General features: G+C 44.7%; 3 protein-coding genes, 1 long non-coding RNA gene and 1 pseudogene across 10 annotated transcripts; 2 read left to right on the top strand and 3 right to left on the bottom strand.

Annotated features, from left to right (window-relative positions):
* Positions 1 to 1297: 1297 nt before the first annotated feature.
* C15H20orf202 (chromosome 15 C20orf202 homolog) lies at positions 1298 to 24746 on the bottom strand. The gene is made up of 4 exons (XM_011766228.2): positions 24521 to 24746; positions 7297 to 7362; positions 6968 to 7133; positions 1298 to 3728 (listed from the first exon to the last, which is right to left on the bottom strand). The coding sequence occupies exons 3-4, from the start codon at positions 7100 to 7102 to the stop codon at positions 3495 to 3497; spliced, it is 369 nt and encodes a 122-aa protein (XP_011764530.2). The 5' UTR covers positions 7103 to 7133; positions 7297 to 7362; positions 24521 to 24746; the 3' UTR covers positions 1298 to 3494.
* Positions 24747 to 24883: 137 nt separating this feature from the next.
* On the top strand, positions 24884 to 30212 carry LOC105496117 (transmembrane protein 74B). Of its 5 annotated transcripts, none has more exons than XM_011766229.3 (2): positions 24884 to 25423; positions 29208 to 30212. In XM_011766229.3, the coding sequence occupies exon 2, from the start codon at positions 29249 to 29251 to the stop codon at positions 29945 to 29947; it is 699 nt and encodes a 232-aa protein (XP_011764531.2). In that variant the 5' UTR covers positions 24884 to 25423; positions 29208 to 29248; the 3' UTR covers positions 29948 to 30212. The 5 variants fall into 5 exon arrangements, with proteins under 5 accessions (XP_011764531.2, XP_011764533.2, XP_011764532.2 ...); XM_011766231.3 differs by having other exon boundaries at positions 24885 to 25656; XM_011766230.3 differs by lacking the exon at positions 24884 to 25423 and adding an exon at positions 25806 to 25952.
* Positions 30213 to 42411: 12199 nt separating this feature from the next.
* Positions 42412 to 89309, bottom strand: LOC105496119 (proteasome inhibitor subunit 1). 3 transcript variants are annotated; one of them, XM_011766234.3, is made up of 8 exons: positions 89154 to 89309; positions 84866 to 85015; positions 78182 to 78334; positions 76319 to 76401; positions 69471 to 69656; positions 46825 to 46878; positions 45544 to 45702; positions 42412 to 44988 (listed from the first exon to the last, which is right to left on the bottom strand). In XM_011766234.3, the coding sequence occupies exons 2-8, from the start codon at positions 84992 to 84994 to the stop codon at positions 44937 to 44939; spliced, it is 816 nt and encodes a 271-aa protein (XP_011764536.1). In that variant the 5' UTR covers positions 84995 to 85015; positions 89154 to 89309; the 3' UTR covers positions 42412 to 44936. The 3 variants fall into 3 exon arrangements, with proteins under 3 accessions (XP_011764536.1, XP_011764535.1, XP_011764537.1); XM_011766233.3 differs by lacking the exon at positions 89154 to 89309 and having other exon boundaries at positions 84866 to 85158; XM_011766235.2 differs by lacking the exon at positions 89154 to 89309 and having other exon boundaries at positions 42412 to 43795.
* Positions 47931 to 69463, bottom strand: LOC105496118 (actin, cytoplasmic 2-like; annotated as a pseudogene).
* LOC139358486 (uncharacterized) lies at positions 73572 to 78165 on the top strand. The gene is made up of 3 exons (XR_011613444.1): positions 73572 to 73683; positions 76295 to 76422; positions 78030 to 78165. It is a non-coding gene; the product is annotated as an uncharacterized lncRNA (long non-coding RNA).
* Positions 89310 to 121896: the final 32587 nt, after the last annotated feature.

Genomic DNA, 121896 nt, shown 5'->3' with positions numbered 1-121896 from the left:
GCTTATGTGCCAGGAACATGTTGACTCATTGCATTTGCTCAATAGTCCTATGCGGTAATTTCTATTATCCCCACTTTATAGAAGAACAAACTGAAGCATAGAAAACTTATGTTATATGCCCAAGGTTAGAGAGCTGATAAGATGCAGATCTGGTATTCAAACCCAGGCAGCCTGATGTCAAAGTCCTCCCTTTTAATTACCTATGTATGATGATGGGTGTCAAAAGTTAAACTGACCAATCAGATTCCCTCTCTATAAACTGCGACTTAAAGAAATAGCAGGAGAGTAAAATCTTTAGCAGTGGGAGTGGACCTGAAAAGATGCAGAAAGACCAGAAAGTAGAGCCCAACCCTTGACACAATGCTATGAGGAAGACTGGCCACCTGGAGGGTCATGTATAGGCATTCCAGCTGATAGCCTCAGCTAAGGCCAGCATCACATGCCAGAGGGGAACAAATCAACCTTTGAGATACCACCTGACTGCAATCATTTGAGAGACCCAAAGCCAAGAACCGCTCAGCTGAGCCCAGAACTATGAAAAACATAATTTACAACAATAATAAATGGCTGTTGCAATAATAAAGGGATTGCTGTGTTTAAGTTTGGAGGCAGTTTGTTACACACCAATATACACCACAACACATGGGCTCCGTAAGGGGTCACAGCTGACCCAGGACTGGAAGCTGGCTCTCATGTAAAGGTGTGAGAGATTAGATCATTTCTAATCAGTCACAGTATAAGTAAGCCCTGCCTTGCCGCCCTGACCCACTCTAGGTTTCACATCTTGAACTGTTCTTCTTGCTCCTAAATTTTTAGTTTCTGACCTCATGAATCCTTTTTCCATCTCTGTCCCCTCCTCTCCTCATCCTGGATGCCAGACTTAGGTGTGCATTCCTGTTTTTGCTGCCTTAGCAGAGAAAACCCTCGATTTTCCTGAGACCAAGATCCACATGCTCCCTCTGCTGCTCACTGTCCTGCATGGCCATGATTTCCAACCCAGCCCTCCAGGACCAACGCTGAAGATATCATTTCCATCCCAACTCTTTGTCCAGCATCTGGGCTCAGCCTTGGCTTTCTCTGACGTAGGATCAGGAAGTGAACATTGGTTCCTAATGTAGGGTCTTGGAGAACGACAAATATCCCACCAGAAGGGCAGGTTCTGGGGCTCTAGGTCTATCTTCCCAGATTGTAGATGGAGGGGTTGGCAGGGCTTTTTGGTCTTTGGGCCCAAATGTGGAAAGCAGGGAGAGACAGAGGGTGATAGTGATTAGCACTGGGCATGGGAGACCAATGTCATTTCTACTTTGCATGGCCAGGCAGATATCTGTCAAGATGATAGTGGCTAGTCAGCTTGTCCATTTGTAACAGTCATAGTTTCACAAGTCAGAACATAATCATGCAGCAATAATAAGGTGCCATTCATTAGCCTTTCCAGTGTAACCAGTTACAGTGGCAACTGGTAATAACAGCAAAAAGCTGTGTCAGTCTGGGACAGGTAGGAGACAGAAACCACACCAGTTATTTTAACACAGAAAATTTAATATAAAGAATTGCTAACTAGGTATAAAGTTGTTAACTGGGTGACTGAAAGGTTATAAAAAGAACTTTAAGGTAGAAATTGCAGGAAGCATCTGCCATCTCCAGGGCTGAGGGAACAAAGAGGCAGAAACTATCAAAACTTTAAAACTTAGAGGAGGAATTCCCTGGAGCTTAAATTCAGATATCTGAGAAAGGAACTCAGCTCAGCTGGGGCTGGTGTCGCGGAGCTCAGGGAAGGGCCAGGTAGGTAAGGCAGGGACCCACACTTCAAGGGAAGAGGGACTGGCATCTGAAGCTGATGTCTCTGAGCTCCTGGAAGGGGCCCAGGGAGTCTGGAACCGGGATCCTGGAGAAGTCCGGTGCTTCATGAAGGAACTGCTGCCTGTAGTGAAGAAACATTGCTGGGAGATGCTCATAAGAACAGGAGGCCCACAGGGAAACAAGAAGAAGGAGCAAGACCCTTTTCTCTCCTCTAGACTTATAGTCTAACTCCACCCTGTATATCGGCAAAGCCTAATAAACTCTAATAGGGAGCAGCTGGTAACACCAAAAGGTGGTTTGCAGGAACCCAGCCCCAGCATCACAGAGCAGCTATCATTTATATTATCAAATGTAAAAATCACAGGTGGATCTGACTACAAGCATTATACTTAGAATGCACCCCCTCCACTCTGCCTCTACATGCAGTCGATTTACTTTTTCAAAGTCATAAAAACAATGTTCTAGCAACACACAGGTAGATTTTCAAAAACAAAAAGGCCTACTAATCATCAGACCATCTTAACACCATGACTTTTTTATTTTCACATTTTCTGTTTTAGTCTTTCTTATAGGCAGATGTAATTTTTCAGTTATGACTGCAGCACCCCACACAACTGAGTGTCTCTGCTGTGTCACAAGCCTGGTTGCCTGCTGTTACGGAGGTTGTTGTCACAAACCCTCATTGAATGAAATGCCATTTCCTTATTGATTTCTCCTCTGTGATTCTTTGAACATCTGGATCGTATTCCTCAGGACCATTCTAGCTGCAAATAAGGGAAACTGCTCAAATCAGCTTAACCAAAAACAAATTGATGTGTGTGGCTGTGATGGGGGGTGAAATTGACTGGCTTTGGTCGCTGGAAAGAATGCAGGAGTAACTCACAAAACTAGGACCTAAAACCAGGGACCAAAAAGAGCCAGCGCTCTTCCTCTCTGTCCAACTGCTGTGTGGCCCTCTCTCTACTTCTCTTTGGAGATTAGCCTCTTTCCTTCCTACTGCAGACAGTTCTTCTTTACCTGGTAGGAACAAGGCCACCAGCAGCCTCAGTCTTCTAAGTGTAATAGAAAGAGCATCCTGGTAGCAATCTCAGGGAAGGTCGGTGATTGGCTCTGTTGGTTCACATGCCCATCCATTGGGCCAATCATCTTTTTAGGGCAACCATGAATTATATCATTGGCCAGGCCTGGTAATATACCCGTGCTTATGGCCAGGGTGTTTACAGGGCTTAATATGTTATCAGATGAAGGGGAATGGGAAGGCTTCCTGGGAAGACAGAAAACAGCCACTAAGTCACTACACAGGGTTTGGAATTTTCACCATGGCAACACTTGGTAAACATTACTGCACATCTAGTTCTTTGTTTTAACAATTGCCTTGTGAGAAATTCCCAAGGATAGGGTTACTGCCATGGTGCTTGCCACAGCACTAGAGCACATTTGTGTTTTCAGTTGAAAAGTGTGTTCACATCCAATACCTTATGTGTGCCTCACCAAGAAATCCCAAGTGACAGAAAAGGAACCAGAGACACAGAGAAGTTGAGTGACAGATCCAGGGATGCACAGCAGATGAGGGCAGAAGTGAACCCAGAGCCCTGACTTTCTGATTCCCATTCCAACACTCTGCCCCTAAAACATCACAGTGAAAGTTTAGACTAATGGTGAGACTGTTAAAGCGCAGTGTCATCTCTGTCCAATTAAGGGAGAGAGCTTCGTCTGCTCTCTTCCCCTCGGAGGAGCTGGGCCAGACCCCTTGAGCAAACAGGCTGGAAGCCCCTGCCTTCAGAGCCTGCTCGAGCTCTGATGGGGGATGTCCCTTCGCTGGACCTGGTGTCCTCCCAGTGGGCGCTGTCAGCACGCAGCTCCTCCAGGACACTGTGAAGATGCCTCAGTGTGAGCAGGAGCCTCTGGTCTTGAATCTGCATCTCAGACTAGGAGAGAGAAGGAGCCTGTGAAGGGATGCGCGGAGCCCTGGATGTTTCCCCATCAAGCCGCTTCCCTCTCTGTCTCATCAGAGACAAGCCCACTTGTGATTCGCACAACCTCTCAGAAGCCATATCCACCAATGCCTCAGTTTCTTGCTCTGCAAAGCAGAAAGCAAATTGCTTACTTTTCAAGGCTTTCATGAGGACTGAATGAATTTGCCCATGGGAAAATCCTTTCAAGGGGTCAGCGAGGTCAAAACTACTTTGATTACAATACTAAGATATTATTTTCCTTTTTTTGCTTTCATTTTCTTATGAGCATACCGTGGAGTTTTCCAGAAGCTAATGACATGTAATATCTCAACAGATTGAATGCAGGAGCCGCTATGAGAATCCAGCTGTGTTCTATTAAGACAGACATTAAAGCAATTTGCAACAATGTAAAATGGGGCTACTCTTCCCACTAAATATTTGCTTTGAAAAATACAGTTATTTTGAATAAGTAATGTTTTATTAACATATTATGAGTTTGTTATTATTTTAGAATGCATTAGTAAATATATTAAAATGTCTCAGCTTTGGCTTCTAATTCAGTCAGTATTGTTCTATATAACTCACATAAACAAAAGCTTTTTGGTGGCCTTAATAATTTTCTGGGCATAAAGGGGTCCTAAGACCCAAAAGTTTCAGAACTGCTGCATTACAACTATACTATCATCTTCAGCCATCTTATTTCTTTCTCCGATTTTTCCCTGGGAATTTTTTCCCATACATTTTCCCTCTTTTTCTTTCTGTTTATTTGTTTATTTATTTTTGAGGCAGGGTCTCACTCTGTTGCCCAGGCTGGAGTGCGGTGGGGCGATAACGGCTCACTGCAGCCTTGAGCTCCTGGGCTCGACTGATCCTCCCACCTCAGCCTCTCGAGTAGCTGGGACTCCAGGTGCACACCAACACGCCCGGCTAAATTTTGTACTTTTTGTAGAGGCAGGGTCTTGCCCTGTTGCACAGGCTGGTCTCAGACTCCTGGGCTCACGCGATCCTCCCAACTCAGCTCCCAAAATTTGCTTTCTCTTTAAAAATGCTAAAATTCTATTTTCTGACTAAGTAATCCTTCACGCATGATAGAAAACTGAAAAGCTACAAAAGGACATATATTTAAAAGTCTCTCCCACCCATCTTACTTTATCCCTAACTCAAGCGTCCTTCCCCAGAGGCAAGCACCGCAAATGCTTCCGTTTTTCCTTCCGAAGCTGGTCGGGGCAACACGTGGTTAGATATACAGATTCTCAGCCTCTCTCTTTCTCTGTCTCTCTTTGCAAGAGATACTTATGAACATTATTTCCCCACTAAAAATAGCGTTTTCATTTTTGTGACAAGCTGATTACAAGTGAGAAGACCAAGTCTGCATCCTCTACCCAAGCATGAGTAACACTGCCAAGAGAATAGGTAGCTAGAAAGAGAGACTTGAGGCCGGGCACAGTGGCTCACATCTGTAATCCCAGCACTTTGAGAGGCTGAGGTGGGCAGATTGCCTGAGGTCAGGAGTTCGAGATCAGCCTGGCCAACATGGTGAAACCTGGTCTCTACTAAAACTACAAAAAAATTAACCAGCTATGGTGGATGCGCCTGTAATCCCAGCTACTGGGGAGGCCGAGGCAGGGGAATCGCTTGAACCCAGGAGGCAGAGGTTGTAGTGAGCCAAGATCGTGCCGCTGCACACTCCAGCCTGGGTGACAGAGTGAGGTTCTGTCTCAAAAAAAAAAAAAAAAAAAAAAAAAAAAAAAAAAGGAAAGACGTGAAGCAAAGGTGTAGCTGGCCTCCCTCAGAACACTGGGACAACTCAGGCTGCAGAGCGAGTGGTCCTGGGCCCGTTTTTTCCTCAGAAAACATTCACTCTGTGTTTTCTCAATTTTAGGGTTTTCCTCTTGCACATATTTTTGTCCAACCTTCAGCACCATTTCTGAGTATGTGACTGTAAGACCACAATGGGGTTCCCAGCACGGAGGTGATGTTGAGGCCCCCAGGCACCCACAGTTTCAGGGAGCATGAGGAAGACAGCTGCCCAGCGCTGGATGCCTGCTGACTGTGGGAAGCTGCAGTCCCTGCTGCTGGAATCCCCTGGTCCCATGAGAAGCCCTACTGGGTCAGCCCTTCCTTTGGGGTGATGAAAGGGTTGGGTCCCAGCTGGCCTGTTGCCTGGCAACCCAGAAAGGTCATTTTCGGACAATCCTGTCTCTCCCCAGAATGAGAAGTGGGTGTATAGAGAAACAAACCTCTTCTGAGGTTTCCTGAACTGCCTCCTCTCTCCTGGCAGGTGTCCCCACACACTTGGGGGCACCCCTCTTTTTCCGGACTTGGAGAAAATACCATAATGAAAGGTTCCTGAGCAGCAACCGCGGGACCAAGTAACATAACACAGGTTCAGGAGAGTTAGTGCTCCATGGGGGAGGCCCTTGCCAATGGGAAATGAGAGACAGGAATCTGCTGGGCAGATGAATTTCCTCTCATTCTCTCTCCCCCAATGTGCAGTTCCTCCTTCAACCCCTGCAGAACATCTCAGCTGCTGAGACACCCACTGGGCCTCCTTGAGGTGCCTTCTGAAGCCGTAGGCTGCTTGGTAATACAATGTCTGGCGTAATTGCCTGGCATAGCATTGGCCTCTGCTGCCACACCCTATGTTCCTCCCTATCACCACCCTGGGCTTGTACTTCCAAATAAAGTGCTGGTTTCTCAATCCTTGTCCAAGCCTCTGCTTTCTAGAGGACCCAGGCTAAGACATTGGGTGTGCGCATGTCCATCTGGGTCAGGATTATAATAGCCAACATCAATGTGCCAGTATTTGTTAAGAGGATTACAAGCATCTCTTCAGTGAATCCTTACAATACCCCATACGATATTGGTAGTAGTGTTATTCCCATTTTTTGGTAAGGAAACTGAGGCTCAAAGAGGTAAGGTCCCTGCTAGAGCCACACAGCAGCAGAGCTGGGCACACACCGAGGACTCAGTGTCTTTCTAAAACCAGTCTGGCCAGCACCACACCCAGCGCCTCCTATGTAGGCCATGACCTACTTATCCCCGCACCTGAGATCACAATTGTGCATTGTGTGGCAGGTCCCAGAGGGCAGACTGCAGGGTCCATACCGTAGCCTGCAGCCTTGGCCCCACGGGGGATCTGGGAGGGAAAACTAGAGATCCTTGGAAAATATGTGGTCGGGGCATCAAGGAAAAGAAATGCAAAACCTTACCAGCTCCTTTCTCAGCCACTCCAGGGTCTCCCCAAGACTCGGGCTGGGCTCTTCCGCTGTTTTCATCTCTGTGTCCTTGGGAGTGACCTTGACACTGACCTGGTTCTGTGCCTGACGGATCTTTGACTTGTACATTCCCCCAACTCCTTCAGACTGGCAGCAGGTTCTGGCCAAATCATAGAAGATGGAGTTAATGAGAGCAGGAAGTAGCTCACATTGAAAAATGTAATTTGGCTTTTTTTTTTTTTTTTTTTTTTTTTTTTTAAAGGGCTTTAGTGCTCTGAACAGAACAAGGAGGCAGGGAGGGAGACCATTAGGGGTCCAAGTACCTTGGTGCCTGCTGATTCCAGAAGCGAAGAATATGTGATGCCAACAGGATCACAGAGACTGCAAAGCTTTAAATGGCAACAATAATGGTTATTAGGCAAGTAGGCACTCTTTTCTAAGGGTTTGCTTTGTGCTTTACATGTAAAGTATGTATATGTCTCATTTGGCATATACCTCCACCGGTATCTCAAGTCCCTGTCCTCATTTACGTATCTATAGAGTCTAGATAAAGGGAAAAGCTCACTTTCCAAGTTCCCTTGTTTCTGGAATCCCCATGTGACCCATTTCCGGCAAATGAGATCAAAGCAGCAATTTGCTGTTAGGCTTCCAGAAAAACTTTTACCTTCCTAATAAAAGGGAAAATGTCACTGCTGCTTCCCTTTTACTCCTATTTTTTCCCTTTTCCCTCTGCCTTGAATGTGGATGTGATGTCTGGAGCTACAGTAACTATCTTGCAACCATAAGACAAAGCCCAAGAAAATCACAGAGCCATTAGATATCATTGCACCCCCGAATCAGCAACAGCATCTATATGAGACAAAAGACCCCATTTCTAATGGGACACTCTGCTACTTGCAGGCAAACACAGTCCTGACACACCATTTATTCTCCCCATCGTTACAGGAAAGGGATCCCGGCCCAGACCCCAAGGGAGGGTTCTTGGACCTCCTGCAAGAAAGAATTCAAGGGGTGTCCATACAGTAAAATGAAAGCAAGTTTATTAGGAAAGTAAAGGAATAAAAGAATGGCTACTCCATAGATAGAGCAGCCTTGAGGGCTGCTGGTTGCCCATTTTTATGGTTATTTCTTGATGATATGCTAAACAAGGGGTAGAATATTCATGTCTCCCCTTTTTAGACCATGTAGGGTAACTTCCTGATGTTGCCATGGCATCTGTAACCTGTCATGGCGCTGGTGGGAGTGTAGCAGTGAGGATGACCAGAGGTCACTCTTGTGGCCGTCTTGGTTTTGGTGAGATTTAGCGGGCTTCTTTACTGCAATTGTTTTATCAGCAAGGTCTTCATGGCCTGTATGTTGTGCTGATCTCATCCTGTGACTTAGAATGGCTTAACCATCTGGGAATGCAGCCCAGTGGGTCTCAGCCTCATTTTACCCAGCCCCTATTCAAGTTGGAGTTGCTCTAGTTCAAATGCTACTGACATCATCACACTGTGAAGCAGGTATTCAATTCTGTCTTTCACCAAACACTTATTGAATGTCTACTGTGTTCCAAGTTCTGCTCTAGACACTGGGGTTATCAACCAAAATCAGAGAAATAAAGGCCCTGCTTTCCTGGAGCTGACATCCTAGTAGTCACTGGAAACAAATTAATGCTATGATGAAAATAAGTAGAATCTATTCTCACATAGGTCTTTTAAAATATAAATTTATTGGGCAGGAGTGGTGGCTCACACCTGCAATCCCAGCACTTTGGGAGGCTGAGACAGGCGGATCACCTGAGGCCAGGAGTTCGAGACCAGCCTGGCCAACATGGTGAAACCCCCGTATCTACTAAAAATACAAAAATTAGCTAGGTGTGGTGGTGGGCACCTATAATTCCAGCTACTCAGGAGGCTGGAGCAGGAGAATTTCTTGAACCCAGGAGGAGGCGGTTGCAGTGAACCGAGATTGCAAATTTATATATATATATAAATTTATTCTACTCACATGCACTAGAAACTCCAAACCAAGAATTAGCATAGTGACCCCAGATAAAGAAGTGAAATGACTTGACTGGCAAAACAAAGTCAGCCCAGTTTGTGGAAACTTGCCCTCAATCTGGCTACACAAAATATCCTCAGATAGAGCTCCCCTGAAGATGAACTCATAAGCTAAAAGACAAAACACACATGGAAGCCATTCACCATAAATGAGAGTCAACAGACACCGTTCATCCCCTTCCCCCAAGAACTTCAGATGAAGATAATTAAAAGTATTTTGAGGCCAGGTATGGTGGCTCACACCTGTAATCTGAACACGTTGAGAGGCCAACACAGGAGGACTGCTTGAGGCCAGGAGTTTGAGACCAGCCTGGGCAACATAGCAAAACCCCATATCTTAAAAAAATAAAATAAAATAATTATCCAGGTGTGGTGGCACATGCCTGTAGTGCCAGCTTCTCAGGAGGCTGAGTCAGAAGGATTGCTTGAGCCCAAGAAGTCGAGGCTGTAGTGAGCTTTGATTGCACCACTGCGCTCCACCCTGTCTCAAAAGAAAAGTATTTTGAAAAGAATAAGAGGCATACAAGAAGGAATCAAAATCATATAAAAAAAGAGACACTTTTTTTCTTTTTTTTTGAGAAGGAGTTTCACTCTTGTCACCCAGGCCAGAGTGCAATGGTGCAATCTCGGCTCACTGCAGCCTCTGCCTCCCAGGTTCAAGCAATTCTCCTGCCTCAGCCCCTTGAGTAGCTGGAATTATAGGCACCTGCCACCACACCCAATTAATTTTTGTATTTTTAGCACAGATGGGGTTTCACCATGTTGGCCAGGCTGATCTCGAACTCCTGACCTCAAGTGATCCACCCACTTCAGCCTCCCAAAGTGCTGGGATCACAGGTGTGAGCCACTGGGCCTGGCCAAAAGAGACACTTTTTAAAAGGCGTATTTGAAAAAGAATGCAATAGAATTTATAGAACTTAAAATTACAGTAAATGTTTATAAATTAAAGAGAAAAGACGGTATATTTATTGTAGCACCAGAAGACAGAGCTAGTGAGGTAGGAGATCAGCAGTACTTGTTCTCCAAGCACTGGTTACAATCCCAGTCACAACTCCACTGATTAAAACAGGATCTGTTCAAACAGGATGCCATGAAGTAGGCAGCCAAAACCAACTAAAATCGAGATGGCAATGAAAGCAACCTCTAGTTGCCCTCATTCCTCATGGAATGCTAATTATAATTCATTAGCATGCTAAAAGACACTCCCACCAGTGCCATGACAGTTTACAAATGCCATGACAATGCCTGAAACTTACCTTATATGGTTTAAAAGGGGAGGAACCGCCAGTTTGGGGAATACCCCACCCCTTTTCCTGAAAATTTGTGAATCATCCACCCCTTATTCAGCATATAATAAAAAGTAGTTATTCATATAGTCAGCCAGCAATCCACGAATGCTACCGTGCTGATGGGGTAGCCCTGCTCTGTCTATGGAGCAGTTATTTTCCCGTACTCTGTTGCTCTAATAAACTTGCTTTGCTTTCACTGTACTTTGTTGGCTCACTCTTGAATTCTTTCCTTTATGAAGCCAAGAACCTTTCCTGACTGAGCCCTAATTTTCGGGTTCACCTACATCACTACAGCAGTAGCTGTATATATATATATACATACAGTGAGTACAGGACAAAGGGAAGCAGACTGGGATTCAGTCGGAGGAAGGTGTTGTTTAGAATTCTTCCAAGCAGTGGGCACTCAGTCAGTGGAGGACAGAAGCATAGCCCAGATGATCAGAGACTGGAGTAGGGGCTCTACTGGCTTGGAGATGGGACCTGGAGTTCCTTCCAAGTGTAAGACTGACTGGGCAGGAAAAGGGATACTGTAATAAGGAGCCAGGATATCTGGGTTCCAACTCCAGCTCTGCCAAACTGTCTGTGTGAACTCGGGCCTCATCCTTTCCCTGTTAGGCATAATGAGGCTCAAAATAGTTACTACATCGAGTTGTAAGGAATGTCACATTTCTTATATGCTGGCGTTTACAGCTTGAGAATCATTCTGAGTGCCACACGCAGACAAATCTTATGTGCTATTTCTCCTAGTTCAGCTGTCACTTTTCAGAACGCAAGAGAATCAGAGAAACTCCTGCCTGCCACATTCACACCCCTTGAACACAACAGGCCAGAGATGATTCCTCCAAACAGGCCACCAGGCTTTATGTCACATGCCCTATAATCATGGGACAACCGCCTGGAGCAGAGATGAGTGCCCCAGCCCAAAGCAGCCATCTACAGACTGGACAGGAGAAAGATCACTGGCTCATGAGTGACTGGTTTTTGAGGAGCTGCATTTTGGGTGATGACCAAATGATCCAATCAGATCTTCTCAGACATGTTGAATTTGCCACAGATTGAGAGGTTGGATTATCACAAGAACACTGTGTACCAGACCTCTCTAAAACTCCACATTTCAAACAACAATCATTTATTATTGCTCATGTTTGCAGATCTGCGGCTCTGAGTCAACTCCACAGATCTCTTATCCTACTCCTGGAATCACAGGACGGCTGGGGCACATTTACTTGGCAAAGGAGAAGAGAGCAAGTGGAACCATGGGAAGCCTCTTAAGGCTTAGGCTCAGAACTGTCCTATTGTTGCTTTTGCCATGTGCCATCGGGCAAAGTTAGTCACATGGTCAAACCCAAAGCTAAGGGGCAAGGATGTATGTGTCACTACAAAGAGATCATGGCAAGTGTGTGGACTGAGGGAGGGATGAAGAAGTGAGACTGACGATTCTACGCCAGAAGACGGCACTGCGTGGAAGTGGGGACACAGGCCTGGAGGTGCCCAGAGGGAGGGTCAGAAGTGGAAACCATGAGGTGGCAAGAGCGGGAGGCCGGAAGTATTGTTGGCTTGGTGTCAGACAGATGTCATTGTGGCAGTTGGAGGAGACACACAAGGAACGAGAGAGAAAGTGATCTCAGGATAAGACTTGAAGGATGATTTAGGACAACCAGCATTATTGATCTCCTACTCCAGACCAGGCATCACACTAAGTCCTTGACATGCATAACCTCATTTCATCTTTAAAACCTGATGACCGCAGTTTCAAAACTGTGCACTGAGGCACCCTGAGGCACGACAGAAAACTCACAGAGGCACTACAACGTATTGAAAATTTTGAGGGAAACACAATGACATCTGTCAGATAATATGCCAACAACTATTATTATGTTGTTTGAAGCTAACTACCTGATAAACAACAGCTACACCTTCTGGGGTGCCTGGTACGCTGTGAAAAATTACTAAGATGCTAAGGGTGTCATGAATTGAGAAAGTTTGGGGACCTCTGCCTACGAGGTTGGTACCATCATTATCTGCATTACGTAGACGATGATCCTATTACTCACAACTTACTACAGATGTGAAAACTGAGGCTCAGAGAGGCGTGGATTTCCCTAGGATCACTTCAGCCAATAAGTGACAGAACTGGAGTTAGGACCCATCCTCCCTCATCTTTGTGGGGAGGGTCTTGCCTGTTGTCTCGAAGTGGTGGAGACTCAAGCAAGGGCTCAGGCCAGGCCTAGGGTGTTCTCTGCCCTGCACAGTAGTGGTGCTGACAGGAGCTCTTGGCGGTTAGAGTCTGGCGCTCTGTCTTTGGCCTCCAGCGCTGACGCCTAATTACCCTGGCAAGCCATTTCTTGTGGTTAACTTGTTTGGATGCATTTTCATTTATTTTTAATCCCACTCTTAGGATTCTGGCTCAGAGCACATTTTACTTCATGGGCTCAGAAAGGATTGGCACATGAAGAAGATGGGAGGCGGAGCCAGGAGGCCTGCAAAGGGAAAGAACTTAAAACCCTGAGTGGGGAAAAATGTTACTAGCAAATACGAAAGCCAGAATGGCCAGCCATTCATCATCCATGGGCAGCCAATACTACTATGGATTCCCTGTGCCAGACTCCGCAATGCATGCTTCGAGTACAGTGGTGAGCAAGAAAGACCTCTCAGGGCTTGTGGCCCAGCAAGTAAGAGGGTCCCTTTGCAATCAGTTGGTTCAAAATCTTACTTTATACCCCAAGCCTGGTGCATACACACACACACACACACACACACACACACACACACACATATATATATGGCAAGTGGGCTCATGTATTTTATATATATACATTTTACATATATAAATTATATGTATATAATATACTTATATGGGAAGTGGGCTTATGTATTTTATATAAATATAATTTTTATATAAATGTATATACAATTTGGCTAGGCATGGTGGCTTACACCTGTAATCCCAGCACTTTGGGAGACTGAGGCAATTGGATTGCTTGAGCCCAGGAGTTTGAGACCAGCCTGGGCTATATGGTGAAACCCCACCTCTACTAAAAACACAAAAATTAGCCAGGTATAGTGGTGTGTGCCTGTAATTCCAGCTACTCAGTAGGCTGAGGCAGGAGAATTGCTTGAACCCAGGAAGCAGAGGTTGCAGTGAGCCAAGATCAAGCCACTGCACCTAACACTGGGCAACAGAACAAGACTTGGTCTCAAAATAAACAAACATATATATATAATTTTATATTCATATAAAATACATAAATGAGGCAAGTCAGTGGATATGACAAAAATTGCAGGCTATCCCTCAATATCCCTTCTTCCTTTCACACATGGGAAAAGACTGCATTTCTCAGACTCATTTGCAGGTAAGTGTGTCACATGATTAAATCCTGGCCAATAGGATACAAATGGAGGTGATGAGTTCAATTTCTAGGTTAAGGTTCAATGTCTCTTAAGAAGAAGGAAGAAGGTGCCTCCTACTTCCCCACATCCTCCTTCTGCTGATGCAATGTGTGTGACAAGGGCTGGAGCTGGAGCAGCAAGGTGCAAGGTGGCCGAGCAACAATGCAGAAGGAGCCCGGGTCTCTCGTGGTTGGCGAACCAGCATGTCAGCCTTAGCTGCCAAGTAGACTTTTCTATGAGAGAGAAATACGTTCTGTTTTATTGAAAGCACGATTATTTTGAGTGTCTTTATTAACAATATAGCACAGAGCTAGAGCCAAGTCCCCTAATTTCCCCTTCCAAGCCTTTTCCATAATCCCCCCACCTATGTATTTAAGTGTTTTACCCTCTTTCAAGTGTTTTCTTTTTCATGACTGTATCTACTCCTTACAATAGCTCTCTGTGAAGTCCATAGGAGAGAGAGGACTTCTGTGACCCTCACTATGCAGACAGGGAAAACAAGATGCAAGCGTGGTAGGTAATCTGCCTTGAGACAAGAGGGTGGAGTTATTCCCATTCCTCAGATGGGGCAAGTGGGCTCAGAGATGTCATTTAGCTCTGCCTTTGTGTCCAACTCCTAGTCCAGGGCTCTTCCATCCTTTTGGGCTGCCTCCCCTCCTATTCTGGGCACATGAGCGCTCATCCCCTTTGTGAAATACGAATGAGGTGGAGGTCTAGCAGAGAGAAGTGTCTGCACCGTTAGAGCCCCTGAACCCTTCAACCTGCCTTTCCTACCACACAAGCACATGCAGTCACTCTAACCAGAGGGGGCATGGGGACAGAGTACCAGTTGGCTCAGGGGGCCCATTACCATCTCTCTGTAGCTCCTTACCCACTTTCAGCAGGCTCTTCCTTTGGCCTAGACAAGCAAGGCCAGTAATCCAATCATCTGTCTTCTGCCTATGCCCTGTACTGTGTCCTTTTGGGTCCTGAACACACATGCCCTGTTCTCTGTGTCTTCTAGCAAATGCTGTGGGCCCCACCCATATTCCCTCAACACTTACCTTCTCCATGTGTGCCTATGGCTTCCTACTGCAAGCAGGTCTTACTCTGCTTAAGGAACATGCTTGACATGTGCAGAGGACAGTCTAGAAGTGCAGGAATAGCCCCCAGCAATGACAAACAGGTGCTGGTGGATAAATAGTGAGAGCCCTGTGGCCTCAGATCTCAGGTGGAACAGTACTCAGTCCAATGGGACTAAGCCCCAGTTGCTCATGGCAGTCAGGGACTCACGAATGCACCTGTAGTGTATTGGATGCACTTCCTTCTTGCTCTCACTTCCCATTCCTCTGCTGGGCTTCCTGGGATGACTTTCCAAATAAACCACTTGCACTCAAATTCTTGTCTTGGGCCTACTTCTGAGGGAACTCAACTTACAACACATTTGCTATGGTTTGAATGTTGGTGTCCCTTCCAAAACTGATGTTGAAACCTAATCCACAATGCAACAATATTAAGAAGTGTGGTCTTTGGGAGGCAATTCATGAGGGCTCTGACCTCATCAATGGAATTAGCACCCATATAAAAAGGCACCAGGCTAAAGGGAGTGCTTTCTTGCCTTTCTGTCTTCTGCTGTGTGAGGACACAGCAATGAGGCACCATCTGGTAAACAGAGCCGCCTTTATCAGATGCCAGTGTTGGTGTCTTGATTGTGGATGTTCCAGCCTCCAAATTTCTGGGTTTTTTTTTTTTTTTTTTTTGAGACAAGGTCTCTGTCACCCAGGCTGGAGTACAGTGGTACGATCACAGCTCACTACAGCCTCAAAAGCCTGGGTTCAAGAGATCCTTCCTCCTTAGCCTCCCAAGTAGCTGGGACTATAGGTGTGCACCATTATGCCTGGCTAATTTATTTATTTATTTGTAGAGATGGGGTCTCTCTATGTTTCCCAGGCTGCTCTCAAATCCTAGGCTCAAGCAATGCTCCTGCCTTGGCCTCCCAAAGCACTGGGGTTATGGGCATGAGCCACGGCACCTAGCCATGTTCTTTATAAATTATCCAATCTCAGGTATTTTGTTATAGCAGCAAAAAGGGACAAAAACAGTGTCCTATCCATATGTGCCTTGTACACATCAGCACCCTGCACCCCTTTCCGCACATATCTATCATCTGCGTATCTGTCTGGAGTGTTCTGGACACGGGTATTCTCGCCTCTGCTCTGCACCTGTGTTCTATGCACACCTGTCTCATGCCGGTGTATCTAGGACACCATCCTGCCATTTTCTATTGTATGGAGGGCAGCCCTTGACCCTGGTGAGATGGTGGAGACTCTGGTGAAGCAGAATAGGACAGAGAGAAGAGCATCCCTTGGCCTCAGCTAGGCTTGGGTGTGACTCTGAGGCAGGTAGCCTGATTGATCTGAGCCCCCATTTCCTCCCATGGTGAATAAACTCCAGGTTCCAATCTGTCAGAGTGCAGAGGGACCAAGTGCGGGGACTGCCACACAGAAGGTGCTCCATCAAACAACCTCCTTTCTCCCTGGGCCCACCCTGTCCCAGGGGAGTGGCTTGGAATCTACCTAACCCAGCACTCCCAGTGTGCTAGGCCCTGTGCTGGCACATGGATGAGAGACAATAAGACCTCTGCCCCTAACAGCTGCTAAGTAGGGGCACTCACTCTTGGTGAAGCTAGGAATATGGGTCTTGATTTCTCTTTTTCCTTGCCTCCCCGCTTACTCTTTCCACAGCAGAGAGAGAACACAACACTCAGGATTTTTATCCCCCAAGGCTGGGAGATCCATCCAGACCAGGTAGAAAGGGAGGGAATGTCAGCCAGGCCAGTGGAAGATTTGTGTGCGTGTGAGTGTGAATGTGGACACTCCTTCCAGGGCCTGGAGCATGACCACCAATTAATTTCCTGAAATCCCTGAACCATGTCCCATTACCATGATATCAAGGCCACTCCATGAAAGTATTAGAGCTCCAGGAAAGCCAGATGAGCCAGGCTCGTGCCAGGGGTAAATATGACAAAAGTAAACAAACCCAAACACCAGATCCCAGCCAGATTCTGACAGAAAGGTGAAAACAGTGGGGTATGGGTGACTAGGCAAGGGGCTGATCAGCCCCAGGACTTTAGGTCTATCTAAGGTCCCCAAATCAACCTGAAGTCAGGGGCCCTTGGGTCTGACTGGAATTTTCCTTCCTTAGTATAGTAGTAAGGTAATCTCCTTTCTCCTTGGCACTCAAATTTCCCAAATGTGAAAACGGAGATGATAGTAACAGCCTCTTAAGAATTTTGTGAGTGCTGGCCGGGCGCGGTGGCTCAAGCCTGTAATCCCAGCACTTTGGGAGGCCGAGGCGGGTGGATCACGAGGTCAGGAGATCGAGACTATCCTGGCTAACATGGTGAAACCCCGTCTCTACTAAAAATACAAAAAACTAGCCAGGCGTGGTGGCGGGCGCCTGTAGTCTCAGCTACTTGGGAGGCTGAGGCAGGAGAATGGCGTGAACCCGGGAGGCGGAGCTTGCAGTGAGCCGAGATCGCGCCACTGCACTCCAGCCTGGGAGACACAGCGAGACTCCGTCTCAAAAAAAAAAAAAAAAAAAAAAAAAAAAAGAATTTTGTGAGTGCTTTGAAAATTGCAATGAAAGCCAGCGGAGTGGTTACAAGCACTGAACTGAGTTCTGGTTTTGAATCCCCAAACGTGAGATACCAGTTGTGTAACTTTGGACACAGAGTTATTAGCCATTCTGTGCCTTGATTGCCTCATCTTAAAACGGGGACAATAATAATATCCACATGATCAGGTGGTTAAGATGATTGACTGAGTTAATATTTGTAAAAACATGTGCCTCGCACAGGGGAAGGGTTATGTAAGTGTTTGTCAAATAAAATAAACACACAAATAATTCGCTCCTATTACTTCATCTCTGGGCTTCAGTGTTGTTTCCTTTTCCAGGAACTTTTCCTTGCTCCACTCACTGCCTTCACCTAGGAAAACCTTAGTCTCCCTTCGGTTATTACTTCTTTCCTATCATCCTCCTGGACACACTACTGGTTGGCTTCAGAGATTTCTTACCTGGGACACAGGGGATCAGATTGCATCTGTATTTCTCAATCTTCAGCTATTCATATACCTGTTCAATTTTTGCCTACTTATTCTACTTTTTTTTTTTTTTTTGGGACTGAGTTTTGCTCTTGTTGCCCAGGCTGGAGTGCAATGGCGCAATCTCAGCTCACTGCAACCTCCACCTCCCAGGTTTAAACGATTCTCCTGCCACAGCCACCTGAGCAGCTGGGACTACCAGTGCATGCCACCACGCCCAGCTAATTTTTGTATTTTTAGTAGAGACAGGGTTTCACCATGTTGGCCAGGCTGGTCTGAAGCTCCTGACCTTGGGTGATCCACCTGTCTTGGCCTCCCAAAGTGCTGGGATTACAGGGGTGAGCCACCATGCCCAGCCTGATTCTACTTTGATTAACTTAGTTCTTCTGAGTGATAGAAAATCCCAAGTAATAGTAGCTTATACAAGACAGATGTTTCTTTCTCTCACCCACAAAAGAGGAACTATCCCATCCTAGTGTTTCCAACTAGTCATCTGTGATCCAGGTTCCTTCAATTTTGTTGCTCTTCCAACCTAATAGGCGTCCACCTCATGACCCAAGATGGTTGCTCAAGTTCCAGCCATCAGTTCTGCATCCTGGCAGCAGGAAGGACAAAAAGAGAGTAGGAGGGCACACTCCTTTCCTTTCAGGAGACTTCATGCATTTTTCCCACACTACCTCCTCTCATATCCTAATGGCCTACCATCCACTTGGCCATACCTAGCTGTAAGGAAGGCTGGGAAATGAAATCCTTCTTCTGGTGCACTGTACCCACTACTGATCGAAGCTTCTATTACGGTGGAAGAAAAAGTGAGTGAATACTGGAGGAAACCAACAGACTTTAATGTATCAACTTCATATGGACTCGTATTTCTGCCCTTACTCTAGTCAATATCACCCATGATATCTTTGGTTTCATGAGCTAGTTATATATTTTCTAAAACAATTTAAAATAAACACTTAGTCATTGAAATAAATACACATGTATAGATATGTGTGTATATAGATACAGAGATAAATGTAGTATAGATGATGGGGAACTGTTACTCTAGTTGCTCCCAATGACACATGCCTCCTGGTATTCATATCCTTATGTAGACCCCTCCCCTTGAATCTAGGCTGGCCTATGACCTGCACTAAGCAAGAGAATGCAGCAGAAGCAATGCCAGGCCATTTCCAAGCCTCAGTTTTAAGATGGTCCAGCAGCTTTTTCTTTTGTGCTCTGGAGAAAGTTGCCTGCCATGTAAGAACTCTGACTACCTTGAGACCACCATTATGTAAGGAAGCCTACGCTAGCTACATGGAGAGATCACGTAGAAGAGAATGAAAAAACCCAGCTGACAGTGAGAACCAAGCCCATAGACACACAGTCAAGTCTGAGCCAGCTCCCAGCTGTTTGTGCCACCCCAGCTGACACCATACAGACAAGAGCGGAGCTGTCTCAGCTGAGAGCAGCCCAAACTGCAAAACTGTGAGCAAATAAATACTAATTTTCTTTTAAGCTGCTGTTTTGGGGTGGTTTGTTATGCAGTGATAGATAATCAAAACATCTTTATTTACTTAACACCTAAAATTATGTTATATACCACTACCTTTTGGAATATTGCAGACTAAGTGATGCTCTTAATGTTCCTATAGGAGGCCTCATTCTGTCTCTCACAGATCACACATCTCCACAGATACATAATTACAGCTATCTGGTTGAGGACTTTCTGTGTGCCAACATGACCATGATAATCTCTCACATGATCTGTTTTCTCTCTTGTCCCCTTGCACCTGGGAGTAGCCAGAGGGAGAATGTTTTCACAGTACAAATCTACTCACATCACTCCCTCACTTGTCACCTACTGCCATGTCCACAAGGGAGTCTTCTTAGGTTCAACTACACACTCAGGTTCAGCAAATGACCACACTTGGCATTGACCTACTCTGAAGGATATAGCACAAGAACTTTTACTTGCTAGCACAGCACTCAGTGCTCTTCTTGGCAGGAATCTTTGCTTCTTTCGGCAGAGCAGTACCACTCAGATGCCAGATGAAATCCCCATCAGGTGGGTGCAGGAACGATCCTGACTTAAAAGTGTCATGTCCCACAGGAGCCAATGTCTTTGGACCTGTCCAGTTACATGAATCACTATGCTCAGGATGCCAAAAGTATGACTTCCCACCAGGTATTTATAGTTCCCTCCAGCCCAGATGCAAGTTATCTCTCAGGGGTATTTAAAAGCATCATCAACAGCAACTTATTTTTTTACAACAGTTTTAGATTTACAGCAAAAATGGGAAGATGATACAGAGAGTTCCCACATATCGCTGTTCTTAGTCTATTTTGTGTTGCTATAAAAGAACACCTAGGCAGAGCACAGTGGCTCATGCCTGTAATTCCAGCACTTTGGGAGACTGAGGAGGAAAAACTGCTTGAGCCCAGGAGTTCAAAACCAGCCTGGACAGCATAGTGAGACTGTCTCTACCAAAAAAAAAGAAAAAGAAAAAAACTTAGCGGGGTTTGGTTTTGCACACCTAGTCCCAGCTACTTAGGAGGCTGAGGTAGAAGGATCGTTTAAGCCTGGGAGTTCGAAGCTGCAGTAAGTTATGATAGTGCCAGTGCACTCCAGCCTGGGTGACAGAATGAGGCCCCATCTCTGAAGAAGAAGGAGTTGGAGAAGAGGAAGAGGAAGAGGAAGAAGAGGAAGAGGAAGAAGGAGAAGGAGAAGAAGAAGAAGAGGAAGAGGAAGAAGAAGAGAAAAGAAGAAGAAAGAACAAGAAGAAGGAGGAGAAAGAGGGAAGGAGAAGAAATGAATATCTGAGGCTGGGTAATTTATAAAGAAAAGAGGTTTATTAATATTTGGTTCATGGTTTTGTGGGCTTGTACAAGAAGCATGGCATTAGCACCTGATTCTGGTAAGGACTTCAGGAAGCTTCTGATCATGGCAGAAAGAGAAGGGGGGCAGACATCACATGGCAAGAGAGGGAGCAAGAGGGAGAGGGGAGGAAGGTGCCAGGCTCTTGTTTTAACAATCAGTTCTCTAGTGAACGAACAGAGTGAGAACTCACTTATTACCGTGGAGATGGCACAGAGCCATGATTCAAACATCTCCCACCAGGCCCAAAGTCCACCACTGGGGATCAAATTTCAACATAAGACTTGGAGGAGACAAACATCCAAAGGATATCAACCCCATACCCACTTTCCCCTACTGTTAACATCTTACATGAGTATGATATATTTGTTACAATTAACCAATGCTGATACACTGTTATTAGCTGAAGTCCATACTTATTTAGATTTCTGTAGCTTTTGCATAATTTTCTTTTTCTTTTCCAGTGCCCCATCAAGGGTACCAACTACATTGAGTTGTTATGTCTTTTTAGGTTCCTATTGTTTGTGACAATTTCTCAGACTTTCCTTGTTTTGATGACCTTTTGAGGAGAACTAGTCAGATGTTTTGTAGAATATTCTTCATTGGGATTTGTCTGATGTTTATCTGATGATTAGATTACAGCTATGGGTTTTGGGGCGGAAGACAACAGAGGTAAAGTGCCATTTGTGCCACATCATATCCAGGGTACCTGATTTGACTGTTGGAGTTGACTTTCATCACCTGGCTGAGGTCATCAGGTTTGTCAGTTTCTCCACTGTAAAGTTACTTCACACCGCCCTACCCCTGCCCCGCCACCCCAGCGCTTTCCATAAAACACTCTTGGAAAGGGAATCATGATGTGCAACTCACACTTTCAAAATGGGGAGTTATAGTTCCCCTCCTTGAGGACTGAGTTATCTACCTACAGAATTTGGAATTCTGTATGGGAGATTTATCTTTTCCACCTGTTTGTTCAGTTATTTTTATCGGTATGGACTTGGAGATATTTATTTCCATACTTTTTGTTACATTCCAATATTACCTTATTTATTTTGTCACTTAAATTTTTCCAGCTTTGGCCATTGGGAGCTCTTTCAGTTAGCTCCTACCCCCACCATTTGTGTGTGTGTGTATGTGTGGTGTGTGTGTATGTGTGTGGGGTGTGTGTGTAGTGTGTGGTGTGTGTGTGTGTAGTGTATGTATGTGATGTGTGTGTAGTGTGTGTGGTGTGTGTGTGTGGTGCGTGTGGTGTGTGCATGTGGTGTGTGCGTGTGGTATGTGTGTGGTGTGTGTAATGTGTTGTGTAATGTGTGTAGTGTGTGTGGCATGTGTAGTAGGTATGTGTAGAGTGTGTGTTGTGTAGTGTGTGTGTAGAGTGTGTGTGGCATGTGTGTAGTGTGTGTAGTGTGTTTGTAGTGTGTGGGTGTGTATAGTGTGTGTACAGCATGTGTGTGGTGTGTGTAGTGTGTGTGGTGTGTGGTGTGTAGAGTGTGTGTTGTGTAGTGTGTGTGTAGCGTGTAGAGTGTGTGTGGTGTGTGTGGTATGTGTGTAGTAGGTATGTGTAGAGTGTGTGTGGTGTGTAGTATGTGTGTGTAGTGTGTGTACAGCATGTGTGTGGTGTGTGTAGTGTGTGTGTGGTGTGTGGTGTGTAGAGTGTGTGTGTTGTGTAGTGTGTGTGTAGCGTGTAGAGTGTGTGTGGTGTGTGTGGTGTGTGTGTAGTAGGTATGTGTAGTGTGTGTGTAGAGTGTGTGTGTGTAGCATTTCTTTACTTTCTGGCACTATCAGATGCTCCAAGCTCATCTTGTAGTATTTCCTGCCCAAGTCCTATAAACAGCAACTTCTCCAAGGAGCCTTGGATCCTTTTATTGGAGAATGGTATTAGAAACCAAATTTCAGTGCTACGTGTGCTTGTTGCTATGGAGTATCATTGCTTCTAAGCCCTCTCGCCTGACAGTAAGGAAATATATGTGTGTATACTAGCCCGTGTGTGTGTGTGTGTGTGTGTGTGTATATATATATATAAAACTTTCTATATGTAATCATCTGCATCTATATTAAGCTAAACATGAGTTCATTCTGGTATCTCCAATTCTAATCTGTTGCCACATGGATCATTCTAGCCTCCTCCTCAGGGGTCATTTTTATCAGAAGCAATGTTGCTTAGTAACATAGCAGACATATGTTTATCTGTTTCTAGGAAACAGAGCTTCCAAAGGTCAAATTCTCATGCAAAAGAGGAAAAGGTTTTGTTAATCCTTTACTTATATTCATCAGTGAGGATCTCCACTGCTCTGAGGATAAAGAACAAATTCCTTCACCTGCAAGGCTCTGCAGTGACCTGACCTGGTAATTCCAGGCTCGTCTCCTACCACGTTCCTTATCGAGCCCTCCATGACAACCACACGGGTCTCCTTCAGCTCTCAAACTCATCACACACTTCCTTCTACCCCAAGTTCTTCGCCTATGCTAGGCCCTCTGCTGGACTTCTCTTTCCTCCCCTCTTTACCTGGCTGCCTTCTACTCATCCTTCTGATCTCAGCTCAACCCACACTTTTACAGGAAGCCATTCCTATCCCCAAGACTAGGTTGGCGTCCTTGTTTGAGGCTTGCACTGTATACTTTTATTTTGTAGCACTTACTATAACTGCAATGTTACATTTACTTATCCTTTTCTCCCACTAGAATATGAGCTATTTGAGTGTAGGGATGGAGTCTACCTAGCTGACTAGTGTATAATATTTGCCCATTTTCTCTGTTCTTTATTCAAATGAGCACTTATCCAGAGCTTCCCAGGTGGTAGCCCCTTTTCTAGTGTCTGGGGATACTGCAGGGAGGGAAACAGGCAAAAACCCTCTTCTCTTGGCACTTACTTTTTAGTGGAGGTGGCAATAAGCAGACAGAAACTAATGTCAGTTGGTAAATGCTGTAGAGAAAAATTCAGAGTGAGGGAGTAAAGAGTGCTGGGGCACTGCTATTTTTGAAAGGAGGGCCTGGAATGGTGTCTCTGAGAAGGTGGCATTTGAGCAAAGACTTGAAGGAAGTGAGGGAAGGGGGTGAGGGCGGGAAATATCAGAAAGAAAAACATCCCAGGCAGAAGGAACAGCCAGCGCAAAGGCTGAGGTTGGACAGCGCATGACTGAGGGAAGGAACAGTGAGTGCTTTAAGGGAGGTATCTCATCTCATTCCCATAAAGCTTCCCACATCCATTTCACAGAGGAGGAAACCGAGCTCCAGGAGGGGAGTCCTTTACATCAGGGCAGCCAGCTGTGGGGGTGGAGCTGGGATTTGAACAAGAGTGTGGTGCCAGGGCTAGCATCCCTTTGAAGTCTCTAACAACAGGCCAGGCCTCTGCCAGACTGGGAGGAAACGGAGGCCTTCCCAGCCCTGGTGGACCTGCCCAGGGCTAGGCTATGCTGGTCTTGAAGGCACAGGCATCCATCATCCAGGGTGACTTCCAGTCTCCTGGTTGGTGAGGACTGCACAGAACTTTGGAGGAGGACAGGTTAGGCTCCGCTCATGAGGTGGCCGAGGAGGACATGGCATTCTCATTTGCCTGTCCTTCCACATGGTCAACTTCTGCTGGCCCTCCCACAGCCCTTGAAGGCTGCACATTCCCGTTCCTCATGGACAGAAGTGGACACAGGCTCAGAGGCCAGAAGTACTACCCCAGGCCACACGATTCAGCTGGTCACAGTGTCTTCCCTGAACCTGCACGATTCAGACCAAAGCTTTCTCTGGGGCTGGCGTGTGTTACCCAAAGAGGAAATGTCTCCTTGAATTTGGTACTCTAGGCACTTCACTCGACTCATCTTAACTCCAGCCCAGCCCTGTAAAGGAAGTAAGTGAAAGTCACTCCTATTCACAGCCTGTTCACCCACACCCACCTAGGTCGTTCTAGGCGATCAGACACGGGTCCTGTTCTCCAGGAGCTGCTAATCCGATGGAGGAGGCTGACCCTTAAACAAAATCACGACCGTCAGAGATCAAAGCAAACAGTGCAGGCAAAAGGAGAGCCCAGATGGAGGGGCCCCTGGGATGAGTGGGTGTGTGTGCCCAGGGAGGGGTTCCAGGAGAAGAGGCCCCACAACTGGGCCTTGGAGGGTGAGGGTGTGTTTGGCCATTGGCTATGCCCCCAAGAGAACACCCCTCTTGGGCGGGGCACTCCACTGTCCCACAGAGAAAAAATTGCAGAGAAAAGGGGGAGGGGGCTCGTCAGATTCTTTCTCGCAGCCTTCAGGTGGCGCCCTTGAGCCATGGAGCCGCAAGCGCCAGAGGAGACTGTCCCGACCTAAGGACCTCAGGGAGGACCCGGGGTCCTACCTGGGGGCTGTGGGGGGTGGGGGGTGGGGGGAAGGGGAAGTGGGAGAGTGGGAGTGAGGAGGGGGCAGGCACCTGGGCTTGGGGCAATAGGGGCTTTCCAGTGGTGTGGAGAGGCAGGCGGCGGGGGAGGGGTGTTCTCCAGCACCCCCCGCCCACCCCGCCCCTACGCCCGGGGACCGCGGGCTCGAAGCCCCAGTTCACTAAGCCCAGGCGCTGGCGATCCAGATCTGCCTGGAGGGGAGGGGAGGACGATGGATTGGAGCCCCCGCACCCTCACCCCAGACCATCACACGCCTTCCAGTCCCTCTCTGTGCTAACTCTCCGGGCGTCCTCGCCGGCTGCGGGCGGAGCTCGCTCCGCGGCGCTCGGCGATCCCCGGCCCCCGCCCCTTCTCCTGTCCCTCTGTCCCTGGATCCCCCCCCCAGCGGCAGCCACCGCCGCCGTACAGCTCCGCGCGGCGCAAGCAGGTACGTGCGCCTCGGCAGCTGCTCCGGGCCGGGCCGGGCCGGGAAGGGGCCGGGAGACCGGGAGGGCGAGGCATTGGCGGCCAGGCCCGCGCCCTCCGGGCTGCGCCGCAGGAGAGACACCCGCAGGCGGACGCCGGCTGCAGGAAGGCGGACGGGCACTGGGAGGACGAACCCTCGCCCGCCGGGCGCCCTTCGCCCCCGCGTGGGGAGGCAGGGAGGGAGGCCCGGCACAGGTACGCACGCGGAGAGGGGACTGCCGGGGGGCGGCTGGAGGCCGAGGGCCGGGGGCGGGGAGTGGGGGCGAAGGACAGTTAGCCTGACCTCGCGGCCCGCCGAAGGACATGCGGCCAGGGGACCCGGCCTCCCCGGGCCTCCGCCTGGTCCGATTCGGCCTGCCCTGGCCCGCGCCTATGGTCAAGGGCAGGAGCAGGGGGTGTGGACTACGGGCCGGCGGGAGCGGGCGCAGTGGGCAGCCGGCGTGCTGGGGCTTTCTGCGCGCAACTTTGGGTACAACAGCGTGGACCTGCGTGTGCGTATCTACGCGCCCCAAGGCTTTGTGTACAACTCGTGCGTGTGTCTATCGATTGGGTTTTGTGAAGCTTCATCCACAGCCGCTGTGCGTCCCTCTCTCCGGGTGTCAGTGCGCGCGATGGGTGGGGTATTGGGCCCCTGCGGGTCTTGGTGGATCTGGCTTGAATCTTACTCCCAGGGGCACTTAAGAGAGAGAGAGAGAGAGTGTGTGTGTGTGTGTGTGTACTCGCGCGTGCGTGTGACCAGTCCTGCCCCCTCCCAGGGTATGGGTAATCGTGTGGCTGGAAGATCTGAGGGTCACACTACGTGGCTTCTGGGTGTCTGTGGGTACTGCTGTGGGAACAGCTGCTGGGGGAGTGAGTGTGGAACTGGAGTGTTCCTTTCAGGACCTGTCTGACTGCAGATGAAATTAGTGACTGGTGGGGTCGTGGGGTGTGAACGGTGGGCAGGAGCAGCTGTGTCAGTTGGTGTGTTTCTGTTTCTGTTTGGGTAATTGGGCACGGCCTTTGTGTAACTGGTGAGTATCTCTGAACCTGTGCATGAAACAGAGAGATGTCCTAACTCTGGGTGAGAGGAATCCTCTTTTTTCTCTGCCCTTTCACTGTGGCATCCTAAGAAAAAAGTTTTGGGGTCCTGCAGCATGAAGGAAAGCCCTGCTCCCAGAATGTGGGAGCCCCAGATTTCTTCCAGGTTATGGAGGCATCAACATGTCAGTCTGGGAAAGGGGTTCCTGGGCCACTCCAGGAGCTGAGTTGGGTGGAAGGTGCTGAGGGTGTGGTTGGGGGCCACTTCTGAGCACCCACATGGCACCCACTGCTGGTACCTGTTTGTGGCTGGGCACTCAGGAAAATGTTTTTGGTGCTAAGAGTAAAAAGCCAACCAACAAACACATCTTTTTTTTCTGTCTATTCACTGGAAAGTAAGAGGAGTCTGGCCCCAGGCTGGGGACCCAGATGGAATTGAAACTTATCCCTGCTCTCAAGGTGCTGACGGTTGCTGTTAAACAGCCAGATAACATGAAGGGTCTGAGTGAGGGATGCAGAGCCAGGGAAGGCTGGTGGAGTGATGCCACCAGCACAGGGGTATGAATTTGCAGGTTTGTACGTGATAATAATTCTTAGGGAACCTGCATTCAATTCCTGTCCCACCCTCCCATACAGGCCATGGGATCTTGGCCATGTAAATGGAGACAGTAATTCCGGATCGTGGGGCTGGGGAGGGTGATATGAGATACTCCTGCGTGAAGTGTCGGGTACACGGCTTAACAGCTAGTAGGTGCTTGGTAAACATTTACTAAAATGGGACTCTGGAAAGAGAGATGTAGTGATAGAAACGGGTTGTAAAGGGAAAGGAGCTTTGTACTCACATGAAAGGCCCTATATGTGCTAAGAGGAGGTGTCTGAGGCTAGTCCATATTGACAGGAAGGTCAGAAAGATTGAAAAACATGTCTTCCTGCACTGAGGCTCTTTGAGTTTCATTCATTCATTCCATTCATCCTCACTTCATTTGCTCATATTTACACATACACACACAGAGAGAGAGAGAGAGAGAGAGAGAGACAGAGAGAGAACCACAGTGCACTGGAGAATAAACTCCAACATGAGAATGCAGAGAATCATGTGTGTGTGCATGTATGTGTGTGTAGACACACTGGAGCATGCGAGCCACTTTGCACCTGGGGGTCTCTGTAGTCCGTGGACTTGTGTGCCTAGGGCTCTGAGTGTATGTGCATGTGCCCTCAGGCCATCAGTATATACAAAGAATGATGCAGTTCTGCTGTGGATCAGGAATGACACATGCCAGGCAAGGAAGGGGGCTGAGGTAGGACCTGCCAGGGAGAGGCTAGATCTAAGAGCCCCGATTGCCAACTCCAGGTGAGTGTTATAAGGGAACGGGGGCCTAAGGTGGCCAGATTCTTTCATTTTGCAGGAGAAGCCAGGAATCCAACATTTAAAATGTAAAATCTAAAATCTTTTGCTAATTCACCAAAAACAAATGAACAGGCCAGGAACAAAACAAAGCAAAACTTCTGTCAGCCAAATATGGTCCCCGGGCTGTCAGTCAGTATCCTTCAGCGGGAATGCACATGTGCTGTCTGTGTCTGGGTGGGTGTGTGTTCAGGTTCTTGGGTGGGGTAAGTCCTTTTGCAGCACAGACAGTGTCCCTCTTCTCACCTCTCCCTCCTGGTTCCCCTCCTGTGGTCCTAGTCCAGGTCCCCACCCTTTTGTTTACATAAAAGCATTTGGCTTTGACCTAGTCATGGCTCTCCAGTCTGCCCCTTCCTCTTGGCCCTTTCAGCCATGCCATCCCCAACCTGCTGGCTTCCTTGCTGGACCCCCGTCCTCCACTTTGCCCACTCCCATCCCATCAGTCCTCCTTTCTTCTGAAGCCGAGGCAGATGTCAGCACTTCCCGCTCCAGCTCCTCAGCTCGCATGGCTCTCAGGCTCCTTGGCCTGGCTTTCAGAGTCCTTTGTGAGCCGGCCCCAGCTGGCCTCTGAGGCAGTCTGTTCCCCTTTCCAGAATGCCCTCATCACCTTCCATTGCTGGGAAATATCCAATTCATCTTCTGAGATCTGGCTCAAATGCCACCAACTCCCAGAAACTTCCCTTCCTCTGTTCCCACAACTTCTGCATTTCTACCCCCTCCCCCACCTCTGTCATCCTTCCCTCATACAACAAGGTTCATGGATTGCACTGGCCAGGGTCTTGCATGCACTATTTTATGAAATCCTCACAACAGCCTTATGAGGGAGGCATTTTATTCATTACCATTTTACAGATAAGAAGAAGACCGAATCTGGAGAGGTCACATCACTTGCCCAAGCTCAAGTGGTGAAGCTGGGATTTGAGCCTGATGTTCACGCTATCTACATTCCCTCCATCGTAATAGGAGCTCATCGCTAACACTGAGCACTCAGGGTTCTGAGCACTTTGCATAGGTTATCTCGATCCTACTCCAGCTTTGTGAACTAGAGGGGAGTAGTAGGATTATTTTATAGGTGGGGAAACCGAAGCCAAGACAGGATTAGTGAATTGCCCACAGCCATACCCCAGCTGGTGGTGGAGTGGGATCTGGGCCCGGATCACACTGTTCTGTCATTGTCTTATTCCCTGTCTTCCCCTCTGTCTGGCAGACACCCCCAAGTGGGAATTGTGCCTGACTCACCTTCATGTGCTTGGGGACTGGTGTGATGTCCTCCACAACAGGGAGAGGTTGCTACATTCAACTGACTTTCTGTTTTCTCTTCCAGCTGCCAAGGGGCCAAGGGATGAGCTGGGGCCCTCCTTCCCAATGGCATCTCCCCCTGGTCTGGAACTGAAGACACTAAGCAATGGTCCTCAAGCCCCAAGGAGATCAGCTCCCCTGGGCCCGGTGGCCCCATCCAGGGAGGGTGTGGAGAATGCCTGCTTCTCCTCAGAGGAGCACGAGACCCATTTCCAGAACCCTGGGAACACGAGACTGGGCAGCTCACCCAATCCCTCTGGGGGTGTCTCCTCACTGCCCCGATCCCAGCGGGATGATCTGTCCCTGCATTCAGAGGAGGGGCCAGGCCTGGAGCCCGTGAGTCGCCCGGTGGATTATGGCTTTGTTTCCGCCCTTGTTTTCCTGGTGAGTGGGATTCTTCTGGTGGTGACAGCATACGCCATCCCCCGTGAGGCTCGAGTCAATCCGGACACAGTGACAGCGCGAGAGATGGAACGACTAGAAATGTACTACGCCCGCCTAGGCTCCCACTTGGACAAGTGCATCATCGCAGGCCTGGGGCTGCTCACGGTGGGCGGCATGCTCTTGTCGGTGCTGCTCATGGTCTCCCTGTGCAAGGGCGAGCTGTACCGCCGGAGGACCTTCGTCCCCGGCAGGGGCTCCAGGAAGACCTATGGCTCCATTAACCTGCGCATGAGACAGCTCAATGGGGATGGGGGCCAGGCCCTGGTGGAGAATGAAGTTGTCCAGGTCTCAGAGACTAGCCACACCCTCCAGAGGTCTTAAGTACTCCCACCTTATCTGGCTGCTTTAGCTCCAGTGCCACAAGATCTCCCCACACCCGCTCCCCCGCCAAGGCCTGGGGTTTCCAACTGAGCTCACATAAGGGCTTGTGGAAGAAGTACTGGGTACTGGAGGGAGAGCTCGGCGCCCAGCCCATGCCCCACATGGGCAAGCAGCCCACTGGTCTGTTTTGTAGCTGAGGTTTTGCATACGGTTTTGTTTGGAGGATGGCTTCTGCTGCTAAAAATACAAAAGTTTGGAAACCGCTGCTCTTGGAGGATGAGGTTTCTTGGCATTTCTGAAGACCGGGAGCTGTTTGAAAGGTTGCCCATCTCGTTCCCTCATGCCTTGGGAGTGAGGGACCTCTTCTGTCCTTATCGGCTGAGTGAGGGTGTTGAGGGGTCCCTTTCAACCCTGACCATCTAAGGTGGGAGGTGGCTTCATGATGAGGGGAAAAGTCAGCACCAGAGTGACCCCCAGTACCCCCACTGACTAAACTGTGATCCTACCCTCACCAGGCCTCAGTTGCCCTGCCTTCAAGTGAGGGGGTTGGACTGGATGACCCCTGAGGTCCCTCTAGTTCTTCCCTGGGAATGGGAACCCAGTCTCTGTCTCCAGTCACCCCTCCAGGGGAGGAAGGCATCCACCAGGCACTAACCATTCTCCCTGCCACTTTCTGGCCTGACTTCAGGAACCACCACAGCCAGCAGCTCTCATGGTCTCAGGAAAGAGCTCCCTGGTGGGGTTGGGCTCAGTTCAAAGTTTGCGACAGCCTGGTTTTCATCTTGGGGTCTAATTTCCTGCAGTGACACATTTTTACAAAGCCAAGTGCACAATATTCCCCAGTTCTTTGGGCAAGAAGGATCTTTTACACAGGAAAGGGTGAGGGCTTTATTGTATTTCTGTGGGCATGATGCAGGCCTTGATCACCTTCTCCTCAATAGTATGTCTCTTGCTCCTGACCTTATTTGGATAGCAGGAAAAAAAATTTTTTATGTTGAATTTGTAACCTTAATCTCCCCCATATAGTAGTAAAGTGAAGCCACAGTTTATTCGGGGGAGAAATCAGGCACATTTGGGTGGCCTAGACATGCTGGCCACATTGCCATTTGTTTTCTTCTTATGAAATGTTTCTAGGTTCCTGCAGACTCTCTTTAAACTCTTGATAAGGAAAGGAAGTAGGCCCTGGGGCAAGAAGACATAGGTGTTTGAGGACTGTGGGGAGGCATCCTTCAGTCTGAATGGCCCCAGAGGGCTTCGAGAGCACATGCCTTCTAAGCCACTGGTGTAGAGACCCTACAGGAGTCATTTTAGTGAATCCCCTGCCCAATGTAGGTCCTACTTACTCCATCTCAGTTGGCCACATGGGCCGAGGATCCTGTTTCTTGGGGATGGGAGGGTGGGGTGGGCATGGAGTCTGTAGGGTAGAGAGGCCCTGATGAGCTGTAACTTGAGCCTTCAGTCCAGTGAGTTGAACATCTGGGGAGTGTAATATCACAGCTTCTATGACAGATCAAATATCTGCTCCTACTGGTAGGTTTTACCAAGAGCTGAGAGCTAGAGGAAGGCTGGAAGGGACAAGGGTTGTTTATCTTGGCTTCCCAGATTTTTGTTGTGGTATTGAAGGGGTGTGGTTTGAAAAGAGCAAAGCTCCAAGATGGTAAAATACTGACAAGTCCTAGGCTTCCGCTGTTGTGTCGCTTTCTCCCAGGCTCCAAGCAGGCACAGCCACAGAACGTGGCATGAGCTGTTCTAAGTAAACTACAGAGGATTGGACATCCCAAATCATGGGCTAAGGCTTTTCAACCCATAATGATAATAATAAAAATATCAACCAAGTCATATGGATTACTGTGATGGTGGCAGACTCATTTGGATACTAATGATCTGTCATACCTGTTGAGTGAATGCATCTGGGACCATCAGTTCATATCAGTTTAAATGCAACGAGTTTACTTAGGGGAGAAATCAGACACATTTGGGTGGCCTGGACACGCTGGTCACATTGCCATTTGTTTTTTTCTTATGAAATGTTTGATGTTAATCATCAAACAGATTTAGGGGCTAAATCTGTTTGATGATTAAATCCCAGGAATCTCAGGTTTTTCTAAGGCAGAGAAGTCTGCTTTGCATTCTAATGTTGAAACTCCTTTAGAAAATGTGTATAATGGACCAAGGCAGTTATTACCTTGTCAGTGAATTAAGAAAGCTTGAGAGATGACAAAAACATTTCCCATGATTACAGCTGAGATCTGCCAGCTGGTGGATCAGAAACAGGTTTAAGAAGGAGGTGATTAGGAACACGGAGTAGGGTGCTGAGAACTTTCTTTGCAGCATCCCAGGGGCCCCTGTGGTTACTGAAATGTGCCTCTCCTCCAGCAACCGCCCCTCCCACCAACCCGCTCCTAGGGCCCCAAACCTTGCTTCTCCTGGTGCATCAGAACAGATACCGATTTTGGAATTGGTAAGACTAAAGTTGGAATCCAGGCTCTGCCACTTACTGGCTGTGTGACCTTGGGCAAGTTACTCCACTTCTTTGAGTCAGGATTTCTCTATCTGTGAAGTGGGTTTAACGAAAGCTCTGCCTCAGGGTGGTGGTGCAGATTACAGATAAAATGGAGAACTGCATAGTATAAGGTCCAGGAATGATGATGCTGTCCCTCCCCACCTCAACTGGGGATAGCTGGATTAGGCCTCAAACGCTGTGGCCAACCCTTCTGCCTTTCTTCTATCACACCTCACATCCCAGATCAGCACATCTTGTCAGCTCCACTTTCAGAATCTGATCGCTGTCCACCCTCGGCTGTCACCTGCCAGTCCGGGGTTGCTCACTGGTGTTCTGGCTTACTCTCTTACCCGCTTCTCCTCCCCTCCTCGCCGCCCCACCACCAGGTTCATCCTCCACTCAGCAGCCAGAGGAAGGCCAGAGGGTGGTCAGGTCATGCCACTCCTCTGCTCAAAACTCTCCTATGGCTCCCTCTCCAGGCAAAAGCCAAAATTCTCACCACAACCAGTGGCAGATTTATAGCAAGACTGGCAAAGCTTAAGTGTCCGGGCCTCTCTCCACAAGCCCCTTCCAAGGCCCTGAATTGATTTATCTATCTTGAAGATGCCCCCCCCGGACTGCATAAACTTCAGGTAACCCCAAACCGGCCTACAAGGCCTTAAGCAATTGGGCCCCTGTGCTTCTCTGACCTTATCTCTCACCCCTTACCCCTTTGCTTACTCACCCCAGCCACACTTGCCTCTTGACCATTCCTCAACCTTACTGGGCACGCTCACATCCAAGGGACTTCAGACGTGCTGTTTCCTCTGCCTGGAAGGTACTTCCCCTCAATATCTGCAAGGCCCACTCCCTCACCTCCTTAGGGGCTTTGTTCAAATATCTCCTCCTCAGTGAAGCCTTTGCTGAACACCATATTTAAAATTGTACCCCACCCCACTTCATTCCCTTTTCTCCTTCGCGGCCTTATTTTTCTCTGATCACTAATCACGACCCAGCAGGCTGAGCCTTGTACTTGTCTTTCCCACCCACGACCTGCCCTACTGGATTGCAAGCTCCATGAAAGCCGGAATTTAGGTCTAACTGGTTCTTGCTGTACTCCCAGTGTTAGAAACATGTTTGGCACATTATAGGTGCTCATTGTTGAATGAGTGGATGAATACATGTAACAAAAGCTTCCTATACCTGCCGGTGCTGCAGAGCCATATGCAGGACCCAGAAGGCCCATGGCTCCTTCTCAAACTCCTGGAGCCCTCTCTAGGGGTGATGATCAGTTGTGCAAAGGATCACATGCCTCAAAGGCGCAGATTTTGTCACTGGACCCTGCAGCTGGGAACTTGGGAACCCATTTGCCTTCCTCTCCCTGGGCCTTGGTAGGGCTTTATGTGGAAGGGTTAGAGGGGTCTCCCTCATGAAGACCCTTCTCCCCCAAACTTGTTGGGACATAGCCAGGTGCCAGCTAGACCTGGGAGACATTTTCTGGGTGTTTAGGGGCCTGTGAGATAAACCAACTGGATTCTTCCCATCCAAGGACCTTGAGTGCCCAGGCCTGGCCCTTTAGAACCCCAGTATCCATGATCACATCTACTCACTTACCTCAGGCATCTCCCAGCCAAAAACGCCAGCTGCCTGAGATTCCACCATTATTGCTCCCTTCCTTGAGAATAAGCATTAATTTCCCTGGGATTCTCTTTAAAATGTCCTCCCTGTATGTACATATCTATACACACACACGTGCATATGTGCATGAGCACACACATGCGCATGCACGTACACACACACACCCACACACCCACACACACACACACACACACACAGAGCTTTCTCTTGTCCGACCTAGCCCAGAGGCCAAGGACACCTATCTTGTAAAGCCAGGACATCCTCTGGATGATTGACGATATTTTCTGTTTCTCCACCAGCCATAGGCCTTGCAGTTCCCAGGATGCCAACCTCACAGCAACAATCAAGTTTCTCCTCCCCAGGTGAAGCTGGTTTCTCTGTATTCTTCCTGCTCCCCGCACCCTTAGCAGGATGGGGAGAGATGTCCAGAAGCATTTCTGTCCTGGCATTTCTGGAGGGGACTGTGTGGTCCTGGGCTGGGAACCAGGAGAACTAGGTCCTGCTGGTCACCCCTTCTCCCTGTGGGCCTTTAGGCAAATGACTCCATCTCTCTGGTCTACCACAGGAAAATTGGAAACCTTCCCACTCTGTCTTCTCTGAAAGCTAGGGGATCAGAGAACACAAGCAGAGGGCTTTCCGAAGTTGAGAGCTTGGTACTCTGGGTCTGGAGAGCTTTGAAGGGGCAGGAGTAGGGGGGGGAAGGGAGGCATTATTAAGAAGCCACAGGAAATGGGGTTCTGTGTCAGGTTCTGTCAGGAAGCACTCACAAAGTCAGGGAGGCCCTCCATCTGGGCCTGCTGGTCTCTCCTGGAGAATGGACTCCTTTTGATGGTCCCCAGGAGGTACATTTCAGCTAGAGAAAGAGAAACTTGCTGAGATCTGGGCTGGAGTGGTAGGGAGCTTCTTGTCAGTGAAGGTATGTTAGCATCTACTGGTCAGGTGTTGGATATCTTAGGGATGGAGCATAGTGGAGATGGGTAGGCTTTAGCCAAGAGACTCCCCAAGCTTCCAATCCCCGCTTTGAGGGGAGCCAATGTCCCAATGGCCAGAGCCTGGCTAAAGACAGTAACAACCCTGGCCGTGTGGTATCTTCTTGTCTTTGGCCCAAAAACCCTCTTTGCCACATTATTTCTCTTCTAGATCAAGCTGTTCCATGAGCAAAGGGACAGGACCAGGACACCTAAATGGTGCAGAGGGTTGCAGGATGACCATCTTCCTCCTCCCAGAGGGCCAAGTGATTCTGAGCTTTCTCCCTACTCAAATCTCAGAGGGCTTGTCAGAGGCAGAGTCCCTTACAGAGGAGGTGCACTGAGGATGGTCCGTCAGCTGAGTGGGACTGCCTGGATGCTTGGTTGTAGTTTAATGCCTCTTAGCCTGTTTCCTCATCTGTAAAAGGGTAGTGCTAATAACAGTGCCTTCCCCATAAGGCTGTGGTGAGCAGAAAATAAAATGATACCTGTAAAGCACTTAGCACGGTGCCTGGCACCCCATAATTGCTTGATGTTAGCTATTCATGTTCGTTTGTTCATTCATTCATTCACACACAATCTGCATTCCTCCCTGAGCTAGGCGCTGTAGGGTACACACAGACCCTGCTCTTGAGTTGGTCACAGGCTGTCTGGGAAACAGGGCAGTGATTGCTGCTGTGATGGTCATGCACAGTGGGCTGTGTGTGTGGAGGAGAGATCTGATTGAACTGGGGTCAGAAAGCGTCACCCTTCTTCCAGGAAAGAAGGGTGTGTCTAATGGGAATCTTAAAACAATGAGGCAGTACCAGTGTGAAGAGAGAGTGGAGAGAAGGAAAGGCACTCAGGGCAGAGGAACAGCATAAGCAGAGGCTCAGAGGCCTACACAGCCTGGCATGCACTGTGGTGGTGGTAGTGGGGGACGGGTTAGTGGCGGTGGGGAGGGGGGTGGCCGGGGGTGGAAGGGAGGTCTGCATTCTGGGCTGGAGTGTGGGATGAGGCATACTGAAGGGCATGCCTCAGCGTTTCATCATCTATAGAATGGGGACAACCACAGTACTGAAGTCACAGGGCTATTATGAAGACTCAGTTCACATAGAGACAATGTATAGCACATGGAGAGAGGTCACTGTCAGCCACTATAATTGCTTGCAGATGTGTGTGGCAAGAAGAATCTTTTGATGTCATGCACTTTAGGGGTGATACTGGCACTGGGGAGGCCCGTCCATGGGACTGTGGACTCCAGTACCCCCAGCCCTTCTCTCAGAGATCCTGCTGCAGCCAGAGGACATGACCTCAAACTCCAGGCACTTCATCTCAACAACCTGTCCCTACTTGGACTCTGAGGCACCAAGCTCAAGGTGGCGGCTGCTGCTCTCCTGGGCTGACGGGGAGGTTACTGAGTGGAAGGAAAGCTGGCCCCAGGGGAGCAGGGAGGGCAGAGGAAGAAGGCAGCTTCCATGCCAACCTCTTCCCGGGTGGCTCAGTGTCTGGGCCCGTACTGACTTAGGGCCAAGGGCATTTAGCAAAAGCCATTTCTCTCCCATCTCATCTTTCTTCTCTTCCTCCAATCTCCCCCTATTCCTCTTTTTGATTCCTTTTTGTGTCCGCATTTCATTTTATTGAAGTCACTCATGGGGGTCAGGCACCCACAGGAGAGTTGTTACTACTGCTGACTCTCCTCCTGACAGTCCCCACCCTTCCTCATCAGATTAAAGCAGGGACCCAAGTGCAAATGCCTGCAGGGCTCGGCAGGTGACAGTAACAAACTAAGCAGGTGGCTGTGACAGCAGCAGGATTAAAGGGGAGGTCTGCTTCAATTCCGGCTGGCTGACGCCCTGTGGTGGATGGGCTCAGGGTTACCAGAACTCCTGAATTTTCAAGAGCAGCTGGACTGCTGGACCTTTGTGTGGGTAAAAGAATGCTGAAAGGGATTATCCCGCTGCCTGAGAATGGTGGTTGAGGACAAGGGAGTGTCCAATGAGATGCCACCTGCTGGGACCAGACCTCCACACCCTTCGCCCTGTCCAGGACTTACTAAATCACTTAAGAAGGGGACTGATGCCTGCCTCCCAGCTGCACGGCTAAGCTGCAGGGCCTGTGGACCACCTGAGTGTTACCCATCCAAGCACCCTTTATTCATTCTTTTAACAAAGATTTGAGCACTCTGTGCTAGGTTTTGGAGATACTGCACTGAACAGATGAAAAATGTAAGGAGGGTATTCTTGAGAGGGCTTGAAATTTATCTTCTGGAGCTCAGAAGCATTTGTGAACATGAAGATGAGGTCTATTTCTGACCAGAGAATTCCTGAGGTGGGAAGGCCCCCGTGGGAACAGCCCATGCTGACTTGAAGGGATGGTGGTACTGGGGATTAGGGAGGAGGAGGGACAGTCCTACCTCCCCTCGCAGTGTCCTAAGGCCCTTGTAGGTAGGTAGAGGACCCCAGTGTTCCTGGGGCTCCAAGCACTGATGCAGCGAGGTGAGAGGAGGCTGAGCTGTGGGTGGCATAGGTGACTGCAGCCCAGCATACTACATCAAAGAGATGGGCTGTGAGCCTCTTAGATAGGACAGAGGTCCCCACTCCTCTCTGAGGGTCCAGGACAAAGCACTCACCATCCGCCCCCCCTCCCAATTATCCATATAGTCTACCAAAAACCCCAGCATCAAACCAAACCAAACCAAACCCAAAACCCTAGTATGAATTAGAGTAAGAACACCCGTAGCTAGGCATAGTGGCTTGTGCCTGTAATCTCAGCTACTCCAGTGGCTGAGGCGGAAGGATCACATGAGGCCAGGAGTTCAAGACCAGCTTGGGCAACATAGCAAGACTCCATCTTGAGGATCACTTGAGGCCAGGAGTTTAAGGCTGCAGTGAGCTTTGACCATGCCACTGCACTCTAGCCTGGGCAACAGAGACTTTGTTACTTAAAAAAACAAACAAAAAAAATCTCCTCTCACCAACATCATCATGGCCACTGAAGAAACTTTACTTTTCTCCCTTCCTCCCCCTCACCCACCACACTGGAGGAGCAAGAAACCTCAGAAGAAGCCAGAGACCACCTCTTGGAAGTTTGGGAGTTGGAAAGTTTAAGCTGGGCTGGACTGAGTTTGAAAACCAAAGTGCCCAGTTAGTTACTGGCTGGGCCCAAGATGTTGAGATAAGAAAGGAGTATTTGATAGATGTCAGCTGGATAAAAAGAAAACACTTCATGTTTGTACACTGCAATGAACCAGTTACTTATTACACACATTAAGTCACCCAATTTTTAAACAATAGTGTTCTCTCTGTGCCAAGCCCTCATCTATGTCTTTACATGTACTGGATCACTTAAAACTCACAACAATCCTATAGAGGGGTCCTATCACTACCTCCATTTGACATATGAGGATGCTTTGGCATAGCCAGATTAAGTGACTTGCCGAAGGTCACACCACTGGTAAAGAACAGAGTCAAAACTCAAATTTAATAGCTGCCATCATGCATCTTTCAAATTTAATAAAATGCAGCCAGTCAGAGCACATTTGTGGGCGAACCTGGGCTATCAGCTGTCACTTTGATGCCCATGGTTTACATGTAAATTGGGAAGCTCTGTGGGGAAGAGGAGGAGGGCAGGTTAGGGGAGCACTGAACTCAGTCCAGCCCATGGCCCACTTAGTCATGGACTCTCACAGGCAGGATCTTGGGGAGGTGGGTCCATCCTTATCTACATTTTACAGATGGGGAAAGCCAAACTTGTCCAAGGCCACCATGGCTGAGGGCCCCTGGGCCATCCTTCTCTTCATAGGCTTCTCACTTGAATTTCTGTCCTGAGAACCAAGAAACCTAGATGATGGAACTGCTCCCACGCTTCCTTCTGAAGGAGGAGAGGGCAGGGCTCTGTATTGGGTGGCAAGAAACCTAGGTCCAGACCCCCTCCTCTCAGGATGCCTGCCTGTCCCCAGGAGTGGGCCATCCTGGGTGAGGAAGCAGCAGACACTGTCCTGACCTAGCTCCCAACGCCTCCTCCAGCGCCTTTAGGGAGGCTGGCCGCTGACCAGGGTGCTGAACCTGTATGGCACCTTCCTCTTCTCAGCCTAGCTGCGGGAACTGGGACGGGGAAAGAAGGGGTCCCTCATATTTTTGTCACTCAGGGACCTCCATGACTGAATTGGGCAGTGCTCACTGGAAATGCCTTGGAGCCACAATTTGTGGTCTGTGTGACCTTGGGAAAGTCACTCAACAGCTGTGGACCTGCTTTTTCACCTGTCAGTAGGGAAGAGTAGCTGCCGTCCTACTGAACTCAGAAGGCTGAGGTGAGCAGCACATGGGGCCAGGTGACAGAGCCCTGCGCAGAGTCTGAGCCCATTCCTGTGGCCCAGGGAAGCCTCTTAGGAGCTCCCCGTCACATATGGGCTTCTTGAGCCTGTTTCTTCCTCTGTGGAATGAAGGTTGTGCAGGTGGTTTCACATACTCCTCCTAACCACGTGCTCTGGGCACTGTGGCTGCAGGTGGAAGTACTCAGGAGCATAAGGCACGCTGTGCAAACAGGACTGACTGAGGAGCCTTCCTGACCATCCTGGGGATTATGAAGAACACAAGTCCTGACGTGGTTTCCCAGCTTCTGGAATGGGTTTTGCCCAGGGACCCATGCACCTCACCTAGAGAGGATGTGAGGTCTGGGTACAGCAGTTCTACTGAAAAGAGCACTGACATGGGTTCCAATCATGATTCTGCCACCCCAGGGGGTATGTGCAGCATCTCAACTAATGCCACTAGTTGTTGTTTACCTTGGGGTTGTCAGGGGTACTACATGCGATGAGGAGAAGCCTAGCACACTGTGTGCACCAGATAAATGCTTATTTCCTGCACCGGGGGATATTCCAAGGTTCCTCTCTTGTCCTTGAGTCCCACCCTTACCTACCCATATGACTTCAGTAACAATTGCAGCAAGCACCCACCGAGCCCCAACTCTCTGTTAATAAGACACATTATTTGGTTGGATCTTGCAAGAATCCTGCAGATAGGAGTGGTGCTCACTTTGCAGATGAGGATGGCCACACACTGACAAAGGGAAGGCTGTGAGTAACCCATGCTTGACAGAGTCTGAGACTCCTGCTTGACCTTGAGCAAATTACTGGACCTTTCCAATCCTTTCTTTTTCTGGTATAGGAAATGGGGATAACACCTCATTATGGTTATGATTTGAAGATATAATGTATGCTATAAAGGTGCTGAATTTTAAAAGATACATGAAACACATTTGAGTGACCCATGGGGGCAAAGGAATGGAGTGGATCCTGGGGGCAAAATCAATGAAAACTTCAAATCAGAGTTCTAATGTGCCATTAACCAAGAGGACTGACTGACTCAATTCTTTGTACTTGATATTCATGTAAAGGAAAAAGACAGTACATGTGAGCTTCTCACACTTTAAGTGTACACAAATCTCATGGAGAACTGTTTGCGTCAGCAGCATCCTCTCACTACCTTGTCCCTCTAAACCCATGGTGACTCTCACAACACTCACCTTAGGTGGCTCATCTGGAGCGCAGCTGTTCAAATGGCCATCCAGTGTCCTCTACTGCACTGCACCGTCAGCCTCATGCTCCTCTAAGCAGGGGCTGGGCCTTCCACTTTGCGCCTCCCACAGGCACTGCCACTTGTGCTGTGTTCAAATCTCCTGTTATTGTTGCTGGGTCTGTCCTCAGTCAGCTAGGCCCTGCCACCCCTCCCTGCCTACCATCCTACCTGCCATACTTGCCTTTTGACCCACCCTCCAGGACAGATTCAGGACCAAGCATGGCTGCAGTGACTTGGTGCATGTGTCCTCGGGTTAATGCAGTGACGCATTAGTCCTGGGGCTCAGCTGCAGTAAACAGAAATTTACCTTTTGTAACCAAAAAGATTATGGTCCAGAGAGCAACAGGATCACATCTTCATTGCTACAATCTGGGAATTAGGAACTCCAGAGCCACACAGCAGCTGCCTATATCTGTGCCTCGTGGTATCCCAAGGGCAATAAAGGGCTGGGGACTTGGATGTCTGTCTTTGAGTATCTCCTTTGGTACAAAAAGTCAATAGTGGTTTATACACATACAAGTTTTATGACAGAAACAGCTGGGGATACACATGTGGGGAATCTTCCCTTGCCCTGGTGGAGCCTTATTGGAAATGTACAGAAGTAGACAAATTTAGGTGACAAAGAATACAAACTGCTCCACAGATTCTAATTTTCTCCTGTGAAGAGAGCAATGGATCATTAACAGAATGTTATTAACGACAGTAGAAAGGGAGGCCATAGGAGAAACAAGGTTCCAAAGAGTGAGGCTGTGTGGAACTTGCTACCTATTTTCTAACTACATGTCAACAACTAATGACCATCCAGCACAGGCACACCACCTCCACTGTGAGCACAATACATTCTCGGAGCTTCGGTCTCGAGAGACGCATGACTTCACAATGAAGGCTGACAGGCGCTTATGACTTAGGAGACAAATGCAGTAAGAAACACAGCTAACTCTTAAGAATTGGGGAAGAGACAAGCCAAGGAAGAGAAGGTGAGATGTAGGGGATGCTGGTACATCATAGAAATGGTCTGAGATGGTCTATAGCACTTCACCACCAAAAGACAATTTAGAACTAGATCTTTATTCTACTTGTAATTTACTGGATAAACAAAGAAATTTCAAACCAAACCAAAGTGATGATGTGAATCTCATTAGACCTGAAAAGGTCATGAGAACTTTCTCTAGAGACAGAACCTGCCCTGTATCACATCCAGCCCAGAACCATCCCCAAAAGTCTAATCAACTCCTCTGCAGCTCACCAGCCATGTTCATCCCAAGGTGGTGATGATCAAAACCATAGACTGCTCCCCAAGGGGGACTGACTCTGGTCTCTGCCTTGCGTGGTGTAGGTCAAAATTCTTTTTTAAAAAATGGAAGAGAAAACCACAATAAGATGCCACTTCACACTAACTAGGATGGCCATAAGCATGAAAAATAACAAGTGTTGGTGAGGATGTGGAGAAACTGGAAGCCTCATAAATTACCAGTGAAAATGTAAAATGGTACAGCTTCCATGGAAAACTGTCTGGCAATTCCTCTCAAAGTAGAATATAGAGCTACCATGTGAATCAGCAATTCCACTCCTTGGTATACACCCAAATGAACTGAAAACATCTGAAACTCAAACAACTGAAAACTCAAAAACTGGTACACAAATGTTCTTGGCTGCATTACTCATAATAGCCTTTTTGTAGAAACAACCCAACTGTCCGTCAACTGATAAAAGCATAAGCAAAATGTGATATATCCATACCATGGATACATGCTACAGCATAAATGAATCCTGAAAACATCACATGAAATGAAAGAAGCCAGACACAAAAGGCCATAATATTGAGTGATTCCATTTATGAGAACTGTCCAGAAAAAACAAAAAAAGTCTTTAGAGATAGATGTTAGTGGTTGCCTGGGGCTGGGGGCAAGGTAATGGGGAGTCATGCCAATGGGTGTGTGGTTTCTTTCTGAGGTGGTGAAAATGTTCTGCAATTAGAAATGGTGGTGGATGTGCAACACTGTGAACACACTAAATCCACTGAATTGTATACTTTAAACAGGTATGTAAATTATGGGTCTGTAAATTATATCTCAATAAAGCTGTTATTAAAAAAAGGAGGAACAGGTCACTTAGTGCTGATGTTTATTGTTAAGGCTCCAATCTTTTGGGTTCTACAAAATATACACCTGAAACGTTCCAACCTCCTGCTTGATGATTACTCATGACTGGAAGGAGGGAAGTGGCCCAGACCAAAATAAGCACCATCAGCTTGACCAGGAAGTTCCTAAAGGCTCTATTCACTTCCTCCCACAGAACACCAAAGAAAATGACTCTGTTTCTCAGTGTCCTTGATGCAAGGAAACTCACAGAAAATGGCTGATTCTGCAGATGAATCACAATTTTCTGTTTTCAGAAAACAGAATTTTGTATATGACTATCTTTTCGACCTTTGCTACTAGAAAATCTAAGTGGCAAATTTATTGTTTAAATTTTATCTTTTCCTCACATCAAGATCCTAAAAGTTATCTACCTTCCCCACTTCTGTCTGATGGTCTTTATCATCCTTTAAATACTTCCTTTTATAATAAAGGATGTTTTTATGAGCAAACTGCTCTAAGTCCTTTTGGTTGCAAGTATGCTCCAATTCCAAAACAAAAACTAACATTCCTCCCATTTGCCAGCTCTCAAAGGTTATGAGTAATGATTGAATCTGCACCTCTGCCTGATCTCTGGGTCTTTCTTCAAAGCAGAGATGTTCTAAAGGTTTCAAGGTGGTTGGCTTCCCTGTCTCTGGGGTCTTTTACTAAATCACTGCTTGCCATGGGGACTGACAGAAGTACCCAGGTTGTTGCGCAGGAGAGCCTCCCCACCCAGGCCCAGCTTCCATCTGAGACTGACCCTGGGCCTAGGCATCGATTTAGTTTTCATCTACCTGTTCTCAGGCTAAGAAGATATGCAATCTGAGGCTACAGAAAACAGCCCAGCAGATACCTCAGAAGAGCTACAGTAGCTTGTTTACCTACAGGTAAATAATAGGTCCTAATTTAGGGGAAGGAATCCAAGGAGCTGAGAAATGAAAGGACCCACATATGGTTGAAATGCTAGCTGCAGAGCGGAAGTGACTACCGCCTTGATCTTGTGCCTCTTAGCCTGGTGCTCTATCGTGCTCTTTCCACTCCAGAACAGGGCTCATCACTGCCCGCGTCTGTCAGGCCTCGGGCTGAAAAGGATCCGGAGAACACCAAAGGTCAGGTGGGCCAGGACACAAGGCACAGGACTCCCTGCTCCTCCCGAAGTTCAACACCATACTCAGATGTAGTCCATGCTCCTGTGCTCGGTCTGGGCCCCATGGGGTCCAAAAACCATAGTTAGGCAAGAACCACACAAGGTTCAAGGGAAGTACGGCCTTGAACCATCATTCTTTTCCTCTGCCCCAGTTTACAGGGGTTACCAAACACAGAATGAGACATTAAAATGCTTTAGAGCAGGAAAGCCACCTTCAATTTCACAGGGTTGGCACAAGGCCCTAAGAGGAGAAGGGACTTGCTTAGGGTCAGTCACTAAGTTACTGGCAAAAATAAGATTAGCCTTCAGGTCTGCTGTTTTTTCCTTGGCTTTTTGACTACTGCTGCCCATGCATAGATGGACCTACAAAACTGGCCCAGACAGGAAGAGCTGGAGGATTTTGCCTCATCAGAATGATGTAGTCTTTCCACAATGTTCCTGCCCTTGTGAAAGTCATCCTTGTGGCCTATGGGATTCCAGTCACTCACTTCCATTCATGCAGCCAGATCGGGACCCATCTTAGTGATGTCAGGAGCAATGGCAATTAATGAACGGAAGGTGCCTGAGAAGCAAGAATGGGCCCTGGGCAGGAAAAAGAGTCATTCAGCCCTACAGAAACTCAAACTCTAAAGTCTCATAAATGGAAGGAGCTATGCATTAATGTAAAAAGAAAAGTGGGAAGCCGGCAACATGAATTCTGTATTGACATTTGGTTCTTAATAATAACATCCAAAATGCATTCTGTTCTTATAGCACTGCATCTGGTCGAGGATATATGTTGCTGAAGGTTGCCGGAGTCTCCCTTGGGAATTGGGGAGGAGTTGGTGGTGAAAGGGGAGGAGCTGGTGGTGAAAGAGACACACTGATTTCTCTTTGGGAGCTATCCGCAGCTAGGTGGAGAGCTGCAGCAGGTGTCTTGGCTCTGATAAGGGGTGGGGAGGCTATCCCAGCCGGCCTGCAAACATATGAGCAGAATCCCTTGCCCCCAGCCCGCAAGAACATGGTTGCTGATGGGGACAGCAGTGGCAGCTCCAGGAGAGTGGAGGGAAGCCTGGGATGTTACATTCTTGAGGCCTTCACAGGTACATGTCATCGTAGCCCGGCGGGGGGAGATGGTCTGGGTTAGGTCTGGAATGGAAAGAGGGGCTGATGAGTTGGAGTGATGGAGAGACCAGGGGGACATGGGCAGACGTGACCCTGCACTGAGGGAACCTGCCCTTCAAAATGATGTGGTGGTGTGAGGAATTTAAAAACATGCACTCAAGAGCCAGACAGCCTGGGTTTGAATACTGACTCCCCCACTTGGTATAAGTTACCTAATCTTTCAGGGTCTCACTTTCTGCATCTATAAAATGTAGACACCACTATCTACCCAAGACTGCTGAAGAAAGGATCCAATGAGTTTCTGACACATACTTAACTTTCAAGAACTGTTAGTTCCTCCTCCTACTTTGAGTCCTCCCCAGAGGGGAGCTGGGGAAAGAGAGGCACTGAGGGATAGGGAGCTCCTAGAAGGCTCCAGGGAGACATCAGGCAGGGCCCTGGAGGAGGCTCCACTCTCCTGGCAGCAACAGGTGAAGGCAGCGGCAACTGTGTGCCTGGGGCTAGAAACCTTCGTTGCTGCCACACTGAGCCAAGCTGCCATCAGGTCCTACTTCTCAGCATACCTGAGTGACTACCTACCCAGGTGGGCTGGTCCCAATGGGTCCGAAGGGGTCAAAGCGAGCTCCTGGGGGCACAGCGCCTGGAGGAAGCCGGTTCGGGAGGCCTGAGGAAGGGTCAATAAGTGCTCTTGGGAAGCCAGATCTCAGGGGATCCACAATCATGCCACCTCTCCGATGCCTAAGGCAAGAAGAAAAGTTGGGTAAGCAGGTGTGGCAAGGACTGCCCTTGGAGAACAGGTGAGGGAGGTGAGAATGGACCAAGAATGGCTGGGTTGTCTAATGTGGATGGCCCAAGCAGACATGTGGATGGCTGCCTGAGAGCCAGCAAAAAGTGGGCAAGGGCAAGAACACAAAGCCTATACGAAGAGCATACTTCACAGCTGAGTACTTTTGGCTCTGCAGGGGTTGGTTCTTCTGCACAGTGCTTTTGGTTCTGTAGGGCTCCTCAAAATTGAGATCCCTGCCTTATCCTATACCCAAGAGGGCCAACTTGATCAAGACCAAGAGCCAGAACTTGCCAAGGTCAACTTCAATGCACTCACAAGGTTCTGCAGGGTGCTACTTTAGGTTTAAGGACTAATAATAGCATTGAGAAAATTCGTGATGTTGGTTTTTTTTGCTCTTTCCCTTAAGGGCCTCAGGGCAATTTCTGACTGCCTGTAGATTGCCTAAGTCTGGCTCCTGACAGCATCTGTCCCTCATGGAGTTCCATGGACCTGACCTCATGTGCTCAAACTAGGATGAATGAGCTGATGGTTCCCCAAATTTTGAGGTCACTGCTTAGTTATATCCCCACTGTCTAGGAATGAGATGCTGAAGTTGGGGTCACTTTGTGGCAGAGGTTAAGATCTAGTTGGAATCATTCAGGGAAGAGAGTGGAGAGCAGAGGCTATAGTAACTTTGTTGAATGCATGATAAGAACCGTCCAGAGTCTAATGGGGCTCAGAGGCTCCCTTTATCAAGTGGGGTAATCTCTGAATAGCCCTGAGCTGCCCTAAGGCCCACCATCTGCTCTTCACTATACAGTTGATAAACTAGGGTGGGCAGGGGGACCGGGAAATGGCAGAAGAGCTGCCTGCTGGGCTTGCTCACCTCCCTGCCAACACTCAGCGCTCTCCTGCACTGCTCTAGCTGAGGAGGGACAGCGCATGTGGCAGTGCTTTCTCAGCCGCTCAGCAACAACTCCCTCCTCCACCCCAAAGGAAGAGACTGACTGAAAACTCTAAAATTAGAAGATGAACTGGGGCTGAAAAGCCATAAAAGCAAGTTGTGTCGCTGCCACCTCCCCAGCAGTACTCACCCAAAAGGGTCTAAGTCTTCTCCCCCGACAGCAAATGGGCCCAGGGGATCACACCTGAAACAAACAAGAGACAATTACTGCCAAGTCCCAGAGCAGCCAGGCACCTGATACATGTGGGATCACAAACACACTTGCAGGCATGGCAAACCCCTGCATGAGATCATAACACAAGGGATATTTCAGGGTGGTCCTTGGCTCAGATGAACAATAATCCTACAATGACAATTATGTAAGAAGGGCGGAACACAAACCTAAAAACATAGATTAAAATATTAAATATTAATATTTTAAAATAGTAATATTGGTAACCTCCAGATAAATTTTATTCACATCTTTCTCAGTTTCTTCAACTTTGTATAATGAACCAAGAAGTTTTACATCAGAAAAATATTATTCTTAAACCCAAAACCAAAATCCCAAAGCTAAGATTCAGACAGAAGCTTCCAAAGTAGAGACAGATGTATGGAGTCACATACAGCTAGAACAGTGCTTCTCAACCTTTTTGTCAATATAGCCCCTGTATAAAATTTTAGTACTATAGATGCACTGTGTATCTGTTTATGCATTGTACCTGAAGGAGGGCCACAAACCACTGTAATCTCTAGGACTGCCCCTGACCCCAACAGCCGATTTCTGCCTTCATGGGGAATGCATGAGCTAGAAAGCACATAAATGACTGCATGCTTTCTGGAGACTAATTCCATATTATCTCTGTAATATATATAGATATAGATAGACATAAAAATACATAGTCCTTCAGAAGTTTTATATGTCTTTTTTTTTTTCTTTTTTAAATGGCAGCACTTTAGGCTGGGCGCGGTGGCTCACGCCTGTAATCCCAGCACTTTGGGAGGCCGAGGCGGGCGGATCACAAGGTCAGGAGATCGAGACCACGGTGAAACCCCGTCTCTACTAAAAATACAAAAAATTAGCCGGGCGCGGTTGTGGGCGCCTGTAGTCCCAGCTACTCGGGAGGCTGAGGCAGGAGAATGGCGTGAACCCGGGAGGCGGAGCTTGCAGTGAGCCGAGATCGCGCCACTGCACTCCAGCCTGGGCGACAGAGCGAGACTCCGTCTCAAAAAAAAATAAAAATAAAAAATAAAATAAAATGGCAGCACTTTTATTTTTTCTTACACAATGATGTGCTGCTAGGCCTAACGTTCTCACATAACAGTAAAAAAACCAAAATTTGTTGTCATCTCTTAAAGACTCAAGAATTGCATACAAAAAAAAACCTTACATAAATGAAAAGGATGAATAAATTTACAGGTGTAAATGCAAACCGCTTCCAACTCAAGGCAAGTAACAGCCCATGGTGTTCTGGCAGGAAAACATCAGCTAAGAAAGGAAACTGGGTCCTACAGGCAAGACAGAAATGACAACTGGTTCAGGAGCCCTTGCCAGCCTCTAGAGAAATCCCAGAATACTCAGCCCTGATACATTAATACCCTGCACCAGTGGGAGACTGCCAGCCACACAGACCCACCAAGCCATGGACTTGTCTTCCACAGGCATGTTCTTCATCTCAGTCATGAAGTGCCCAAACCACATGTGCTAAGGGTTGAAATCAGAGACATGAACAGAGTATTAAACAAATACCAAGAGAACAGCTAACTTGAATACAAGGTCAAAATTAGCAACAAGTTCTACAATCCACTGCTGATCAAGCTTCAAGGACAAATTTCTTTCCAAAAGCTTATTCCAGTTTTGTGAGACTGGCATGAGGTATGTACATTTGTCGGGGCAAATTTATACATCTGAATTACCCTATGCAGGAAATGCTACACATCTGCTTGTAGTCCATTTAGAAGCATTTGCGGTGGACATGGAGGGGCCCAACTCATCATACTCCTGTTTGCTAATTCACATCTGCTGGAAGGTGGACAATGAGGCCAGGATGCAGCTACTGATCCACACGGAGTACCTGCGCTCTAGGAGCGCAATGATCTTGATCTTCCTTGTGCTGGGCACCAGGGCAGTGATCTCTTTCTGCATCCTGTTGGAGATGCCTGGGTACATGGTGGTGCCACCAGCCAGCACTGTGTTGGCGTACAGGTCCTTGTGGATGTCCACATCACACCTTATGATGGAGCTGAAGGTGATCTCACGGATGCTGCAAAATTCCACGCCCAGAAAGAAGGGCTGGAACAACGCCTCCAAATACTGGAACTGCATGTTGCCAATGGTGATCACCTGGCTGTTAGGTAGTTTGTAGCTTTTCTCCAGGGAGGAGGATGACGTGGCAGTGGGCATCTCCTGCTCAAAGTCCAGGGTGACGTAGCACTGCTTCTCCTTGATGTCATGCACGATCTCCTGCTTGGCCGTGCTAGTGAAGCTGTAGTCACACTCTGTGAGAATCTTCATGAGGTGGTCAGGTTCTGGCCAGCCAGGTCCAGACACAGGATGGCATGGGGAGGGCACAGCCCTCGTAGACAGGCACTGTGTGTGACTCCATCTCCAGAATCCATGATAATGCCAGTAGTGCGCCCAGAGGCATAGAAGTATGGCCTGGACTGCCACGTACATGTCCAGGGTATTGAAGGTCTCAAACATGATCTGAGCCATCTTCTCTCTGTTGGCCTTGGGGTTTAGGGGGCCCTCGGTCAGCAGCACCGGGTGCTCCTCCAGGAACACACGCAGCTTGCTGTAGCCAGTGTGATGCCAGATCTTCTCCATGTCTTCCTGGTTGGTGACGATTCTGTGCTCGATGGGGTACTTCAGCATCAGGATGCTGTGCTTGCTCTGGGCCTTGTCGCCCAGGTAGAAGTCCTTCTGGCCCATCCCCACCATCATGCCCTGGTGTTGGGGGCACCTGACGGTGGAGGAAAACACGGTTCGAGGGGCGTCATCCCCAGCAAAACCAGTTTTGCACATGCTGGAGCCATTGTCAATGACAAGTATGGCAATCTCTTTTTCCATTGTGATTGGTGGAGGAGCGGGAAGAGCTCCTCCTTCTAGGCGGCAGAGCAGCGGGAAGATGTGGAGCACAGGCTGGCAGTAGTGAGTGAGACCCTCTTATATATCTCTATATTCTTTGATCTGATAATTTTTTGTCGAGGTGTTCATTTTAAATAAAGAATAAAGAATTTAAATTAAAATATATTCACAAAGACATTAATCAAGGAAACTGCAATCAGCTTAAATGGAGGCCAGTTAGGAACATCATGGCAGGTTCCTAAATGTAGCCATAGAAACAATAAAAACCATGTTCTGAGAATGTTTTAAAAACGATGTGGAAAAACGCTCATGCTGTAGTGTTAAGTATCGAGGGGAAATGGGGTTTATCAATAGCCTAGGGAAATTAACTGTGAAAAATGTGTGTATGCAGGGTAGTGGTGGTGGTATGTATAATTACAACTAGAAAGAAGCGTACTGAGAGTGCAAACAGTGACAGTTACTCCTGGGTGGTGAGGTATTTCTTTATACTTTCCTGTTTTTTCTGTAATGGATATGGATATAATACAACAAAAATATTTAGTATTTTGAAAGATGTGCTTTGGAATCTTTGCAGAGCCCTGGCAAGCAATACAAACCTGACAGTTCCGGGGCAGTGGCAGGTTCCTGCCAGACCTTGGGAAAGCCTTATATACAGCAGCTAATCTAAGCTTACAGGTAAGAAGTCATTAATTAGAGAACTGGGAAAAAATCCAAAAGTAGATGCTCCTCCAGTCAGTTCCACCTGATGGGTTGGAATCGCAGAATACTGTGATTTAAATGGACAAGGCCAGGTTTCCTAGGGAAGGAATATTTCCTGACCTAGGTTACTGCTCCCAAGCCACAGTTCATGGAGCTAGCAGTCAAAGTTTCTAGCAGCCTCCAATATCCTGCCCAACTGGAGGCAGACCAGGTGGTGCCAGAGGGCAATGAGCATCTTACCTGACACCATGAAGTGCCCCCCAACAGAGTGGCAAACATAGGGGGCTTCTAGTGGCTGTTAAAATGCTTGAGAATAGAGTCTTGATTGCTCTGAAATATGCAACCATCTCTATTTTTCTCTCTGGACCACGAAATATGGGGAGGAGAGAGGAAACAGAGAACAAGAAAGGTCAGACAGGCAGTTGTAGGTTGGGCACAGTGGCTCATGCCTGTAATCCCAGCACTTTGGGAGGCTGAGGTGGGCAAATCACTTGAGGCCAGGAGTTCGAGACCAGCCTGGCCAGCATGGCAAAACCATGTCTGTAAAGGCCGAGTGCAGTGGTTGACGCCTGTAATCCAAGCATTTTGGGAGGTCGAGGTGGGAGGATTGTGAGTCCAGGAGTTTGAGACTAGCCTGGGCAACACAGTGAGACCCCCATCTCTATTATTAAGGAAAAATAGGTGCTGTATTTCCTAAGTTGTTTTTGCTATTAACAGTTTTAATGGCCAATACATACTCAAGAGAAGCAAATTTAAAAAATTTACTTAATTTTCTATTGCAAGCATTGATGATGTTTCTGGGGTATGCATGTGTAACTACAAATAATACTGTACTTAATATCTTTCATGTACATTTTTTTTTCTCTATGTTAGAAAACACAGATATCTTACCTTCTGTCACTCCACTACTATATGATGGGAACAAAGAACTTGTTTCTTTGGTCAACTAATTGAAAGGAGTTGTGCTCAGGAGCCTCAACTGCACCTGACTGAGATGATTAGGTCTTGGTCCTTCAAGTTAATGAGATTTAGATAAGATTTTAGACTGAGTTGATGCAATAATGGGTTAAGACTCTTGGAAACCTCAGGGGAACAAAGATATATTTCACATTTGAGAGGCCAGAGAACAGACTGTGGTAGATGGAATTCAATCCCCTCTCAAGACTCCACAACTCCTAATCCCCAAGGACCTATGAATGTGATGAGAAAGCAATCCTGTGATTGTTTTGTTATATGGCACAGTTAACCTCAAAAGGGCACATCATCTCAGTGGGCTAATCTAATAAACAGGAACCCTTAAAAGCACAGAACATGGAATGTGGCAGAAGAATGCCCAAGAAGAGACTCAACACAGCACTGCTGGCTTTGAAGAGGAGGCAGCCACATGAGAAGAAATGCAGAAGGTCTTATGGAACTGAGGGAGAGGGATAGGAACCTTAGTCTTATAACCACAAGGAACTGAATTCTGCCAGTGACCTGAATGAGCCAAGCAAATCCATATTCTTGACCTAGAGAATTATGACATAATAAGTGGGTGCAGTTTAAAGCCACTAAGTTTGTGGCAATTTATGATGCACATATATGCTGCAAACACTTTCCTCACTTTACTGGCCTTACACTTTGAGTTCAGTCAGCTAACAGATGTTACGAAGATACTGTTTTTCTAAGTAATCTAAAAGAATAATGAGACTGACTCCAGCATTGGTAAGGATAGGAAAATGACACTGAAACATAGTGAGAATGTCAATTAACACAACTGTTTAGAAGGGCAACTAAGCAATAAGTATGAAAATCTCTATAAACAGACTTGGTCCTTAATGTAGTAATTCTATAGGAATCTATTCTAAGGAAACATTCAGAGACGTGCTCCAAATGGCATAAAAGTATGTTCATAAAAGTAATGAATCATTAGTTATGGTAGCCCCAAACCAGAAATGACAGGCTAAAAAAAGAACTTGCATCGTCCTTGAGTTTTCTTCCCTTCATTAAGCCAACCCATTGGCAAGTCCTGCCAGGTGTACTTCCAAACAGACCCTAGAGCCACCTGCCTTATATACCACCATCTACCACCGACCACCATTATTTCTTGCCTGGCTGCCTGTGTCAGCTTCTTCTCTGAGTCTGTTTTTACTCTTGTCCCTCTATAATCCATCTCTACAAAGGAGCCAGAGGGTTATTTTGTTTTTTAATGTAAACAATATGAAGTCCCTCCCTTGTAAAACCTGCCCAGTGGCTTCCCATTCTCCTGATCTTGGCCCCATGGGCTACATGCACTGGCCTGTGCTTACCCCATGGTGTCATCTCCTATGTCTCTGCTCCACTGCTGTACTGTGTTCCAACCAGTACTTGGAGCAATCCAAGCCAAGCTCATTTCTTCTGAAACAACTGCCAATATATGTATCAAAAGTGGGAAATACTAAGGGCTGAATCCTGCTCCAATGCTCATGAGATATGTTGCTTTGGGCAAGTCAAGCTCTTGGTGCCTCAGTTTTCTTTTGCACAAAACAGAGATACCAAGAGCATCTACCTCATTCTCTTATGAGGCTTAAAAGAGATTGTTTTACATATACTTTACACTTACTGTAACTGCTCAGCCCACAGTAAAAGCTCAATAAATATTAACCATGTTAACATGTCCACTGTCAGAATATGACTGGGATTCTTCAAGAGAAAAAAAAAATCTGTGGTTAACCGAGTCCCAACCACGTAACTTTTCAAAACATTGATGGCTCCCATCACCCCATGGATCAAATCCAGCTTCTTAGCACATACTGGCCTTGTGATTTGGTCCTCACATTCATCTTTTCTCCCTTCACATGCTGACATGAGTGAAACAAAAACTCCCCCACTTGTACAAGATGATTTCATAGCCCCATTGGTACCCATCGTTCCCTCTGCATAAAAGTCAATTACTGTCAATACCAAAGAACTTTTATTGGTCCTTTAAAACTTAGCTCATCAGGCATCATCTCTATGAAACCTTTCCTTCTACCCTTCAGATTAATCACTCTTCAATGAGGTTCAGCAGATCTCAGACATACTTCTAAAATTGTTTTAAAAAGATTTATGATCTGGAATGAAAAGGACAATTAGCCCCAATCAACTGTGAGCTCCTTGAAGGCTGGGTCCACACCTCATGACATATTCCCAGTAAGTGGCACATGATGGACTCAAGTTCAAATTCTGGCCTCACCATTTCACAGCTGTGTGACCCAGGGCAAGTTATAACATCTCCAAGCCCTAGCTTTCTCCTGTGTAAAATACAGACAATAGTATCTACTTCACAGGGTTGTTACATATATATTAAATGAGAATGCTTACAAAAGTGTAGTGCCTGTATATTTAGAGTCCAATAAGTAGAATTCAATAATTTACTATTATAACACAACTCTTCCTTCTTACTGTTGTGAGGAAGTTACTCACTGTACATGAACTTCAGCTTCCTTACCTGCAAAATGGGGAGAGCCCTTACCAATCTCATGGAATTGTTGAGGGGATTAAATAAGAGCACAGGGATTAAATGCCCAGCATTTGTCTGGAATCATTGGCACTTAATAAATAAATAGTGGCTATATAAATGTTATTGAACTTTGCTATCCACAGGAAAAAACCAAAGGGATATTATGTGACTCCAAGGGGAAAAGAATGAAAACAAAATTTAAGAATAGAGAATAGTTTCACAAGTAATGAAAAATGAAAATTAAATTATTAAAGTAACATACGTAGAGGACAATCTTCTCAAAATATGGTGCTGGACCAACTGGATAGCATTGTGGAAAAATATAAATCTCACACCACACATAAAAAATATTTTAAATGGATTATAGATCAAATATAAAAGGTAAACCATTAAAGCTTCTAGGAGAAAATATACAAGGATTTCTCCATGACCTTGGCATAGGGCAAAGACTTCTTAAACAAAAATCAAAAGAGTATGAAACAAAGGGAAAGAACTAATAAGCTAGATTACATAAAAATTAAGAATGTTTTAACAATAAAAAAAAAAAACCCCATTAACAGGGTAAAAAGGCAAGCTACAGAGGGGAGGAAGACATTTGTAATGCATTTATTTAATGAAGGACTTAACTTCAGAATATATAAACAATGCCAACAAGTCATAAAAAGACAAGCCAATAGAAAAACGAACAAGAGATTTGATTACCTCTTCACAAAAGATGAAATCCAAATGGCTAGTAAACCTCAAGAAAAAAAAAATTTTAAATGTGGCTCATGGACATTGCTGTGTTGACATTTGCACTGATGGTGCAAAAGCAATAGTGGGTGGAACTGCTGATGCCATAGTATGACTCAAAGCAGTAGCACTAACCTGGCAGTCACTGCATCCTCCCTTACCACTCACTCACCCACATCCAGCTTCACTTTAGAACGTACTTGATGAAGAGGTATAGATTGTCAAGTTTTGTAAAATTTCAATATTTGAATATGTCTTTTTAATATTCTGTGTGAAGTGGGAAACGGGCATAAAGCACTTCTTTTTTTTGTTTTTTTGAGACAGGGTTTTGCTCTGTCGCCCAGGCTGGAGTGCAGGGGTATGATCACGGCTCACCACAGCCTCCACCTCCTGGGCTCAAGCAATCCTCCCATCTCGGCCTCTCAAGTAGTTGGGGCTCCAGGGCCACGCCACCACACCCAGCTAATTTTCAGAGACAGAGTTCACCATGTTGCCCAGGCTGGTCTCAAACTTCTAGGCTCAAGCAATTCACTTGCCTCAGGCTCCTGAAGTGCTGGGATTCCAGGTGTGGGCCGCCACACTTGGCCTTGCATAAAGCACTTCTACTGCACACAGAGCCACAATGGTTGTCTTGATGAAAAGTACTCGTGCAGCTGTTCAAGTCGCTAGCTGAAGCAGTCATTTTTTCACAGAAAACTTTTTTTTTTTTTACTTGAAAGAATGACAAACCATGTTTATTCGGACTTGGCTACATAGCAGACATCTTCTCCAAAAGGATGTGAGCCCATTACTTCAAGGAAAATAATGAATGGTATTTACTGCCAATGAGAAAATTCAAGTTTTCAAGCAAAAATCAGCAATGATATTATATAATAAAATGTGTCAACTTTGAGAGCAGATCTGCATATCTCAGTGAATCAATATTTTCCAAATGACCAAAATACACGATCTTCCATGACAGTATTATACACAGGTAAAAGGTCCATTCAAAGGGCATGATAGCCCAGTGGATTTTAATGTAACAGATATATAAAAAAGTTCACTGATATGGATTCAGATTCCACATTACAACTAACCCTTACAAAAACTACTACTTGTCAAGTTGGTTCAACAGTAAAGAAGAGGTCGGGCGCAGTGGCTCACACCTGTAATCCCAGCACTTTGGGAGGCCGAGGTGGGCGGATCGTGAGGTCAGGAGATCGAGACCATCCTGGCTAACACAGTGAAACCCCATCTCTACTAAAAATACAAAAAAAAAAAAAAAAAAAAATCAGCTGGGCATGGTGGCAGGCACCTGTAGTCCCAGCTACTCGGGAAGCTGAGGCAGGAGAATGGTGTGAACTTGGGAGGCGGAGCTTGCAGTGAGCCAAGATCGCGCCACTGCACTCCAGCCTGGGCGACAGAGCGAGACTCCGCCTCAAAACAAACAAACAAAACAGTAAAGAAGAATATCTATAATCATTTGAAAAGGTTATTAAACTAGTCCTTTTTTCCAACAACTGATATGTGAAAGGCTTCAATGAAAACAACATATCCCCTACAGACTGAATGCAGAAGCAGAAATGAGAATCTAGTTGTCTTTCATTAAGCCAGACATTAAAGAGATTTGCAAAAATGTAAAAGAACGTTACTCTTCTAAATTTTGTTTTGAAAAGATATTTTCAGAGAAATTTGTTATTTATATTAACACTTATGGGCTTATTTTTAAATGAATGAATAAATGTGCATTTTGAAAATATCATTTTTAACTTCTAATGCAGTAGATATTGATACATATAACCCATATAAGAGCTCTCTGGGGTCCTCAATAATTTTTAGAGTGCTAGAGGGTTCCTCAGAACATAAAGTTCGAGGTTCTCCAGTGTAAGTAATATAACTCAAGGAAGTAAAAGAAAAAAAACCCTAATACACAGGGATGTTCATAGCTGTACTATTTCCAATGAAAAATTAGAAATGCTTGAAATACCCCATAGAAGTGATATAAACCATAGCATACTAGTAAAATGAAATATCAGATGCTAAAAGAGTTATGTTTAGCACTTTAGTAAATGGATTATGAAATTTAAAAAGAAAATGTAGAATGCAAACTATTTGGAACATTTAAAAATATGTAAAGATACAGACTGGTTGGGATTAAAAATGAATTCAGAATGACATAAAAAAGAGCTTTATATCTAAAGATTTATTTTTAGAGAAGCTGGTTAAGCATAGAAAAACTGTTTTTTTCAAAACATGGAGCAAGATTTGGGGCATCCAGTCTCCTGACTATCAGAGGACAGATGAAGCAAAAGGAAACAGGTTAGATTTATAATGACAATAAAAAGTTAGGCTGGATAAAAAAATATTTTCCTTATAGATGGGTTGTTTTCAGTAATTCTTTCCTAACCATCTCAGGAGTAGGAAAGACCTGCCCACCTCCAATTTTCCACTACAATGGAATGTCTTCTCTAGCTACACTCCTAGCCTAGATACACCCAGTATCACAGCAGACCCAGAATCCTTTACAAGCTGCAGCCATACATCACTACACACCTAGGGAAACAAGTCTCTATGCTCTAGGGCAGACAATCCCAACTTTAGTTTGTATTTGGAAATTTCCAGGTGTGAGATAGGCAAAACAAGAGTGTTTAAGGCGAGGGGTGAGACACAGGACGGTGTCCTATGGGAAGGAGCAGAGGCTGCTATTTCTGCTCAGAGCACCAGCCAAGGGTGTTCAGTGATGGCTGCTCAGTGATGGGATAATTAACACCCTGCAGCAGACAGAGAGGCCAGCTGCTGTGCTGCTTTTTGCCTCCTTCCTGCCTGTGGCTTCACCCCAAAACTAGGCATTTCAGGGGGAAAGGAAAAGGTGGAAGTTTGAGTGCCTGGTTGCTGAGCAACGTGGTGGTGATGCGAGCTGTAGTAAAGGAACCACAGCTATCTGAGCTCATGGACAAATGGGTCTGGCCAAGGAAAAAGCAGAGAGTGGGGGCAGAGGCAGGTGAGGTGAGTACAGAGGGGAGATCTGATAGGCTGCCAATTTGCTAGAGGCTAAGAAAAAGCCTCCTAAACATTCTGCCTCCTCTTCCAACCATCTCTCCAGTTCAGTGCCTTAGTCTTGTGAAATAGGTCTGCCTGAGAAAGACTTAATTGAGGAGGGGAAAGGAGATGGGCTTTTCTCCATAATCAGTCTACGCTACATTGAATTTGTACACACACTGCTTATTACATGAACTAACGCCGACAGGTGCAGTGGGAAAAGCACGAGCTGCTGAGTTAGATCCACTTCGGGGTAAATCCCAGTGCTCACCCTCCCAGCGAGACAACACTGAGAAGCTACGTGCTACCTCTCTCAGCCACTGTCTCCTCCCCTGTAAAGTAGGGATGCCACTGATCTTCTTGTAGGGCTGTCCAGAAGATGAGCAACCATATATTAACACACTTGGTTCACAGACCAACACACGGTGAACAGCCAAGAAAGGGAAATTACTTCTGTCCTCAACACAGGGTGATGATGACGATGATAACGGAAACAATGTCTATAATGGACCTGGGCCTGGGCCTAAATACAGTTGCCCAACACCCTCTCTGGGCTGACACTCTCACACCTAATCCTACATCAAATCTGTTTTAGGGGGAAGATGGTAGTATTTAAAAACAATAAAACAAGGTTATTTTTTGAGAGACCTCTACTCATTAAACTTTCAATCTTGTTCTCATCTTTGCCAGCTACCTGAATGGGAATCCATTGAATATTTTTTTTCCAGTGACCAGTTACTAGACCACTGAATAATTACTGAATGTCAACATGTGACATCCATCATCACATTCAATCCTACAAAACCTCTGAGACAGCTGTAATTATTCCCAAGGTGCAGATGAGAAACCTGAGGCTCCAAGAGGCTAAATGTGCTGAGAGACAGGGAAAGGTACAAGCTCAGGGTTTGAACACAGCTGATCAATCTCCAAAGCCTGTGCTCCTAACTGCCACAAAATACTCTTCATGACATGGAGGGAGAGGTGAGGCAGGGAAGGAAGGGGACCAAGTTCTTCCTTCAGAGTGGTATGGAGGAGGGAAAAGCTTGATCTTCTGCCTGATCCTCTCCAACCCACGAGGCTCTTTAGCCAAAGGCACTGTTGCCCTCAGAATCCTTCAGTGGTTTCCAATTGTCCACAGGGAGATTCATGTGCTTCACATCAGGGGCTTCCCCAAATCTGGCCCCATCCTCCCTAGCTGGTATATGCTAGGATTCCAGAAAAATTATTTTTGTCCAGTTGAAGTTCAGGGACAGCCCCAAGTTTTTAGACCTTGATGCCTCTAACCTACTGTTTCCTCAGTCTGGAACAACCTTCTTCATTTAAAAAAAAAAAAAAAAAAAAAATCTGTTGTGTAGTAATTCAGACACATGAAAAGGCCGAGAGAGAGTTTAAGAAATAATTCCCTTTCCCGTGAAGACACAGCTCAGGCAACACTTCCAAGTAGCCTTTCCCAGGATATTCATGAAGTATCTCTGTGTTAACCTCTGTAACAGCAATTCTCTCTCTTAACTCACCTATTTCCCATGCCACAGGGGAAGTGCATGCCTCTGTAGTAGGGGCCCAGCCCTAGGAATCCCTGAACCCACAGAGAAACAAATATTTGCTGAACAGAGGACTCACCAAAAATGCACAATGCACAGGTCCAAGCAATGGGTGAAAACACAGAGCAAAGAAAATATGCGCTTGAAAAAAGCCAGTAATCTTGAGATCAGACAAAAATAACTGAGTGGTGGTACGGTCAAAAGTAGGGTGAACTCCAGAGATAGAGGACCAGAGGTTTCTGCCAACCAAAACCAGGTTGGGGCAGGACTTGCTGGGCCTGCAGCAGTCCGGTGGTTGAATGGTACCCTCCTTATTTTCTGGGCCTAGTAGAATATCCACATCTTCTCCGAAGCCTCCTCAGACCAGAGACTCAGAGCCTTCACTTAGTATAGATTCACTGAACGAAGGCCTACATCACTTCTTGGTAATTTTCTACCCTGGTAAGGAGTATTGTATCCTTTCCCTTACCCTAAGTGGGGAAGCTTGACCTGGTCTCAGCAACCCACTTAACAACCCCTGCCCGGCTCTGGCTCCACTGCCTGTCCTTCCAGGGCTCTGTACAGAACAGGCCTTCAGGCTAAGATGCCCTTTCTGCCCTATTCTCTGTCTGGCTAACATCTCTTCCTTATTCTTTAGGAGTCTGCTTAGTGGTCAGTCCCTTCCTTGGGGAAGCCTTCAGGTACGGCTCAGATTCCTTTCCCTATGTGCTCCCGGTCCGTTGCTCATCCCTGACTAGATGATATGAGGACAAAAGGCCTCACTGGCCTTTGTGAAACACTCAGGGCTAGATCCACTGTCCCCCTACACACAGCTGACTAAATACCATGGACTTAAGAACCTAAGTGGCTCTTCAGCATCTAAATTTTGAAAACCCTTTTACTGTTAAATAATTAAAGATTCACAGGGGCCCAGACACAGTGGCTCATGCCTGTAATCCCAGCCTTTTGGGAGGCTGAGGTGGGCAGATCACTTGAGGGCAGGAGTTTGAGACCAGCCTGGCCGACATGGTAAAATTCTATCTCTACTAAAAATACAAAAATGAGCTAGATGTGGTGGCAGCCATCTGTAATTCCAGCTACTTGGAAGGCTGAGGCAGGAGAGTCGCTTGAACCCAGGAGGCGGAGGCTGCAGTGAGCCAAGATAGCACCACTGCACTCCACACTGGGTGACAGAGGGAGACTCTGTCAAAAAAAAAAAAAAAAAAAAAAAGATTCACAGGGGTTGGAAAAACAGTACAAGAGGTTCTAATACACTTTACTCAGTTTTCTCTAACAGTTAAACCACCACAAAGATCTCTCTCATGCTACTCCCCTTAATAACCACACCTACAGCTCTGCCCTCATAACCCCTGGCAACCATTAATCTGTTTAGCACCTCTATAACTGTATCATTTAAAAAACGTTATATAAGTGGAATCACACAATATGTGACCTTTTGGGAATGGCTTCTTTCACTCAGCATAATGACTTTGATTAACCTAATTGCTGTGCTTCAACAGTTCATTCCTTTATACTGCCGAGTAGTATTCCACAGTATGGATACACCACGGTTCCTTTAACTATTCATCACTGGAGGAGGGACATCTGGATTATTTCCAGCTTTTGGCTGTTACAAATAAAACTCCTTTGAACATCTGTGTACAGGTTTTTCTGTGGGCACAATTTTCATTTTTCTGAGATAAATGTTCAGGTGTGTGATTCCTGGATCTAATTATTAAGTACATGTTTAGTTTTTTAAGAAACTGTCAAATGATTTTCCAGAGTAGCTGTAACACTTGACATGCCCGCCAGCAGTGTACATGATTCAGTTTTTCTGCACTCTCTCTAGAATTTAGTATCATCACTATTTTTAATTTTAGCTATTCTAATAGGTGTGAAACATCCCATTGTGGTTTCATTTGCATTTCACCTAGCTTAATGGCTAGCAATGCTGAGGATCTTTTCATTGCTTCTTTGACATCTGTACGTGCTTCTCAGTGTATCACCTCTTCATATCATTTTTCCATTTTTTCTTTTTTCTGGGGGGACGGAGTCTTGCTCTGTCACCCAGGCTGGAGTGCAGTGGTGCCATCTCAGCTCACTGCAACCTCCGCCTCCCAGGTTCAAGTGATCCTCCTGCCTCAGCCTCCTGAGTAGCTGGGAGTACAGGTATGCACCACCATACCCGCTAATTTTTGTATTTTTGAAGAGACACGGTTTCACCATGTTGGCCAGGCTGATCTCGAATTCCTGGCCTCAGGTGATCTACCCATCTCAGCTTCCCAAAGCACTGGGATTACAGGCATGAGCCACCATGCCTGGCCTTCATTTTTCAATTTTCTAATTGGATAGTTTCTTAAGCTGTTGATTTTGAGAGTTCTTTATCTAGATATGAATCCTTTGTTAAATATATGGTTTTCTAGCATTTCCTCCCAAACTGTAGGTTATGCTTCTATCCTCTTAACAGGGTCTTTCACAGATTAAAAGTTCTAAATTTTGATGAAGTCCAATTTAGCATCTTTTTAAAATAATGTGCATTTAGTGCTGTATCTAAGAACTCTTCACTAAGCCCTAGATACTGAAGATTTCCTCTTATGTTTTCTTCTAGGAGTGTTGTAGCATTGTATGTTACATTTAAATCAATGATCCAATTTGAGGTCATTTTTATACAAGGTTTAGGTCAAGGCTCATATTTTCGCTTTTGATTATCCAATTGCTCCAGCACCATCTGTTGAAAAGACGGTCCTTCCTCCATTGACTTGTTTTTGCACCTTTGTCAGAAGTTGGCTGGTCTTATTTCTGTGCTCACTATTCTGTTCTACTTATCTATATGTCTGTCCCTCTGCCAATTCCACCATCTTGATTACTTTAGCTATATAATTAGCCTTAATATTGGGTGGAATGACTTCTACTTTATTCTTTTAAAAAATTGTTACAGCTATTCTAGATTCTTTGACTTTCCATATAAATATTAGAATTACCTGTTATATCTTGCTATATCTACAGAAATTCTTATTGAGATTTTGATAGGAATTGCATTAAAATAGTATATCAATTTGTGGAGTATCTGACATTTGTACTATGCTGAATATGTTATGTCTCCCCATTTATTTAGATCTTCTTTGATTTCTTTCACTAGCATTTTGTAGTTTTCAGTATAAAAGTCTTATACAAGTTTTGTTAGAATTATATCTGAGTCTTTTAGCTTTTTTTTTTTTTTTGGAGACGGAGTCTTGCTCTGTCTTCCAGGCTAGAGTGCAGTGGTGCAATCCTGGCTCACTGCAACCTCTGCCTCCTGGCTTCAAGAGATTCTCCCACCTCAGCCTCCCAAGTAGCTGGGATTACAGGTGTGCACCACCATGCCTGGCTAATTTTTCTATTTTTAGTAGAGACAGGGTTTCACCATGTTGGTTGGCCAGGCTGGTCTCAAACTCCTGACCTCAGGTAATCCACCCTCTCAGCCTCCCAGAGTGCTGGGATTACAGGTGTGAGTCACCATGCCCAGCCTACCCGAGTAGTTTTTGAACAACTACAAACAGTACGGTATTTTAAATTTCATTCCATCTGTTTATTGCTAGTATATAAAAATACAATTAATTTTTCTATGTTAATCTGGTATCCGGCAACCTTGTTAAACTCATTTTTATTATTATTTTAGGTAGATTCCTTGGGATTTTCTATGTAGATCATTATGTCATCTGCATATATAAACTGGTTTATTTCTTCCTACCTTATCTGTATGATAATTCTTTTTCTTGTTTTAATGTGTGGGCAAAACTTCTAGTATTATGCTGAATAAGAGTGGTCAGAGTGGTTATCCTTGCCTTGTTCCTTAGGGGGAAGGCATTCAGTAGCTAATTTTAAATAAATCACTTTTGCTGGTATGATGATGAATCCTTAAAATATTGTTTAGGTACTAACAAACCACGCTCTAGCTGAAGGAAAAATATTAAAAAAAAAAAAAAAAAAAAAAAAGCCCCAGTCATGGGCAGTTATTATCGATTCTCTTGGACTATGGTTTGATCTCAAGGAAATCATTTCTATCATTATATATTCGTATTTCCAATTAAGCTAACTCTAGGACTTTTGTAAAATACCCGTTTTTTACAGCTTTATTGAGATACATTTCACTTAAAAAATTCAACCAGCTAACATGTATAATGCATGGTTTTTAGATGTTCACAGAATGCGCAAATATTCTAATTTTAGAACATTTTCTTCACCCCAAAAAGAACCTTGTACCCATTAGCAGTCTCTCCTCATTCCTGCTTTTCCATCCTCTACCTCCACCCCGGCAGACACTAATCTGCTTTCTATCTCTTGCCTATTCTGGACACTTCACATTAAATAAATCATATAATATACAGTCTTTTATGACTGCCTTCTTTCACTTAACATGATGTTTTCAAGGTTCATCTACGTTATAACATGTATAAGTACTTCATTTTTATTGCTATAATATACATATTCAGTTGTAAGCATATATCATATTTGCTGTTCATCAACTAATAGACATTTAGGTTGTTCCTACTTTTTGGCTATTGCAAATAATGCTATTTTTTGGTTTGGATTTCCATGTCACTAATGACCAATGTTGTTGCACATCTTTTCATGTGTTCATGGACTATCTGTACATCCTCCTTGGAGAAATATCTATTCAAATCCTTTGAACGTTTTAAAATTGGGTTTTCTTTTGTATTGTTCAGTTGTAAGAGCTCTTTATACATTCTGGATACAAGTTTCTTGTCAGATATCTGATTTGCAAATATTCTCTCCCATTCTGCGGATTACCTTTTCACTTTCTTGATACTATTGTTTTATGTATAAAATATTTTAATTTTGACAAAGTTCAATTTGTCTATTTTTTCCTCACTGCTTGTGCTCTTGACCTCCCAGGTGTTGTGTCTAAGAAACCAGTCTAACCGAAAGTCAGCGAATAAGACTACCCAAGGTAGACTTATTACTAGGTCTAGAAGTTTTATAGTTCAAGCTCTTACACTCAGGTGTGTGAATCATTTTGAGTTAACTGAGGAAGGGACCCAACTTCATTATTTTGCATGTAGATATCCAATTGTCCCAGCACCATTTGAAAAGACTATGGTTTCTCTACTAAACTCTCTTGGTACCCTTGCTGAAATCAATTCCCTATGAATGTATGGGTTAATTTCTAGACTCTCAATTCTATTTCTTTGCTCTATATGTTTATCCTCATGCCAGTGCCATACTGTCCTGATGACTGAAGCTTTGTAATAAGTTTTGAAATTGGGATCTGGAAGTCTCCCAACTTTGTTTTTCTTTGAGATTGTTTTAGCCATTCTAGTTCCCTTGCACTTCTACCTGAATTTTAGGATCAGCTTGCCAATTTCTGGGGGAAAAAACCCAAAACCTGCTGGGATTTTCATTGGGATCACACTGAATACATAGATCAAGTTGGGGAGTATGGTTAATATTAATTCTTCCTAGTCATGAGCACAGAATGTCGTTCCTTTATTTAAATCTTTAATTTCTTTCAGTAATGTTTTATAGTTTTCACCGTACAAATCTTATACAATTCTTTCCCAAATCTTTCACAGTGCACAAATCTTTTACAATTCTTCTTTTGTTAAATGTTTAAGTATTATATTCTTTGTGGGGTTGTTATAAATGGGATAATTTCATTAATTTTTAGATTGTTCATTGCTAACGTATAGAAATACAATTGATTTTATCGATTTTTTTTTTTTTTTTTTGAGATGGAGTCTCGCTCTGTCGCCCAGGCTGTAGTGCAGTGGTGCAATCTCAACTCACTGCAAGCTCTGCCTCCTGGGTTCACGTTATTCTCCTGCCTCAGCCGCTCGAGTAGCTGGGACTACAGGCACCTGCCACCACACCCAGCTAATTTTTTGTATTTTTAGTAGAGACGGTGTTTCACCGTGTTAGTCAGGATATCAATTTTATATCCTGCCACATTGCTGAATTTGCTTAGTTCTGTTTTTTTAGCGGATTCCTTAGGATTTTCCGTATACAAGATATCATGTCATTGACAAAGAGAGATATTTTTACTTCCTACTTTCTAATCTGAATACCCTTTATTTCTTTTTCTTGAGTGACTGCCCTGGCTAGAATATCAAGTACAATGTTATATAAAAGTGGCAAAAACAAAAGCAAACATGCTTGCCTTGTTCCGGATCTTAAAAGAAAAACACTCCATCTTTCTCCATTAAGGAGACTGTCAGCTGTGAGCTTTTTGTAGATGCTCTTGATTGGCTTGAGAAACCTCCCTTCCATTGTTTTTGTTGTTGTTGTTTCCGTGTGCATGTTTTTTGAAACAGTCTCGCTCTCTTGTCCAGGTTGGAGTGCAGTGGCGTGATCTCGGCTCACTGCAACCTCCACCTCCCAGGTTCACGCGATTCTCCTGCCTCAGCCTACTGAGTAGCTGGGATTACAGGCATGCGCAACTATGTCCAGATTATTTTTACATTTTTAGTAGAGACAGGGTTTCACCATGTTGGCCAGGCTGATCTTGAACTCCCGACCTCAAATGATCCACCCACCTTGGCCTCCCAAAGTGCTGGGATTACAGGGGTGAGTCACCATGCCTGGCCCCTTCTATTGCGAATGCTTTTTTTTTGTTTTGTTTTGTTTTTTGTTTTTTTTGAGACAGGGTCTCACTTTGTTGCCCAAGGTGGAGTGCAGTGGTGTGATGACAGACTGCAGCTTGACCTCCCAGGTTGAAGTGATCCTCTCACCTCAGCCCCCTAAGTAGCTGGAACTACAGGTATATGCCATCATGCCTGGCTAATTTTTAAATTTTTTGTAGAGACAGGGTCTCACTGTATTTCCCAGGCTAGCTGAATGCTTCTGTCATGAAAGGGTGTCAGACTTTGTCAAATGCTATTTCTCTATCGAGATGAACATGTAGTTTTTATCCTTTGTTGTATTATTATTATTATTTTTTTGAGATGCAGTCTTGCTCTGTCACCCAGGCTGGAGCGCAGTGGCACCATCTCAGCTCACTGCAACCTCTGCCTCCTGGGTTCAAGCGATTCCTGTGCCTCAGCCTCCTGAGTAGCTGGGATTATAAGTGCCTACCATCACACCCAGCTAATTTCTGTATTTTTAGTAGAGAAGGGGTTTCATCACGTTGGCCAGGCTGATCTTGAACTCCTGATCTCAGGTGATCCACCGGCCTCAGCCTCCCAAAGTGTTGGGATTACAGGCATGAGGCACCGGGCACCTGGCCTCCTTTGTTCTATTGATATGGTGTATTGCACTGATTTATTTTCAGATGTTAAATCAATCATTCCTGGAATCAATTTCACTTGGTCAGGGTACATAATCCTTTGTATACGTTGCTGGATTTGGTTTGTTAGTACTTTGTTAAGGGTTTTTATATCTGTATTCATAAAGTATACTGGTTTGTAGTTTTCTTGTGATGTCTTCGGTATTGGTATCAGGATAATTCTAGCCTCACAGAAGAAGCTGGGAAGTATTCTCTCCCTTCTATTTTTGAAAGACTTTGTGAAGAACTGGTATTAATAAAAAATCCTTACTAAGGAAATTTTTTAACATACCAAAAAATAGTAAGAACAGTATCATGAGTTCCTGTGTGTATTCTCACCTAACTTCAATAATTATCAATAGTCCACCATTCTTATTTTACTTATACTTCCCCTCCCCCACACCTTACTCTTTTGGGGGCTGAAGTTATTTTAAAGCAAATCCCACACACATCATTTCACCTTTAAATACTTCAATGTATATCTCTAACAGATAAAGACCTCTTTTTTTTAACATAAGCAGAATTATTTCACCTAACAAAATTGGCAGTAATTGATAATGTTATCTAACACCTGGTCCATGCTAAAATTTCCCCAAATGTTTAAAAAATAATTTTTTGAATTGGTTTGAATCAAGATCTAAACAATGTCCAACACTGCATTTTAGTTGGCATGACTCTTTCCATAACGGCCTGTTTCTCCCTTTTCTCCCCATGCGACTAGTTTATTTGGTGAAAAAACAAGGTCAATTTATCCTAAACAATTTTTCTGTATTCCAATTTTGGATGTTGTATCCTCATATGTCTGTTTAACTCATTCTTCTGTCCTTCATATTTTGAAACTGGCAGTTAGATCTAGATTGAGGTTGCTGTGAACTTACTATTGCATAATATTAGAAAACAGTATCTGGCTATCCCACTTTTAGCATTAAGATTAATCAATGGGTTCATATGCTACTCGCTAGATCCACCTATTATAAAGTCCCCTATCAACCTTTACTTCATAGTTTTATCAACCATTGACAATTTGTGACTAGGTACATTATTTCAGCAGAAGTTGCAACATGGTGATTTTCTCATTCTCTCAGTTCTTCCAAGGCTAGGATTTTTACTTTCACAATTCTATACTCTAGGTCTATGAGTCCTAAATAGGGAGGTATAACCTCCAGGTGCCATAGTGCAAGCCCTGGGGTCATTTTTGCTTGTCACAGTAGTTGGAGGGCCTTCTTGGCATTTACAGGCAGAGACCAGAGATGCTGGATATTCTACAATTGATAGTAGAGATTCACGAAATGAAGAATGACCTACATCCCACACAATTTTCAAATGTCTTGTTTAGATATTCATGGAGGTGTAAGCCTAAATAAATTATCTGAATGTAAGGCCATTTTATGTATGAACATAAAGTATTTTTTTTCTGTTACTTTAAAACAAGCACATTTTTCCAGGAATGTAACTATGGCATAATTGAAGAAACAATATTCAATCACTATTTTGTTTGCAATTCTCCTAACAGCTGTTTACCATTTCAAAAAAGTCATGTTAGTAACAGCAACAGAGTTTTGTGGTATTTGAGTTGCTGACATAATACATCTGTATACAACAGCTTTTGTCACTGTTGAATTCAAGATAATACCACATACACATGTAAACATCTATGCTCTCCAGTGTACTCATGCACCTACACATGGAATATACATCATCATCTTATTAATTACTCTCTTTTTCTAATTTATATTATAGTTAGGACTTTATACTGATTTCCTCTGAAATGTGGATGAGGTAAGTTAGAATACCTATGAATTCCATTTCAATATAGTAAGAGCTATTTCACAGAATATTTGTTTTGAAATGGGCATTGGGTCTAATAAAGCTGACTTCAGGTCTAAAATTTTTTCCCAACCTGACTTCTGACCAGGGCTTATTCTTAAATCTTTCCAGCATGGAAAGGTGGTTAGATCACATCTGTTTACATCACAGGCAGAGCACTGTGCAGGGAGTAAGGATACCTAGACCCCAGCCCTGGCTCTACCTCTTTATTGGTGGCTGGTGAACTCAGGCAGGTCATCTTATCTCTATTCCCTTTGGTAAAATAAGATATATCAGACAAGTCATTTTCAATCTTTTCAACCACTTTTTCTAATTCTCCATTGTCTTCACAGGACTCAATATTTTTGGTAAAGACTTTGCCAAAGAGATATGCCAATCATTACTTGTAATAATTTAACTGATTTCCCATTTTTAGCTAACTAAAGGCATATAATTATGAACCAGAATAAAATAACAATGGTAGTCTACATTTATTAAGTGCTTATTTATGTCCCTCACAGTGAACTCTGTCCCTCATCCCCACCAACAGTATGATATCACAGTATGGGCTCCAAACTGAGAAGTGGTATCTCAGCTGGAGGCTAGGGTCTCATGGTCCTTGTCTCCTCCCTCTGAGCAGAAGTCTCCAGTCCTAACGCTGCCATCCTAATCTGCAAAAACCTTGGAATGTGACTCACTCACACCCCATGCTATTTTGGAAAACTTCTGAAGTTGATAGCGAGGTTGGGGGACTACAGTGAAAAGAAATGAAATGGGCAAGACATTGGGACTGCATCTCCTCTGGGTTAGTACCTCTGCATCTTTGCATTTTCTCAAAAAGACTGGCCCAGGGCCCTGTCTAGACAAAGAGCTCTGGGATGAATTAGCTGTGAATTACCTGGGCAGCAACCCTGGACTACTGCACATAAGCCCCAGAGGCACTGATCCTTGGATAGACTCAGGGGCTCTGTGTGGCCTCTAGAAAGAAGTCAGGCAGGCTTAAGATGTGGGGTAATTAGGGTGACTAGTAGCAGTTCAAGAACTCACTGCTCCACTTACGTCTCCACTTTCTAATTCCATTGAACCCCAAGACATTGATCATTTTGTTGAAAACACACACGGGCCAGGGATGGGGTCAAGTGGCAGGATGGGGATAGCTGGCTGGAATCCCGCTGCAGAAGCATGGGCTTCCCGCTGGACGCTCTGTACTCACCAGGGAGGCTGCCGGCTGGTGTGTGGATGGTGTGGAGGAATCCGGAGTGGGTCCACCTCTCTAGCGGTAGCAGGGGGGAACTCCCGGTGGGGACTGCTTACACTAGCCTTCTCCCACTGCTCATGGATAGGTGTGATGATTCCAGACACAATACGAGACCGAAGCTCCTCACTGTTCTTGTAGGTCCTGCAGGAAGCAGACGAAGAGTCAACTGCTTGCAGTTGGCTAGGAACCCTGGAAGCGGTATTCTGGCCGCAACGATGGCAGCGGCGGCCCTGAGAGCTCCTGGCGTTGCGCTTGGCCTGTTTATAAGTGGGGGAACAGGCCGCCTGGTGGACCTGGGTGAGGGGGGCAACAGCCCCACGCTGTCTCTGAGATTTGGGCCTAAGCTTCTTAGGCATCTGAGTTGCCCCTCCTCGTTACCACCCCATTAGAAAGAGGTGAGGGTGTAGGGGCACCGAGCCTGGACTGGCTACTCCTCTGTTCTCACCCACCTCACCCCTCCCTCAGCTTCATTGTGTGTTCATCATGTGTCATGGGAAGGGTCATGGAAGGCAAAGGCTCCACGGGGAGGATGAATCAGGTTCCTGGTCCAGGCAGGCAGAGCTCTGGGGGCTCAAGGTCCAGTTCTGTCACTAACTCAGGAGTCCTCGGAAGGCTGCCCCTAACACCTATCCCATCCTGCCTGGGCCTCTTTTTCTTTGCCTGTGAGAGACAAGTGACGTGAGCCACAGCTGAGGTGTGGAGGCAGGCTGAGGTAACAGAATGGGTAGGACTCCAGGCTTCCTAAAACACTGGTATTTTAAAATGAACCACATCCTGCCCATAAGGCAAAGCTCACAAATGTAAAATAACTGAAACCATACAAAGTATGTACTCCAACCATATGGAAGCACAACAGAAATCAAAACAAAAAGTTAACTCTCTAAGTACATGAAAATTAAGCAACATACTTCTAGAAAATCCTTGGATCAAAGTCCCAAAAAAGAAATATATAGCACTGAATTAAAATGAAAATAAAAACATAGGAAAATATGCAGGATATAACTAAAGGATTGCTGAGAAGAAACCTCATAGCACTAAATGCTTACATCAAGAAAGAGGAAGGAACTCAAATCAATAACCAAAATTCTGACCTAAAGAACCTAGAAAAAGAAGAGCAAATTAACCCAAGGCAAGCAGAAGTAATAAAGGTAAGAACATAAGTCAATAAAAAAGAAAAACAATAGAGAAAATGAAACAAAAAGTCAATTCTTAAAAAAAAAAAAAATGAATACAATTGACCAACTTCTAGCAAGACTGACAAATATAAAAAGAGAGAGGACATAAGTCACCAGTAACAAGAATGAAACAGGAGATATTACAATAGATCTGTAGCCACTGAAAGGATAATAAGAGAATACTAAGAACAACTTAATCCAACAATTCATAATAGACCAATTCTTAAAAACCATAAACTACAACTCAGCCAAAATGAAACAGATACTCTGAATAGTTTCATTAAAGAAACTGAATTACACTTAACATTCTAAAAACAAAAAACAAAAAACAAAAATCTCCAGCCTCAGATTGTTTCAGGGAGAATTCTATCAAACATTTAAAGAAGAATTAACATCAATTTTACCATCACTTCTAGAAAATATACGAGGAGGGAATACTTTCCAACCCCTTTCATGGGACCAGTATTACTCTGGTATCAAAACCAGGCAAAGACCATACAAAAAATAAATAAATAAATACAGACTATTATATCCTATGAACTTACACACATAAAAAAACATCCTCAATAAAATAAGAGCAAATTGAATTTAAAAATGTATAAAAAGAATTATATACCATGACCAAGTATGACTTGTTCTAGGTATGCAAGACTGGTTAGTAGTCACAAATCAATCAATGTAATGTACCATATCAATAAGCTATGGAAGAAAAATCATATGATCATATCAATTGATACAGAAAAAAGCTTTTGACAAAATCCAACATGATAAATCCATTCAAGATTAAAAACTCTCAACAAACTAAGAATAAAGGGGAACTTCTTTAATCTGATAAAGAACATTTACAAAAAACCTACCCATAACAATAGACTTTACTGTGAAAGACTGCTTTGCCCCTAAGATTGGGAACAAGGCGGTGGTTCACGTCTGCAATCCCAGCACTTTGTGAGGCTAAGATGGGCAGATCACAAGGTCAGGAGATCGAGACCATCTTGGCTAACACAGTGAAACCTGGTCTGTACTAAAAATACAAAAAGTTAGCCAGTCGTGGTGGCATGCGTCTGTAGTCCCAGCTACTCAGGAGGTTGAGGCAGGAGAATCACTTGAACCCAGGAGGCAGAGGTTGTAGTGAGCCAAGATCACGTCATTGCACTCCAGCCTGGGAGACAGAGCGAGACTCTGTCTCAAAAAAAGAAAAAGAAAAAAAGAAAAAGGACGAGACACAGAACCTAGAATAGCTAAAACTATCTTGACGAAGAAAAAGTGGGAGGAATTATTCCACTCAATATTAAGGCCTACAATAATCAATACTGGTAGAGTAATACTGACAGAAGAAGAGACATAGAGATCAATGGAAAAGAACAGAGGATCCAGAGATAGATCCACAGATGTACAGACAACTGATTTTTGACAAAGTTTCAAAAGCAATTCAATGAAGGAATAACAAATGATGTTGGAGCCATTGGACATCCATGGGTAAAGAAAAAAATGAGCCTTGATCTAAATGAGTAAGTAAGCCACTGGACATCCATGGGTAAAAAAATGAGCTGCTTGCCTGCCCAAGCTGGGTGCGGGGGTAAATTCAAATCCTCTTTCCTTTTAATGAGATCAGAGGGAAGCCTCTGATATCCCTAGGCATGTGTAAAATTCAGGCCTGATTAAAAAACCACCAGGTCCTGAAGGAGAGGTTCTCACATAATTTTTAAGCGTTGGCAGAACAACTGCGACAGCCTATCATCTCATCTGACACAGAAAGGGTACAGCAGAATGGAACACAATAGGTTTATATTTCTTAGCAAATCACAGTTTGCTCACTGAGGAGCACAAATTCCTAGAAGAGTCAAGACATGCCACAATGACCTAACAAAGAGGGCTACATGGAGGAGGCTATGGTTGAAAGGCACAGGAGGGAGAGAGGGCCTCTGATCAGGAGGCAGAGCCATACCTCAGCTTTCACCGCCCATTTCCACGGAGATGATTCCTGGTGATCAGATTTTTTTCCCCTTTGTGTATTTTACTAAGAGCTGGACTAAGCACTAAGCACTCTATGTGCTGACATCTCATTCCATTCTCAGAAAAACCCTGAGGTAGTACTATTGTGTCCCTCATTTCACAGTAATCAAAAAACAAAACAAAACACAACACACATCCTCTCCCTCACACAAAAACCCCTCAAACAAATGTACTTAAAAAACAAATAGACAGGATCACAATTCTCTCTCAGTATTACTGAGCAGACGGAATGCTCTAATGAGCATGAATGGCCAATATGCCTAGGTTCTTCCACAGGTTTTGTCAATTTCTCTCCCAATGGAACTCCAAAGTGAAGAAGTCAAGAGACCATTCTCCAAATGTCCCTCCCTCACCCACTAAGAGGGTTCAGTGTCAGGGTGTGTGCAACACCCAGAGGAGCAGCATTCTGCTGGTCAGGCCTGGCTCATTTCCCCCTTTCCCTGCTTTGTCTAAAGTACGCAAAAGAGACCCAAGCCCTGCCCTCAAGGAGATCACAGGCAAGGGAAGACCAACTCTAAGAAGGCAAATGTAAAATATCTACTGATTGATTAAATGCTTAAAAAATGATGTTTTAAACCAGGGCAACACAGCAAAGACCTCATCTCTACAAAAAATAAAAAACTGGCTGGGCATCATGGCACATGCCTGTAGACCCAATTATTTGGGAGGCTCAGGTGGGAGGGTCACTTGAGCCCAGCAGGTTGAGGCTGCAATGAGTTGATTGTGCCCCTGTACTCCAGCCTGCCTGGGCAACAGAGGGAAACATGTCTCCAAAAAAAATTGTAAAATGTTTTGAAGCTTTAAGCCTGGGGGCCAGAGGAAGCTTCTCTAAGGAACTGACATTTAAATTGGTAACCAAACGATAAACAGGAGTTGGCTACATGAGATCAAGGAGAGCACTTTATGCAGAGGGAAGCAGTCTGAAGAGGGCAGAATGACACTGTGGCTGAAGCACAGGGATGTGGGGAAGGCCGTACAAGGTGAGATTGAAGGGGTGAATGCTAGGCTTTAAGGCCTCATCAAGGATTGTGTTCTTTATCCTAAGAGCAATGAGCATTCCCTGAAGCCTTTTAATGGTGGTAAAATATGCATAAAATTTATCATCTTAACCATTTTTAAGTGTTCAGTAGTGTTAAGTACATTAACATTGTTGTGCAATCACCTACCATCCACCTCCAGATCTCTTTTCATTTTGCAAAACAAACTCTGTACCCATTAATTCCTAACTCCCCTCCCCATTCCCCTCTTGCCCCAGTACCTGGCAACCACAATCTACTTTCTGTCTCTATAAATTTGACTAATCTAGGTACCTTTTATAGAATCATACAGAATTTGTCCTTTTGTGAATGGCTTATTTCATTTAGCATAATGTCTTCAAGGTTTGTCCATGTTGTAGCATGGGCCAGAATTTCCTTCCTTTTTAAACCTGAATAATATTCTACTGTATTTACATACTACATTTTGTTTATCCATTCATCTGTCAATGGACAGCCAGGTTGCTTTCACCTTTTGGCTACTGTGAATAATGCTTCTATGAAGATGTGTGTACAAATATCTTTTCAAGACCTAGTTTCAATTCTTTTGGGTATATGCCCAGAAGCGGACATGCAGGATTATACAGTAATTTTTTGAAGAACTGTCATATTGTTTTCCATAGTGGCTGCACCATTTTACATTCCCAAGAGTGCACAAGGGTTCCAATTTCTCCACATCCTTGACAACGCTTGTTTATTTTCTGGTTATTTTGATAGTACTCATCCTAATGGGTGTGAAGTGGCATCACTGAAGGGTTTTAAACCCGAGTTGTAACCATGATCTGATCTATGTCTGAAACAGATTGGTCAGACTGCTATGAGGGAAATACACTGGAGGGTGGCATGCAGGAGGGGAATATGTAAAAGATCTCCTCACACAGAAGCTGCGTGGAAGAGGGGAGGAGAAATGAGGAGTGGCCAGAATGTGGAGGCCAGTGGTTTGAAATTCTGTGAGGACTGGAATAGGTTCAAACAGGGTATTGCTGATTAGATGCTATTAAATGCAACAGAGTTTCTGGGTAGTTCTGAGGTTCAGTTAAGGTTTCATAATTGTGCATTTATAGTGATGCCAAGCTTACTCTAAAACCCTGAGGATGGCTGGGCATGGTGGCTCACACCCGTAATCCCAACACTTTGGGAGGATCACTTGAGCGGGTGGAACACTTGAGGTCAGGCGTTTGAGACCAGCCTGGTCAACAGCAAAACTCTATCTCTATTAAAAACGCAAAAATTATCTGGGTGTGGTGGTGCACACCTGTAATCCCAGTTACTCGGGAAGCTGAGGCACAAGAATTGCTTGAATTGTCACACTGTACTCCAGCCTGGGTGACAGTGCTAGACTCCATCTCAAAAAAATAAAATAAAATAAAAAATAAAATCCTGCGGTGGTCAATGAAGATGGGGGAAAATTCCCTATAATGGAATAAAGCAGACATAAATCAGCTTAACTATCTATAAAACAGATAACTTCATTATATTGATTTAAAAAACAAGCACTAATCTAAGTACCTTTGGAAGACACTACTCTGCCTACATCTTTTGTGGGACATAGGTAAAAGACAAAAAGAACTGAAAATAAATCATTTGGAACTTTACTTAGTAGGTTTGTTCTTGGTAGGCACTGATGTCATTCAGAAAATATTTGTGTGTATTCTGGGATCAAGTAAATAAGTAAATATGTTGATGCTGTTGGGAATCAGGGTTCTCACCACAGGAGAAGGGACATATAAGTACGGAATAAGAGAAAAAGAATCCTGTAGTGTTATATTAAAAACAGAGGTGGCAATTTAAACTCATAAGGAAAAATTTTCCTAGTTCTATCTGCTGAAAAGGCCTAGAATGTACTACTGTATGATACCAACTATATGACACTCTAGAAAAGGCAAAACTATGGAGACAGTAAAAAGATCAGTGGTTGCCAGGAGTTAGTGAAAAGGGAGTGAAGAATAGGAGGAGCACAGATTTTTAGGGTAGTCAAACTATTCTGTGTGATACTAATGGTAGACACACATTCTCATCTATTTGTCAAAACCCACAGACTGCACAACAGCAGGCTTGAGCCCTAATAATGATGTGTCAATGTAGACTCATCAGTTGTAAGGAGTGTATCACTATGTATGGGATATTGACACAGGGAAGCTATAAGCTGTGGGTGTATGGGACCAGGAGGTAATATGGGAACGCTCTGCACTTTCTGCTCAATTTTGCTTGTACCTAAAACGACCCTGAAGAAAATAATTTTTTTTTTTTTAAGTTGGAGATTGGGGTTGGGGACCCAATGGGGTACACATTCTCCCAGGAGTCTGCTCTGGCTGAATGAGTTGGCCTGGCTCCACCTCTACTCTGCAGCCACCACAACACTTGTGGACTCCTGATTGCATTATCTTGTCTCATGTGGCATTTCCTATGTGAGTGTCCTCTTCAAATACATAAAAAACAGAAAAGAAAATTAGGAAGTTGTGCCCAGAAATAAAAGGTTCTTCCATCCACCTTCCTGAATTTTCTGGAGACATCTACCCTATTCCTTATATCTTGCCATTGGTTCTCTCTTTTCCAGGGAAGAGACATCATTTAGAAGTACCTGTGGAAGTCACCCAGGTGTTCTGCATCGATATAATCATCCAAGTTCAGGGTCAAGTCTGCCACTTGCTGTGAGCCATATTCCTAGATGAGTGAAAATAGAAAGTGAGAGACTGGGATATTTCTAGGCTAAGCGTGGGAGGGTGGAGGGAGAGTAACAGAGTCTTCAACCTAAAGAAATATTCACATATGTCCACAAAGACATATATAAGGACTGTTTATATAAAATACCTTCCTAAGGCTTAGAGACTTCTTTGATTTAGGAATACTGCCTTTCCAAGGCAGAGGCTAAAACACCTACTTCCCAGGCTCTTTCGCAAAAGGGCTCAGGCATGGTAACTGAGGTGTTGAACTGATGCATCAACTTTGAGTTGGAGGTGAGCAACATGAAGAGGCAGACCCAGCAAGGGGCAGATATCTTGTTAATGAGGGTAGCAGCAGAGGCCAAGGAGTCATATCAGCAGCTTAACAGAAGGGTGCACCAGGGCAGACAGAATCAGCCAGTACCTAATACTGGGCAGTGTTGGTGGCAGCAGCGGTTTCCGGGGCATGATTTGGGACACTGCTTCTGGAAACCTAGCCTTAAACCTGTTTCAATGAGCTATCCTGGTTCTTTTCGTTTTGTTTTGTTTGTTTTGAGATAGAGGCTTGCTCTATCGCCCAGGCTGGAGTTCAGTGGTGCAATCTCGGCTCACAGTAAACTCTGTCTCTTGGGTTCAAGGGATTCTCCTACCTCAGCCTCCCAAGTAGCTGGGATTACAGGCACCCACCACCATGCCTGGCTAATTTTTAAAAATATTTCTAGTAGAGACAGGGTTTCACCACATTGACCAGGCTGGTCTCAAACTCCTGACTTCAAGTGATCCACCTGCCTTAGCCTCCCAAAGTGTTGGGATTATAGTGTGAGCCACTGCGCCTGGGTGATCCTGGTTCTTTTAATAAACCCTTTTTGATTAAACTAACCCAAGAGGTTTTTGTTGTTTGAAACCAAGAACCCTATCTGACACAAGATCTAAATGTTCATCAAAAGGGAAAGGAATAAAGAAATTATGGTGCCATGAGAAACTACATAACAGTTAAAACAAATAAGGTACATCTACATGTATTTCCATGTCAAGACCTCCAAAACATCGAGTGAAAAAAAGGCAAAGTGCAGTATAATACATAGAGCAGGATACTTCCACATGGTCACACACAAACCACTAAGACAAAAGTTAACAAAAAGAAAGTCACTGTCCTTGTGGCACATACAGTCCCATGGCAGAATAAAAGCAAAGCACAAATAACTACACAATTACAAGCTGCAATGAGTGTCAGGCAGGAAAATAAAATGATGGTGTAGAGAGACATAATTTAGATTTTTTTGGCAGTAGGAATGGGAGTGGGTAGTCAGAACTGAACTTTTTGAGGAAGTCAAACATGAAAGAGAATTGTCCAGGCTGAAGGAATGGTGGAGGGCTGTGAGAGGGGCAGATGGGGGAGGGGAAGAGCCTTCCAGCATAGGAAATATAAAGTGCAAGGGCTCCAAGGCAGCAAAGAATTCAATTTATTTAAGGAACTGAAGTAGCCCACTGGAGTTACCTAAGTTTTTTCCTTCTATCTTGTCACTGAACAGATTTACTTTATTTAACCATTTCCCTGTTGAGAGAAAGCCACTCCTTCTTAATTCCAGGTGGTAAATATCTTTGTGTACAAATATTTTTTATACTTAGGGTTCTCACCTTAAGATAAATTTCCAGAAGTGGGATCACCGGGTAAGGGCTACACGAACATTGGAGCTCTGGATCCAGACTGTTAAATGGGTTTCAAAACAGCCATTCCCATCCTCATCTCATCAGCAGACTTACGTGTCTCAGAGACTCACCAGCACATTGAGGATCATGCTGCTCTCCACGGTGATGGCTTTCACAAGGAGCTTTCTGGACCCATCCTTATACTCATACCGGAGGACATACAGGTCCTTATTGTTGTTCCACCCAGCTGGCAGCAGTTCTGACTTCTTATCATTGGGACCCGGCTGGGAAGACACCACAGTTGAGAGGAGAAAGATCATGACCTCAAAACACAGAATTATAAAGAACCTCACAAGATAAGCTAATCTTACCCGCCTCACTTCACAGATGAAGATGTGGAGGTCAAGAGAAATGACTTGCCCAAGATCCTACAGCGAGAGAGAGGTCTAGGGCCCAGGTCTCTGGGCTTCTGTTCTACTGTGCTCTCCCTCATATTGAGCTACCTTTCTGACACAGCATTGGAACCTGTCAAGAATCTGCAGTGTTGGTTTAATAATCATCTCTTCCCCATCCCTCTGCTAAGAATAAAGCCAGTCACCTTGAGGATCACTGAGAAGTTCTAAGTAGTGTTTTTCAAAGTTTGGACCTTAGGCTAACTACAATAGATTACCAAGGTGTTGACTAAAAACACAGATCCTAATACACCCTAACTGACTGCAGTGATGTACAAAAATTATAATTTCATAGTACACAAAATGCAGCATATGTACAAATAACAAAGAATTATAAAATGTCTCTACCACCAGCTTAAGAAATAGAACATCAGCAATACTGCTAAAGCCTTGGGTAGCAAACTCCAATAAATGTCCCTCCTTCCCCTTCAAGGGTAATCACCACTCTTAAACAATTTCTTTACTTTTCCCTAGAGTTATATTACTCTACATGCAACCACAAAAATATATTGTTTCAAATATTTTTGAATTTTAAATAAACAGCATCACTTCTGTCATTTGCCTTTTTTATTCGATATTGTTTTTGGAAAGGCATCCATGTCAATGCATTTAACTACAGCTGATTCACATTCACAGCTATACAGCATTCTGTATGACTATGCTGCAATTTATACATGTACTTGTTGATGGTGATTTGGAGTATTTCCCAGCTTATTTGTTTTGCTATTATGAACAATGCTGCTATGAACATTCTTGTACACATCTGATACATACATGGATAAATTTCTATAGAGTATGCATGGAGGAAAAGCTTTTAATTTACAAGATAAAGTCAAGTTGTTTTCTAAAGAGTTACTGATTTATACTCCCACTAGCAATGTATGAAAGCTCCTGTTGCTCCGTGTAGTTGGCAACATTGCTATTGTTGCTTGCCAATCTAGTAGGGGTAAAATGCTTGCCATTTTCATGCTTGTCAGCCTGGTGGGTGTAAAATACATCTTTTATTGTGAGTTGTGATGTCTTCCTTTTTTCTTTTTAACAAATCCTAAGACTTTCCATACTAAAGTTTGAGAAATAGTTCTCAAATTATTTCTACAGGAAAAATAATATAGTGATTTCCAGGTGGGGAAGATTTCTTAAACAAGATTCATAAAAGAAAAAAAATGCTGCCTTTGACATTGTTTGTAACTGAAAGCTTCTGTTCAACAGAGACACTACTAAGTTAATAAGCAGCCACAGGCTAGGAAGACACATTTGCTATGGCTGCAAAGGAAAGAAATTAATAACCTCTACATAAAGGGAATGCCTGGAAAATGAACAATAACAACTGGCAACTCCAAAAAGTGGCAAAAGATACGAACAAGAAAAAGAGTGGTTAATAGTATCTAAAGAGTTATTCAATTTTACTAGCAATCAGAGAAGCAGAACTGAAATAATGAGACACTAAGTTATACGATTCGGACTGTTATTACCCAGTTTTCTACTTTTTGCCAGATGTCTGTGTAGGTGTGGGGAGAATGGGAACCTCTAGTCCCTGCTGGTGGGCATTTAAACTCGTACAGCCCTTTTGGGGAGCAATCTGGCAGTTTTTAGTGCAATTAGGTAAGCCAATATCCTATAATTTAAAATCCCTACTCCCAGAAGAAACCCTGTGCACAGGGTCCATAACAAAGGATCTTCATTATAGCCTTGGCTAAGGTAGCCAAAGTGGAGATAAAATGCAAAATATGCTTACAGTGGAATACTATTTAGCAGTCAGAAGGAACAAACCAGATCTAATGATAGTATTATATATAAAATAAAAAATATGATTTAAAGGAAAGTTCCCCCCAAAATGAGGTTTACACTCCAGTACCTTTATGTAAAAATTTTAAAAAGCACAAAAAAAAGTTAGAATCTTTTTTCATGGATGTGTATTTATATTGCTCACCATGGGTCAGGTGGACTGGGAAGATCTGCAGTCATGAGAATACAGCGGGAGGGAGTGGGACCGGAGATGAAGAAAATGGAAAAGACAAAGGTCCAGCAAAGCAAAACTTCACACACCAAGGACAAGGGGAGACCACACATTGAGAACTGCCGGCCTGTCCTCTTTGGTCACCCCTGGTGCTCAGAAACAAATAAAATTGAGGATGTCACAGCTGGCATGGTTTAAAACCTGGCTGGATGAGGATGAAATTCACAGGCCTGAAGCACAGAAATGAGAGTGAGGAAAAACAAAAATGAAACTAATCAAACCATTCTTCTGAGAAAGAGAAACTATCCCCTCACCCCAAACTGGGTAACTTTCCCAAATATGTTTAGTGCTTAGCATTATGGATTTGTCTACTTTGGAAGCCAGAAATTTGATGACATCCTCATCTTTGCTCTGTCAAAGGCCTTTAAATTTATATTATATCCTCCATGTACAGCATTCAAACCACCACAGTTCTCTCTTGGAATATAAACAATTTGGTCTGCTCACCTCCCCATCACCTTTGGCTTCCAGAGTTACAGAAAATCCCTGAAGTCAGGTGAAACTGCTGTCTCTAACTGCTGTGCAACTGATGTTTCCCAGTAAACAGAGGACAGACCCTGGGGATATCAGGTCAAACATGGCATGCAACTGCCCTGTAAACCCTGACATCAAATATCAAGAGTCCCAGAAAGCCACAGTTGGAAAGTAGCCTAAGTACACAGTCACATGGTTTAACTTCCTCTGATGAAAAATCAAAGGCCTGAGGCTGAGTGCAGTGGCTCATGCCTGTAATCCCACCCCTTTGGGAGGCAGAGGCAGGCAGATCACTGGAAGTCAGGAGTTTGAGACCAGCCTGGACAACATGGTGAAACCCCATCTCTATTAAAAATACAAAATAAAATTAGCCAGGCATGGTGGCGGGGACCTATAATCCCAGCTACTGGGGAGGCTGAGGCAGGAGAATTGCTTAAACTCAGGAGGCAGAGGTTGCAGTGAGCCAAGATTGCACCACTGCCCTCTAGCCTGAGAGTGAGACTCCACCTTGAAAAAAAAAAAAGAAAGACAATTCTAAGGCCTGAGAGGGTCAGAGAGCTGACCAAGGTCTCAGCAAGTCAGCTGTAGGGTTGTACTTGGAATTCAGAGCTCCTGATTGCCCCAGGCTATGGCTAGAGAAGGTTTTCCCCAGCCAGGTCCATAAGATGGCCCTAAAAGAATAAAGATAACTGTCTTCCTAGGTAAAATCCTGGCACTGGAAGCGTTCTTTAATGGTCATGAGTTTGACCCAATGCCTCTGAGCTAACATGCACCCAAAGAAACTTAAACAGATCATTTTGGGCATTTTCTCTCTTTCATCACAATCCTTACATTCTCCACAACAGAAAACAAAATTATCTAACTTATGTCGATGACCACCTAAGTCATCCCTTACCTATCCCCTTGCCACCTAAACCACTTGGCAAAGCTGTAAAGTTCTTGCAAGGAGTGGTTCTGACATCAAGAAAGAAATCCAAATTCGAAGATTGGATTTTTGTTGAAGCCAGTGGCTGCATTGGTCTTCTAATCAAGTTTTACGTACACAATTCCCCTATAACAGAGGAGGTAAAACCTAAGAGAAAGCAGACAATCTAGCTTTCCATTTAACTGTCAACTTGTGAAGTCAAGCATACACTCTTGGACCTTCCTCTCGTTATCACCCCCAGAAGGGTGGAAACAGGAGATGGCAGGAGAGGCAACACAAATATCCTCTGAGCTTGGAAAATACAATCGAGTCAGCTGAGTTGGCTGGCCCCAGGCTGAAAAATTAAACCTCCTTTTAAATAAACTAACAGGAAAGATGCCTCTCCAGCTTCCACTCTGAATGAAAGTAGACTCAGCAGAAGTGACAGGAGGACAAGTGCAACCTGAGCCCCACTGGCAATCAAGGAGAAAAGGCAGAGAGAAGCAAAAATACACCACGCTCTAGTTTGCAATCCAAACACCCATTCCTTCAAGAGCATGCAAGATTCAGGAAGAAAGGTGGCAATGCCTTACAAAAACCCCATTCCCCAGGGTCCTGGGCCTCCCCAAAGATTTCTGAAACCAGCATCTTTTTCTGGCCTGCAGAAGCTCAAAAAATAGCACCATGAACAGAGAAAAATCAGATGGACCTTGGGGAATTGGTCAAGGCCTTTTTTTTGGAAAACAACAACAACAACAACAACAACAACAGAAAAAAACAGTATTAAAATGAGATTGTATTCTTTCTGTACATTTCATCCGAAAATTTTGCAGCCTTGAGTGTATGGAAAGGTGATAATGCCAGCTAAAAGAAGGTGTCGACTTATGTGAACTGATGTTCCCAAACTGTCAAAGTGATTCAACAGGATGAGTGAGGGTAAGAATGGTGGGAGCAGATTCACAGCGATTGATATTTATTTGTGGAATGGCAAGAAGAGAAGGGCATCAGGCACACCCTCTAGAACAAGTTCCGGAGCAGAGGTGGACAGGGTTCTGACAGTGTGGCAGAGTAGAAGTAGCTAGTTAGGGGTATGTAAGGGGAGTGAGGTACATGAGAAGGGACAGTGCAGAGCACAGCTGTTCCATCTGAAGGACAAGAGAGCTGAGGGCCAATGGAGGAGCTCCCAGGTCAAAATCAAATCTTACTCCTCTTCTCAGCCCCACTGTCCCCTGCACCATCCCAGATATCAGTTTCTTTGAAGAATCTACGAAAAGCTGAAATAAAATGACTGGGGCAAGTGAAGAGCTGCTCAAGATTAAAAAGCTGGAGTAGGACAAGTGGGGAGACAAGATTTCTGTTAGGGGGACTATGCACTGAAACAGGAGCCTGACACTGAAATGTGTCTCTACCTGGTACTAAGGTCTGAAATGCTGAAAGGCATTTGGAAGGTATGTGGAATGAAGAGCAGCACAAAGAGAAAGGACAGGGACAGATGTGTTTGGGAAGGTGAAATGGTTCCTGCTTCCAGGTGTGTGTGTGTGAAAGGCTGGCTGTTCTTTTCCATCCTCATCTCCAGTCATAGAGCCCATTTGAGAGATGAAGTATGTGTGAGTTTGGAGGTGGGAATGGGGATCCTGAGTGTGTACCTGGGGTCCCAGTGAGATAACTGAGGTCGGGGGCGGGCAGGGGAAGAGCCAGAAATCCCTGACAGTTCTTAGGCTCTGGTTCCCGCTGAAGGAGGTAAAGTGTGAGAGGGGTATCGTGGTCTTGGTCTTTAGTTCTAAGAGACAGAGAGGAATAGGGACAGCAGTGAGGCGGAGGGGAAAGGGGATACTTGCCTAAGTGCTCAGAATGTACAAAACAAGTTTGAAGACAGGTCCCTAAAGCTGTGTCAGGAGAGGAGAATTAAGACTCTATTTGAGAAGCTAAAAAAAATGACTAGAGGAGTTGAGGACTGAAGCAGTCAAAAAGGAGAGGAAGGGTGATGGGGTGGTCTGTTTCCCATGGCTGGTCTTGGTTCTGAGAGTGAGAGAACAGTGACAGTGAGGGGCATGCATGGAGGCAGGCCCAGTTGTCCCAGCAAGCAGATGTCTAGGATGATGTGGATGTGGGGGATGAGGGTCACAGGGAAGAGACAGGAAAGACAGAAGAATGCTAGAGCAAAGAATTAGTGAGGTGGGTTGGGCCCAGCGGTCCTGGAACTCGGTGGGGATGACAACAACGTCCCTAGGTGTAAGAGGTGGAGCCTGGGGATGGGAGTGGAGGGGGCTGGCCCTATGGGGACAGCTATGAGGAGAAAATCTTATATGACTCTCACATCCAGGCTGTATGTGTATACGATTCTAGGGGGGACTGTTTCCTAGAGCTTGAGCTGGGGATGGCAGTAGCGAGTGGACTACGCTGGGCCCTTCAGTAAAGCGTGAAAGGCATGTGAACTCTCTGGGCCCATGCTAAGGGGTGAAAAAAGGGCCGTGGCCTGGGGCTGAGTAGGTCAAAGCTCACTCCCGTACCTGTGCTTGGATCCAGATGTTTGGTGGAGGCTCTAGTGTGGTATGAGGGGGGAACTGAGTCAGTCCCCTCACCCCGAGGCTGGGTGGGAAGGAATTCAGAGGAGATTAGGTGGGTGAGGAGTGCTCTGGGGAGCTAAACTCCTGTCTGGATTCTTTTCCATTCTATGGAATGCTAGGTCCACACAGTCCTGGCCTGAGAGGCTGCCAGGCTGTGTTGAAGCGAGTTTCTGCCCTTGAGTTTACAAATCATGTTGTGCCAGCTGTGCTGTGAGGGACTCTGGGCTGGGTTGGAGCAGGTGAGCAACCTCCAACCCGCAGGTTTTACCAACGCTGTCATGTGCCCCAGGCCCTGCATTGGGAAAGGCGGGGAAATCGGGCGCTCTGGACCAGGCCTCCGGGCCTCTGAGTTTGGACAGAAGACAGTTCCCTCCTCCACCCTGGCCGGCTCCGTGGCGTACCTGGTCACCGACACCCAAGCCGTAGTAGCCGTGTGTCACCATTTCCCAATGCAAGAAGCAGACGAGCGCGTCCTGCGTGCAGGTGATGGCCGGCGCTGCCGATGCGAACAGTACCTCCAGGCCCGCCATGAGCGCCAGCGACTTCGGCGTCTGGAGGAGAGAAGGGGTAGGGGGTAGTGCAGTGAGCCACCTCCGCGGCCGGGGTAGCTATAACTCCGCTTCACTCCTGCGCTAGCTCTGGCAGAGTCTACACCTGAGACCAAGATGGAGACGCCCGGGGGCGGGGCGGGGCGGGGCCGCCGGAAGTAGCCCCAGGAGCGGGCGCAACTGCGTGAGGCGCGCCGGGCTGGCAACGCGAGCGCAGAACTAAAAGGTTCCGCCAGGGACCGCGCGGGGCGAGGCCCCTCAAAGCCGGAACCTGGGTCTTCGCCGCGGCCGACAGGATCGCTTCACGCAAGCACAGCACCCTCCAAGAGGCCACCTTGCTGAAAGCCAGACTTCACATGCACAAAATGGGTTATGCTAGGCCGGGGAAGGGGCTGGGAAATGTGGCTAAAATACATTCTTAATAATCGTTAATACGTACGCAGTGCTTACTACCGGCCACATTATTCTAAATGCTTTACTTGTATTCATTTATTTAATCTTCACAACCCAACTCTATGCAGTTGATATTAACGATTAATGTGCCTCATTGCACAGATGAGGAAACTGAGGCACAGAGGGCTAATTTGACCAAGGTGACAACAGCCAGCCGGTGAATGGCTGAGATGGTTACAGGAACCTAGCAGTCTGGCTTCTAAGATAACATTTATTAAGTGTTTATTGTGTGCTACATCCTGTACTAAAACCTTTACATCACCTTCTCAACAACTCTATGATGTACCATTATTATCCCCATTTTGCAGATGACAAAACGGCTGAGAGTTGAAACCATTTTTCCAAGAAGACACAACTGCTGCCCGCAGAGCTGAAGCTCCTGACCCATTACCAAATTTCAATCATTTGTTTGACTACCCCCTTTATGATTTTTACCACCCATTACGTCAACAAGTTTCATGAAATCCACTTATTGTTTTTACCCAAATAAATTTAGTTTCCCCATCCCAGTCACCAACCTGGTCCAAGCTCCTGTCATCTTTCAGTTGGACGCCTGGCATCAGCCTCGGAACTGCCCCATTCCATTCCTGTCTCTCTCTGTGCTGCACTTCGCAACCAGAGAGATTCTGTTAGAAAACAGGTCAGATCCGCCGGGTGTGGCGGCTCACGCCTGTAATCCCATCACGTTGGGAGGCCGAGGCAGGTGGATCACTTGAGGTCAGGAGTTTGAGACCAGCCTGGCCAACATGGTGAAACCCTGTCTCTACTAAAAATACAAAAATTAGCTGGGCGTGGTGGCGCACGCCTTTAGTCCCAGGTACTCAGGAGGCTGAGGCGTGAGAATCGATGGAACCCGGGAGGTGCAGGTTGCCATGAGCCAAGATCTCACCATTGCACTTCAGCCTGGGCAACAGAGCGATACTCCGTCTCAAAAAAGAAACAAAAAGAAAAAAGAAAACAAGTCAGATCACATCCCTCGGCTCAAAATCTCACAGGGTTCCCATCACGCTCAATGGAAAAGTAAAGTCCTCCCCGTGGTCTGCAGGAACCTGCATGTGGTCTGCCACCTCCTGCCCCAGCCCTGCCAGTCCTGTACCTCTCTGATTCAATCTCCTTCAACTGTCCTCCCATCCCCTTTATACCTGCAATGACCTTGGCTCCCCTTCTCTCACAGCTACATCTGGTCCAACAGCAAAGCTAGTTGACTCCACTCTCAAAATATATTATGAATCTGACCACTTCCCATCACCTTCACTGCTTCCACCCTGGTCTGATCCTCCAGCATCTAGCTTCCCAACCACTTTCCCTCTTTCATGCGTTCTGTTTAGGCCTTTGCATTCCTCTTCCTGGAATGCTCTTTTCCCAAATATCTACGTGTCTTGCTTCTTCATTTCTAGAGGCTCCATCCCTCACTCCTACCATCCTCAATAGAGGGCTTCCCAGACCATTCCATCCAAATAACCTTCTCCAGTCTTTAACCCCTCTCCTGTTTTTTTTTTTTTTTTTCCCTGCAAAGCACTAATCATAACCTGAAACTATATTAGGTATTTATTTCTTTGCTTATTTAATGACTGTCTTTCCACTAGACTGTGACAAAGAAACAGGGAGCATGTCTACTTTGTGCACATATGTACCTGAATGCCATCTGGGATCAATCTATACTTATTGAAAGAAAGAATGAATACTGAATGAAGAAATGAATTCTTGTCCTAGCCCCAACCCAATCAGGCCACTCTTATCTCTTTATAGTTCACCACTCCCTTTGTCAGCTGGTCCTGTGCCTCTCCAAATTTTGTGTTCCTAGAGTTTCCTTGAGACACCCAGATTCTTGAACTCCTTCTGCAGAGATTCTGGATTAGAAGGTCTGAGGAAGAGTGCATGTATGTTGACCACATTCTGGACGACACTAAAGCTGATGGCTGTGGAACTCCTCTCTGAGATGTACTGCCTGTGGCATAAAGCTATTTGCCCTTTCTACTGAGAAGTTCTGCACTTTCGGGCTTCCCTGCTTTTGCTTGTTCTGTCCCTTCTGTTGTGATACCCTTATCCAGTTATGGAAAAGTTCTACAGATTCATTCCATCAATAAACTTTGATAGGCTGGGCTGCCATGAACCATAGTGCAGGGTGTCCACTTAAGGTGCCTACTTAGTGGCAGCCCATTCCTAAGTGCCTAGTGTGGTCCAGACACAGATGAACAGGTTCCTGTCCCTATAGGGCTCACTGTCTAGTGTTTAAAAAAAAAAAAAAAAAAAAGCACTGGTCAGGCACGGTGGCTCACGCCTGTAATCCCAGCACTTTGGGAGGCTGAGGCGGGCAGATCACGAGGTCAGGAGTTCAAGACCAGCTTGGCCAACATGGTGAAACCCTGTCTCTACTAAAAATACAAAAATTAGCCAGGTGTGGTGGCAGGCACCTATAATCTCAGCTACTTGGGAGGCTGAGGCAGGAGAATCACTTGAACCCAGGAGGTGGAGGCTGCAGTGAGCTGAGATCAAGCCACTGCACTCTAGCCTGGGTGACAAAGCGAGACTGTCTTAAAAAAAAAAAAAGTGGATTTAGGAGCAAAAGGTGTTCCACTAAAAGGAAACAGTATGTGCAAAGGCGTGGTGGAATGCAGCTAGCTGTGTGTGATTAGAAGGTCAATGTTGTCTCCTGAGTGAGGTTTCCCTCATCTCTTTGCCCATGATTAATTGCTCTTTCCTCAGTGTGCTTGGCGTCAGTGGGGTACCAAGGGGTGGGCATGGGACAGTGAGAGCTATCAGCCTTAGTCAGGTGGAGAATTTTATCATTGAAGTTGATGTAAATTGCTGGTTCATGATGATAGCAAAAAGTGGACTGACTTTTGGTCTCTTTTATTACTACTTTAAAGTTTTTTACAGCAAATGTACCCACTCCTTGTCTGCACCAGGGCAGGCAGCTCCGTCATCCCCACCCCTTGGTTCAACACTGCTTTGCATACAGTTGGTTGTAGCTGGCATCTTATAGAACGCTGGCTCCCTCTTCTACACCATCATCGCTGTCTTAACGAGTATTATCTCAGAAGCCCATGGTGAGACAGGGATTTGAGTGGTTTATCTGGGAGCTGATTCCAGGAAATAGCAGTGGGGGCAGTGGAGTAGGGAAGTGAGACAGGAAGGAAAGGCAGCCAGCAGAGGGAGTGTGATGAAGCCAGTTACCTCTACGGGCAACTGGACCGCACACCTACCTGGGAACTCTGGGAGGCAGTATGGGGCATGTCTCAGAGCTCTTCCATTTGAGGGCATCTGCCACAGGCTGAGAGCTGCTTCTGGGGTCCTGGAAGGCCCTCAGGCAGAGAGTCGCATAATTTAGAGAAAGCAGTCTGCGTGTAGAGGTGACTGCTGAAGGGTGACGAGGGTGTTGTAGTGCGGACTGCTATGTCCTCCCACACCCCTGACCAGGGGTGAGCCATGCCTTGGAAAGTCTGTAACCCAGCAGCCAGCATGGAATAGGCACTGGCATCAGTGTATTGAAAGAATGGGGTAAACTCTATCTCCTGAACCAGGCTGTGAATCCCGTGAAGGCCAGGACTATGTTCCACCTGTCCTGAACCCCAGGGTCCTCCAGGGATGGGAGCAAATGGGAGGACCTCCTGGGGCTGGTGTGTGTGTGTGTGTGTGTGTGTGTGTGTGTTGCCCCTGATTCATCCAGCACTTTCTGTGGACTTACCTACATCAGCAAGAGTCCCATTCTGCCCTTGTAAGTGCTGTGAGTGGCTGAGAAAGGAAGCAGGTGGCGGGTGCCTCCCTGTCTGGGCCCCCACTACCAAGAGCCCATGCCAGAGATGAGGGCCCGGGATGATAGAAAGAACTTGGCCGGTGGCTGCAGCCACCAGTTCCTGGTTGCCAAGTGACAGCAATGTGGGTATTCCAAGCTCCCTGCCTCCCTGGAAACCATGAAGAACTGAACCAATGGACAGTGCCTAGATGGGCACTGAGGCGAAGTCATTCACTACTGTAATTCTTCCTCGGCCTAGCATCAACCCAACCATATCACCTCCTCCAGGAAGCCCTCCATGATTGATATTGTTCTTTGCTTCTACCAAGTATCTGATATCCAAGACTTCCCAACTTCCCATTCCCCTTGTCAGTGGGGTACCCAGCATATTTGACACCCATAGCAGATACCTCTTTTCTTAAAAAGATGATAATTTTTAGGCCGGACACAGTGGCTTATGCCTGTAATCCCAGCACTTTGGGAGGCCAAGGCAGGTGGATCACAAGGTCAGGAGATAAGACCATCCTGGCTAACATGGTGAAACCCCGTCTCTACTAAAAATACAAAAAAATTAGCCAGGTGTGGTGGCGGGTGCCTGTAATCCCAGCTAGTCGGGCAGCTGAGGCAGGAGAATGGTGTGAACCCGGGAGGCAGAGCTTGCAGTGAGCTGAGATTGCGTCACTCCAGCCTGGGCCACAGAGCAAGACTCTGTCTCAAAAAAAAAAAAAAAAAAAAAAAAAAAGAATTTTTTATGTAACTCTATTAGTTTTTTAAAGTTTTTTTTATTGTGGTAAAATACACATAGCATAAAATTGATCATCGTAATCACTTCAGGTCTACAGTTTAGTGATACTAACCACACTGTTTTCCACGGAGGCTGCACCATTTTACGTTCCCACCAACAGTACAGAAGCATTCCAATTTGTCCACCTTCTCAGCAACACTTGTTATTTTGTTTTTTTTTTGTTTTGTTTTGTTTTGTTTTCATAGTAGCCATTTAGCCATCCTAATGAGTATGAGGTGGTATGTTTTTTATTTTTTAAATAGAGATGGAGTTTTGCCATGTTGCTAAGGCTGGTCTTAAACTCCTGAGCTCAAGCAATCCACCCATCTCAGCCTCCCAAAGTGCTGATATTACAGGCGTGAGCTACCATGGCCAGCCAGTGGTATCTTATTATAATTTTGATTTGCATTTCCCTAATGATTAGGGATGCTGAGCATCTTTTGATGTACTTATTGGCCATTCGTATGACTTAGGAGAATGTTTGTTCAAGTCCTTTGCCCATTTTTTAACTGAGTTGTTTGGTTTTTGTTGTTCAATTTTAGGTGTTCTCTATATATTTTGGATATGATTCCTTTATCAGATACATAATTTGTAAATATTTTCTCCCTTTCTGTGAATTGCCTTTTATTCTGTTGATAGTGTCTATTGATGCACGAAAGCTTTTAATTTTTATAAAGTTCAATTTGCCTGATTTTCCTTTTGCTGCCTGTGCCTTTGATGTCATATCCAAGAAATCACTGCCAAATCCAATGTTGTGAAGAATTTGTCCTACATTTTCTTCCAAGAGTTTTATACTTTTAGGTCTTACATTCAGGTATTTGATCCATCTTGAGTTCATTTTTGTGTGTGGTGTGAGGGAGGGGTCCAGCTTCATTCTTTTTATATGAATATCCAGTTTCCCCAGCATCATTGGTTGAAAAGGCTGTTCTTTCCCTATTGAATGGTCTTGGCGTCCTTGTTGAAAATCATTTGACCATACATGTGAAGGTTCATTTCTGGGCTCTCTATTCTGTTCCATTGGTGTATATGTCTGTCTTTATGCCAGTACCATAATGTTTTGAAGTAGCTTTGTAGTAAGTTTTGAAATCAGGAAGTATGAGGCCGTCAATGAAGCAGATCACTTTTTAACACCTCCCTCCTCATCTATGAAGTTATTTTCAGCAATAACCACATGATAATCAGTAAAAATTATTATTTCCCTAATTCATTCTTCTTCAATGAAAATATATATATATGTGTGTGTGTGTGTGTGTGTGTGTGTATATATATATATATATAATTATTTTTTTTTTTTTTGGAGACAGAGTCTTGCTCCATCACCCAGGCTGGAGTACAGTAGCATGATCTTGGCTCACTGCAACCTCCGCCTCCTGGGTTCAAGAGATTCTCCTACCTCAGCCTCCCAAGTAGCTGGGATTACAGACACGCACCACCAGGCCCAGCTAATTTTTGTATTTTTAGTAGAGATGGGATTTCACCATGTTGGCCAGACTGGTCTCGAACTCTTGACCTCAAGTGATTTACCTGCCTTGGCCTCCCAAAGTGTTGGGATTACAGGGGTGAGCCACCATGCCTGGCCAAAAATATAATTTACAGATTGTACAACTCCCCCTTTTCAGTGTATAATTCTGAGTTTTGACAAAAGCACACAGTCTTATAATCACCATATTCTCTACATATTTCCAAAAAGAAAGGATATTTAAAAATTCATCTTTATTGAGGTATAATTTACACACAATAAAATCACCCATTTTAGTTGTATACTTCATGAGTTTTGACTAATGTATAGACCAGTGTAACCACCATGACCAAGATATAGCATGTTTACATGACTCCAAAAAATTTCCTCATGTGCCTTAGCAGTTAATCTTTCCAGCCCCTAGCTGAGGTGTTAGTCCATTTTGCATTGCTATAAAGGAATACCTGGGACTGGGTAATTTGTAAAGAAAGGCACTGCAGGCTGTCTAGCGTGGTACCAGTATCTGCTCGGCTTCTGGTGAGGCCTAGGAAGCTTTCAATTATGGTGGAAGGCAAAGGGGAAGCATGCATGTCATATGGAGAGAGAGAAGGGAAGGGAGCAAGGAAGAGGTGCCAGGATCCTTTAAATAACCAGCTCTCACATGAACTTACAGAGTGAGAACTCACTCATTACCATGGGGAGGACATCAAGCCCCGTGACCCAAACACCTCCCACTAGGCCTGCTTCCAGCATTGGAGGTCACATTTCAGCAGACGATTTGGAGGGGACAAAACATCCAAACCATATCACCAGGCAACCACTGATCTGTGGTTTTTGCATCTATATTTTTTGTGTCTAATTTTGCCTGTCTTAAAAGTTCATATAAATGAAATGTATACGTTGCTCCAGGAAGCAGATGTCAAGATGGAGTTACAGTGTTAGAGGTTTACTGGGGATAAGTCACAAAAGAAAAAGGGGAGTGGGAACAGGGGAACAGTATGTGGGGAGGACCTTCAGGCCTTTCTGCAGATCTGGCACCTACGAAAGAAGAGAAGGAAGGAATAAGGATTAGTGAGAAAGTCTCAGCCAGCCCAACGGAGAACTCCAGCACCAAGAAATGTCATAGAGAGTTCCCTGTTGGACTGAAATGGCCAGGCCTTAGTGCTCTCTCTGCTCGGTGGGCTGCCTGTAAAGAGCATGGCTTCAGCATGGTCCCAGTGGTCCTACAGCTGGAGGATGTTAGCAAACTGCACTCCTCACAGCTGCATGGCAATTATTTTCTTGAAGAAGTTTTGGCACCCCTCCATAGCTGACACATAAAATAATACCCCTTCATGCCTGGCTTTTTTCACTAATCATGATGTCCAAACTTCATCCACGTCGTGTGTATCAGTCCCTTCCTTTTTACTGAGTAATATTCTGTTGTATGGATGTGCTAATTTATCCAGTCCCTTACTGATGGGCATTTGGGTTGTTTCCAGCTTGGGATGATGATGAGTCATGCTGCTATAGACATACATGGACAGGTCTTGGTATGGCCTTATGATGTCATTGGTCTTGGATAAATTCCTAGGAGTAGAATTGCTGGATCTTATGGAAGAGTATATGTTTATAGGAAACTGCCAAATGGGTTTTCAAAACGGTCATACCATTTTCCACACCTGCCAACAATGAATGAGAGCCCTGGTTGCTCGACATCCAGCAGAAGGGGATTTAAAGGGGAAAATGTGGTGCTTACTGAACCAGTGAATGGATTGGAAGGTAAAGATTAGGGAAAGCTGCCACCAACTTTCAGAAAGTCTGGACATTGCAGGAGCTTCAGGAAACCGCCAGCAGTGATCACAGCTGCCTCCCATCCTGGGGCAGCATGTGTGTATGTTGGGTGGTGGGGGAGCCTGCAGAGGCTGCTGCCAAACTGAAACCTGAAACTCGAGATTCTGCCACTGCTGTTGGAGAAGCAATGATGTGCCCCTGCCTCTGCCGCCCAGTGGCTGGATCTAACTTGGAACCCAGCTGGCAAGTCATTTTGAAAAATGCACTTGTTAGGTTTCAGGCACCTGCAATACTAAGGAAAGACATAAAAGGTGTGAGAGTGTGTGTGTGTGGTGGGGGTCAGGGGGTTGGTACTGATGCTTTGACAGACAAATTACCCAATGTAAATTGTGTCATTTAATTCCCAGAACAACTCTTTAAGGCAGAAACTATTATGATCTTCGCTTGAAAAATGAGAGAATTCAGGGAGAAGTTGTGTCATCATCCTAAGCAGCAGGGTCAAGATTTGAGCCAGGCAGTCAGCCTGCTTGCCTCCTCACCACAGTGCCATGCCTCCAACAGCATTACTAAGGACTTGCGGGATTCTGAGCTCTGAGTTTCAAGATCTACACAGGAAAAGGCAAGATTCATGACTGAGGACCATTTTTCAGACCTCAGGGGCAGAAAAGGCTGGGAATAGAAAAAAGGGTCAAGGGTCCAGGCTGGGAACAGAGAAATGGTCTAGGCATGGGAAGCTCCTCCAACCACAAGGACACATGAAGAGTCTCTGCAGAGACAAGGGAAACCACAAGAGGGCACCCTGGTCCACCCAAATGCCCGCGGACGGCAGCCACGGAGCAAGAGGCACACTGCTCCAACCTCACTTCATTCCACCAGGAGGTTCAGGGAAGCCCTAGACCAGAGTCCCCCAGCAGGCTCTGTCTACACTGCAATCAGCCTTCACACCTGGAAATACCTGATTTTAGCTCTGGGCATCGTTGCCCTCAGGGATAGACAGTCCTCAGAGAACCCAAGTCCTTGGAGGCACAGTGGGTCGGTTTCTGAGGCCACTCTCTTTTCTGTACCCCCTACTTCTCCTTGTCTCCATCCTTTCACAGACTTGGGCATGATCCTTGCCTTGCCCCCATGCCACCCATGTCCAGCTCCAGCCCCAAAGTTCCATCAGGCACTTGCCCACCTTGGTCAGGCAGGTGGGAGGGGTGACCAGCCTCACACTGAAAGGCTAGAAGTTCTGCCTGATGCTCCCCAAACCAGAACATCAGCTCCACGAGCACAGGGATTTGTGTCTGTTTGGTTCGCTGCTATAGCCCTGGCACGTAGAACAGAGCCTGGCATACATAGTAGGTGCCCAATAAATATGTGATAAGTGAATAAATAGATTAGCAGGTGCATAGTTGTAGAAAAGTGTCTAGGCCTTGGAGTCAGGCAACCTGGGTTTACATCTTGGCCTCTTTGCTTACTCACTGTGCAACTTTGGGGAAATGGCTTCTCAAATTGTCAAATAGGGGTTATAGTGGTGTCTTCCCAAGGGCTGCTGGGAGGATTTCCGGATATGATGTCAATAAAGTGTCTCCCACGGTACCTGGCTCATGGTAAGGGCTCCTAAGAGGTGGCTCATTATTTGAGATAACGAGGTCTTGGAAAACAGCAGCTATTTATTGAGGATTTACTATGTGTCTGGCACGTAGCTCATGTTATCTAATTCAATTTTCTTAACAACTTTTAAATGAGAAGTTAAGTAGCTCAGAGAAATTAATCAACTTTTCCAGGGTCACACAGCTGAGAAGAACAAACTTGGGTCTAAGTCCAAGTCTTGAAGCCTGCAGCATGCAAGTTCGCAAGTCAGACTTTCTGGGCTCAAATCCTGGCTTTGTCACTTACAAGCAGTATGACCCCGAGCAATTTTCTTAAGTGGAGAGCTAGGAAGGGACAGAAATAGGCCACCCCTAGGCCTGGACTGTTCTTTAGGATTTGCAGGAGTCAAAGACACTACCAACAGTACTAACAGTACTGCTGCAGTCTCACTCCCTGGAGATTGTGCAACCTGCCAAGGCCCCTGGAACCTGCTCTTTAACCACAGCATCACCTGGCCCCCACCAAGCACCAGATTGTTTCCAAATGTGTTCTTTGTACTCCACCTGGAGCTGAATTCACAACCTGGTCAAGCAGTCAGGACACACACACACACACACACACACACAGAGCTTGGCTTTCCTGTGTAGCACAGAGCTTGGCTTTCCTGTGTAGACTTGGGCAAGTTGCTTTGCCTCTTTCAGCCTTAATTTGCATATTTGTAAGCTGAGGGGTGATAGGTGGCACCTCAAATGAGGATTACCTACAAAATGGAACGGCGCCCTGAGCACTGGAGGTGAGCGAGGAGGAATGGGAGGGTTGGTTTCCAGGACTACTTCAGTAAGAATCAGGCATTGATTTCTAAGGCTCTGTTAAAAGATAATTTTCAGAAAAAGATTAAAACCATGACTCTCTTATAGCTATAAAAATGAACCCATACTAAAGATTTTACTTTGCTTGTTAACCAATGAGGGGGCAAGACAGATGTTGTAACTCATTCAAAAGAAAAGTACAAACGTATATAGAGTAAAATAAATAGACAGGTGTTACAACTGGGTCAAAGGACAAGTCAAACAAGCACAAATTTATATGGAATAAAGGACCTGAATTATAATTGGAGGCAGAGTTAATTTTTCCACAAAGGGATGGAAGTCAATTCCATCAGACAAGACAAAGTTTGTATATCTATCAGTTATATGCAATTTACAAAGTGCAAAATATCAAGTTCGGAGACAATGAACAAAACTAGAATCACACATTCCCCAGAAGAGTGTGCTGTAGTTTTCTCTATAGCCCTTTTTGGCCTGGAGATTCCAGGCTTCTCATCCAGCACTTCTCAACTTTTCTGGGTTTCAGTTTTCTCATCTGTAAAATGGAGTGGCTAATTGTAATGCTCCCTGGTTGCGTGAAGATGAAATGAACTGGTAGAGTAGAACTCTTCACATACAGTGAAGCCTTGGTTCCCTAATCAAAGGTTGTAACAGTCTCTCTTACACTGGATTGTGAGGAGGATGAAATGGGCAACACACACAAACAACCCTGACCCATGCCCTCACTCAGTATGCGTTGACACCTTGTAAGAATAGTTCTGACCACTTCGAAAGTTAGTACAAACTGGGTTAAAACCCAGGCCTGTCTGGTCTCGCAAGCCACGTGATTTTGTTGAACACGAGATTTTGTTGAGCACCTCCTCCCCTGGTGGCACCTCAGTCTGCCCATCTTTCCAGGAGTGCTCAGTCAACCGAACTCCTGAGTGACATCGTCTCCTATTCCCTCCACTGTGTGAGGCACTTCACAGCTGCCAAGCTGTCCAGGACAGAGCAACTCTGGGAATGGCCTGGCAGGCAGGTGGCATGGATGTGGTAGGTCAGGATGACTGGCTGGCAGGGATGTGGCAGGGATAAAGTCCAGCCTCCAGCCCATCCAGAACTGTCATAGTTTCCATCTTGCTCACATGGCCTGGTGGAAAAAGGCTGGCCCCAGCTGGACTTTAGCAAGAGAAAAGGAAAAGTTGTTTCCCAACTGCTGGGTCAGGTCTCAGGTTGGCGAGGATGGGAAGGACAGGGCAGAGTCCAGCTTCATCTGAATCTGAATCTGTGTCTTCTCCCTGCCTTGTCTGTGGCCCAGCTGTCGTCCTGCACACAGCTGCATCTTAGAGCATCCCTGTGCCAATTGCCGAAGCAAGGCAAGTTGTCCTGGTTTGGGTCCGGGCCTCTGATTCACCCAGCTGCATGCCAAGACCTTTGGTGGGGTCAGAGGAGGAGCCCTTGCCTTTGGAGGTTCAGCTCTTGAGTCTTCACTGAGGGCTGTGATCATAGGAATGCTTAGTTTGCAAAGGAAGGAAAACAAACTGGTTTGGGCATAAAAGCAATTTATTGTCCTAAGGGGGAAAATGAAGTGGGGAGAAGAAAGGGAGGTTAGGAGTGAGGCATTTTAACTAGGGAGTCCAGGGAAAGCCTCACTAAAAAGGGCTGTTTGAGCAAAGACCTGAAGAGGTGACGGAGTGATCCCTCTGACGTCCCAGGTGGATGGAACAGCAAGTACAAAAGCCCTGAGGTGGGAGTGTGCCTGGCATGTGTGTCAGGAGCCCAGGGAGGGAGGTGAGCGATAGGAGATGAGGTCATGGGGGTAACTTGGAAGCCTGATATTAGTAGGGCCTTGTAGGTCAAAGAAAAGACTGGGAAAATATTTTCTTTAAAGAATGCCCTTTATTCCATGGACTGAAAGCAGAGTCAGGTTCCTGCAGGCTTTGGTGGGAGGGGAATTAAGATGGGGAGTAGAAGTGAGAGGAGCAGCGGATGGAGCAAAGACTTCTCCTTCTCAGCCTAGCCTTCCCTGGTGTCGGGCAGCACCGCCTAGGAGCCAGAGGGGGAATTAGTGCTCTGGGATCCACAACACAAGTGAAAGGATCCTGTTGCCAGTGGCAGTCCCGGCAGGGAAAAGCCTCCTCTGGAGTCACCTAAAGCACCCAAGTGACTAGGCTGGGCCAGAGCAGTTTGTGATGGCTGCTGCTGCCCACTAAGGAAGAGCTCTGGGAGGACAGGGTACCTTTCTTTGCAGCAGCAGTGCCCAGGCCTGGTCCCCATGCAGGGGTCATAGTTTTATGTCTGGTGGGCAGTTCTCACTCTGGGGAAATGCTAACTCTTGGAGAAAATAGGAGATATCAGTCCACGACTTCATTTTACATATGGGAAAACTGAGGCAGAGAGAGAGTCATGCACTGAGGCTCACATAACTGGACAGCAGCAAAGCTGGGACTTGAACTCAGACTTCCTAACTCCCAAAGCCAGTGCTCCTTTCCCACTTCTAGGGAGACAAAAGATCGCAGCGAGAATTCCGGGCCTAGAGTTAAACTCTGCATTTGAATCCTTGCTCTACCCCTTGTTGGCTGTGTGACCTGGGGCAAGTCACTTCACCTCTCTGTGCCTCAGATGCCTCATCTGTAAAATGGAGAAAATAAAATAATAATTTAAAAAATCAATATCTGCCTCATAGAGTTATGGTGAAAATTACATAAGGCAATATTTGGCCTTAGAACAGAGGTGAGTGACATCAGTAAAAATGGTGGAGGAAGACTGGAAAATTCTTTCCTCCAATGAGAAAACTGGAAAAAATGGTCAGAATCAACTTTTTCAGAATCTTGAAATTAATCAAAGGCTTGCAGCAATTGAGGGAGCATTTATTCAAGAAAAAAGGCTAAATCTTGATAAGAACAGTGACCTCTGTGATGTTCTTACTTGCCCTATTCCCATCCCCCTCTTTTCAGCTCTGTGGTAGCCTTGGAAACCAGTAGCCCACATTTATGATGAAAGCTATCAAACAGAGAGCCACCAGAGGGGACAGAATAGAGTTGAAGCTTCTTCAAAGTCACATGCCCTGGAATTGTCCTTGTTGGCCCATCTGGTGACCCCACTTGCAAGACTGTATTTTAGCGCACTCAGAGCTTACCCAATGGAAAAAGGTTTTCTTGCCTTTTCACTGGTGGTATTTGTCAAAAACGTTTAGAGGCAATTATTTAACTTTGTGATTGCACTGGTTGTATATAACATTTGGGGCAAACAATAAGCTAACTAAAAAGCTTTAAAGGAAAAGCTGAAGAATAAGATGTCCTATAGGGGCTTTGAAAAGCTCTGACGTTTCCTGGGAATCTAGAAGTCCATGAGCATGTGTGGGATGGTACAGTTGCCCAGGGCTGTCCATGCACACAGGAAAGACTTGAGAGGGCCCTAAACTATTACCTCTGGATGACCTTGAGGCTCTGCACAAGCAGAGCGTGAAGGCTAAGGCAGAGTTATCAATTGCCTACCTGAGTTTTGAATATGCTTCAACATACAGACAGACCCTAAACAAAAGCTGGGAGACATTTTAGTTGCAGGCATTTAAGGAAATTTCTGCCCAATATTTCAATACCACACAGACAAAAGGATCAAACCTTTATAGAAGCAGTTCAGAAAAGTCACTTAAAAAAATCAAACACCACGACATCAACACGTGGGGAGGGGCTAGAATATAATTTCCAGAGCATCCATAATACATTATATAAAATATTCAGGTTTAAGCAAACGAACAAAAAAAGAGACATGAAAAGAAATAAGAAACTATGGCCAGGTTCATGGCCAATACATTTGTAATTCTAGCACGTTGGGAGGCTAATGAGGGAGCATTGTTTGAGACCAGGAGTTCAAGACCAGCCTGGGCAATATAATAAGACCCCATCTCTAAAAAATTTTTAAAAACTAGCCTGTGGTGGTGTGCACCTGTAGTCCTAGCTACTTGGGAGGTTGAGGCAGGAGGACTGCTTGAACCCAGAACCCAGGAGTTTAAGGCTGCAGTGAGCTATGATCACACCACTGCATTCCAGTCTGGGTTACAGAGTGAGACTCTGTCTCAAAAAAATGAAGAAGAAGGAGTAGCAGGAGAAGAAAGAGGGGAAGAGGAGGACAAGAAGGAGAAAAAAGAGGAGAAGAGGAGAAAGAGAAGGAGGAGAAACTGGTCCTCACATAGGAGAAAAAGGAATCAATAAAAACTGTCCCTGAGGAAGCCCAGACATTGAACTTACCAGACAAAGACTTTAAATAATCCATTTAAAATACATGCTAAAGGAAATAATGTATAAAGAACTAGAGGAAAGTAGAATGATGTCTCACCAAATAGATAATAACAATAAAGAGATTTAAAATTATATTTATAACAGGACCAAATGGAAATTTTGGAGTTGGAAATCACAATAACTAAGATTAAAACTTCATTAGAGGGACATAACAGCAAATTGGAGCATGCAACAAGAAAATCAGCAAACTTGAAGATGAGTCAATGGAGAGTAGTCAGTCTGAAGGACACAAAGAAAAATTAATGAAGAAAAATAAACAGAGTCTCAAAGACCTATGGGACATCATCAAGCATAATGCCATATGCATAACAGGAGTTCCAGAAGCAAAGGAGAGAAAGATTCAGAATATTTGAAGAAATAATTTGATGGAAAAACATTTATCTACACATCTAAGCAGCATAACAAACTCTAGGATAAACTCAGAGACCTACACATAGACACATCATAATCAAACTGTTGAAAGTGAAACACATGGAGAGAATCTTGAAGGCAGCAAGAAAAAAAATTACTCACCAGGTACAAGGGATCCCCAATAAGATTAACAGCTGATTTCTCATTTGAAACCATGGAGACCAGAAGGTGATGAAATGACACATTCAAAGCACTGAAAGTGACTGTCAATCAAGAATTCTATATCCAGCAAAGCTTTCCTTAAAAAACAAGACAGAAATTAAAACATTCCCAGATAAACAAAAACTAAGAGACTTTATTGTTAGCAAATCTGTTCTTTAAGAAATACTAAAGAGAATTCTTCAGGCTGAAAAAAAGGACTCTAGACAGCAACTTGAATTCACAAGAAGAAATAAAGAACACTAGTAAAAGGATACAGTAGAAATACATGTTATGTAAATATTTACATATTTTTATAAACCCTTTTCCTCTTATCTGACTTAAAAGATGACTGTGTAAAGAAATGGTTATGAATCTATGTTGATGGTCATGCAGTCTATAATAATTTGTATGATAATAACAATACCCAAAAAAAGGCATCTATATTGGAAAGGAAAAAGTAAAACTATTTCTATTTGCAGATGACATCATCATGATCTTTATAAAATCCTAAAGATTTCACCAAAAAAAAGCTAATAAGGCTAATAAAAGGATTCTGCAAGGCTGCAGAATATAAGATCAAAATGAAAAAATCAATTATATTTCTATGCATCAACAATGAACAATCCAAAATGAAATAAAACAATTCAATTTATAATAGCACCAAAAAGGATAAGATATTTAGGAATAAATTGAACAAAAGAAGCAGAAGACTTGTATACTGAAAACTATGAGACATTATTGAAAGAAATTAAAACTTTAAATAAATGGGAAGTCTGGGCGTGGTGGCTCATGCCTGTAATCCCAGCACTTTGGGAGGCCGAGGCAGGCGGATCATGAGGTCAGGAGATCAAGACCATCCTGGCTAACACGGTGAAATGCCATCTCTACTAAAAATACAAAAAAATTAGCTGGGCATGGTGGCGGGCGCCTGTACTCCCAGCTACTCAGGAGGCTGAGGCAGGAGAATGACACGAACCCAGGAGGTGGAGCTTGTAGCGAGCAGAGATCGTGCCACTGCACTCCAACCTGGGTGACAGAGCGAGACTCCATCTCAAAAATAAATAAACAAATAAATACATACATACATACATAAAATAAATGGGAAGAAATCTGTGTTCATAATTGAAAGAGATAATTTGGCGATATTCTCCAAAATGATTTACCGATCATTGTAATTCCTATCAAAATCCCAGCTGATAATTTGGCAGATATTGATAAGTTGGTCCTAAAATTCATGTGGAAATGCAAGGGACCTAGAAAGGTCAAAATAATCTTTGAAAGGAAACATTGGCAGACTCATACCTTTCTATTTTGAAATCTATTACAAAGCTCTAGCAATCAAGACTATGTGGTACTGGCATAAGTATAGACATATAGATCACTGGAACAGAATTGAGAGTCCAGAAATAAGTAAATTCATACATTTATGGGCAATTGATTTTTGATAAAGATACTAAGATAATTCAATGGGGAAAAGAATAGTCTCTCTTTTTTTTTTTTGAAATGAAGTCTTGCTCTGTCACCCACGCTGGAGTGCAGTGGCACGATCTCAGCTCACTGCAACCTCCGCCTCCTGGGTTCATGCAATTCTCCTGCCTCAGCCTCCTGAGTAGCTGGGACTACAGGTGTGTGCCACCGTGCCTGGCTAATTTTCTTTTTTTTGTATTTTTAGTAGAGACGGGGGTTTCACCATGTTGGCCAGGCTAGTCTCAAACTCCTTACCACGTGATCTGCCCACCTCAGCCTCCCAAAGTGCTGGGATTATAGTTGTGAGCCATCATGCCTGGCCAAAGAATAATCTTTTCAACAAATGGTCCTGGAACAACAGAATACAAAAGACTAAAGGTGGATTCTTATCTTAATCCATATATGTAAATTGACTAAAAATGGATTAAAGTCTTGAATGTGAGAGCTAACACTATAAAGCTCTTAGAATAAAATTTAGGAGTAAGTCTTCATTACCTTGGATTAGGCAACGTTTTTTTCAATGTTACATCTAAAGCACAACCAACCAAAAGAAAAGTTAAAGATGTTTGTAATTCAAATAACACTATCAAGAAAATGAAAAGACAACCCACAGAATTGGAGAATATTTCCAAAACACATATCTGATAAGGGTCTAAATATGTAGAATATATACTCCTACATCTCAGGAATTAAAAAACCACAACCCAGTTTAAAAATGGACAAAGGGAGGCCGAGGTCAGGACTTCAAGACCATCCTGGCCAACATGGTGAAACCCTGTGTCTACTAAACAAATAAAGAAATACAAAAATTAGCTGGGAGTGGTTACGGGCACCTGTCATCTCACCTACTTGGGAGGCTGAGGCAGGAGAATCGCTTGAACCTGGGAGGCAGAGGTTGCAGTGAGCTGGGGTCGCACCATTGCACTCCAGTCTGTGCTACAAGAGCAAAACTCCATCTCAAAAAAAAAAAAAAAAAAAAAAAGACAAAGGATTTGTATAGATATTTTTCCAAGGAAGATACACAAATGGGCAATATACACATGAAAAGAAAAGATGATCAACATTATTAGTCTTTAGGGAAATGCAAATCAAAATTAGAATGAGATACCATTCACATCCACTAAGATGCTATAATAAAAAAAGAGGGGCAATAACATGCTGGTGAGAATGTGGAGAAATTGGAACTCTCATATGTTGCTGGTAGAAATGTGAAATGATGCATCCCTTTTGGAAAATGATTTGGCGGTTCCTCAAAGAGTTAAACCTAGAATTCCCATGAATATAACCCATGAATTCCAATCCTAGTTATACACTCAAGAGAAGTGAAAACACATATTCACACAAAAACTTGTATATGTATGTCCATAGCAGCATTACTCATATTAACCAAAAGGTGGAAACTATCTAAGTGTTCCATCAACTGATAAACAGATAAGTAAAATATGACATAGCCATGCAATGGAATTTATTTGGCCATCAAAAAGAATGAAATACTGATACAGTACTTTGTTAACTTTATTGTGACAATGTGACAACATGGATGAACCTTGAAAACACAATGCAAAGTGAAAGAAGCCAGACTGAAAAGTCCACATATTGTACGACTCTTCATATGAGTCCAGAATAGGCAAATCCTTAGAGACATAAAGTAGATTAATGGTTGCTGAGGGCTTGTGGGAGGGGGAATTGGCAGTGACTGCTAATGGGTATGAGGTTTCTTACTTTTTTTCTTTTTTAATAGACTTTTTAAAGAGCAGTTTTCAATTTATAGCAAAATTGAGTGGAAGGTACTGAGATTTCCCACATACCCTCTCCCCCCATATATGCATGGCCTCCTCCACTATCAAAATCCCACGAGACTGGTATACTTGCTACAATCAGTGAATCCACATTGACACATCATTATCACCTAAAGGCCATAGTTTAAATTAGGGTTCACTCTGGTGGGAGGTTTTTAGGGTGATAAAAATATTCTGGAAATAGATAGTGGCAATCGTTGCACAAACCACTGAATTGGATGCTTTTAAAAGGGTGAATTTTACAGTATGTGAATTATCTCTTAATTTAAAAAAAGTTTTAGACACTGCTAGACACAGGGTAAGCTCATTAAACACTAGCTGTTATTATTTTTTTAACTTTAAAAATAAGGCTTAGGGGAATGGGGGAATAAATTAACTGTAATTTGTCCTATATCGACCTCCACTTGTTAGAGAAGAAAAAGCAGGAAAGAAAGAAGCAGAATAAAAATGACTCTCAAGTATGTGTGGCTCTTTTAGTTTATAAAGCATTCTCAAATCTTTTTCTCAAGAAGCTGCCCCACCTGCCACGAGGCAGTTATGACCCTTAACATTACTGTGATTATTTATTCATTCCCTCATTATTTTGTCTGTTTTCCTTTTCAGAATGTTAGCAGATACTTTGTCCAATTTATCTGGCCTCTTTGGCACACAGTAGGTGCATCTATTGGTTGTGTAAATGGATGAATGAATGAATGAACACCCCCATGATCTCACTTGAACTTCAAATCTACATTGTAAGGTTATACTGGCTTCATTGCCTCCAGAGTTAGATAAATGAGGCTCAGCAAAGACAGGTGATGGGCTCAAGGCATACTTAATCTGTGTAGGGGTAGGAACATGTTAAACCCATCTACCTCTGTTATCTGGGGTCCTTCCTCTGGCCAAGGCTGTTTCTCTTCTCAAACTGACTGAGTGTAGGACTGCTCTTGCAAAGCTCCCAGCTCCTCCAGCAATCTCCGAGGAGTTAATCTCGACAGTGTGTTTTATCAGGGCTCATGATCATCCTGTTTCAGAGATGACTGGGTCACACTTCTCCATTAGTGATCCTGAATTTAATGTTCTTATATCTAAAATGGGTATCATCTATGTTCATGTTTGTTCAACTTGCAGTGACGTCAGCTTTTCCTGATTGGACCTACAAATTTAATGAAATCTTGATCAAACCCCAGGAAATTTTTCTTTCTTTCTTTGAAAAAAAAAAAAAAGTTGATTTTATTCTAAAATTTACATGAAAACCCTGAGCCAAGAATAGCCAAATAAAATCTTGAAGAAGAAATTAGGAGACTTCATTCTAGCAGAGATGTATATTATAAAATCAGTAATTAAGATAAGGTAGTATTGGCACAAGGAGACCAATGGAATGCACAGAATCTGGAAACAGCCCCACCTGTATGTGATGATTTAGGACAAAAAGCAGACTTTTCAATAAATGGTAATAGGGCAATAGGATGTCCATTTTGGAAAAAATAAATCTTTGATTCCTGTTAGGAGATGAATGTTTTTGTCCCCCTTACCCTTCACCCCACCCACTGCCAAATTCACATGTTGAAGCACTAACACCGAATGTGATGATATTTGGAGATGGGATTTTGGGAGGTAAGGAGGTTTAGATTAGATCATGAGGGTGAGCCCCTCCTGATGGGATTAGTGCCCTTTTAAGAAGAGGAAGACAGAGAGATCTCTCTCTCCATGCACTCACAGAGGAAGCACCATGTAAGCACAGCAAGAATGTGGCCATCTGCAAACTTGGAAGGGAACCCTCACCAGAAGCTGAATGTTGTGATCTTGGACTTCTTAGCCTCCAGGACTGTGAGAAATAAATGTCTGTTGTTCAAGATACTCAGTGTATGGTATTTTGATATAGCAGCCTAAGCTAGGACAATTCCCTACCTCACACCATTAAATAAATAAATAAATAAATAAATACATTCCAGGTGATTTGTGAATCTAAATGAAAATCAAAACTACAGGTAAATACATTCATGTCCTTAGGTTAGGCAAAGATTCCTTAAACAGTTCAGAGAAACACTAATCATAAAAGAAGATTGATAAACTGGATTTTATTGAAATTAGGAATGTCTGTTCATCCAAAGACATTATCAAGAAAGCAAAAGGTAAACTACAGAGTAAAAGAACACATTAGATGTATGAACAACCAAAAAAAGGACTTGTTGAATAGAACATATAAAAAGTGCCTTCAGTCATTAAGAAAAAGGCAACTCAATTTAAAAAGGGACAACACACCCAGACAAGCTCTTCACAAAAGAGACTATCCAAATGGCCAATAAACAAATGAAAATGTGCTCAGCTTCACTGATTATCAGGGAAAGGAAAATTTAAGCCTCAATGAGATATCTCCGCACATTCACCAGAATGGCTAAAAAGGAAAAGTCTGACAATACCAAGTATAAACAAGAATATAGGGCAACTGAAGCTTTTATACATCTTACTTTACATTGGTACAGCAGTGTTGGAGAATTGATAGTATCTAATAAAGCCAAATATATGCATACCTTGTGGACTATCAATTCTACTCCTAGGTTTATGCCTAACATAAATGAGTACCTATGTGCACCAGAAGACAAATACAAAGTGTTCATAGAATTCTACAAAAGCCCCAAACTGGGAATAATATTAAAATACATTGCCAGTTAAATGAACAAATAAATTGTGGTTTACTCATATAATAGAAAACTAAAGAGCAACAAAAATAAATGAGCTTCTACTTTGTGTAACAATATGGATGAATTTCACAATTATAATTTTCAGTGAAAGAAACCAGACACAATACTGTACTGTACTGCATGATTCCATGTACATAAAGTGCAAAAACAGGCAAAATGAGTCCATGGTGTTAGAATTCATGAGAGAGGTTGCTATTTGGGGCAGGGAAGGGGAGGGAACATGAGGAGGGAGGGAATATGAAGAGTAACAGTCACTTAGTGTGTTCACTTAATATCACTTTGATATTAAGCTGTACACTTAGGGTTTGTGCACTTTTCTGTATATGAATTATACTTGAATAAGATGGTTTATTTTTGAAGCAAATATATAATGATAATATCTACTATTGTGGGGAATACGTGAAAAAAAATAATAATCGCTGAGATCATTGATTTCTACTTAAGTTCCAGGCACTGATTAAAGGCTTCCCAGAAGTATAAGAAGGGCTAAGATTTTGAAATATTTCACTGGGCTTTTCTTCTTTCCATTTCCTTGTCCCTTAGCTTTCCCCCCAGGAAGCCAGAGGTATCAGTGGGGATCAAGAGTGTTACAGCAGGAGCTCAAGGGAAAAAAAGTTTATGTTGAACCTTGGACCTTCCAAATAGGAATTATGGGTTCCTCACAAAGAAATAGTCTTAAAAGCCAGTGTTTTCCGTTTTTTGTTTTGTTTTGTTTTTTGTTTTGTTTGTTTTTTTGTTTTTTTGGGTTTTTTTGAGAGAAGCTAATCTTCCCAACTCTTTAGGGTCCCATCAATACACGAAAAGCCTGGCCTGCTGGGCAGCAAGATGAATCCTGACTTTTCTTTTTTTTTTTTTTTTTTTTTTTGAGACGGAGTCTCGCTCTGTCACCCAGGCTGGAGTGCAGTGGCCGGATCTCAGCTCACTGCAAGCTCCGCCTCCCGGGTTTACGCCATTCTCCTGCCTCAGCCTCCCAAGTAGCTGGGACTACAGGTGCCCGCCACCTCGCCCGGCTAGTTTTTTGTATTTTTTAGTAGAGATGGGGTTTCACCGTGTTAGCCAGGATGGTCTCGATCTCCTGACCTCGTGATCCGCCCGTCTCGGCCTCCCAAAGTGCTGGGATTACAGGCTTGAGCCACCGCGCCCGGCCATGAATCCTGACTTTTCTAAGAAAGATCAAAAGCAAGATCTACTTTTCTTCCTATTTTTTCATAGGTAGAAAAAAAATCTAGGATAAATTGTTAGGGATGTCCTGTGTGTCTAGGAAGGAAGATCAGGGAAGAGAAAAAGAGAAGTCAGGGAAAGAGAAGTAGAGAGAAGGAAGTAGAGAAGAAGTAGAGAGAGGAGAAGCAAGATCCCCAGGAGCTTCTTACACACACACACACACACACACACACACACGCACACACGCACAGAGATCCATTAGAGAAAGTAAAGCCTGCATCATTTGTGCACATGTGTGCGTCATGGTAACACCTAGCCCTATACACACATGCTCTCATTTCATCCTCTTAACAATCTTGTTACACCTATTACTGTTTCAATTTTTCACAAGTGGAAAGAGATTTAAAGAGTGATATGCTTGCTCAAGGTCATAGCTGGGCTCCAGCACCTTGCTCTCCTCTGTGATGTTGCACTATTCATAAAACACTTAGTGGAGCATCCAGCATGTTAGAAGATATCATTGTTATTATCTTCTCAGTACTTCCTCTCAAGTAAATTGTAGGGTACATTATCATTAGAAATCAGAGGACTCAGATTCTAGAAACACCTAATTCTGCTACCAATTAACTAGAAGCCCTTGGACAGTGACAACAGCTAATGCTTGCCTAGGTTCCTGACTGATCACCACGCCCTATCCTGTTTGCCCCTTGAGGGGGTCCCTTAAAGGTGATGTGGGGAGAGGTCACTGCCATCCTGGCTTGCAGACAAGAAACCTGGGAGACTTGAGCTACTTGCCTTAAGAAAGTTTGTGATATAGCAGAGCACTGCTCTTCCCTGGGCTTCAGTGTCCCCATCTGTAAAATAGGGAGACAGGCATATAGGATGGACAGTTTCTAAACTCCTTCCCCTAGTTTGAAGTTTCTGGAGTGCAAAAGAAAGAGAAAAGGGAGAGGAAGAAAGAAGGAAGAGAGACAGAGTGTTAAAGGAGTGGTTTGGATTTCAGCTTTTATTTGTTTAGGCCGTAATGAGAAAAGATTCAAACCAGATGGTGTCTTAGTGACTTGCAGTAGCTGAGAGTGGAACTGTGTTGTGATAATACCACATTAGCAAGAAGCAATATATCTATCAACAGTCCCAGTCAGAATAAAGCACTTGGCATTTCCAGGGACTGAGTACCCATGCTTGAGTTCAGCGTTTGAAAGGACCTCAGACCCCAACTGGGTTTCCAGACTCTTCCAGGAAGGGCCCGTTCTTCAGAGAATACCCAACCCCCAGCTCTCACTGGACCCCAATCATAGGGAAAGGCAGGGACCCCAGCAGCTCACTTGGTGACACATTTGAAGCAGGCTGGGGAGGCAGGAAGAGCAGCAGCTCAGAAGAGCCAGGCTCAGTGGGGGCCAGTGGAGCGTGGCCCAAACAGCCCAGAGGGCCACAGGCCATGTTGTTATTACTTTTTAATTAAAATGGCGTCTTTCTCCCTTATTACAAAAGCCACGTTTGTTTATTTTAGCAAAATTAGACAGGACAGACCAGGAAAAAGAAAAAATTAAAAACGACTCATGACCTAGAGAGAACCATGGTTAATGCCTGGGAATATTCAGACTCATGAACTAAATGCTTATGGGGCCAGGCAGTTGATGTAAATTTGAATTGGGTGGTAGCAAAATTAATATAAATGTGTGCATAGGGTGAGTTAATTTATACAAATACTAATACAAATATGTGAACTTTTACATTAAAAAATCAGGAATGTCTGAATCTGTGAAGTAATGGAGAATACAAAGTCAAGTGTAAACGAATTCAAAAGTCAGAGAGATTTTAAATATTGATTTCCGCTCCAGGGGCCACCAGTTTGAAATCCCTGCTATGTATCCTTCTATATCTTTATGTATGTATATGTGTAAAGATACACATATATGCATATACACACATATATAGGTATACATATATACATATATGTATATAATAACCCCCACTTATCCTTGGTGTCTGTTACCTAAGGTCAACCACAGTCCAAAAATATTAAATGGAAAATTTCAGAAATAAACAATTCATAAGTTTTAAATTGCATGCCATTCTGAGTAGTGCAATGAAATTATCCCCTTGTCCAGCATACCCATGCTGTACACACTCCCTGACTGTTAGTTACATAGCAGCTGGCTCAGTTCTCAGATCCAATGTCCTGGTGTTGCAGTGCTTGTGTTCCAGTCACCCTTATTTTACTTAACAACGGCCCCAAAGTAGTGATGTTGGGAATTTGGATATGCCAAAGAGAAGCTGTAAAGTGCTTCCTTTAAGTGAAAAGTCAAGATGAAAGTTCTTGGCTTAATAGGGAAAGAAAAAAGTCATATGCTGAGGTTGCTATGATCTGTGGTAAGACAGACTCTTCCATCTATGAAAATGTGAAGAAGGAAAATGAAATTTATGCTAATTTTGCTGTCATATCTCAAACTGTAAAAGTTATGGCCATAGGGTATGATAAGTGCTTAGTTAAAATGGAAAAGGCATTACAATTGTGGGTGGAAGATATGAACAGAAATGAGTTCTGATTGATGGTAATCAGGTTGTTTGGCACTAGCAGTAGTTTCAGGCATCCACAGGGGGTCTTACAAATTATCCCTTGAGCCAGGTACAGTGGCTCATGCCCATAATCCCAGCACTTTGGGAGGCTGAGGTGGGTGGATCACAAGGTCAAGAGATCAAGACCATCCTGGGCAGCATGGTGAAACCCCATCTCTACTACAAATACAAAAGTTAGCTGGGTGTGGAGGTGAGCACCTGTAGTCCCAGCTATTTGGGAGGCTGAGGCAGGAGAATTGCTTGAATCTGGGAGGTGGAGGTTGCAGTGAGCCGAGATTGTGCCACTGCACTCCAACCTCATGACACAGCGAGACTCCATCTCAGAGAAAAAAAAAGAAAATAAATTATCCCTCAAGGATAAGGGGGCACTACTGTACAGCAAATATAATTTTATGCATATGCTCAATATAATACTCCAATAAAAGTGGCAGGAAAATTGGGGACCAGTATCTCCACCTCTTCCTCCACCTTCCTGCTTTAACAGCAGCCCCTCAATAACTCTGGGCAACACAGGAATCTGATTTGAAAATCAGTCTTCTATTCCAGTGCTTCCTAGTGTCCATCATTTCAAGGAGCAGTAAATTCCACCTTCCAAAAATTAGGGTTGTTGTGGGGCTGACCTAGGCTTGCCAACTTTCTTCCCATTAGTTATGGCAGGCATGCCTAGCTGCTCGCTCAGTAACAGTTTCCTAGATCTCTATCCCTTTCTTTCTTAGTTTTGTTTGAGGGGGTCAAGTACCCTGTCCTGGGCAATTAATCATCATTAGTAAACCTGACATGGTAATCCCATTCCCTCTGCCAGATTATTGATTTCCTAGACTCCCTTGCAGCTAAGGGTGTCCTTGTGACCCAGTTTAGCCAATGAGATACATGAGGAAGGGAAAGAATCATTGGTTCAATTTCATCCTCCCTCTTCCTACCTTGAACATGAGCACTCTGCCAAGAACAGTGACAGCCACAGTGGGACCATGAAAGAAAGGGCCAGAGAATCACAGAGACCCCTACCTGCCTAGTGTTGATGAGCACTGATATTTTCCCAGGGATGTCTACCTCCAGACTTCTTTTCATGTTAAAAAATAAGCCACTATTTGTTTGTGCCATTGTTAATTGTATTTTTTGTTATTTGCATCTTGGAAAGATGAAATGAGTTAACATCCATTATCATCACCAAGCCAAAGAAGTTGAGTGGAAATGATGTTACAGAAAAAAAAAAAGTTTTATGAACATCTTGGTGTTGTTTCTGTTTTTCTGATTTTACTATAGACTAGCAAAAACATTTTCATAGAGCAGCCTTAGCCCGTGGACAAAAATGCCTGGGAATTACCAATCCTTACCACAGCAGCAGATGGAATGACTGAAGGGCCATCCACCATCAGACTCATTACACAGGCTGGGCTTCTACTGTGGGACATTCAGATAGTTTCCTATTATTTCCTGTATACACAGTGATGCAATGAACATGTGTGAAACTAAATCTTTGCTCTCATCTTTACTTTTTCTTTGGATGAATTTCTTTGGATGAATTCCCAGAAGTGGAATCTAGCTCATTTTACCCAACTGCCTTCCAGAAAGAATGCACCAAGTTATACTGTCACCTCCCCATGGCTGCTTCACACAACCAATTTGGACTGATAACATGTGTTGCCCCAGGATCCCTTCCTAAACTGTACTTGGGCCAAGGTGGTTGGAGTTGGCTGGCTTCTGCTCCCTACAACCAGGAGTCCTGATTTACACATCTGCATTACCCTTCAGCCCTCCAAGATCAAAGCCATTTGCACATTTACAAGTGGTCACTCCCCATCGTAAAATCTTCCCCTGCCCTTCCCAGTTTCCACAGAGGTGGAGAAGAACATCAAGGCTTCACTCAGCTTCAGCTATAGAACTTAAAACTGTGGGCCAGGCACAATGGCTCGTGCCTGTAATCCCAGTACTTTGGGAGGCCGAGGCAGGTAGATCATGAGGTCAGGAGTTCAAGACCAGCCTGGCCAAGATGGTAAAATGTTGCCTCTACTAAAAAAATTAGCTGGGCACGGTGGTGGGCACCTGTATTCCCAGTTACTTGGGAGGCTGAGGCAGGAGAATCATTTGAAACTGGGAGGTGGAGTTTGCAGTGAGCCGAGATCATGCCACTGAACTCTAGCCTGGGCGACAGAGCAAGACTCCATCTCAAAAAAAAAAAAAAAAACTTAAAACTGTGTCACCAGGGCCTGCCAACATCCCCAGCTCCATCACCCACTCCTCACTGGCACATCCAAGCACACGGTGTCTTTGACTGTGCTACAACCACATCACGAGCTTTTGTACATGTTGTTCTCATCCATGGGAAGGCATTTTCCCTCTTTCCAGCTAACTGGTGCTCGTCTTTTAAAATTCAGCTCAAACATCACTGCTACCAGGCAGCCTCCTTGACCTCCTCAAGCTGAGCAAGGGCCTGTATTTGGACCCCCACCCCCTATATAATGCTTTCCTCTATCATGACATGACCACACTCATGTATCTATCTCATTCCCTCACCAGACTCTTTGGTCCTCAAAGGAAGAGAGAGCCAGAGAGGGAGAGCTCCCTTGGAGAGAAACTCTGTCCTCCCTGCTCGCCACACACACAAACCCTACCCACCCCATCAACTCCTTTTGGAGTCTGACTCATGTGACCTACCTCATTGCCAGAGAGTGCTGGACCTGGTGCCCAAGGCCTAGAATTGTGCCTATGCAGGCACATCCTTCCCTCTCTGGACCTGATCAGAGGAATAAATCAAAAAGGAAATTGTCAACCAGCCATTCCAGCTCTCACAGTGGGTATCTAATAATGGTTGCACCAGACTGGAAGATGCTTGACAAATCATTCTCCCAGAAGCTCTAGCAGGAAGTAGAACTCAAAAGGGTTCATCTTACATCCATTCCTTTTTCTTCTGGCAAAAGTCATGGTTTTCTTTTTGGGATTCAGGCCTCTCCTTCCTTCAGCCTGGGAGGGTGAAGGTGGCGTGTTGATCTCAAGCCAATCAGAGTTAGGTATTCCCTGAACCATGGTGATTTGTTCAGGTATGTGGGCCTGTGACATGAAAGCACATCAGAATTAGGTATTTCCTGAACTGCAGTGATTGGTTCAGGTACATGGCACATGAACTGAGAGCCAATTAGAGTGAATCCCCAAACTACTGGAAGATTGACATTGCTTTGTGTGGATTTGGAATCCAGAAGCTGTAGTCACCTGGATTGCTGGAGAATGAGGTCCACACTGATGGATCAAGACAGAGACTGGATTCTGCCTAGGGTTCAATTCACTGAGTTTGAATCGAACCCAGTCAATTCATTGTTCGAATCCTTGCGTCCAGCATCTCCTGGACTATTTGGTTCTCTCTTCCTCACCTTTCCTCCTTCTTCTCCTCCCTTTTATTTCTCCATCTTCTATCTCTATTTCTTCCCCCGCCCTCGCTTCCCTACCCGTCGTATTGCAGACGTTTCTGGCTTTGGTCTGTCCATGTGTACTGGCCTCACTGCTCCCTTGACTCCCAGGGGTGGGAATGGGGTCTTCAGAGGGGCTAGAGGAACAGATGGCAGAGTGTGCATGGAAGGGGTGGAGTGACTGGGTGACAGCCAGTGTTTCTGGAATCTTCCACAGGGCGTTTTTTTATTCTGGGCTCATGGCACAGGTGGTGTCAACCATCTTGGTACCGACTGAGGAGCTTACATTCATTGTACTGGCTCTGTGAGTTTCTGCAGCATTGTTGGGGGAAAGCCTTCCTCCCTGTCTGCCCCATTTGCTCGTTACCAGGACTGTTCAAGGGCAACACCAGACACTGAAGGGAGAATTAAAGGCAACGGTCTCCATTATGGTTTTAACATCCTCCTTGTCATGTTGATTGGCAGGCAGCACAGAAGACAGTTATGCCTCACCTGGATTCATACATCTCCTCACCCAAGCTTGGGACCATCATCTCTTCCTAGAACTGTTGCTCTTCCAGGCTCGCCCTGCCACCAGCTTCTTCTAATTTGACCTCTAAATTACTAACAATGTGCTTTGTCTGAAACGTGGTCTATTCAGGCCACTTCACGAATTCACGGAGTGGATTAGTTATATATGATCACATGACAAATTGCAAAACATAGTGGCTTAAAATCGAAGTTGACAAACTAAAATCCTCAGGCCAAATCTGGCCTGCTGCTTGTTCTGTAAAGTTTTGTTGGAACACCACTATACCTATTCATTTATGTATCATCTATAGCTGCTTTTGCAGAGTTGAATTATTGTGACAGAGACTATATGGTTCATAAAGACAAAAATATTTCCTTTTAGGCTCTTTAGAGATAGTTCATTAACTGCTGGCTGTACACAACAGTAGTCTTTTACCAATCTCTCGTGGTTTCTATGAGTCAAGAATTTGGGAGCAGCTTGACTAGGGGGTTCTGGCTCAGGACCTTTCATGAGGTTGCAGTTAGATATTGGCTGGGGCTGTGCTCATCTGAAGGTTTGACGGGCTGAAAGATCCACATCCAAGGAGACTTACTTACATAGCTGGACAGTTGATGCTGGCTATAGGCTGGGTGGGGCCTGTGTTCCTTTTTACATGGGCCTCAACACAAGACAGCTTAAGTGTCCTCAAGGCATGGTGACTGCTGTTCTCAGAGTGAACAATTTAAGAGAACAAGGTGGAAGCTCAACGCCCTTAGGAGCTAGATTCAGAGGTCACACACTGTCACTTCCACCATATTCTACTGATCACTCAGGCCAGTCGTAATTCAGTGTAGGAAAAGACGACACAAAGGAATAAATAAATACCAGGATGTGGGATCATTTGGGACCATCTTAGAGGCTGGCCACCATATGGAAGACACAAATCGATGCTCCCATGAGCATTTTGGCCCACAGATGTGTTTTGTTAGGTTTGTACCATGCTTTAAGTCGATATTTTAAAATTGTGAGATTTCACAAAATATCTAAAATATTTAAATTATTCCACTTTTCCACATGTGACAATAGGATGCAAGTGAAAAACAACTTCCCTCTTTGCATGAGACATAATTCTTTCTAGTTTACCACAGATCCTACCATTTCTAACTGTATCCTTAAAGGGGAAAATGAATTTCAGTGATTATTAACAATAATCCTTGGGCCATTTCCTTACTGTAAAGAAATACTTCCCTGAAAGCTCTTCTATATCAAAAGATGGCAAAGAAAAAATACACTAAGAGAATCTCCCATTTAAAAAATAATCAAGGGGGACCACATTTCTTAATAGGAAAGAAGAATGTGTCTGTATATTTAGTATGCATAAAACGTGTGTGTATTTTAAACAACCACCATCATGACTTGTACAAATATCACAGTTTAGCCTGTGGAGGTCAACCTCCTTAGCCTGGCATTAAAGATCTTCTATGTTCTGGTCCCTCCATACCTTAAAGGCAATATAGCATGAGGATTAAAAGTTCAGATGCTAGGATCAGACTGCATCTGTTCAAGTATCAATTCAACCATGCACTAGTTGTGTCCTCAATTTTATCATCTCAGAAAGGGAAATCGTAATAGTACCCATCTCACGGGGTTTTGTGGCTACCTTTTCAGCTCCATTTTAAGCCCTACCAGTACTCTAGCTACCGGAACTCCAAACTATTTTATTCCTCCGTATCTGTGCACATTCTATTTCCTATGTCTGCAATTCACATGTCCTGCTTCTCTGCTGCAAAGCTCAGTCTGCAGTGAGGTGGCTTTTTGCCAAACATGTCTGTATCTCCCAGACACAAGGTAGGATACTGCTTATTGGCCCCCTTGTGGTTGGATCGAGGTTATGTGATAAGATCTGCTCAATGAGTTGTGGTTACAAGTAACACATCTCTTCCAGGCTGGAGCATTTAACAGCGGGTTTGAAACCCTTGAGAATTTTCTCTTCTTAGGCCTCAGCAACTGGGCCCTGGAGTAAGGATGATGATGATGGTGTGAGCAGAGCCACAGCCAAACCATGACACATGTGTTGAGCAAAGTATCTACCTCTGTGGTTTCAGACTTCAGGGTTGTAACAACGGTGTTAACCAGCTTACAATTACTCCTACATCTGCTCTCTGTAGCGTTCCTTAATCTTCCCAAACATGGCAACAGTACAAACCTCTATTGACATATGATCCCCCTTCTGCCCTGTATTAAATAACTGGTTTCTATGTATCATGGTGCCCACAGGCACTGTTCCCTCCTCGGAGTGGCCTTCCCTAAGTACCTATGGTAAAGATGATCTCTTTCTCCTCGCTGGATGACTACTTAGTTTGTACTTTATTCTCAACAGCAATTGTTTTTATTTGTTTAATTCTTGTCTGCCTCTCCCATCAAACACTAAACTTATAGCCCTGGGGCTTAGCTCAGTGTTTGATCCAGGGATATTAGTAAATGAATGACTGATTGAATGATTGATCAATGAAAACTTGTACATCCAGTGTTTAGCATGGTGCCTTGTGAGCCTGAATGAATGAATGAATGAATGCATGGCCCCTGGTACAACTCAACAACTCACCCACACTTGATCATATTTGCAAGTTTCCTCTCTCAGGCCACAGCACAACTTGAAAGGCTGCAGATGTCCCAGTGTAAGGGGCTCTAGCTGCTGCCTTTGTGTTTTACCCCTTTTCTGCAAAATGTTCTGTGACCGTTTAAAGCCAGGAAGCAAAATCAAAGGGCCCTGAATTCAAAGGCACTAATTACCTTTCAAAGAATTCCCCTTGGCTTTAGCCACATGATTCCTGTCAAAGGCTGTGGGAGTTTGTGGTTCCTGTGCTGAGCTTTGAAACAGGGAGGGATTAATGGGGCTTGATTAAACCACAAATGTCAGGAAGTGCAGAGGGCAGCTAGGAATGCTGGCCACCTCTGTCCTGGAATAGGAGGAACGATCACTGACCTCCCCTCCCCGCACTGGGCTTGATCTTCTGATAAAGGGGCTGAAGGGGGAGGCATCTTCTTCCCCCTCCTCTCAAGGGTGCCATTTTCATGCCTATGATGACGCTCATGTACATGGAAATGACTGATGTGCTGATGAGAGTTTAGTTTTGCTTTCGTTAAAGCAACCCCTAAGGAGGCACAATAAGAAACCTGCCTACTAATTTTCAGTGGCCTGACGTCATAACAGCAACCTCCTCGGCTGCACAACAACAGGCTTGTGCTAAAATAGCGAGAACAACGACAATAACAGGTACTGGTTCACTGAGCACCTATCTTAGTACTAGGCACTGAGCTCATTGCTTTATACAGTGAATCTTATTTCATCCTCACATCTGCCCTGGGGGAGACGAGGGCTTTCATTAACCCCATTTTACAGAAGAGGAAATTGAGGCTCAGAGAGGTGGAAGTGACAGACCAAAAGTTAACCCTGGGTCTCTCTCACTTCAGAACCAGAACCGTTCTCCCTTGCTCACTCTGTTGGTGAATTCTAAGGGCCCACATTCCTGATATTCCCAGATGAATGATTCTGCAGAAAACATAAAGACAGATAAGAGAAGTGGAGAGACATGCTGGAGAAGTTCATACTAATCGTGGTGAATCCTTATCTCGTTTTTGAACCCACTCTAGGCCTAAATCATACACTATTTTATTAATTCCCCCCAACTACTGAGAAAGAGACTGGTAACACTTCCCGTCAGGAAGATTTTTAGCTACGAGAAGCTAGAACTGAACTCAGTGAGGAAGACGCTTTGGATATGCTTGCCCCATATCAGCGCTAACCCTTCCTTGCCCGTCTCTATTAAGGAGGCTGGAAAAGCTGAATATTCACTTTACCGCCAGAAGTGGCCACATGGCCAATTCCGGCCAATGAGAAATGAGTGGAGCCTCTACTTTCCTGATAAGAGAAACAGACATTGCTTGCAGCAGCCTTCCCTATCTCCTCCTCCTGCCTGGAATATGATGTGATGCCTGAACTGTGGCAGCCATCCTGTGTTCAGAGGGAGCAGCCAAGAGAATCACAGACATTGCTGAGCCTGTGATGACCAGCATCACAGTCACTATCAACCTCTAGATTTTTTGAAAACGAGAAGGATAAAATTTCTATTTATTTAAGCCTATGTTAGCTAGATTTTTTACTGCTTGAAATAAAAAACACTTTAATGGGTATCGCCTTTTTTCCTACGTCTTTTATTAGAGTGAGGAAATTCCTCCATAAGCCCCCTTCTTGCCTATTCCTCTCACATCTCTGTCCAGAATTTGGTCCAATGTCTCTTACTTAGCTAATTGCTAGTCAAGGCAAGGAACCAACATGGTTCTTAAACTTGAAGTACATCAGTATTTTATCTGGGGGGCTTGTTAAAATCCAGATTTCTGATTCCTATCCCCAGAGTGTCTGATTTAGTAGGTCTGAGAGGGTATCTGAAAATTTGCATCTCAGGGAAATGTTCTGCTCTATACATGTAATATCAGAGAAAGTTTGCTGGGGGGAGAAGTAATCAAGGAAGACTTCTTGGACAAGGGATCATAAGTTAAGACTTAAAACTTAAGGATGGAAAAGAGGTGTTAGAATGGTAGCAGAAAGGAATGCCCTTAGTGAGAAACAAATGGCCAAGAAGATGGTAAGTGGAGCATGAGGAGGTGTGATCTGGAGTAAAATGGAGAGGATTGGACTGGGTAGGTACTGTGGTTTCAACTGATGAATGGCTTTCACCATTAACTCCAGAATCCAGGAGTTGATTTTCGAGGCAAGAAGAAGGTAGGTTAAGAGCTTGTTCTTTGTTGCCACACTTGGATTCAAGTCCTGGCTCCAACATTCATTTATTCATTCATTTATATTTTTGCTGTGGTTTTTCTGAGCAAGTCAATTTATCTCTCCTAGCCTTTATTTTCTCTCAGATATAAAATGGGACAATGATGCCTCTCTCACAGGGGTCATTATAGGATGTAAATGCTATAAGCACGCACCTAGTGCTAAATCCATGATAGCTGAGAGAAAAATATTCATTTTGAGAAAAACCTGTATCTCTATCTCTCATGACATGTTAATTGGTGGGCTGAGGTTTCATCACCAAATGATTTCAGGAAATACTGAGTTAATAACAGTTTCTTTACTGTAGGACTTTGCAGAGTCTTTAATATGCTAATACGAGGGATGAATATCATGAGAAAGACAGTGACCTGCAGCATTTCCCCAAGCTTGTTTTGCTCACAAAATGCTTTTTTAAAAATATAAATTATTGTAAACATTTTTGGGAATGCTCATGTTTAGCAGAACAATGAGAAACCAATGTAAAGCATCAAGGTACTATTTTACAAAAAGTTTTCATTTATATTTTAATGAAGCATAAAAATAGCAGCATTTTATCAATTCATTAGGTTATATTTCTGTGTTAGTCAGCTTCCCTAAGTTATGCTGGCATAACTAACAACTGTCAAATCTCCCTGGCTTACAACAACAAATATTTATTTCTTGTTCACCTGACACTCAGGACTGGCTGCAGCTCTGGCCAAATCCTCTTCTTCCTGGGACCCAGCTGATAAAGCAACCCTATTTGGAATATGCTATTCTGGTGGAAGGCAGAGAAAAATCACAGTGGAAACATGTGGTGGCTCTTAAGGCTTCTGCTTAGAAGTGGCATTACCTCACTCAGGTCATATATCATTGGTCAAAGTAAGTCACATGTCCAGGCCTGATGTCAATGGCACAGGAAGTATAATACTCTTATAGGGAGCAAGAGAGAGAGCTTTGGGAACTAAAACTATGGTCCATTCTATTGTTAAAAGAAAAACTTTAGACAAATTAAATTTAGCAGAGTTTATTTGGGCAAAAAAGTGATTAATGAATTGGGCAGCACTCAGAACTAGAAGAAGTTCAGAGAGCTCCACTTTACCAGTTGAGCAGCAGGCTTTTATAGGGTGAATGTGGAAGCAAAGCAAAGACATTACTTCACTGGCTACAGGTAGGTGTTTGCCTTATTTGGGCATGATCTGGTGGAAAGTACCTAGAGGTTAGTTGGCAGTTTCAAATTGGCTAAGTCTCTAGTATCATTTCACCGCTTACATTAGGCTTTGATTTGCTTACATAGTAACCCAAAGCACTGGAGCTATCTCAGCACAATGGCATCTCAACTTAAAAATATTAACACTGTCATTTTGAAAATAGCCACCCTGTTTTAAAATGCTGCCTAATTTGCATTGTTCATTAATTTAGTTTTGTCTAAAATTGGATTATATTGTAAATTAAATAGGGAAGAAAATGACCATATTTATAATATTGAGCGATCTCATCCATGAATTTGCCATATTTCACCATTTACTTAGGCCTTCATGTCCCTCAATACAGTTTTCTTTTCTTTTCTTGGTACCTTACAGTTTATGAAGCATATTTAATTCTCCAGAAACTCTCTAAGTTGCTAAGTGGCTATTTTGATTATTCTCTCATTTTTTTTTCTTTTTTTGGAGATAGGCCAGAGTGCAGTGGTGCAATCTTGGCCCACTGCAGCCTCTGCCTCCTGGGTTCAAGTAATTCTCGTGCCTCAGCCTCCTGAGTAGCTGGAACTACAGGCGTGTACCACCACGCCCAGCTAAGTTTTGTATTTTTAGTAGAGATGGGGTTTCACCACGTTGCCCAAGCTGGTCTTGAACTCTTGACCTCAAATGATCTGCCCACCTAGGGCTCCCAAAGTGCTGGGATTACAGGAGTGAGTCACCATGCCCAGTCGATTATTCTGTTTTGATAAATGAAGAAATTGTGGTTTACAGAGAGCCCAAGTCCATTTTACTTCTAAATAAGGCTTAGGTACCTGTGACAAAACCAATCAAAGTGGTTTTCAAAATTGAGAAACCCAGGCGTGGCTGAATCTGTAGGATCTTACTGGTGGCCTAGGTGCAGTCTTCCTACCTTTATCTCTCAGCTTGGGTGTTTTGTTTGTTCGCTTCATTCTCAAGCAGATATTCCCCATATGACAGAAGGATAGTTGTCAGAGGTTCATTGCCATTGGCAACCCTAGAGAAAACCTGAGACTGTCTTTCCCCAAGCATTCCATGTCAATCTCTGAGAAGGACTCTGATTGGTCAGTCTGGCCTGGTGCTCACTCTTGCATATGACAACATGATTGACAGCCCCATTAAAATCATCTGGAGACATACGAGGGAGAGTTCCCTAAAGGGAAAGAAGGGCTGAAGGAGAGTGATGCTAGGTGGCCAGAATGAATGGCAGATGCCCATTGTATCATGCAGTCCCCACTGCCCTTCACTGGGGTGTGGAGGGTGGAGGCTTGCATCCAGTGTTGGCTTTGCTACTAGTAATTTTGGCATATTATAACTTCTGGGACTCTTACTTTGCTCATATGACAAATGGGGAGCCTGACCACACAGATGGGAATCAAATGAGGAAATGCATGGAAAAGGAGATCTGCAAAATAAAGCACTTTGTAAGAAATTGCTTGCATCATCACTGGCCTTAATTAGTGAAGTTATCCCTCAGCTCAAGAACCTTAAATGGTTCCCTACTGCCTGACTCATTAAGTTCATGACTCTTTGTGGGGCTTGTAGGGCTCTGTAGTGTTCGGTCACACCTGGCCCACCTCACTTCTCCCTAACCTACCTCCTCCAGTCTAAGCAAGCTGGTCTTCTCTTGTCCTGCTCACTTGTACTTTGAAGCCAGTTCCCCAGTTCCACCTAGTATGAAACCACCCATTTGCTTGGGTGTCCCTGGAAAGTTTTGGATCTTCCGTGAAACTCAGTTTTCTCATCTCTTAAACTGGAATAATTACCTCACAGGGTCATTGTGTATATTACATGAAAGTCCATTGGCTATCCTTGTTTCCCTTGTGT

Source organism: Macaca nemestrina, chromosome 15 (genome assembly GCF_043159975.1).
Source record: "Macaca nemestrina isolate mMacNem1 chromosome 15, mMacNem.hap1, whole genome shotgun sequence".
Classification (NCBI taxonomy): domain Eukaryota; kingdom Metazoa; phylum Chordata; class Mammalia; order Primates; family Cercopithecidae; genus Macaca; species Macaca nemestrina.
The sequence above is the reverse complement of the archived record's forward strand: the minus strand, read 5'-3'. Positions and strand labels throughout refer to the sequence as shown.

Bases quoted from the DNA above. Each gene is read 5' to 3' on its own strand.
- C15H20orf202 (XM_011766228.2), bottom strand. From the start codon at position 7,102: ATGTACAAGTCAAAGATCCGTCAGGCACAGAACCAGGTCAGTGTCAAG. The intron at 3,729-6,967 runs GTAAGGTTTTGC...TCTCTCTCCTAG, and splicing joins AGTGGCTGAGAAAGGAGCTG to TCTGAGATGCAGATTCAAGA.
- LOC105496119 (XM_011766234.3), bottom strand. From the start codon at position 84,994: ATGGCGGGCCTGGAGGTACTGTTCGCATCGGCAGCGCCGGCCATCACC. The intron at 78,335-84,865 runs GTACGCCACGGA...GTGTCTTCCCAG, and splicing joins GCTTGGGTGTCGGTGACCAG to CCGGGTCCCAATGATAAGAA. The intron at 45,703-46,824 runs GTGAGTACTGCT...TTCTTGCCTTAG, and splicing joins GAAGACTTAGACCCTTTTGG to GCATCGGAGAGGTGGCATGA.
- LOC105496117 (XM_011766229.3), top strand. From the start codon at position 29,249: ATGGCATCTCCCCCTGGTCTGGAACTGAAGACACTAAGCAATGGTCCT.